The 143518-nt window shown below is 44.6% G+C and overlaps 4 protein-coding genes, 1 non-coding gene and 1 pseudogene across 18 annotated transcripts in view; 1 reads left to right on the forward strand and 5 right to left on the reverse strand.

The window, feature by feature from the left end:
- Positions 1-7292: 7292 nt before the first annotated feature.
- Positions 7293-7363, reverse strand: LOC121548112 (annotated as a pseudogene).
- A 5349-nt stretch (positions 7364-12712) lies between these two features.
- Positions 12713-12833, reverse strand: LOC121548109. Its single transcript, XR_005996601.1, has one exon. It is a non-coding gene; the product is annotated as a U5 spliceosomal RNA (small nuclear RNA).
- Positions 12834-54489: 41656 nt separating this feature from the next.
- On the reverse strand, positions 54490-103272 carry LOC121547865 (alpha-N-acetylgalactosaminide alpha-2,6-sialyltransferase 1-like). Its single transcript, XM_041859293.2, has 9 exons — positions 103169-103272; positions 99360-99720; positions 99089-99254; positions 90963-91122; positions 76575-76713; positions 56924-57027; positions 56754-56837; positions 56280-56379; positions 54490-55904 (listed from the first exon to the last, which is right to left on the reverse strand). The coding sequence occupies exons 1-9, from the start codon at positions 103270-103272 to the stop codon at positions 55692-55694; spliced, it is 1431 nt and encodes a 476-aa protein (XP_041715227.2). The 3' UTR covers positions 54490-55691.
- Positions 103273-104019: 747 nt separating this feature from the next.
- Positions 104020-121425, reverse strand: LOC121547712 (matrix-remodeling-associated protein 7). 7 transcript variants are annotated; one of them, XR_005996543.2, is made up of 5 exons: positions 120430-121424; positions 107999-108162; positions 106977-107079; positions 105945-106034; positions 104020-104635 (listed from the first exon to the last, which is right to left on the reverse strand). XR_005996543.2 is itself a non-coding variant. In XM_041859119.2 (4 exons), the coding sequence occupies exons 1-4, from the start codon at positions 120838-120840 to the stop codon at positions 104513-104515; spliced, it is 678 nt and encodes a 225-aa protein (XP_041715053.1). In that variant the 5' UTR covers positions 120841-121425; the 3' UTR covers positions 104020-104512. The 7 variants fall into 7 exon arrangements, 5 of the variants coding, with proteins under 5 accessions (XP_041715053.1, XP_041715052.1, XP_041715054.1 ...); XR_005996542.2 differs by having other exon boundaries at positions 108003-108162; positions 120430-121414; XM_041859119.2 differs by lacking the exon at positions 105945-106034 and having other exon boundaries at positions 107999-108039; positions 120430-121425.
- A 3554-nt stretch (positions 121426-124979) lies between these two features.
- Positions 124980-129396, reverse strand: LOC121547715 (serine/arginine-rich splicing factor 2). 2 transcript variants are annotated; one of them, XR_005996544.2, is made up of 4 exons: positions 128872-129396; positions 127229-127541; positions 125948-126044; positions 124980-125383 (listed from the first exon to the last, which is right to left on the reverse strand). XR_005996544.2 is itself a non-coding variant. In XM_041859128.2 (3 exons), the coding sequence occupies exons 1-2, from the start codon at positions 129231-129233 to the stop codon at positions 127262-127264; spliced, it is 642 nt and encodes a 213-aa protein (XP_041715062.1). In that variant the 5' UTR covers positions 129234-129396; the 3' UTR covers positions 125516-126044; positions 127229-127261. The 2 variants fall into 2 exon arrangements, 1 of the variants encoding a protein (XP_041715062.1); XM_041859128.2 differs by lacking the exon at positions 124980-125383 and having other exon boundaries at positions 125516-126044.
- Positions 129397-129494: 98 nt separating this feature from the next.
- The window catches only part of LOC121547714 (E3 ubiquitin ligase RNF157), a 27004-nt gene continuing 12980 nt past the window's right edge, over positions 129495-143518 (forward strand). For 6 of the 7 annotated variants that reach the window (XM_041859121.2, XM_041859123.2, XM_041859126.2 and 3 more), the window contains exons 1-13: positions 129495-130583; positions 133970-134088; positions 137362-137450; positions 138165-138314; positions 138389-138506; positions 138732-138842; positions 139284-139331; positions 139609-139680; positions 139998-140157; positions 142583-142695; positions 142788-143020; positions 143305-143407; positions 143497-143518. The exon at positions 143497-143518 is cut by the window's right edge and continues 87 nt beyond it. In XM_041859121.2, coding sequence (XP_041715055.1) covers positions 130496-130583; positions 133970-134088; positions 137362-137450; positions 138165-138314; positions 138389-138506; positions 138732-138842; positions 139284-139331; positions 139609-139680; positions 139998-140157; positions 142583-142695; positions 142788-143020; positions 143305-143407; positions 143497-143518 — 1426 coding nt within the window. In that variant the 5' untranslated portion in view covers positions 129495-130495. The remainder of the gene's footprint in view (positions 130584-133969; positions 134089-137361; positions 137451-138164; positions 138315-138388; positions 138507-138731; positions 138843-139283; positions 139332-139608; positions 139681-139997; positions 140158-142582; positions 142696-142787; positions 143021-143304; positions 143408-143496) is intronic. The other variant, XM_041859122.2, reaches the window with a different exon arrangement.

Consider the following 143518-nt stretch of genomic DNA (forward strand, 5'->3'; position numbering starts at 1 on the left):
AGAGGGGAGTTGGGGAGGGAAGAAGGGAATAAGGGAGAGAAGATGGGAAGAGGGGAAACAGGGAGGAAGAGGGGAAACAGGGAGGGAAGAGGGGAGACGGGGAGGGAAGAGGGGAAGAGGGGAGACGGGGAGGGAAGAGGGGAAAAGGGGAGACGGGGAGGGAAGAGGGGAATAGGGGAGACGGGAGGGAAGAGGGGAGTTGGGGAGGGAAGAGGGGAGTTGGGGAGGGAAGAGGGGAATAGGGGAGACGGGGAGGGAAGAGGGGAATAGGGGAGACGGGGAGGGAAGAGGGGAGTTGGGGGGAATACGGGAGACGGGAGGGAAGAGGGGAAGAGGGGAGTGGGGGGAGGGAAGAGGGGAATAGGGGAGGAAGAGGGGAGTTGGGAGGGAAGAGGGAATAGGGGAGGGAAGAGGGGAGTTGGGAGGAAGAGGGGAGTTGGGGAGGGGAGTTGAAGAGGGAAGAGGGGAAGAGGGCAGTTGGGGGGAGGAGAGTTTGGGTGGAAGAGGGGAGATGGGGGAAGAGGGGAGTTGGGGGTGAAGAGGGGAGTTGGGGAGGAAGAGGGGAATAGGGGAGGGAAGAGGGGAAAGGGGAGTTGGGAGGAAGAGGGGAGTTGGGGAGGTGAGTTGGGGGAATAGGGAGACGGGAGGGAAGAAGGGAAGAGGGGAGACAGCGGGGGGGAGGGAAGAGGGGAGTTGGGGGGGAAGAGGGGAAGGAAGAGGGGAGTTGGGAGGGGAAGAGGGGAGTTGGGAGGAAGGGGGAAGAGGGAGATGGGGGAAGAGGGGTTGGGGGTGAAGAGGGGAGTTGGGGAGGGAAGAGGGGAATAGGGGAGAGAAGAGGGGAAGAGGGGAAAAGGGGAGGGAAGAGGGGAGTTGGGGAGAATAGGGGAGACGGAAGGGAAGAGGGGAGTTGGGGGGAGGGGAGTTTGGGTGGAAGAGGGAGATGGGGGAAGAGGGGAGTTGGGGGGTGAAGAGGGGAATTGGGGAGGGAAGAGGGAATAGGGAGAGAAGAGGGGAGTTGGGAGGAAGAGGGGAGTTGGGGAGGGGAGTTGGAGGGAATAGGGGAGACGGGGAGGGAAGAGGGGAGACGGCGGGGAGAGGGAAGAGGGGAAGGAAGAGGGGAAGAGGGGAGGGAAGAGGGGAAGAGGGGAGTTGGGGAGGGAAGAGGGGAATAGGGGAGGGAAGAGGGGAATAGGGGAGGGAAGAGGGGAGACAGGGAGTTGGGGGGAAGAGGGGAGTTGGGGAGGGAAGAGGGGAGACGGGGAGGGAAGAGGGGAGTTGGGGAGTTGGGAGTGGAAGAGGAGAGTTGTGGAGGGAAGAGGGGAATAGGGGAGACGGGGAGGGAAGAGGGGAATAGGGAAGAGGGGAGAGGGAGGGAGTGAGGGAGGGAAGTTGAAGAGGGGAAAGGAGGAGTAGGGAAGAGGGAGTGGAGAGAAGAGGGAGTTGGGGAGAAGAGGGAAGTTGGGAGGGAAGAGGAAGTTGGGAGGAAGAGGAGTTGGGGAGTTGGGAGGGGAAGAGGGGAGTTGAGGAGGGAAGAGGGAGTTAGGGAGGAAGAGGGAGTTGAAGAGGGGAAAGGGGAGACGGTGAGGGAAGAGGGAGTTGGGGAGAAGAGGGGAGTTGGGAGAGAAGAGGGGAGTTGGGAGGAGTTGGGGAGTGGGGGGAAGAGGGGAGTTGGGGGAAGGGGAGTTGGGGAGGGGAAGAAGGGGAATAAGGGAGAGAAGAGGGGAGTTTGGGAGGGAAGAGGGTTGGAGGAAGAGGGAGTTGGGGAGGGGAGTTGGGGGAGGGGAATAGGGAGACGGAGAGGGAGACGGGGAGGGAGATGGGGAGGGAGTAGGGAGTTGGGGGAAGAGGGGAGTAGGGGGAAAGAGGGGAGTTGGGGAGGGAAGAAGGGAATAAGGGAGAGAAGATGGGAAGAGGGGAAACAGGGAGGGAAGAGGGGAAACAGGGAGGGAAGAGGGGAGACGGGGAGGGAAGAGGGAAGAGGGAGACGGGGAGGGAAGAGGGGAAGAGGGGAGACGGGGAGGGAAGAGGGAATAGGGGAGACGGGGGAGGGAAGAGGGAGTTGGGGAGGGAAGAGGGGAGTTGGGGGAGGGAAGAGGAATAGGGAGACGGGGAGGGAAGAGGGAATAGGGGAGACGGGGAGGGAAGAGGGGAGTTGGGGGGGAATACGGGAGACTGGGAGGGAAGAGGGGAAGAGGGGAGTGGGGGAGGGAAGAGGGGAATAGGGGAGGAAGAGGGGAGTTGGGAGGAAGAGGGGAATAGGGGGAGGGAAGAGGGGAGTTGGGGAGGAAGAGGGGAGTTGGGGAGGATTGAAGAGGGAAGAGGAAGAGGGCAGTTGGGGGAGGAGAGTTTGGGTGGAAGAGGGGAGATGAGGGAAGAGGGGAGTTGGGGAGAGAAGAGGGAGTTGGGGAGGAAGAGGGGAGTAGGGGAGGGAAGAGGGAAAGGGGAGTTGGGAGGGAAGAGGGGAGTTGGGGAGGTAGTTGGGGGGAATAGGGGAGACGGGAGGAAGAAGGGAAGAGGGGAGACAGGGGGGGAGGGAAGAGGGGAGTTGGGGGGAAGAGGGAAGGAAGAGGAGTTGGGAGGGGAAGAGGGGAGTTGGGAGGAAGGGGGGAAGAGGGGAGATGGGGGGAAGAGGGGTTGGGGGTGAAGAGGGAGTTGGGGAGGGAAGAGGGGAATAGGGGAGAGAAGAGGGGAAAGAGGGGAAAAGGGGGAGGGAAGAGGGGAGTTGGGGAGAATAGGGAGACGGAAGGGAAGAGGGGAGTTGGGGGAGGGGAGTTTGGGGTGGAAGAGGAGAGGGGAAGAGGGGAGTTGGGGGGGAAGAGGGGAATTGGGGAGGGAAGAGGGGAATAGGGGAGAGAAGAGGGAGTTGGGAGGGAAGAGGGAGTTGAGGGAGGGAGTTGGAGGGAATAGGGGAGACGGGGGAGGGAAGAGGGGAGACGGTGAGGGGAGAGGGAAGAGGGGAAGGAAGAGGGAAGAGGGAGGAAGAGGGGAAGAGGGGAGTTGGGGAGGGAAGAGGGGAATAGGGGGAGGGAAGAGGGGAATAGGGAGGAAGAGGGGAGACAGGGAGTTGGGGGGAAGAGGGGAGTTGGGGAGGGAAGAGGGGAGCGGGGAGGGAAGAGGGAGTTGGAGGAGTTGGAGGGAAGAGGAAGTTGTGGAGGGAAGAGGGAATAGGGAGACGGGGAGGGGAAGAGGGGAATGGGGAGACGGGGGGAGAGAGAGAGGGGAGTTGGGGGAAGAGGAATGGGAGGAAGAGGGGAAGTTGGGGGGAAGAGGGAGTTGGGGAGGGAAGAGGGAGACGGGGAGGGAAGAGGGAGTTGGGGAGTTGGAGGAAGAGGGGAGTTGGGAGGGAAGAGGGAATAGGGAGCGGGAGAGGGAAGAGGGGAATAGGGGAGACTGGGGGAGAGAGGGGAAGGGGAGTTGGGGGAAGAGGGAGTTAGGGGAAGAGGGGAAGATGGGGAGTTGGGGAGGGAAGAGGGGAGTTGGGGGAGTTAAGGGGGAAGAGGGGAGTTGGGGAGGAAGAGGAAAAGGGGAGTTGAGGGAGGGAAGAGGGAGGAGGGGAGATGGGGAGGGGAATAGGGGAGACGGAGAGGGGAAGAGTGAGGGAGGGGGGGGAGGGGAGTTGGGGAGGGAAGAGGGAATAGGGGAGACGGGGAGGGAAGAGGGGAATAGGGGAGGAAGAGGGGAATAGGAGGGAAGAGGGAGAGAGGAGTTGGGGGAAGAGGGGAGTTGGGGAGGAAGAGGGGAGAGGAGGGAAGAGGGAGTTGGGGAGTTGGGAGTGGAAGAGGGGAGTTGTGGAGGGAAGAGGGGAATAGGGGAGACGGGGAGGGAAGAGGGGAATAGGGGAGACGGGGGAGAGGGAGACGAGGGGAAGTAGGGGGGGAAGAGGGGAATAGGGGAGGGAAGAGGGAGACAGGGGAGTTGGGGGAAGAGGGGAGTTGGGGGAGGGAAGAGGGGAGACGGGGAGGGAAGAGGGGAGTTGGGGGAGCGGGAGGGAAGAGGGGAGTTGAGGGAGGGAAGAGGGGAATAGGGGAGACGGGGAGGGAAGAGGGGAATAGGGGAGACGGGGGGGAGAGGGAGAGGGGAGTTGGGGGGAAGAGGGGAGTTGGGGAGGGGAAGAGGGGAGTTGGGGAGGGAAGAGGGGAATAGGGAGACGGGGAGGGAAGAGGGGAATAGGGAGACGGGGGGGAGAGGGGAGAGGGGAGTTGGGGGGAAGAGGGGAGTTACGGAAGAGGGAAGATGGGGAGTTGGGGAGGGAAGAGGGGAGTTGGGGGAGTTGGGAGGGAAGGGGGAAGAGGGGAGTTGGGGAGGGAAGAGGATAATAGGGAGTTGGGGAGGGAAGACGGGGAGGGAGGGGAGATGGGGAGGGAATAGGGGAGACGGAGAGGGAGAGGGTGGGGGGAGAGGAGACGAGGGGGAGTTGGGGAGGGAAGAGGGAATAGGGGAGACGGGGAGGAAGAGGGGAATAGGGAGACAGGGAGGGAGAGGGAGGAGAGGGAGACGGAGGGAGAGGGGAGACGGGGAGGAGAGAGGGAAGAGGGAGTTGGGGGAAGAGGGAGTTAGGAAGAGGGGAAGAGGGGAGTTGGGGAGGGAAGAGGGAGTTGGGGGAGTTGGGAGGGAAGGGGGGAAGAGGGGAGTTGGGGAGGGAAGAGGATAAGAGGGGAGTTGGGGAGGGAAGAGGGGAGTGGGAGGGGAGACTGGGAGGGAATAGGGAGAGGAGAGGGAAGAGGGGAGTTTGGGGAGAGGAGACGGGGTGGGAGAGTGGAGAGGGAGGGAAGAGGGGAGACGGGGAGGAAGAGGGGATTTGGGGAGGGAAGAGGGGAGTTGGGGAGGAAAGAGGGGAGTTGAAGAGGGGAAAGGGAAGTTGGTGAGGGAAGAGGGGAGTTGAAGAGGGGAAAGGGGAGTTGGTGAGGGAAGAGGGGAGTTGGGAGAGAAGAGGGGAGTTGGGAGAGAAGAGGGGAGTAGAGGGAAGAGGGGAGTTGGGGAGGGAAGAGGGGAGACGGAGAGGGAAGAGGGGAGTTGGGGGAAGAGGGAGTGGAGAGGGAAGAGGGGAGTTGGGGAGGGAAGAGGGAGTTGGGGAGGGGAGTTGGGGGAGTTGGGAGGGAAGGGGGAGTTGGGAGGGAAGGGGGAAGAGGGGAAGAGGGGAGTTGGGGAGGGAAGAGGATAATAGGGGAGTTGGGGAGGGAAGAGGGGGAGTGGGAGGGAAGAGGGGTGGGGGGAGAGGAGACGGGGTGGGAGAGAGGGGAGTTGGGGAGGAGAGGGGAATAGGGAGATGGGGAGGGAAGAGGGGAATAGGGGAGACGGGGAGGGAAGAGGGGAGTTGGGGAGGAAAGAGGGGAGTTGAGGGAGGGAAGAGGGGAGTTGAGGGAGGGAAGAGGGGAGTTGAAGAGGGGAAAGGGGAGTTGTGAGGGAAGAGGGGAGTTGGGGAGTGAAGAGGGAAGAGGGGAGTTGGGGAGTTGGGGGAGGAGGGGAGTTGAGGGAGGGAAGAGGGGAGTTGAGGGAGGGAAGAGGGAGTTGAAGGGGAATAGGGGAGTTGGTGAGGGAAGAGGGGAGTTGGGAGAGAAGAGGGAGTTGGGAGGGAAGAGGGAAGTTGGGAGAGGGAGTTGGGGAGGGAGTTGGGGAGGGAAGAGGGGAGACGGAGAGGAGACGGGGAGGAGTTGGGGAGGAAGAGGGGAGTTGGGAGTTGAGGGAGGGAAGAGGGGAGTTGAAGAGGGAAGAGGAGTTGGGGAGGGAAGAGGGGAGTTTGGAGAGAAGAGGGAGTTGGGAGAAGAGGGGAGTTGGGAGGGAAGAGGGGAGTTGGGGAGGGAAGAGGGGAGTTAGGGGAGAAAGGGAATAGGGAGACGGGAGAGGGAGAGGGGAAGAGGGAGTTGGGGAGGGAAGAGGGAGTTGGGGAGATGGGGGAAGAGGGGAGTTGGGGGGAAGAGGGGAGTTGGGGGAGGGAATAAGGGGAATAAGGGAGAGAAGAGGGGAAGAGGGGAACAGGGGAGGGAAGAGGGGAAACAGGGAGGGAAAGAGGGGAGACGGGGAGGGAAGAGGGGAAAAGGGGAGACGGGGAGGGAAGAGGGGAATAGGGGGAGACGGGGAGGGAAGAGGGGAGTTGGGGGGGAAGAGGGGAGTTGGGGGGAATAGGGGGAGACGGGGAGGGAAGAGGGGAATCGGGAGACGGGGAGAAGAGGGGAGACGGCGGGGGAGGGAAGAGGGGAGTTGGGGGGGAAGAGGGGAGTTGGGAGGGACGGGGGGAAGAGGGGAGTTGGGAGGGAAGGGGGGAAGAGGGGAGATGGGGGGAAGAGGGGAGGGAAGAGGGGAGTTGGGGGGAAGAGGGGAGTTGGGGGAGAAGAGGGGAGTTGGGGAGGGAAGATGTGAGTTGGGAAGGGAATACGGGAGACGGGGAGGTAAGAGGGGAAGAGGGGAGGGACATTTGGTGGAGGAGGAATAATGGTCTGGGGCTGTTTTTCATGGTTCAGGCCCCTTAGTTCCAGTGAAGGGAAATCTTAACGCTACAGCGTACAATGACATGCTAGACGATTTTGTGCTTCCAACTTTGTGGCAACAGTTTGGGGAAGGCCCTTTCCTGTTTCAGCATGACAATGCCCCCGTGCACAAAGCAAGGTCCATACAGAAATGCTTTGTCGAGATCGGTGTGGAAGAACTTGACTGGCCTGCACAGAGCCCTGACCTCAACCCCATCGAACACCTTTGGGATGAATTGGAACGCCGACTGCGAGCCAGGCCTAATCGCCCAACATCAGTGCCCGACCTCACTAATGCTCTTGTGGCTGAATGGAAGCAAGTACCCGCAGCAATGTTCCAACATCTAGTGGAAAACCTTCCCAGAAGAGTGGAGGCTGTTATAGCAGCAAAAGGGGGACCAACTCCATATTAATGCCCATGATTTTGGAATGAGATGTTTGACGAGCAGGTGTCCACATACCTTTGGTCATGTAGTGTATTTAGTATAGTTTTATCTAAAAATGATAACTTTTTTAATGTTTCAATATTTTTATGAAATTTACTGAAAGGGATGGTCCTCCCCTTCCTCCTCTGAGGAGCCTCCACTGATATTGAATTATATATTAAGAAAAGGAGTCCTATAGGAAGACATTTTTTTGCTGATACTCATAATGTTCCTCTCAGAGGAGGCTGGTGGGAGGAGCTATAGGAGGACGGGCTCATTGTAATGGCTGGACTAGAATAGGTGGAACGGAGTCAAACGTGGTTTCCATATGTTTGATACCGTTTCATTTGTACCATTCGAGCCAATACAATGAGCCCGTCCTCCTATAGCTCCTCCCACCAGCCTCCACTTGTTCCTGTTCATGGAAATCTTAAGTAAAAGGCGAAAGATTTATGCCATCTGAAGAGAAACCAGATTGTTGGCACAGGCAGCACTAGGATTCCAGTAGCGGGTAATATGTTGCACTGATGTGTGTGCCCTCTGCTGCCTAGTCAGAGAAGGGCTATGGGGATACACCTCACTACAACCACCCACCGGGCCCTATAGCCTGCACAAGAGTCCCACAGTCCAGAAGGTTTGTATCAAAAGTTTATATGCAATTGAATATTTTGTTGTTAGCTACATTTCTAATGTTACAATGACTTTTTTTATTATATCAAGATCAGTTTGCTTTGATATTACCAACGCCTTCATACAGCTGCTTGCCTCCAACACCAGCTACAATGGATAAGTAGTGATGGGGTCGTTCATGGCTCTTTTTGAGCGGATCTTTTATTGAACGTCAGGAATCAAATCGCATCGGTGAAAGTGCAGTTTATTTGGCTCCCTATTTTGTATACTGCGACTACTGCTTTTTGAGCTCAAAACGTTTTACTGCAGATAAGTTACAAAATAAATATCTGAAGAGGGTGAATCCTCACTGTACTAACAATAAATAGTATTGACGGTGTGTCAATCTGGTCCACGCTCATTTTTTTAGCAGGCCATCTAATAATTTGGCCAGGTAAAGTGAACGCACACTTTACGATCTGACGTAACGGTAGCTTACCTTTTGGCCTTTACATTGGAGATTTGCAATTTGTTCATGGTTCCATGCCGATTTTTAAGAAGTTTGAACGAAGAGCCATTTGGGAGCCAAGTAAGGCTCACCGAAAAGACTCGGAATGCCAATACACACCCAAACACATAGAAGCTGTGCTGATACAAAGTTACAACTGCCAGCCACAGTAAGTTCAAGATGATACTAGGTCCCGTCATTCAGGGCAGGTGGGGGGCGGCGCACCCTCACTTTTTTCAATTTGACAATACACGGCAGAGCCCCACCTGTTTTGAGCCCCACCTGTTTGTTGCCTGTTTTGCATGTTATTTTGGCATTAATACGTGTCACATATCAGTTTGCAAACAATGTAAAAAATAAATAAAAAATCATTGAGTTAATATACAAACATGGTCTCTTTTTTGCTTTCTTGAGTAAGGCAGCTCCAAAATGCAGGTGTTTCAGCCTACATCAGTGCTTTCTGTGGTGGTGGGGCAGCCAGCGGAAAATATGGAGCGTAGGGGTTGGTAATAATCTCTAGTTGCGCCGTGATTGGCTCAGTGTTCTGTCACCCATGGGGACACTACGTCACCGCAAAATGTACGGGAGATCTTGAAAATTCAAGCCCCTTGGGTGCTGCCATAGAGTTACATTAGAAGTGCCCATCCAAGAAGGCTCAAGGTCATTGGCCACAGATAAACTGATGTCAAATCACAGACAGTGTCACCAGCAAAGCACCCCCACACCATAACACCTCCTCCTCCATGCTTATGGTGGGAAATACACTTACGGAGATCATCCATTCACCCACACCACGTCTCACAAAGACACAGTGGTTGGAACCAAATATCTCCAATTTGGACTCCAGACCAAAGGACAAATTTCCACCGGTCTAATGTCCATTGCTCGTGTTTCTTGGCCCAAGCAGGTCTCTTCTTATTATTGGTGTCCTTTGGTAGTGGTTTCTTTGCAGCAATCCGACCATGAAGGTGGTCCTCTGTAGCTCAGCTGGTAGAGCACGGCGCTTGTAACGCCAAGGTAGTGGGTTCGATCCCCGGGACCACCCATACACAAATAAATGTATGCACGCATGACTGTAAGTCGCTTTGGATAAAAGCGTCTGCTAAATGGCATATTAATGAAGGCCTGATTCACACAGTCCCCTCTGAACAGTTGATGTTGAGATACAGTTGAAGTCAGAAGTTTACATACACCTTAGCCAAATACATTTAAACTCAGTTTTTCACAATTCCTGACATTTAATCCTAGTAAAAATTCATTGTCTTAGGTCAGTTAGGATCACCACTTTATTTTAAGAATGTGAAATGTCAAGTAGAGAGAATTATTTATTTCAGCTTTTATTTATTTCATCACATTCCCAGTGGGTCAGAAGTTTACATACACTCAATTAGTATTTGGTAGCATTGCCTTTAAATTGTTTAACTTGGGTCAAACGTTTCGGGTAGCCTTCCACAAGCTTTCCACAATAAGTTGGGTGAATTTTTCCCCCATTCCTCCTGACAGAGCTAGTGTAACTGAGTCAGGTTTGTAGGCCTCCTTGCTCGCACACGCTTTTTCAGTTCTGCCAACAAATATTCTATAGGATTGAGGTCAGGGCTTTGTGATGGCCACTCCAATACCTTGACTTTGTTGTTCTTAAGCCATTTTGCCACAACTTTGGAAGTATGCATGGGGTCATTGTCCATTTGGAAGACCCATTATGGGCAAACAGTTCTATTTTTGTTTCATCAGACCAGAGGACATTTCTCCAAAAAGTACGATCTTTGTCCCCATTTGCAGTTGCAAACCGTAGTCTGGCTTTTTTATGGCGGTTTTGGAGCATTGGCTTCTTCCTTGCTGAGCGCCCTTTCAGGTTATGTCGATATAGGACTTGTTTTACTGTGGATATAGATACTTTGTACCCGTTTCCTCCAGCATCTTCACAAGGTCCTTTGCTGTTGTTCTGGGATTGATTTGCACTTTTCGCACCAAAGTACGTTCATCTCTAGGAGACAGAACGTGTCTCCTTCCTGAGCGGTATGACGGCTGCGTGGTCCCATGGTGTTTATACTTGCGTACTATTGTTTGTACAGATGAACGTGGTACCTTCAGGCGTTTGGAAATTGCTCCCAAGGATGAACCAGACTTGTGGAGGTCTACAATTTTTTTTCTGACATCTTGGCTGATTTATTTTGATTTTCCCATGATGTCAAGCAAAGAGGCACTGAGTTTGAAGGTAGGCCTTGAAATACATCCACAGGTACACCTCCAATTGACTCAAATGATGTCAATTAGCCTATCAGAAGCTTCTAAAGCCACAACATCATTTTCTGAAATTTTCCAAGCTGTTTATAGGCTGTAGATGTCGTAACCGACTTGCCAAAACTATAGTTTGTTAACTAGTTTTAATGGCTCCAACCTAAGTGTATGTAAACTTCCAACTTCAACTGTATACTGTAGCTAAGAAAGTAATACTAGGTGTATGTTGTGTAGTAAGCTGTTAGTAGCCTATGTGCCTCACCCTAATAATTTGGTCTCTTTTAACCTCATATCTTAGCCTACTGTTCTGACTTGGTGGTGCACATGTAGCCTATAACCTGTTTAAGTGAAATGTCACCATCGAATATTGTAAGAGCTTTCATTGTCTGCTAATATGCCCCCTTCATTTATCCTACGGTTCTGACTTGGTGTACGGGGAGAATACTTTAAGAACGGCTCATGTTCTGAATTCTGCTGCTGTACATTTACAAAATTTTGAATAAATAGTTATATTGACTACGTCCGTCCAAGCTCGCTCATTAATGTCTTAATCGAGATTACGGATTGCCTCTTATCCGCTCATCGTCCCCTTATGCCATAGTTTGTACATCTCAATTGTCAGTAGAAACGACATTTGCAAGTCAGCCATATATTTCTTTAAAGGCAGTAAAATTAGGCTGAATTAACTGTTTCACTGCCAGACAAGGCTCCGCTGATAGCCAGGTGTAGCAGTGGTAAGGTGTTGGGACTAATGTATTGTTTAGTGTTGTGTTGTTGTGTAGTGGCTTTGCTGCCATGCATGAAAAAAAAATGGGGGGGTTTGCCCCACCAAGATTTACATGCTAAAATCACTACTGCTTCCTTATAATTTATATTAAACATGCACAGGAAACATCTAGGAGCAACAACGACAGAACGGGACCGGGCATAAAAAAATTGTTGATACTCATATTGTTCCTCTCCACGGAAATCTTTAGTAAAAGGTACATTGTTTTTTACCAAATTCATTATAGATAAAAATGTCCAACAAGTAAAAATTAAATCCATCATTAATTTCAAATTCAAAATAATAAACAAATCAAACAATATGTAATCAATTCAAATTAGGCAAACAAAATGGTCACCCCCCCCCCCCCCAAAAAAAAGCAACAAATCGAAAAATCTGTCAGACCATTCAGTCAGTCAATCAGTCCGTCAGTCAACATTTTACATTTACATTTTAGTCATTTAGAGCGATTTATAGTTAGTGAGTGCATACATTTTTTTTTCATAATGTGTCTGTGTCTTTGGGGAGGGAAGAGGGGAGTTGGGGGGAAGAGGGGAGTTGGGAGGGGAGTTGGGGGAATAGGGAGACGGGAATAGGGGAGACGGGGAGGAAGAGGGGAAGGAAGAGGGGAGTTGGGGAGGGAAGAGGGGAGTTGGGGGAATAGGGGAGTTGGGAGGGAAGAGGGGAATAGGGGAGGCAGGGAGGGGAAGAGGGGAGAGGGGAGTTGGGGAGGGAAGAGGGGAGTTGGGGAGACGGGGAGGGAAGGGAAGAGGGGAGTTGGGGAGGGAAGAGGGGAGTTGGGGAGGGAAGAGGGGATTTGGGGAGGGAAGAGGGGAAGAGGGGAGTTGGGGGGGAAGAGGGGAGTTGGGGAGGGAAGAGGGGAGTTGGGAGGGAAGAGGGGAGATGGGGAGGGAAGACGGGGAGGGGGAGGAGAATAGGGGAGACGGAGAGAGGAGACGATGAGGGGGAGGGAAGAGGGGAGAGGGGAGTTGGGGAGGGAAGAGGGGATTTGGGGAGGGAAGAGGGGAGACGGGGAGGGAAGAGGGGAGTTGGGAGGGAAGAGTGGAGTTGGGGAGGGAAGAGGGGAGTTGGGAGGGGACCATTCAGTCAGTCAATCAGTCCGTCAGTCCACATTTTACATTTACATTTTAGTCATTTAGCAGACGTTCTTATCCAGAGCGATTTACAGTTAGTGAGTGCATACATTTTTTTTTCATAATGTGTCTGTGTCTTTGTGTTCGGGGATTGGTGGAGTCTGGGCTAGCGCTGAAAGGAAATGGCAGTTGTGGTTGGTCTGTGCTGTGTCCAGGGTTGGTGCTGGTGTTGTGGCTTGGACCAGGAAAACCTGGGTTGGTACTGTTGCTGGGACCGGGACTGAAGGCCAACAGTTGGTGCTGGGGCCTGGGGAAAAAAACAGGAACCGGGAGAACAGGGAAATGGGGCTGCTGCAGGTGCTGGGTCTGGATCTGGGTCTGTAGAGGTAAGGAAGGACAACCTGAGGAGCGAGCAGACACACAAGCGAGCCCTAAACCCGGAGGTCTAACCTTACCCATTAAGACCAAAAAGCTCATTTTTGTCATCATAAATTTGTATGATACAGCCAATTTTGATTTTGTGGCTATGGTAACTAGTGACAACCGATATCCAGAGGACAGCAGCAAGACAGCGTGCCTCAATGCAGTGGTATTACCACAGAGTTTCTAAACCATCGTTGGTATTACTGTTACAGAACAAAGTAAATGTACATGGTTGAATGTTCCTCTCCACGGAAATCTTTAGTAAAAGGCGAAAGATTTATACGATCTGAAGGGAAACCAGAGTGTACTACAGAATGATAGGGGTGAAACCAACTAGATTTGCAGCACTATCATTCCCGGCAACGGTTAAATATTGTTGCGCACAACAATACGGTTTGGGTACAGACGCATAAATAAGATATCCACTACCATGTTCATGTAAACGTTATGAGTGGAATAGGCTCTATGCACGCATCACTTCCGCATTGGCGTAAGGATGCTTACCGGAAAAAAACATTAGACAGTGACAGTAGACCGTTATGATGGCAGAGATGAAGTTAACAAGGTGTTTGCTGGAGTTGCCTAAAGTATCTGTTAATGATATACGGAGGGTCGTCCGGACATCCAGTACGACACCACGTAGCAAACTGGATAAAAGCTTCACATTTTACGTTTCTTCTTTTCTTTGCAACTTTGAAGGTAATATGCTAACGCTAGCTAGCCTGAGCTAGAAGCCTTGCTTTGGTGTTTTAAGTCATGACTCCGTCCTGCTTCAGGTTAATCATGCTTTAAATAAAGTTTAATCATGTGTATATACCTCTCACTTCATGTGTTTGTACTTTTGTGAAAGTATCAGGTAAAAACAGGGCTACAAATGAGATCTCTGTTAGAGCCCACTGCTACCGCTCAATGAAGAAACTAAAGCCACCACACCAGCTGAGAGTAGGACTAGATTAAGTGACACGTTCAAAGTTATGTTGAACTTGTTCAAGGTTCCGTTCAACAATTTTTACTCGTTTAATGTTACCACAGCTTTGAAAGAGCTGCAAAATCTGGACCCCTACAAATCATCTGGGCTAGACAATCTGGACCCTTTCTTTCTAAAACTAGCCGCCGAAATTGTCGCAACCCCTATTACTAGCCTGTTCAACCTCTCTTTCGTAACGTCTGAGATCCCCAGAGATTGGAAAGCTGCCGCGGTCATCCCCCTCTTCAAAGGGGGTGACACTCTAGATCCAAACTGTTACAGACCCATATCCATCCTGCCCTGCCTTTCAAAAGTTTTTGAAAGCCAAGTCAACAAACAGATCACCGACCATTTCGAATCCCACCGTACCTTCTCCGCTATGCAATCCGGTTTCCGAGCTGGTCATGGGTGCACTTCAGCCACGCTCAAGGTCCTAAACGATATTATAACCGCGATCGATAATAGACAGTACTGTGCAGCCGTTTTCATTGACCTGGCCAAGGCTTTCGACTCTGTCAACCACCGCATTCTTATTGGCAGACTAAATAGCCTTGGTTTCTCAAATGACTGCCTCGCCTGGTTCACCAACTACTTCTCAGATAGAGTTCAATGTGTCAAATCGGAGGGCCTGTTGTCTGGACCTATGGCAGTCTCTATGGGGGTGCCACAGGGTTCAATTCTTGGGCCAACTCTTTTCTCTGTGTATATCAATGACGTCGCTCTTGCTGCTGGTGACTCTCAGATCCACCTCTACGCAGACGACACCATTTTGTATACATCTGGCCCTTCATTGGACACTGTGTTAACAAACCTCCAAACGAGCTTCAATTCCATACAACACTCCTTCAGTAGCCTCCAACTGCTCTTAAACACTAGTAAAACTAAATGCATGCTCTTCAACCGAACGCTGCTTGCACCCGCCCACCCGACTAGAATCACTACTCTAGACGGGTCTGACCTAGAGTATGTGGACAACTACAAATATCTAGGTGTCTGGTTAGACTGTAAACTCTCCTTCCAGACTCACATTAAGAATCTCCAATCCAAAGTTAAATCTAGAATCGGTTTCCTATTTCGCAACAAAGCCTCCTTCACTCATGCTGCCAAACATGCCCTCGTAAAACTGACTATCCTACCGATCCTTGACTTCGGCGATGTCATTTACAAAATAGCCTCCAACACTCTACTCAGCAAATTGGATGTTGTCTATCACAGTGCCATCCGTTTTGTCTCCAAAGCCCCATATAATACCCACCACTGTGACCTGTACGCTCTTGTTGGCTGGTCCTCACTACATATTCGTCGCCAAACCCACTGGCTCCAGGCCATCTATAAATCACTGCTAGGCAAATCCCCGCCTTATCTTAGCTCATTGGTCACCATAGCAACACCCACCCGTAGTCTGCGCTCCAGCGGGTATATCTCACTGGTCATCCCCAAAGCCAACACCTCCTTTGGCCGCAATTCCTTCCAGTTCTCTGCTGCCAATGACTGGAACAAATTGCAAAAATCTCTGAAGCTGGAGACACTTATCTCCCTCACTAACTTTAAGCATCAGTTGTCAGAGCACCTTACCGATCACTGCACCTGTACACAGCCCATCTGAAATTAGCCCGCCCAACTACCTCATCCCTATATTGTTATTTATTTTGCTCATTTGTACCCCAGTATCTCTATTTGCACATCATCTCTTGCACATCATTCCAGTGTTAATACTAAATTGTAATTATTTTGCACTATAGCCTATTTTATTGCCTTACCTCCATAACTTGCTAAATTTGCACACACTGTATATATATGTATTTCTGTTTCTGTATTTTTGACTTTGTTTTGTTTTACCCCATATGTAACTCTGTGTTGTTGTTTTTTATCGCACTGCTTTGCTTTATCTTGGCCAGGTCGCAGTTGTAAATGAGAACTTGTTCTCAACTGGTTTACCTGGTTAAATAAAGGTGAAATAAAATAAAAAAAAAATAAAAAAAAATTGCCATTGCTAAGAGAACACTTTAGAACTTTAGTGGTTTTCACGATAGCTGAACAGTGGTAGCCTAATACAGACCAGGGTAGCTGAGTGGGAATTGCCATGCTTTGTTGTTGGGTCTGTTGTAAACAAATTGGAGTTTGGTTTGAAATGTAAAAAATAATGAGATTACTAGTTTTTCCTGACTTGATGACTGCAATGACAGTAACATATTCCACTCAGCTATTCTTCAAACTGCTGATGTTCTACTCAAAACTGTCCTGTCATCTTTACTTCTTTCTTTATAAACATATGGCCCAACTTCCTTGCTTTTGTACTTGACGTTTCTACTTTTCAAGAGGAATTAGTAGCAAAACCTTCACTCTACTGTTGTTATTGGTACTAGGCTACAATGTTGCATCACTCACCTACTGCTCTGCCAATACTGTTTGAAGGTAGGTAAATGGCACAAGACAATAGGTAAGTGGTGGGAGACAGTAGAGCCAAGTGGTGCAAGACAGTAGGAAAGTGATGCAGAAAGCACAAAAGTGACACGAGACAGTAGATAAGTTGCTTCCACCAGTAAAAAGTAGAAAGAACAAGTTTAGCTCCTCCTCCTGCTGCTGTAGATCCTCGTCTTTCAAAACCCATTAAATTATGCTTCTGTGTATTTCAGATGACGTTGCGTGATTCACAGCCAGTTCTGCTTGTTAAAAGCTACTGTTCCTGTGTGGCTGGGTGTGGGATATGCAATCATTTGGTTGCATTACTATAACAGACTGCCCATTACTCTGAATGTGGCATGTCTGACGTCCCTCCTGTACTTTCGTGCACTGAAATAGAGCAGAAGTGGCATAAACCACAAACAATGGTTTGTATCATTTCAATACCAGACAGTTGTGTCACATGCATACTAGCATCTCTCCTAATACCATCTCATAAATAAATAGGGAGTGAAGCCAGGACCTGTGGATGCCATGGTTGTAGTGAAGCCCAAACCAGATGCTACTCCAGCAAGCGGAATTAGGTATGCAGAGTCCAATTAAATAGGCAGACTACAATGTGTTGGGGGGAATAGGGGAGACAGGGAGGGAAGTTATTAATCGCTGTTAGATTCTGGTGTATTTCCTAGTGAACCCTTTACTTTTCCTGATATTGTTATTCCAGATCTACACTTTACAAGGGCTACAGCGGTGAGCTACCAGACCCATCAACCCTCAACCTGCCTATGCTGACATGGAACCAGACTCTCTTCCCCTTATCTGCAGAATGAACATCACATCTGACAAACCACTCGTGGACTCCATTTTTGGCATGGTACAAACTGGCAGTATCCTGTCATATCAACACCCATCACCTCCACCTGACAGTGTTGTCATCCATGAGGATGCACCACCGTTCCCAAAAGTGCCACTGGACGGTTACCATTTACAACCAACAGACTGTTCATACGAGATCATGACGGATCAAGAAAAGGTTCACCTCAGTTCTCTGTCTGTGACTTTGTCACAGTCACACCTGATTGAGGAAGCAACCAGATGCCGAAGTGAAACACCCGAGTGGCTCTGACATCATTCACTGAGGAAGGAGAGAGTGGCTGCTTCACATTTCCGGGAGGTAAGCCATGTTAGAGGTACAAGCACAGCAGAAAAACTGGCAGAAAGAATTATCAGAGGGACAAGACAAACACCACTAATGAAAAGGGGGCTGGAAATGGAAGCAGGTGCATTGAAGGACTATGCAGTTCTAAAAAATCTTAATCTGACAAAGTGTGGGCTAGTCGTGCATCCGGACGCACCTTGGCTGGGTGCATCGCCTGATGGGCTGGTATATGACCCACTTGAGCGACCATCATTTGGTCTAGTTGAAATGAAATGCCCAAATGTGGCCAGCTACATAGACTGCAAGTTCCTGAGATTTGACCATGGCCTACACAAATTGAAGGAAAGCCATTGTTATTATTGGCAAGTCCAGGGACAGTTACTCATCACAGGCATGAAATGGTGTGATTTTGTTGTCTGTGCCCACGATGACATTTTCGTGCAGCGCATTTGCTGAGACAGCACTGTATTAAGCTCCCTGAAAGAGAGATGTGATTTGTTTTTCTTTAACACATACATGTCAAAATACCTCTCTATGAAAAGTAACTGAACAGACACATGAATTATTGTACAATCATTTAAAAATGTATTTTGTCAACTGTCTTATTTACAACATTGTAATATTAAAGGGGCGCTATGCAGTTTTGGTCATTTCTTCGCTTTTTTCTCTATAGAGCTCCCCCTACTTGGCAGCTCCTATGTTTACTTGTGTCTGACTCCTCGCTCGGTCAGCCTGCCGTTTCCTCTTTCTCTGTTCCTCCGACAATGCTTTCCTAGCTTTCTGCTTCTTTTTGGACGGCTCAGCCATGACGATAGTGTGAAAAACTCCATCGCTACCTTGTTAGCCGGTTCCTGAATGGGCGTATGTGTGCAGTGCTGTGAAACAATTCGTTACATCGTGAGACCTGATATCACGCGATACTTCCTGACGCTGTGGACGGCGGCTCGCCGGCCGAAAGTTGCAAGGGTGGTTTTTCCGCTCACAGGCGCTAGGGGGAAGGGACACGACCACCATTCAACTCGAAAAAAGTCATATAACCATTCCAATGACTCCGAAGCTGTTCAGTTAAGGTAAATTAAGCTAAAAAAGCTGCATAGTTCCCCTTTAATTGTCACATATACCAATTGTAACATATCAAATTATAACATACAAATACTGAGACTTTCTTGTATGAACTCTTACTTTTTTTTCTTTCTCTATCCTCATTTCTTTATTATTTATGCTTTGGTTTCGCACTGTGTGCTTTAATTCTGTTTTTCTGTACCGAATATTGTATGTAAACAGATTAATAGTTGTAACTTTACTGTTAGCGTTCTAAAAAAGTGAGCGCTGACTTGACTAATTTACTGTCTGTACGATAATCTGTGGCTCAATAAAAACATTTTTGAAAAAAAAAGACATGAATTTCATAACATATTTCATCACAGCCTATTTGTTCCATAGCCATCCATGAGTGTTCATTTTAGGATTGTGCTGCCATCATTAGCCATTGGTTGCCCAGGCTTTAACCAAGGGCCCATTTTGATAATTGACCAAAAGACAGGCAACTGTGTAAAGTTGATTGATCCTGCCCGTCAATGAAAGAGGGATTACTGTACTGAATAATTTATGTTCCTTAACCCTGCGAATGAGCCGCTCAACGTGGACTCTCAGTCTGGCAATAGATTGTTTCTTCCTGACCTCTGGCTCAGACAGTTGTGCTCTCTTACACAGAAAGGTAGGTATGTGGACCTTGCAGGGCACACAGTCTTCTACAAGGAAACCCTTGTCAACCATTATGGCCATAGATGGGTTTAAGATAGCCACAATGCCAGACTGCTTCAGAATGTATTTATCGCTGATGGCACCTTCATAGAGAGACCACACAAAGGTTACTGCGCCGTGAGGGGCCATTCCAATGAATCCTTTAAATGTACAGTGTGATTTATAGTTTGAGGAGAAGAGAACTAGGTGTTTGGCAGCGTATTTCGGTACAGTCCAAAATAATTTGTGTGTCAGAGTAACCCTGAAAAACCTCTGGCATGTGAGATTTGACAGTCTCCTCATCCAGCCAAATACCCACAGCCCCTAGTACAGTATCCAGGAAGTTAGCCCATGTATTTATGATGCGGCTTACAGTTGACTGGTGGATTTTGAATCTGTGGGCCAGATCCTTCCGCATCAGACCCAATGACAAGTAATTCATGAAGAGAAAACATTTGTCAATGGGTTGAAGAACCTGAAAAGAGTAAGAATTGCATTATTACCTCATTACACAAATAGATTGTTACTGGCTTAACTTTCAAGATGATAAGATGATGCAATATATCTTGCTTTGTAAGAACAACTGTAAAATATATTCACCATTGCATTGCCAGTGTGAGGGGCCTCATCAGTCTTTGCTACACTTCGTGCTCTTGTCACCCGTATGATCTTGCAGGTGGCTGGGCTCTATCTGCTTCCAAAAGGCCATCAGGTGGGCATGACTTGCAAACCTGGGGGACATATGTGTGACATTTCTACATGTTAAGTGTCCATACACAACATTAAATTGCAAGCATGTTAGCATCGTTATTGACAGTTATACAACATCTTAGAACATTTGGCACTAAGGTCAGAAACTGGACCACGCACACGTCAGTCCTTTTGCTTACTGCTCTTCTCAGTATTTTAAAACACAATGAATGCGCCAGTAGATCGCCTAGATCTAGATAGTTTTAGATAGATACTTTACTCATCCCGAGGGAAATTCAAGGTTTCCAGTAGCTTACAACAACACACATCACACACGCAACATTTAAACAGATAATAATACTAGTCATTGTTGACAGCTCAAATACATAGGCCTATATATTAAACACATTGGACATTTTAATTTACCTTGTTAAAAACGTTATGTCATAATCAGATCCAGCAAACCGCTCCAAGCAGAACGTGCTGCTGATAGTTATCTCCTCAATTTGATTTCGGAGCCTTGCTATCTCTACACTAAGTTCTTAATTGTGGTCAAGGGACATATCCAGCGCAGCAGGTTCAGTACTGTTGCAGTAGTCATGGTCAGGAGGACAGTCCAATTCCACAGACGGATCATTCATGGTTTCTGTGTTGGGACGCTCGGTCCTTTCCCAAACTTCGGGCTGTGGGGCTGAAAGACTGAAATTGTTCCATTGAAACAGCACTGGAACAGCTCCCTTCTTCAGACGTCTGCGCCCAGCTGGAGTCGGAGGCTCTATCACATCTTCACCTAGAAAGTGTAGTATCTAGACAATTTATGACTTTGCTAACGTTTGCAAATGGTGTTAGAGGAAGTTGACTCAGCTTGTGGAAGCATCTGGAGAGCATTTCTATAGGGGCACCCTAAAACAGAGGAAGTCTGTTATGTGGCGTCCTGGGATTGGCCTGTAGGGAAAACCACCCATATCAGGTTACATAGGATAAATACCTTGGTTGGGACAAAGGACGGGGAGTAACAACATATCAGAGATTGGGCCGGTTGTTCTCCAGATGTCTGCAGAAGTCTGGAAATTGGCGCTGAAATCTTCAATGTAATAAATAATTATAATCGAGGACAGTGTCAGCGGATTCCTTGTCATCACAGCATCTCAGCATCGTTCTCGACACTACAAAAGTGTCAGCTGCAGACTCGTGTGTTTGTTGTAAGAAAGTTGACTCGTCGAATGTTAATCACCCACCGTTTATGTAATTCACTGTCTTTGGGAAATGTAAAAAAACTAACAGAAGAATTGCATCTGGCAGACACTGTACATTGCGGCACACAGCAGTGATGGCTGGAAGAGCTGTCATCACGTTTTTGAAAGGACACTTTCGTACGTTTACACGTCATTGTGTTATAAGTCAAGACGAAGTATTACAAGTAAAAACATTAACATAAACATTAAGATAAACAACAACAACGGCAAAAATTAACCGTTTCAGATGTTTTTGACGACAAGCATTCAATGCTAGCATACGGTAGCACAGCATTCTGCGATAACCAGAAGTTTACATCCATCCTGAGATTTAACCGGAAATACGTCATGCTCGCCTGTGCATATCGCCTATTGCGACAAATAATCAAATACCGTTTCCATATACACACGCGAAGGGGACTCTGGGTAATATAGTACACTACTTCCTGATTGTTACAGCATTGACATCTGGAATGGCACCTTATAGTTTTCAAATAAAACACCTGCTAACCGAAATAACTTTTTTTTTTACTTTGTAAGAGTAGTCTGCATTTCACCAAAACAGAGACCGATTTGGCAAATACGCATGCACAGTTTAGATCCACATACATCCACAGCTCAAAAACACTTTATAAACTTGAAAGATTACTTTGCCAAAGAGGAAAGCACAACTTCAATCCAGACAGGTACATCACAATCATGGAGCAAACTATGGTGGTGTATTACTTATTACTAGGAATAGGTAGAAAGTGTAGTGTATTGAGATTATGACTTTGATAAGGTTTTAAGTGGAACTTGAGAGGATGTTTATTTAGAAGAAAGAGAGCCGTTTTTAGGGTGACGCCCCATACAAGACAGGGGATTGGACAGTAGAGGGAGCAGCCCATATTTTGGGGAAGATTATATATACTGGATGGAGACAAAGAGGAGCAGAGCGGCCATTGCAATTTGGGAACCACTGCTCTCCGGGTGATCTGGACACCTGTACACTTATGCTGAAATCTTGTGATATGAATAAAACTTATGATCAAAGTTCAGTATAAGCGGACTCCTTTGTTACAGCATTATTAGCAACATTGACTCGACACTACAAAAGAAACAGCCAAGGGCATGAGAACAGCAGCTTAGCATGGTAGCCCCCGAGAGCATTGTACCAAAGACAGTACAGTATGTGCTTGTATTATGATGGAAAACCTGGTGCCTAATGAGAATTGGAAATATATTTGTTCTCAACCAAATATAATCTTAGCGACTGTTCAAGCAAGAATCAAAACATCATTGTAAGCGTATGAGAACCCCAAAAAAGTGATTTTGTTTAAGTAATTAAAAAAATATGTACATCTAGGCTATGTTGAATGGGCGCAGACGGTGATGGCTTTCTTACTGCCGCCAAGAGTCGCGAGCCTCTGTGCGTGACGTCAGTTTTTCGTGTACTGGAAAAGGGTCTATAGCAGCCTTTCTTAAAGTATGGGTCGGTCGCGGACCTGTTAATGGTGGGTCGCGATGTGTTATAGTAAATGTATAATTATTTAATTAATTACTGGAATTGATTTGGCCAAGTACAACTGCGCTCTCTGTTCAGTGCGCTCTCTGCTTAGCAGCGGTGTCAGTTTGGCAGCTGCGCGAGTGGGAGGGTGATGCCCGTGTGCTTCGCGGTTTACCAGATATCTTTTCTGCAGTTTTCTTGAAGATCACTCCGCGACTCACAGGGTGCAGCGCTGAAGTTCAGCACCAGATGATTCGCTGTCAGCCAATGACTTGTCATTCCCACTCGCCATCACTCACCGCTGTCATCAAATGGAGTCGAGCTAGCCACAAGTTCTGACTGAGCTCAATCGTCATGAAACGCAAATACAGCGACGAGTTTCTTTCTCTCTTGGTTTCATACAAACTTAGAGAAATAACGAGGAGCGCCCACAATGTGTTTTGTGCGGTGAAGTGCTTAGTAATGAGTCTCTCAAAACGAATAAGTTAAAACGACACGTCCTGACCAAACATCCACAGCATGACGGTAAACCCAGGGAGTTCTTTCAGAACAGGGCAGAATGCTTCAGGAAACAGTGCTTCAACAGTGGAAGAGTAAGTCAGCTAGCAAGGCATTGTTGTCATTTTATAACAGGTGACAATAAACAGAAATAAGGGAGTACTATCTCTCATAGTAGTAGATGTGAGTTTTTCTTTCAAACAATTCCCTTGTACACAGCTATTTATAATAGCTAGATAGCTAACGTTAGCCAAAGCAAACTAGCTAGCTACTGATAGTGCAACCCTAAGTAACAGTACATATGAAGGTGACAAATGATCAGGCCTACAGTACATCTTACTGTAGAAATGATTGGTGAAAACAAGTCTAGGTTGGAACTGTTGCTGTTAAAATACAAGTAATCCATTTTATTCTGACCTGGAATAAACTGATAGAAGCAAGATGCTTTTTGAGGCAAACACACTCACACGGTTCTGGGTTGCTCATCTACAGCAGGAAGCAGTCTCCTGCCTGGATGAGAAAGCAGTAGATGTTCAGATCCAGTTTGGCAACACATACCTATGCCAGTCAGGGTTCTCAACTCTGTCGCACTTAAAAAACAAGTACAGAAACAGACTCCATGTTGAGCATGACCTCAGTCAAAAACTGAGGCAAAAAAATTGACATGCGGCCTCCCGAGTGGCGCAGTGGTCTAAGCCACTAGAGATCCTGGTTCGAATCCAGGCTCTGTCGTAGCCGGCCGCAACCGGGAGACCAATGGGGCGGCGCACAATTGGCCCAGCGTCGTCTAGGGTAGGGGAGGGAATGGCCGGCAGGGAGGTAGCTCAGTTGGTAGAGCATGGCGTTTGCAACGCCAGGGTTGTGGGTTCGTTTCCCATGGGGGGCCAGTATGAAAAAAAATAAAAAATGTATGCACTAACTGTAAGTCGCTCTGGATAAGAGCGTCTGCTAAATGACGTAAATGTAAATGTAATGCTTGTTTAACCTTCAACCAGCCACACACCTCTCATTAGGACTGTGTGTGTGTGTGTTCTCTGGTCTACATCTGTGTGATGTGATCAATCAGTTTATTCCAGTTCAGAATGAAAATGATTTCTTGTATTTTAACAGCAACAGTTCCAACCTAGACAGATATTTAAGTATGTTTTTAATGGGGGGAAAATAAACATGAATAGCTATTTATATGGGTATTTAATTTCATTGTTATTTGTTTTAAGCATAAGAGCAATGAAATGTACCGATATTTACTTATAGTTGCATGTTTTCATAAGCTTGGGTCCCAGGAAAACACAGAATTTCTCATTTGGGTCCCAGGCTGAAAAGGTTTAAGAACCCCTGGTCTATAGAAAGAAGTTTGACATTAATCCATGCCCTGTCCAAATCCCACAGTACAGTGGTCCCCTGTAGCTCAGTTGGTAGAGCATGGCGCTTGCAACGCCAGGGTTGTGGGTTCGTTTCCCACGGGGGGGCCAGTATGAAAATGTATGCACTCACTAACTGTAAGTCGCTCTGGATAAGAGCGTCTGCTAAATGACTAAAATGTAAAAATGTACAGTACCGCTACCTACAGTAGCTCACTGAAAAAATAACTATTGCGACACACAGTGGTAGTAGTAGCTAGCACAGCGAGGCTGTCACAGGGCGTAGAACTGTCCATGGGCAATGACTGATGCCGCGTTCAAAACAACTGGGATCTTAGTAATCTCTGACTTCAGTGTGTTCAAGACAACTGGGAACTCTGAAAAAAAACGTGCTCCGACAGGGATAAATATTTTTTAACGGTCATCCAACTCGGAATTTCAAGTCGGGAACTCGGGACTCTTTCTAGAGCTCCGTCAGCTCCGTGAAGATCACTGACGTCATGATTTTGACCTTGTATTTTTCAGAGTTCCCAGTTGTCTTGTAAGCGCCATGACTACTGATCCCGGGCGTTGATGGTGCATAAAGAGGCCCATAAAAAGTACAAGTACCCTCTGCACTGTACATACAGTGGTTAGTGAAAGTTTACACACCCCTTGCACAGTCTTGACATTTTGCTGCCTTACATTTTAATCTAAAAAGTGATTAAATTACATTATTTTTCCTACAGATCTACACAACCTACTCCACATTTTCAAAGTGAAAGAAAATCATAGAACATTTTCCAAATTAAAGATGTCTTGATTTAATATGTCTTCATAACCCAGAGTTAATAATTGCTGAGAACACCTTGGCAGCCATTTCAGCTGTGAATAATTTTGTATAAGATTCTACCAATTTTGCACAACTCTTAGGAAAACATACAGTATACTGTAGCCATTGTTTTTGTCAAAATTGCTCAAGCTCAGTAAATTTGGTTAGGAATCATTGATGGACAGCAATATTCACAGTCAACACTTCCTGGAAAGCCATTCTGGTTCGTCTTTGGCATTACAATTTGTGTAATTGTCCTGCTGAAAAATAAAACTATCCTACGGCGGGTTTTCCTCAAACTTTTTACCTGGGCTTTGCCGATAACAAGTATACCCGGACCCGGCTCCACGAGGGGGCTAAAGGGGTACTTAGCCCCCTCACTTCAAACTTGAGCCCCCTCAGTTTTTGTTTTATGTCCCTATATTAAAATAGCAAAAAGGTTACAATGAAAAGCTTAAATGATTGAGTGACAGGTTGGCACAAAAAAATATATGTGTCTTCGCTGCGCTGTCAGCACAATGGACAGGGCGCGCTGCGGTGTGTGGAGGGGGGCTATGGAAAGCCACGGGGAGGTGTTAGGTATGACTCTTTTGGGTTTCCATAAAAAGTGGGAAAAAGCGCTTCTCATCTCTGTGGTAGGATAAGTTAATAATGTGATACTCCTCATGTCCAAAAACATTCATTTAATGTTTAATGCTGTTTTGGTTATTTGGATCTTCATTTGCTGCGTTTGTTTACCGTTACTGTAACTAGCCTAAATATAGATTGTGTCAAGCCTTTATCGATCTGATATTTTGTTCACTAGGCCTACTATTTTGTACCCCGGTTTTGTTCTGTTCGCATTCATTCGTTCAGATTCGCAGTTGTGTCGGTATTCTAAGCCAAACTGCTATTCAGTATTTTTGTTTGCATTAATAACTAGGCTACTACTTTCAGCATTTAATTTGCATTATTTTGGTAAGACAGCTGTGTGTACAGCTGAATTCACATACAATGGGGAGAACAAGTATTTGATACACTGCCGATTTTGCAGGTTTTCCTACTTACAAAGCATGTAGAGGTCTGTAATTTTTATCATAGGTACACTTCAACTGTGAGAGACGGAATCTAAAACAAAAGTCCAGAAAATCACATTGTAAGATTTTTCAGTAATTAATTTGCATTTTGTTGCATGACATAAGTATTTGATACATCAGAAAAGCAGAACTTAATATTTGGTACAGAAACCTTTGTTTGCAATTACAGAGATCATATGTTTCCTGTAGGTCTTGACCAGGTTTGCACACACTGCAGCAGGGATTTTGGCCCACTCCTCCATACAGACCTTCTCCAGATCCTTCAGGTTTCGGGGCTGTCGCTGGGCAATACGGACTTTCAACTCCCTCCAAAGATTTTCTATTGGGTTCAGGTCTGGAGACTGGCTAGGCCACTCCAGGACCTTGAGATGCTTCTTACGGAGCCACTCCTTCGTTGCCCTGTCTGTGTGTTTCGGGTCGTTGTCATGCTGGAAGACCCAGCCACGACCCATCTTCAATGCTCTTACTGAGGGAAGGAGGTTGTTGGCCAAGATCTCGCGATACATGGCCCCATCCATCCTCCCCTCAATACGGTGCAGTCGTCATGTCCCCTTTACAGAAAAGCATCCCCAAAGAATGATGTTTCCACCTCCATGCTTCACGGTTGGGATGGTGTTCTTGGGGTTGTACTCATCCTTCTTCTTCCTCCAAACACGGCGAGTGGAGTTTAGACCAAAAAGCTACACATGACCTTCTCCCATTCCTCCTCTGGATCATCCAGATGGTCATTGGCAAACTTCAGACGGGCCTGGACATGCACTGGCTTGAGCAGGGGGACCTTGCGTGCGCTGCAGGATTTGAATCCATGACGGCGTAGTGTGTTACTAAAGGATTTCTTTGAGACTGTGGTCCCAACTCTCTTCAGGTCATTGACCAGGTCCTGCTGTGTAGTTCTGGGCTGATCCCTCACCTTCCTCATGATCATTGATGCCCCACGAGGTGAGATCTTGCATGGAGCCCCAGACCGAGGGTGATTGACCGTCATCTTGAACTTCTTCCATTTTCTAATAATTGTGCCAACAGTTGTTGCCTTCTCACCAAGCTGCTTGCCTATTGTCCTGTAGCCCATCCCAGCCTTGTGCAGGTCTACAATTTTATCCCTGATGTCCTTACACAGCTCTCTGGTCTTGGCCATTGTGGAGAGGTTGGAGTCTGTTTGATTGAGTGTGTGGACAGGTGTCTTTATACAGGTAATGAGTTCAAACAGGTGCAGTTAATACAGGTAATGAGTGGAGAACAGGAGGGCTTCTTAAAGAAAAACTAACAGGTCTGTGAGAGCCGGAATTCTTACTGGTTGGTAGGTGATCAAATACTTATGTCATGCAATAAAATGCAAATTAATTACTTAAAAATCATACAATGTGATTTTCTGGATTTTTGTTTTAGATTCCGTCTCTCACAGTTGAAGTGTACCTATGATAAAAATTACAGACCTCTACATGCTTTGTAAGTAGGAAAACCTGCAAAATCGGCAGTGTATCAAATACTTGTTCTCCCCACTGTAGGCTGTTTGTAATAGGTGAATCTAACTTGTAGCCTATATTCATTACCAAAATGACTTGCTGTAGGGCGCTGTTCATTGTGCTGATACAGTACAGCAGAGATAGGCTACAGATTTCAAAAGCACTCAATGATCTCGGAGTCTTGGCATTTGAACTTTGTTTATTGTGGTATAGAGTGATTATATAAGCAGAATTCAATATAATTCCAATGCAAAAAAATTAAGAAATGTACCCCCTCGCCTATTTCAACTGACCCCTTAGTCACTTTATCCTGGCACCAGGTCTGAGTATACTTATAACATGATGCTGCCACAACAATACTAGTGAATACAGAGGGGTTCACGCTGTGTTGTGTTGTATTGGATTTGACCCAAACCTGTAGTTTTTAATTAAGGCCAAAAAGTACATTTCTTTGCTGTGTTGTCTTGCAGTATTACTTAATGGCCTTGTTGCAAACAGAATGGATGATTTGGAGATGTTCGATCAGGTTCAAGTCTGGCATCTGGCTGGGCCACTCAAGGACATTCAGAGACTTGTCCCAAAGTCACTCCTGCGTTGTCTTGGCTGTGTGCTTAGGGTCATTGTCCTGTTGGAAGGTGAACCTTCGCCCCAGTCTGAGGTCCTGAGCGCTCTGGAGCAGGTTTTCATCAAGGATCTCTCTGTACTTTGCTCCGTTCATCTTTCCCTCGATCCCGACTAGTCTCCCTGCCGCTGAAAAACATCCCCACAGCATGATGCTGCCGCCACCATGCTTCACCGTAGGGATGGTGCCAGGTTTCCTCCAGATGTGACGCTTGGCATTCAGGCCAAAGAGTTCAATCTTGGTTTCATCAGACCAGAGAATCTTCTTTCTCATGGTCTGAGTCCTTTAGTTGCCTTTTGGCAAACACCAAGCAGGCTGTCATGTGCCTCTTACTGAGGAGTGGCTTCCGTCTGGCCACTTTACCATAAAGGCCTGATTGGTGGAGTGCTGCAGAGATTGATGTCCTTCTGGAAAGTTCCCCAGCTCCACAGAGGACCTCTAGAGCTCTGTCAGAGTGCCCATCTGGTTCTTGGTCACCTCCCTGTTCAAGTTGTAGAATCATCTCAAGGATGATCAATGGAAACACGATGCACCTGAGCTCAATTTCGAGTCTCATAGCAGAGGGTCTGAATACTTATGTAAATAAGGTATTTCTGTTTTAGTTTTTGTATAATTTTGCAAACATTTCTAAAAACCTGTTTTCACTTTGTCATTATGGGGTATTATGAAGATTTGTATTTATTTAATCCATTGTAGAATAAGGCTGTAACGTAACAAAATGTGGAAAAAGTCAAGGGGTCTGAATACTTTCCGAATGCACTGTATGTGATGTAGTGTACCCTCTGCAGATTGAAGATGAGGTTGATTCCAGTCTCAATTTAGCTGACAGTCTTTGCCAAAGTATGGGAGGTTGTGGTTCCTCCTTAAGTTCTAGCCAATGAGCTTCAGCCCCTCGCATTTGAGTGACAGCTATGAAGAGGCCTGCCCAGCGTTATCCAATGAGGTTGCAGGGCGGGCCCAGCGGCTCAGTGGACACAGCAGAGAGAGAGAGCAATGACGTGGTGCACAATACAGTATGTGACATAGTACGCTATTTTTGGGAACCACTTTTGGCTCGTGAGTGCTACTTTCAGAACTACCTTCTGAAAAGTATACAAAAGTACTGGAGAATCTCTTTAAAGAAGTTTCACAAAAATACAAAATAAAGTATAAAACTTCAGGAAAATAGATATAGGTGACTTTGTGAGTATTTTATTTTCTTGTTGGGGGGAGGTGTTATGGAATAGGTAAGGTAGGTTAGTGTTAGGAGCATAATTACACACTACACTACACTTCCACACTCCATCCCCAGGTGGCAGCACTAACCGTTTCAGGCTGTGCTTTGCCAGGAAGCCTTGATAATTACTCAGGTGTGAGAATTAGGATTGACTATAAATCAGAGAGAGAGATGTCTGGAAGCCTCTCAGCTGGCCTTTGTCTGTTTTGGTGTTAGTTAACCTCTTTAGTTTAGGCATGCCTATTTGTAGTTTCCTTTTGTGTATATATTTTATTTTGTCACCTTGAACAACTATTAGCCGCTTGCACAGTCCGACGGAGAAGTCAAGGTGGACGTGGCCCTGGACCCAGGTAAGGTTGCTGTCTCCTGGGCACATGCATCTAATACGGTCTGCATACCCTGATTTCTTACTGAACAATTAGGCCAGCCTAGGACGCTAGACTTAGTGAGTAACAGTGAAATAGTAGGTTTGTCTAATTTGTTCCGTAACACATGGCATGAATAATACACACATTTTAATACATGCATTACTTGGCACCAGAATTATGTAGTTTATTTTGTTACATTAGTGTAATAGGAATTTCCAGTTGCACAAAAGACAAGAGCAGTCGCAGATATAGTCAATCATAAATCAATCTGGTTGCAACAGGGAGACACCTCCAGCACAGAAGCAAATAAAATATTATCTGAGAAGGACCATAAATTGTAATCAGCAGACAACTGTTCTGTAAACACCAGCCCGAGATTTTTGTACAAGACATACAAAATACTTTGTTGCCATGCAACCAAGGTTGGTGGTATTTGCTACCAGCTCTCACAGTCTCACGTCAGAATTTGACAATCATCCATGTTTCTCAAACGTCACATTTTAGTTGTTCCAAAGGTTAAGTTTAGGCATTATCTCAGAATTTTTAAGGTTTGGGTTAATTTCAGGCACTAACCTCACATTCTTAAGGTTAGGCATTAAGTCCAAATGGTTAAGAGATGAGTTAAGGTTATGGTTAGGTTTAAAACAAAAATATCAAAATAACTTTCTATCGGCGATGTGATGAGGTGGTGATGGAGTCAGGCGCAGGAGGGTAAATCACAGAATAACAGGCTTTAATCCGCAAAATACAGGTTTACGCAGAAATGCGTCAAACACACTCCAGGGCACAAAACAGGTGCACTGGAAAATACAAGGCACAAGGGAAAAATACTCCCGTCGATACACGAGCTCCACCGAGCTTCACTAACCTCCACAATAACCAATCACCCACACAGACAAGGAAGCAGAGGGAACACTTATACCATGACTAATGAGGGAATAAGGACCAGGTGTGTGTGATTGAAGACAAGACAAATGGAGTGATGATAAATGAATCGGCAGTAGCTAGTAAGCCGAACGCCGAAACCTGCCCGAACAAGGAGGGGAGGCAGCCTCGGCGGAAGTCGTGACAGCCGGATTTGAACTTGCAACCTTTGGATTTAGAGGCAGATGCTTGCAGATGTTTACACCGATCCACCATCTCCCTCCACAACACCCTAGCAAAACCGAAACCTACTTGAAGGTAACAGCGCTCACTGTTGCCCCTAGTGGCTGGTTTCCACGTCATCTCCCGACGACCTCAGACATGGATGGACGTCGAATACTGACTTGTATCACGGGTGACCTGGCTGGGTATGTGTTTACAGTTCAGCATGGTATCTCTGAAGTGCAACAAATATACATACAGTGTATGTGCCTCACCTCATACAACAAACATTAATTTAAGCGAAGGGAGTTCAATGTTCTGACTGCTGTGGGATTTTTATTTATTTTTAAACGTTCAATTTTGGTGGTCAATGACCTGTAGCGCCTACCAGAGGGTAGGGACTGAAAGAGGTAATTGGCTGTATGTCACAGAGGGAACGTTCCAACCAATGATCTTTGAGGCTTTCGACACAACCCTCTCTAGTCTCTTCTCAGTGTGACTGTCTGTGTTCCCATACCAAACTGTAATGGATTATGTGAGAATGCTCTGCATGATGGCTGTGTAAAACTGAACCAGCAGCTGTTGTTTGACCGTGTACTTTTTCAGTTGCCTCCGAGAGTAGTCTGCTGGGCCTTCTTGATAATGTGGTTGGAGTTGATGTCCCATTTCAGTGAGTCGCTCATGCAAGTGCCAAGGAATTTGAAAGGATCTGTCAGGGTTATTGGTTGGTCAGTGATTATGACAGGGGCCTTGTAAATTCTTTCTTATCCTGTAATCTGTGGCTATCTCTAAGGTTTTTGAGGCATTGAGCATGAGGTCCTTTTACACCACATCCCAGCCCGAGCCACTTCACGGCGGTACTGTGTTTTGTTGTTGCCTGTGAAGAGGCCGACTATGGTGGTGTTGTCAGCATATTGAAATACCTTAACTGAGGTCTCCTGAGATGAGGAGGGAGAAGAGCAGTGGGGACAGCACGCAGCCCTGTGGTGCACCATTACTGCGGGTCAGAGGGCGAGAAGTCAGATTGTTTACCTTGACAGTCTGGCTTCTGTTCCCCAGGAGGTCCAGTATCCAGTGGCACATAGCTGGGTTGATGTTCATGGCCTGCAGCTTAGTGAATAGTTTGTGGGGATTGATGGTGTTGAAGGCTGAGCAAAAGTCTATGAACAAGATGTGTGCGTAGGTGTTCGGTGTCTCCAGGTGTTGCAGTGTGTGTTGGAGTGCCAGGTTGACAACATCTTCAACTGACTATTAGCTCTGTAGGCAAACTGGAGTGGGTCCATCAATGGGGAAGTGCATGATTTTAACATTTTACTGCAGGTTGCCAAATCACATTGTTTTTTGGTAGTCTTAAACAAATCTACTTTGAAACAAAAGTATACACCTCACACACATGGTTATGAGCTTACAAAAAAGAAGACACCTGTACCATGTCAGATATAGAGTTGAAATGTATAAATTGAGTTTGCATCCCAATATTACACTTTATATACAGTACATTAAAGAAGACTGAAATATAACAAAACCGTTTGACATTTTCAGCAACAAAAAAAAACGTTTTTTAATTATGAAATTACGAAAAATATTAACATTCCACCCATGAGGCCACTAGAGGGCTATTTGGTCATTTGACTGCAGGAAAGGGCTACGTAGGCCAGGACTACTGATTGATGTAGTACTATGGAGTTGGTACACCAGCACTGATTATTCATGAAGCAAATACCACCACCTCTTGATTTTAGAGATAATTTGACTGACCTGTCGGCTCGGGGGAGGGTAAAATCCTGGGGGGATACGTAGCCCTTCCCTGCAATCAAATGACCAAATCGGCCTCTAGTGGCCTTATGGGTGGAATGTTATTAATATTTTTCATAATTAACAAACCCAATTAATAAATTAATAAACATTATTAATAAACATTATTGAAAAGATTGGTCCAGGCCTCCCGAGTGACGCAGCGGTCTAAGGCACTGCATTGTAGTGCTTGAGGCGTCACTACAGATCCAGGTTCGATCCCAGGCTGTGTCACAACTGGCTGTCACCGGGAGACCCATGAGGCGGCGCACAATTGGCCCAGCGTCGTCCGGTTTAGGGGAGGGTTTGGCCAGCCAGGATTTCCTTGTCCCATCGCGCTCTAGCGACTCCTTGTGGCAGGTCGGGCGCCTGCAAGTTGATTTCGGTCACCAGCTGGACGGTGTTTCCTCCGACACATTTGTGCGGCTGGCTTCCGAGTTAAGCGAGCAGTGTGTCAAGAAGCAGTGCGGCTTGGCAGGGTCGTATTTCGGAGGACGCATGGCTCTCGACCTTCGCCTCTCCCGAGTCCGTAAAAAGTACAAAACAATTAAGAAATATAAAAGATTTGTCCAGCCATGTCTCAGTCAGGCATATGGCAACGCATTCCCCATAATCTCTTTTAGTTCAGATCAAAGCAGGAGTTCATCCATTTAATGATCGGGCGTTCGATTGTAGCAAGGCAGGCAGAGGGGGCCGGCTCGCCTTCCATGTCCAGGTGTATTCCCACCTGTAGGCAGTGACTGCCCAGGTATGTTGTTAGTCAATTCCACAGGTAAAGACCAATGTTGTGGCTCAAAGACTCCATACTATTTCTCCCTGATGTTTAGTAGTTCCAAACGACTATATTCACTGTGACTTAGACTTACCACAGAACTATTTTGGTTTGATAAAAGCAACTGTTTACCCTCCCTGGGGCTTGTTTCTGCCAGTGTTGCCTTACAAGGGACCTCAAGGAAAACGTTTATTTCCCCTTTGTCGAACCTGCAGTGAAAACAACAACCAGGAAAAGCCTTGTGATCATTCCGATCAAGAAAGCGCCCTGACCGGTGTATGGGTCACCGTTGAATTCTCTAAGGCTATAGACAAGGGGTATCGTGTGGTCAAAATCTTTGAAGTGTGGAACTTTCCCAGGAAATCAGACACTTTTTTTAAAGAGTACATCAAGACCTTCTTGAGATGCAAGCAAATGGCTTCAGGGTATCCTGCATCAGTCACTGATCAAGAGAGCAAAGACCGATACATTCAGGACTATCATGAAAAAGAGGGCATACCTCTTGACCCTGACAGAATAGAGGTCAACAAAACCAAAAGAAACGTGTCTAAGTTATTCTTGAATTCTTTGTGGGGTAAACTTTCCCAGGTAAGCAATATGTTAACAACATCTATCATTAAAGATCCCAAAGAATTTCTGGGAATTTGTTTTTTCAGACCAATATGACATTTAATATTTTTTCGTTCTTGAATCAAGACATTGCTCTGGTGCAATGGAGACGTAACAAGAAGTGGGTTCTACCCCCTGGTAATGTAAACGTGTTTCTTGCAGCTTTTACCACGGCCTATGGGCGACTTGAAAAATACACCCTCACGGAGCAGCTGCAGAATCAGATGATTTACCATGACACAGACTCTGTGGTCTATGGAAGCAAACCTGGGGATTGGAACCCCCCCTCTAAGCAACTATCTGGGTGGTTTAACGAGTGAACTCGAAGATGGTGACCATATCATAGCGTGGTCATCCTGTTGACACAAAAGCTATGCTTTTAGGACTAAAAACAATCACATAGTGTTGAAAGCCAAAGGCGTGACACAGAACTATGAAAATGTGCCGCGTGTAAACTTGGAATCAATCACACGCTTAGTTGAGGGTTTTATAAACGACCAAAATAGTGTATCAGAAATGTTGAACTCCTACAAAAAGATTGTTAGGGATAAACAGGTGTTCCATCTACATAATGCCCCATTTACTAAAATGTTCCAGGTAATCTATGACAAGAGATTACTTTTACCTGACGGGACCACCTTACCCTTTGGTTACTGACTATATGTTACAATCCGTGTGTGTGTGTGTGTGTGTGTGTGTGTGTGTGTGTGTCTTAACCCTGAAGATACAATGGATGCCGTAGAAGGTGTTGATCCTAGGTTGCAACTACCATTTTCAGCCTTAATAGCAGAACCATCCAATAGCAGTAAAACTTGTTTTGTAAAAAGTATTTTAGAGAATTCTGAACATGTATTATCTCAGAAACCTGACAATATTGTGTGGTGTTATTCATGTTATCAACCTTTGTATGATGAGTTGTTGAATAAAATAAAAATCTAGTTTGTTGAACAAATACCAGCATCCCTGTCTGATGCTGAACTCTTACCACCTCATAAAAAAATCTGCTGGTTTTAGATTATATGCTTTATGCCGGTAGTGAACATCCTGAAATAGCTCGAGCTTTTACTCAATATACTCATCATCGAAACTTAAAGGATGAAGAGCATAGAGAGAGCCCTGCCCCTGTAATGCCAGGACCGGAGACCTTACAGGTTGAAGATCAAATACATGTTGAAGATAATGTTCTGCATGGCATGTTGACACATGTTCCAACACGTAACTGGAGAAATGTTAGATACATTATGAACAAAATAAAAGACTCCAAGGGGGCCGCTACGTGGAATGGCAAAGGAGAGTTGATTTTTCAGGGGGATATTGTCAAGGGTTCTCATATGATGGACTTGCTTAAAAGTATCACTGCATCCCACAAGATTGTGGATGATAGGAGACCTCCGGGGTGGCGTCAGTTTCTTAAAGCCATGGCAGTCCTCAACATTCCACTCCGGGGGGAAAGCCATAGGAATCAAAAAAGGTTGAGATTTGTCTACCTCCTTCATCATCTTCTAATGTCATAGCTAACCAATGTTCACCAGACGTGTTTAGGATGGGTATTGACAATAAACATGGCCGGTCGATCCTGCCATTTCTCAATAGGTGGTTCATCACAAGCCCATACTCAACAAAATTGTTTTCCGATCAAGCGGCTCATGAGACCTTGTAGCTCTTGGATATTCATGTTTTGATCATTGATCCTTAATATCTTAATAATAATCCATTAAGACTTGTCTTCTGGCATTCACTTCCAATATTGAATCAGAGCATGCATAAAGGTGTACGGAAACGCATTTCCAGCCTGAGGTTCCCGTTGGACACCACAGACAGATTTCCTGAGGTGTCTTCATCCGGTGATAAATTGAAAGCAAACAATGTGTAACCCTCTGCAAAATCATTTCGGTCAATAGGTAAAGACATATATTTTAGATGCCTCCCTGTAGCCAGGAATAGATTGTAAAATTCTCGCATTGATATGTTGTTATTGAATTGTGGTTGGAAGGCCTTAGCTGGGACCTGTCACGTCTCCTCCCGTTGCTCCCCTCCGGCGCTCTGATTCGCCGGTCTACTGAGCCACCGGTCTGAGCGCACCACCTCGGCAACACCGGAATGGAAACCCAACGCACCCTAATCACCTCCAGCACACCTGCACCTCATCATCTCATCACCACTCCTATTTAGCCCTGGACTGTTCTGGATGATGTTGTGTGTGATTGTTTAGCTTCGTGTCGTTTACTCTATCTTTGTTATTTCTCTTTGTCATTGTTTAGTAAACCTTGACCTTGTTAATTCCTGCGTCTGAGTCCTGCCTCTTCGTATACTCAGTACGCGTCACAGGACCTGACGTCCGTCCAGTACCAGTCAAAAGTTGGGCACACCTACTCATTCCAGGGTTTTTCTTTATTTTGACTATTTTCTACATTGTAGAATAACAGTGAAGACATCAAAACTATGAAATAACACACATTAAATCATGTAGTGACCAAAAAAGTGTTAAACAAATCAAAATATGTTTTATATTTGAGATTCTTCAAATAGCCACCCTTTGCCTTGATGACAGCTTTGCACTCTTGGCATTCTCTCAACTAGCTTCACCTGGAATAATTTTCCAACAGTCTTGAAGGAGTTCCCACATATGCTGAGCACTTGTTAGCTACTTTTCCTTCACTCTGCCGTCTGACTCATCCCAAACCATCTCAATTTGGTTGAGGTCAGGGGATTGTGGAGGCCAGGTCATCTGATGCAGCACTCCATCACTCTCCTTCTTGGTAAAATAGCCCTTACACCGCCTAAAGGTGTGTTGGGTCATTGTCCTGTTGAAAAACAAATGATAGTCCCACTAAGCCCAAACCAGATGGGATGGCGTATCGCTGCAGAATGCTGTCGTAACCATGCTGGTTAAGTGTGCCTTGAATTCTAAATAAATCACGGACAGTGTCACCAGCAAAGCTCCCCCACACCATAACACCTCCTCCTCCATGCTTTACGGTGGGAACTACACATGCGGAGATCATCCGTTGGAACCAAAAATCTCCAGTTTGGACTCCAGACCAAAGGACACATTTCCACCGGTCTAATGTCCATTGCGTGTGTTTCTTGCCCCAAGCAGGTCTCTTCTTCTTATTGGTGTCCTTTTAGTAGTGGTTTATTTGCAGCAATTCGATCATGAAGGCTTGATTCACACAGTCCCCTCTGAACAGTTGATGTTGAGATGTGTCTGTGACTTGAACTCTGAAGCATTTATTTGGGTTGCAATTTCTGAGGCTGGTAACTCTAATGAACTTATCCTCTGCAGCATAAGTGTATGTGTAAATAAATGTAAGTCGCTCTGGATAAGAGCGTCTGCTAAATGACTTAAATGTAAAATGTAAATGTAAATAAGTAACTCTGGGTCTTCCATTCCTGTGGTTGTCCTAATGAGAGCCAGTTTCATCATAGCGCTTGATGGATTTTGCGACTGCACTTGAAGAAACTTTCAAAGTTCTTGAAATTTTCCGTACCGACTTACCTTCATGTCTTAAAGTAATGATGGACTGTTGTTTCTCTTTGCTTATTTGAGCTGTTCCTGCCGTAATATGGACTTGGTATTTTACCAAATAGGGCTATCTTCTGTATACCCCCCTACCTTGTCACAACACAACTGATTGGCTCAAACGCATTAAGAAGGAAATAAATTCCACAAATTAACTTTTAAGAAGGCACACCTGTTAATTGAAATGCATTCAAGGTGACTACCTCATGAAGCTGGTTGAGAGAATGCCAAGAGTGTGCAAAGCTGTCATCAAAGCAAAGGGTGGTTATTTGAAGAATCTCAAATATAAAATATATTTTTATTTGTTTAACACCTTTTTGGTTACTACATGATTCCATATGTGTTATTTCATAGTTTTGATGTCTTCAGTATTATTCTACAATGTAAAAAATAGTAAAAATAAAGAAAAACCCTTGAACGAGTAGGTGTGTCCAAACTTTTGACTATTTTAATGAAACTGCCTGTATTAGAGGCGTGATCAACCAATCCTATAATGAAGTAACTGGGTAACGTGCCTAAAAACAGGTTTTCCTGACTGCAGATTCTGCTAAATGTTTTTTCATGGTAATTCTTTGGAGAGGGTAAAGGGCATTTCCTTTCATCAAAGCCTGTGAGTGACCCAAATGAACGGCTGGAGATACAGACACTTTTTTAATAAAAAGCGTAGCCCCCAACACTTTTAAACTAAAGACACCATCTTGTGCAGCCATCAGACTAAACTCATCCTTGGCCCTTGTTAATTGTATCCTTAAATCAACCGAATTTAAGAGTAAACGTTCTTGAAAGAAAATGTCAGCGTGTATAGGTCCTAGCAGATTAAACTCTCGATAGTCTGCACAGTAGACCGCATGCGCCTCCAGTCCTTTTGTTTTCACCATTCGTGGGGTCTATGGATTTCATAGAAGCTCCAGCAGTATCCTTGCTAAACAGCCCAGTGCTGAATTGTGTCTTCGGAGTAGTTTAGTAAACATTCCAGGATAGACTCCAGGATAGGTAGAACTACTTTGACTGATAAGGCGTTCACCCAAAATCACATCCACTTGGGAGAAGATGGTAGCCAATGGAAGTGAAGATGGTAGCCAAGGGAAGTGAAGATGGTAGCCAAGGGAAGTGAAGATGGTAGCCAAGGGGTAGTTAATGAGGCTCACCTTGGAATCATTTGCAAAATCTCTTTTGGTCACTCTGAGACGTAAAGGTGTTGTTGAGGTCCAGGTAGTTTTCACCATGGCCTGGGATGAACAACTCTATAGGTCCATTGTCTGTAATGGCAGAGAGTGTGGTTATCTCCACATAATAGGACCTATCTATTGAAAATTGGGTTAAGGGGGCCGTGAAAAGATCGAGCTCTGTCTTTAATAGCTTCAGAAGACATGCAGTGTAAAAGAGCCATATTGATTGTTCTTTGAGTTTATATTTTTGCAGTTTTTGGGCGAGACCTCCTCACTTTACGTCGTCTTTGACTTACTGACTTTCTTCCAGCGGTTAACCTCCGCTTCTTAAGGGCGGGCATATGTCTTATACCCAGAGGTCTCTTTTTAAGGGCGGGCATACGTCTTATACTCAGAGGTCTCTTTTTAAGGGTGGGCATACGTCTTATACCCAGAGGTCTCTTTTTAAGGGTGGGCATACGTCTTATACCCAGAGGTCTCTTTTTAAGGGTGGGCATACGTCTTATACCCAGAGGTCTCTTTTTAAGGGCGGGCATACGTCTTAGTCCTGTCCCCTTAGCAGAAAAACACCCCCAAAGCATAATGTTTCCACCTCCATGTTTGAGGTGGGGATGGTGTTCTTGGGGTCATAGGCAGCATTCCTCCTCCTCCAAACACGGCGAGTTGAGTTGATGCCAAAGAGCTCGATTTTGGTCTCATCTGACCACAACACTTTCACCCAGTTCTCCTCTGAATCATTCAGATGTTCATTGGCAAACTTCAGACGGGCATGTATATGTGCTTTCTTGAGCAGGGGGACCTTGCGGGCGCTGCAGGATTTCAGTCCTTCACGGCGTAATTTGTTACCAATTGTTTTCTTGGTGACTATGGTCCCAGCTGCCTTGAGATCATTGACAAGATCCTCCCGTGTAGTTCTGGGCTGATTCCTCACCGTTCTCATGATCATTGCAACTCCACGAGGTGAGATCTTGCATGGAGCCCCAGGCCGAGGGAGATTGACAGTTATTTTGTGTTTCTTCCATTTGTGGATAATCGCACCAACTGTTGTCACCTTCTCACCAAGCTGCTTGGCAATGGTCTTGTAGCCCATTCCAGCCTTGTGTAGGTCTACAATCTTGTAATGACATCCTTGGAGAGCTGTTTGGTCTTGGCCATGGTGGAGCGTTTGGAATCTGATTGAGTGATTGCTTCTGTGGACAGGTGTCTTTTATACAGGTAACAAGCTGAGATTAGGAGCACTCCCTTTAAGAGTGTGCTCCTAATCTCAGCTCGTTACCTGTATAAAAGACACCTGGGAGCCAGAAATATTTCTGATTGAGAGGGGATCAAATACTTATTTCCCTCATTAAAATGAAAATCAATTTATAAAATTTTTGACATGCGTTTTTTCTGGATTTTGTTGTTGTTATTCTATCTCTCACTGTTCAAATAAACCTACCATTAAAATTATAGACTGACCATTTCTTTGTCAGTGGGCAAACTTACAAATTCAGCAGGGGATCAAATACTTTTTTCCCTCACTGTACGTACCAAGTCACCCACTATGAATTTAAAATAAAAAAAAATCTTATGGCGAAGGGGGAACATTCCGTACAGATTCTTAAAGACTTGAAAATAGTTTTCTGAAGGACCTCAGAGGGCTTCATACGTACAGTGCCTTGCAAAAGTATTCAGCCCCCTTGGTGTTTTTCCTATTTTGTTGCATTACAACCTGTAATTGAAATAGATTTTGGGGGGGATTTCATGTAATAGACATACACAAAATAGTCTAAATTGGTGAAGTGAAATGAAAAAAATAACTTGTTTAAAAAAATTATTAAAAATAAATAACGGAAAAGTGGTGCGTGCATATGTATTCACCCCCTTTGCTATTGTAGTATCTAGACAATTTATGACTTTGCTGACGTCTGCAAATGGTGTCTTTGAGGATGTTGACTCAGCTTGAGGAAGCATCTGGAGAGCATTTCTATAGGGGCACCCTAAAACAGAGGAAGTCTGTTATGTGGAGTCCTGGGATTGGTCTGTAGGGGAAAACACCCATATCAAGTTACATAGGATATATATACTATGGTTTGGGACAAAGGAGGGGAGAACAACATATTAAGAGATTGGGCCATTGTTCTCCAGATGTCTGCAGAAGTCTGTAAATTGGCGCTGAGATCTTCAATGTAATAAATAGTGTCAGCGGATTTCTTGTTCTCACAGCATCTCAGCATAGTTCTCAACACTACATTAATGGCGACGAGGTATTTGGGCCGTGTTGCGTCTTTTCTTAGCGTTCCATTCATGGGCGCCGAGCTGACACTCGCTCCAGAGTCCGGCAGATAAGGGTGAGTTTTCTCACCACTTTGGGCACTGGTCAGTTCGTGTGTCCGTGTGTGTGCGGTGAATGAATGCACCGTTAAGAACTTGCGTGTGTGCTTTGCTGTTATTTGCTGTGGGATAAGAGTCCGTTCTAAATTTCTACATTTGTTTAAGCAACGCAAACAGGGGGGAGTGTCTATAGGTATTGATAATACTGGACACAGGGATATTTTGCTTGAATAAAATTCAAAAAGAATACAATGAAGGAAAGGCCAGGAACTAAGGGAAAATGTATACAAATTAGGACGTCGCGGATCTATGGGAAGCCCTCAAACGAGGCGATCATTAGGATGGGCCGAAAATCCTGAAAACTCACTAGGTTGTTTTTAGGTCAGTTCTGGGAACTGGAGATTGTGGTAGATACATTCGGTTGCAAGTTACCGCTCGACTTATAGTTGACGAGGTATATGTTCGATGTAACCTCTCATTTGAATATCTGCAAACTCGAGGTAGCATAAATTTAGGAACAATGAAAAAACGGCGCGACGGTAGTAGCATGCTTTAGAGGTCCGTAGGAACGGATATAAGCCTCTTGAATTGTGTGTGTGTGGAAGAGAGTAGAATTTGTGTTCTATGTTTTGTGTTGGTTTGTGAGCTCTGTTAAGTGTTACTGTTTGTCTGTGTTGGGGAAATAACGGAGGGACAGCTGGTCTGTCTACTTTCTGTTGTTTAGCTTGGAGAGAGCTGCTTGGGAGCTCTTCTCACTCTGAAATCGCATTGGTGAATGAACTACGCATGCGTGTGATTTTATGAGTTTAGAGTTACGTAGAGCAAATATGCCACCAGGGTGTGCTGCAACGGATCAAGTCAAATCAAGGCTAGTACTGTTCTATTCACAAAACTTACCTTCCCATAGAGGATATTTGTGTGCCTAGCATATTTCATGTTGTGACAATTTGACAGGGACTTGGCAACAGAGTGATCAATTGATGTAATTAAGAATTGCATTTTGGAGTTTTTGTGAATGAGTGGGTTTGATTTAGAGTTGAGTTGGGAAATCCAGCACTGATATTATTCTGTAAAATTAAGGTAATTGGGTGCTTATTAAGCAATTGGTTTGTGAGTGCTGTAGTGTTGCTGGATTAGAGGTCTTTCTTTTTTGGATTGCTCTGAAGTTGACTACTTTCCTTTACTTTTCCTGATCGGATGTGGTAAGATTGCCACTAATCAATAATTTGGTAAAATAAATTAATTAATAAAAACAAATAAATGTATTGATTGATTAATTAATTAATTATTTGGTTAATTAATTAAAGAGAAAAAAAAAAGGGAGGGAACCATAAGCTACATAGTCTAAAATAATAAAATAATTCACAATAAAGGAATATAAAAGAGTTGTTACAATGGGGAAAAAGGACATAAAAACTATGAAAGTAATTACTCCTGTTGATGTATGAAAGTATGAAAATGTATACACTCACTAGCTCTGGATAAGAGCATCTGCTAAATGACTAAAATATAAATATAAAATATATGTAGTAGAAAATAGTAATCCTCTAGTTAATGGTATTGCAAGGTTATCTGGAAAATGGAATAAACGTTGGCCTGACATTGAACAACTATGGCAAGTGGAAGGGACTCTTAACCCTGATGTAATCAACATAATAAAAGTAATTGTGTCAATTTATAAGGCAGATCAAAAGAAGGAAAAAAAAGGGAACAACGTAAAGAAAAGAGACAAAGAGAGCTGGGTGTTCTTAAGCTGTTTGAAAATGAAGGACAAAAACTGATGAAAGATACCAACGATAAAAGAAACAGAGGTATAGAGAAAATGGTAAAAGAGGTGAAGGTGACAGAAAAACTAATGGCAGAAGTCAAGACACCTTTCTCACATACGGATTCAGCAAAAAGACCCCCACCTTATGAGAAAGAAGTAGAGTTTAAGGACGTCTATCCTCAGCTTCCAATGATCATTCAGGAGGGTGATTATTGCATCAGAGATGAAGATGAATGAATACTAGAGAGAGGACAAGCAGAAACGATCATAAAGATGAATCCAAACTCCAAAAGTAAGAAGAAAACGAGATGTCTGGAAACTAAGGGTGGAGTAAGGTTCAGGAGGATGGAACTTGAAGATGATGATGATGATGATCAGAGTGATTCAGAAGAGATCATAGGTGGATATGACCCTGTGATCAGAAGGTTGGCCAGAGCGGAAAGAAGGGGTGATGGATGTTTGAAGAAGAAGAATACAAGATATTCAAGTTCTGATGAAAGTGAAGATGAAGACAGCGATAAAGATATGGAAAAATTAAAGGTGCTTCATATTCAAGAGGATTTTATCCTACAATGATTAGCACAAAATAAATAGAAAGAGATATAGACCGATGCGTATCATGCCTGGATAAAGAGAATAATTTAGAAGAAGTAAGAGAACTGGAAGAACAACTCAAGAAGCTGAAGATACAGAATAAAAAACTGCTGAGAAAAGGATCCCAAGAATTGGAGAAGTATACATTGAGGCCAAGGAAAGAGAGCACAAGTAAGAAGATGATGCCAGTGATATTTCGAGGACAGAACCTAGAGTATAAGCCTTTGCAGAATACCGATATGTCAGATATACTTGAGAAGTTGCCTACTCTTCAAGATGGAGCATATCCTTAGATTTCAAAATTGGAAGAAATTACGGTGGGAACACAGTCTGCCTTAGGAGACATTAAGATACTTTTGGCTAATCTCCTTGGGATTCCAGATATGGAAGACATTTTTCAGAGAGCTGGACTTAATAGATATGTGGGGACTGCGGTGAATGGATTGTTGGCTGCAAGTAGAAATCGGCTGTGGAGAGCACTGAAATATATGTTTCCAACAAATGTGCATCCTGACAACATTCTGATTGACCCACTAGGACAACAAGAAAATCCGAGAGCCTATGTGTCAAGAGTTCATCAAGTGTGGAGAAATATTACCGGAAATGATCCAGATGTGAGTCAAATTGAGCAGTCAATTTTGAGAGCTAAACTGCAGATGGGACTGCCCTCACCAGTAAGGAGCAAACTGGCAGAGGTGGTTGGACTTGGAAGCATGACAAAAGGTGTCTATACAGCTCATATAGCCCATCAAGTGGATCTGTACAGGAAAAAAGGAACACAACCAGAAAGAACAGGACCAAGAAACTCTCAGAAAACTCAATGAAATACAACTGGGGGAGAATAAGAAGGAGAAGAAACAAGATTTGGTTAATCAGTGTGCACCAAATCAACAATCACTGCCACAGCTTCAACTGGACCAGTTCCAACCGCAATTGTACCAGCCACCAATAGCGGTACCAGTTGTTTCATATTCATAGACAGTCTCTGGACAGACACAGAATTGGAGAGGAAGAGGACGAGAAGGCTTAGGAGGAGGAAGAAGATTTAAGCCATACTTCCAACAAATCTTCAGAAGTGTGTTATGATTATGGACAGGTTGGTGACTTTGCCTGTGAGTGTAATGGGCCAGAAGGAAACATCAGAGGGAATTTCAGAGGGAGATACAGGGGCAAGTCAAGATCATCTGGAGGACAGGTGAACCCTTATAGGGGCCAGGAGCAAGGATTCTAGGGGTGCCGAAAATATCCGAAAGGGGGGTGTCAGCTGATAGCATCAGGACCGGAAAAAGATCCAACAATTGAGGTGAAAATAAACAACTGACCATTGGAAGTGATGGTGGATAGCGGAACTGCTTTTATCTGTGTTCAGCCTGAAGAGGTTACACATCTCACTATGTCCAATCAACTAATTAGGACAGGGATTTGAGGGAGTGAAACAGTTGATTCCTCTTACGGAACCAATTGAGCTCTGCTATAAAAATCAGAAAATTACAATACCCATACTGGTATCAGAACATACACCTATTGCATTGTTGGGAAGAGATGCATTGTGTAAGTTGAACTGTACAATAAGATGTACACCAGACGGCTGTCTGGTAGAAGTGCCAAAGGAAAAGGTTTACCAATTGTTGATGATGACAGAGATGGATTCGTCTACAGTATTCTGGATTTTTTGAAGCAGGCTAAGATATTGAAGAAATTTAAGGGGGAAAATATGCCAGATGCGAGGCTTCTGGAATATCCATTTCAACTCGGCTCAAGTATTTCAAGAATGCTGCCCAATCGAACTCAGAGGAATGGTTGAGTCATCAACCAAAGAAAGTTCAACTCAGCTTATGTTGCATAGTTTTAGGACCACAAGGAGCAGATATGAAGATAAACACAGATGATTATCTGGATAAAGAATTGGAGATTGAGAAGAGTGTGCCACATGTGACCTTGTTGGTTTCTGAAGGCTATGAGCAGAAGCAAATAGGAGAATTGATGACAGAAGCAGAGAAAGCTGTTTTTGTACTGATGAAAGAGAATTTGGGGATTTGGAGGAGTGAAGATCAGCGATTTCTCAAAATAATGATTTTGGCTCAAGGACAAGAAGAGTCATAAGCTGTACGGATGACACATGAATCTATTTGCAGTGTGAAGATGGATTAAGACCCTATGAAAGAGGAGATGTTGCAACAAGTTCAAGAATGTTTGTGGTCTCAAAGTAGTACCGATATTGGACTTGTGAAATCAGCCCAATTGAGGTGAAAGTTGAACTTCAACCAGGAGCCAGACGACCTTGGAAGAATCAGTATCCATTGAAAGATGAAGCAATCCAAGGGATTGAACCAGAAATTGAAGGACTTTCAAAAGCAGGTGTTTTGAAGACAATAGAAAAAATCCTTAGAGTAGCAATCCATTATTGTCTTTTGAGAAACCATGAGGGGTTGATAGTAGCGCCTCTAGACCTAATAGGTCTGATGATTTAGGAAGCTATGGGTTAGCTAATGTTGCAAGGGGGGAGGTTAGGAGAAAGATCACAAAGGAGTAGGGTTTTTGGGAACCATATTTGCTTGAACAGGTTGACTATGTCATAGTCAGGTGCACAATCTGTCTGAAAATAATGTTTGCAGGGGTGTGACTGTTATTCTTGGTTACATTCCTACACCAAGAGGTGCATAGGATGTCAAACTAAGCTAAAATATGCTCAATCGTTTGCCAAGTTCTTGTGTAAAGAAGTCATAAGCAGGTGGGGACTTCCTGATCAAATATCCTCAAATTAGTGGGAAAGGAATTTATGGATAAATCAGTGAAATCAGGAGAAAAAGTCAGACTAAAAAGTTATGAAAACTAGGGTTGAAGGAACTCTAGGACTGTCAGCTCAGCTTCAATGTTAGTACGAGAGAGAGAACAGTGGTGAAGGGAAATGTAGAGTTCAGTGGAGAGATAATTATGGAGAAGAAGTGTTGTTATCAGGACAAGAAGTAGAAGCTGTTTCACCTAGTCAAAGGAAGTATATTTTGTACAACGATATGAAGTGGAAGAGGGTTATGAGTGATTGCTCACTTATTTCGCGTAATGTCACATGGGGTTGAATCTTAGAGAAGGTAGCTCAACCTCTATCAAGTATGTGTAAATCTTATGCTTCATCATGGCTGTTGTATCAGCAACAATCATTAACAGATATAATAATGTCGTTGTGGAAGCATTTGTTTAGGCCTAGGTTTAAGTGTTCTTGGTTAAATGAATTACCCTATGTGAATTTGTTAGATAGGAAGGAAAATCAGTTAACAGCGCTTCCTGAAGCATTGGAGGTGAAACCCGTGAGGGCTAAAAGCTGTTTTTGTTAAAATAAAACATATGATGGAAGGGGATGTTTAGGGGAATATCAGATTGTGATGATTATATGATGACTTTGGGTAAGCAAGAACATAAGGTTAGTAATGAGAAATATATTTTAACTTTTTATGTTCAAGTTAGTAAGAAGAGCAGGACTTTGATGGTGAAAGATCAGCTTTTGCATGGTAATGTGACTATTGGGAATTTTAGAGATATTTGGTGGGTTTGTGGTGAAAAAGCATATAAATTCTTACCCTATGGATGGACAGGATGTTGTTACATGTTGATGTTGAAGCTTCCATATGAGGTTTTTACCATTAAAAGAGGGGAAGCACCGGACATAGATAAATCTGATTCTGAAAGAGAGAAATTTCATAGTCTGGAAGCCTACCATTGGAGGATAAGTCTAGGAGAGAAGTGAGGACTTGGACTTTTTCCATGGTATGGTGTAGAATTTTTGGCAGATCACATTGATAATATTACCTATACTTTGCAGGGTTTTACAAATGAAAAGATAAGAGGGTTTAACCTTTTGTCAAATACTCAAAGGAGTATTGATGGATAGATATCAATTTTGAATATCCGATCATTTTTCACATGTTTTTACATATTATTGTGATATTTAGTATTTTGTTATGAATCAAAAGGGGGAAATGGAATGTGATTCATTTCATATATCATTTTATATATCATTTTTAGTTGATATTGATGTTTTAATTTGAATGTGTTGTTTTGCAAAAGATACTGTTTGGTCTTTTCTTTTCTTACAGAAGCATATGGGGGAATGTGTAGAGGGGATTCAAATACTCAAACATGGACAATATGAATGGACAATATGAATGGACTGGAGGAAGTGGAACAAGGAAGGTGTGGAAATGTTCAGATTCCATCATCGATGTTTCATTGAAAGTCGACACTGCTGAGGATATGAAGTGTAGTGGACTACATTCCAGTGTCTGCAATGATATATAGACATATTTGCATGTGTAATACATAATTTGTGTCATATTTTTTCTGTATTAATTTTTGAAGAATGATATTATCTGTAGTTGGGTACATGTGGGGATCTCAGATGTTTTTGTTTATTTCATGGATGCTTAGGGATATTGGGTCTAGGCAGGGACAGAGAGAATCCACAGGAGGGTCCGATGGGTCGACCAGCCTGAATGTGGACAAATTTGATTGTATTTTGTTTGCTGGGGCTTTCATGTGTATTTAATTGCATCATAGTTTAAAATGCATTGATCAAGATTTATGAATTGATCTGGGGCGGCAGGTAGCTTAGTGGTTAAGAGCGTTGTGCCAGTAACCGAAAGGTCGCTGGTTCTAATCCCCGAACCGACCAGGTGAAAAATCTGTCGTTGTGCCCTTGAGCAAGGCACTTAACCCTAATTGCTCCTGTAAGTCGCTCTGGATAAGAACGTCTGCTAAAATGACTAAAATGTAAATGTAAAGTGGTTGCCTGGGGCAGAGGGGCCGTGAGAGAATTTTACTGTCTTGATTGATTTGATGAAAGAAAGCTGCCAGACAGGTTTTTCGCTCTCACACTCCATAAAGATTTGTTCATATTTCATAGAAATGTATTTACACTCCATAAAGATTTGTTCATATTTCATAGAAATGTATTTACACTCCATAGAAAAATTTGTTTTTGGTTTATTGTTAAATAAGAGAAAAATAGTTATTTGTCATAATCCTATTCTTTTTGTTTTCGAGACATAGTTAGTCTCGAAGGGGGGAAATATGTAGTATCTAGACAATTTATGACTTTGCTGACGTCTGCAAATGGTGTCTTAGAGGATGTTGACTCAGCTTGAGGAAGCATCTGGAGAGCATTTCTATAGGGGCACCCTAAAACAGAGGAAGTCTGTTATATGGAGTCCTGGGATTGGTCTGTAGGGGAAAACACCCATATCAGGTTACATAGGATATATATACTATGGTTTGGGACAAAGGAGGGGAGAACAACATATTAAGAGATTGGGCCGTTGTTCTCCAGATGTCTGCAGAAGTCTGTAAATTGGCGCTGAGATCTTCAATGTAATAAATCATTATAATCGAGGACAGTGTCAGCGGATTTCTTGTTCTCACAGCATCTCAGCATAGTTCTCGACACTACACTATGAAGCCCCTAAATAAGATCTGGTGCAACCAATTACCTTCAGAAGTCACATAATTAGTTAGATTGCACACAGGTGGACTTTATTTAAGTGTCACATGATCTGTCACATGATTAGGAGCACTCCCTTTAAGTGTGTGCTCCTAATCTCAGCTCGTTACCTGTATAAAAGACACCTGGGAGCCAGAAATCTTTCTGATTGAGAGGGGATCAAATACTTATTTCCCTCATTCAAATGCAAATCAATTTATAACATTTTTGACATGCGTTTCTCTGGATTTTTTTGTTGTTATTCTATCTCTCACTGTTCAAATAAACCTACCATTAAAATTATAGACTGACCATTTCTTTGTCAGTGGGCAAACTTACAAAATCAGCAGGGGATCAAATACTTTTTTCCCTCACTGTATGCACGCTCAAGTGCTTTTTTTCTGTCTTATTTCTTGTTTGTTTCACAATAAAAAATATTTAGCATCTTCAAAGTGGTAGACATGTTGTGTAAATCAAATGATACAAACCCCCCAAAAATCAATTTTATTTCCAGGTTGTAAGGCAATAAAATAGGAAAAATGCCAAGGGGGGTGAATACTTTCGCAAGCCACTGTATACTCTTGTGGTAGCTGTAGTTATAGCCTTTGACTAAATCTTGAACTATATCCACATATCTACGGGTGTTGTGAGCCATAAAGTATTTCCACATCCTCTCCTTCAAAGTCCTGTTAAAACGTTCAACTACTGAAGCTTTCAAATCCGAGCCTGTAGCAAAATGTACTATATTGTGATTCTTCATGAGTTTCTGAAATGTCTTATAAAAAAAGTATTTACCGTCGTCAGTCTGCACTTTCTGTGGTGCTCCTCCTTCCTTGAAGATAGAGTCAAAGGCCCAGGTCACCTCTGCCCCACTCTTATTTTTCAAGACCCTTACAAAAGCTATTTTAGAGAAAATGTCTATAACCGTTAGCATGTATCGATTTCCATCATTTTTATCGGCAAGTGCCTGCATGTCACATAGGGATGAGTAGAAAAAACTATAATTCGAGGAAATTGTTTTTGCACAGGTTTATGCAAAGTGTAAGCATCCTGCTTTGCTAGCCAATCGTTCACTTTATCATTGCTTAACCTGCTGCCTGTTTCTTCAGCTATAGCTCTCTGGAACCTTGCCTTTCCACCAAAAGACCCTGGGTTAGAGGGGGTATAATAAATATTTGTCATCAGCTGCTCAGCCATCCTTTTTGCCTCGCTGATGGCAATAACATTTATGCAGAGGCAAAAGAAACGCACACCTATTTAGGCGAGGTGCTGGCTAACGGAGTAGAACACTTGAAAAAGAAAAGGAAAGCCGCACACTCTAGTAGCTCAGATGCAATAATTTAATAACCTAATAACCAACGTTTCGACAGACAAGCTGTCTTCAGGGTATAATGACAAACACTGCGGGTCACTAGTTTATATAGTGTCAAAGGACACACGCAGGTGTCTGTAATCATGGCCGGGTGTGGCCTAATAGCATTGGTTAATTCACAGATAAACAGAACATACAAAAAACATGGATAGCATACGATCATAGATACAACTTGGCTACATAGGCCCACAAACATTTACAATGAATAGCAAAATCACAATAATCACAAGAATGGCTTCAAATCAAAGTCTAAGTTGAGACCGAAGGGAGCAAGGGTCTTTAAATTAAAGATCCAGGCAGCCTCTCGTTTTAACAATAAGTTGTCAAGGTCACCCCCTCTCCTAGGGATCGAGTGGTTCGCTTCCAAAAAGTGGGCAGTGACTGGGTATGTCGAGTTTTTGCACCTAATGGTGCTACGATGTTCCGAGATTCGTACTATTAATTTGCGCTTTGTTTTACCCACATAATGTTTACCACAAGGACAAGTTATAAGATAAATAACTGCCTTAGTGGAGCACATAATAAAACATTTGATTGGGATCTGTTTCCCTGTTTGGGGGTGTTTTAAAGCATCTACATTTGTAAGTGCCGTTGCATTGAGCGCAGCCATTACACTTGTAGTTTCCATCCGGTAGAGGCGCAAATAGACGTTGTGCAGGGATATTTAGGGGTGGTAAATCCGAGTTTACCAATTGATCTCTGAGGTTTCTGCCCCGCGAGAATACAACCAAGGAAGGGTCCGAAAACACATTACCAATACTGTCATCGGATCTTAGAATGTGCCAATGTTTGTGAACAATTCCCTTAATTTGTTCAGAGCACTTTGAATAGCGTGTAGTTAGAACGCAAGAATGCTTCTTTTTGCGAGACTGTCCCTGAAAGAGGTCAAGTCTCGATTTGTTTTGAATTTTCTCAATGGCAGTATTAATCTGACCATTTTTGTACCCCCTCTCCTTGAATTTTCTTTGCGTCTCAGCCATATTTCGGTCGAAATCTGATTGTTCTTTACAAATTCTTTTGATTCGACAGAATTGGCTGTAGGGCAAGACAGCTTGTCTGTCGAAACGTTGGTTATTAGGTTATTAAATTATTGCATCTGAGCTACTAGAGTGTGCGGCTTTCCTTTTCTTTTTCAATAACATTAATGCAACCATTTCAAATAACAAGAACATTTTTTTGTACATTTATTTTTATGTATTGCGTATCCATACAATTTAGGATACGTAGCAAGAGATTATTACTTGTTTTCTCAGGCTTATATCTCTGAATTTTTAAAACACATACATCCGTTACATAAGAATCTAAACAAAAAATAGGATACATGTTACAATTAAATGATGGTTCAAGCAAATAAACTAAAATCTTAGACAAGGCTGTTTCTAGTTCAGAATCATCCACAAGACATGAGACCAGTTGTGCCCATTGTAGAGTCTTCCCCGTTTGTCTTACATAACTCATTACTTTTTCAATTTTTAACACACGCTCTGCATTAACCCCTATGTTGTTGGCTGTGTAGAGCAAGGCATTGGCCACTTTATTTTCAATAATTTGTTTCATAAGAGTTGTAAATTCTCTCAAAATAAAAAATGTAGTTATTCTCTCTAACATATTATGATAATAGTTCCCCATTACTTTATATGTAATAAAACAAATACAAAATCAAATAAAAAAAGATCTTAGCTTTCTTAGGGCTTAATGAGCCAGAAAGTCACCACATCCGCCACCAAAGCTTCCTTGTCTTTGTTGTCGTCCACCAGTGAATGCTTGATTTCTTTGAGTTTCTCATGGATGAAGATCGACTCCTTCAGTTCATGTAGAAAAGCCTCTGTAACACCATAAACCCTAGGAATAGATGGTACAAGACCCACAGACTCAGGGCTCTGACCATCGATGTCATAAAACGATCTGGTCTTTTCACCAGTTCATCAAAGTGGTTGAAGAAGAAGTACTTGGGTGGGTCATATAAACAAGGACGTCGTCGCTGGCTGGGATGATTGATCTTACAACCTTGGCATCTAAAAGTGCTGCTACAGAGGCCTTGATGGTATCCACAAAAATAGTACTAACCACACCATCAACAACATCCTCATGCTGTGTATATGTAGGGGGTGTCAGAGGTCATGAATGAAGTGAGTAGAAAGGAGGGCTGTGACGCATATCCTCGTCCGTAGGGGTTGGTACCCACGCAGTATTGGAGTCCTCAGATGGTATATGAATATCCATGGTATACGATGAAATGAACCATAGGGGGATGGTAACCCCCTTTTATTGTTGAACCCTTCCTTTGGGCTCGGGGCGTGGTTAACGTACCACCAGCATACTTAGCTTTTTTCAGGGGATGACCCTTCTGGGGCCACGATTTAATCAATATACGTAGTATCCATAGGTATAATGCACGTCCTTAGTTTAACAATAACTAACTCAAACATTTTCAATTCCATTATATCCCAACCTAAAAAAGGAATAAGCATATGTAACCTAAAATCCCCATCACGGAGGTTCCCATTACGGATTTTCTCATTACTGATATAGAACTCCTCCACAAGGAAGTCCGTTCTTTCTTTGTATTTTCATCCTATGAAATATTCTTCCTGAGGAGTCCGGAGCACCTTCCCACTGGGCCTCGTACCCGGTGTACAATCTATAACCCTTTGAGATAACTCTCAGTTCAGGACACACCACCTTGCCAAACACATGCCAGTCTTCAATCCTGTCAATCCACTCCTAAGGTTTGGTCTGTATATACTTCTCCTTCGGCTAAGGTACAGAGTTTCACTCTACAGGCAGGGTAATCAAACATATAACCCCATACAGTGGGGGAAAAAAGTATTTAGTCAGCCACCAATTGTGCAAGTTCTCCCACTTAAAAAGATGACAGAGGCCTGTAATTTTCATCATAGGTACACATCAACTATGACAGACAAAATGAGAATTTTTTTCTCCAGAAAATCACATTGTAGGATTTTTAATGAATTTATTAGCAAATTATGGTGGGAAATAAGTATTTGGTCAATAACAAAAGTTTCTCAATACTTTGTTATATACCCTTTGTTGGCAATGACACAGGTCAAACGTTTTCTGTAAGTCTTCACAAGGTTTTCACACACTGTTGCTGGTATTTTGGCCCATTCCTCCATGCAGATCTCCTCTAGAGCAGTGATGTTTTGGGGCTGTCGCTGGGCAACATGGACTTTCAACTCCCTCCAAAGATTTTCTATGGGGTTGAGATCTGGAGACTGGCTAGGCCACTCCAGGACCTTGAAATGCTTCTTACGAAGCCACTCCTTCATTGCCCGGGTGGTGTGTTTGGGATCATTGTCATGCTGAAAGACCCAGCCACATTTCATCTTCAATGCCCTTGCTGATGGAAGGAGGTTTTCACTCAAAATCTCACGATACATGGCCCCATTCATTCTTTCCTTTAAACGGATCAGTCGTCCTGGTCCCTTTGCAGAAAAACAGCCCCAAAGCATGATGTTTCCACCCCCATGCTTCACAGTAGGTATGGTGTTCTTTGGATGCAACTCAGCATTCTTTGTCCTCCAAACACGACGAGTTGAGTTTTTACCAAAAAGTTATATTTTGGTTTCATCTGACCATATGACATTCTCCCAATCCTCTTCTGGATCATCCAAATGCACTCTAGCAAACTTCAGACGGGCCTGGACATGTACTGGCTTAAGCAGGGGGACACGTCTGGCACTGCAGGATTTGAGTCCCTGGTGGCGTAGTGTGTTACTGATGGTAGGCTTTGTTACTTTGGTCCCAGCTCTCTGCAGGTCATTCACTAGGTCCCCCCGTGTGGTTCTGGGATTTTTGCTCACCGTTTTTGTGATCATTTTGACCCCACGGGGTGAGATCTTGCGTGGAGCCCCAGATCGAGGGAGATTATCAGTGGTCTTGTATGTCTTCCATTTCCTAATAATTGCTCCCACAGTTGATTTCTTCAAACCAAGCTGCTTACCTATTGCAGATTCAGTCTTCCCAGCCTGGTGCAGGTCTACAATTTTGTTTCTGGTGTCCTTTGACAGCTCTTTGGTCTTGGCCATAGTGGAGTTTGGAGTGTGACTGTTTGAGGTTGTGGACAGGGGTCTTTTATACTGATAACAAGTTCAAACAGGTGCCATTAATACAGGTAACGAGTGGAGAACAGAGGAGCCTCTTAAAGAAGAAGTTACAGGTCTGTGAGAGCCAGAAATCTTGCTTGTTTGTAGGTGACCAAATACTTATTTTCCACCATAATTTGCAAATAAATTCATTAAAAATCCTACAATGTGATTTTCTGGAGAAAAAAAATCTCAATTTGTCTGTCATAGTTCTTCTTCATCTTTTTAAGTGGGAGAACTTGCACAATTGGTGGCTGACTAAATACTTTTTTCCCCCACTGTAGTTGTCCATTAGACATCAACACTTGATCTTTCAGTACAGTTACGGGAGGTATTTGGGTTCTATACACATTAGGAAACTATTTTTTGGAGCATCATATATTGATGATTTATACTCATCCCTTTCTCTATGATATAGCCTGGGTCCTACTTGCTATGTTAAGGACGTCACGGGCGTGTTAGTACTCAGGCAGACCTACCCCCCTCGGAAATTACTTTTTCATTCTACAAGGGGTCACAAGCTCACTATACAGCAACTCCTATACATCAACTCTTCAAACACTTCAAACTCAGGCCTCCCCGTTCACTACAAAAATTCCCAACTGTTTCAACTCTTCAAACACTTCAAACTCAGGCCTCCCCGTTCACTACAAAAATTCACAACTGTTTCAACTCTTCAAACACTTCAAACTCAGGCCTCCCCGTTCACTACAAAAATTCTCAACTGTTTCAACTCTTCAAACACTTCAAACTCAGGCCTCCCCGTTCACTACAAAAATTCCCAACTGTTTAAAATGTTCTAACACATTGAACAGTTCAACGAGGTCACTACACAACACATCAATCACCAGGACATTACTTTTTATTTCAAACAGGTGCTTTATACTTCAAAGGAACCGCTGCACTATCAAGTTACATAAGCACTCACTCGATAGCGTGACAACATCCGGACAGGACGTCCTTAAAAGGATGTAAACACAGGACACAAAAATAGCCCAACAATCACTTTTTGACACATACCGTCTACTATATTCTCTCTAGCGTTTGTACCATGGCAAGCCTCACGGGCCACCATCTTAGAAAGACAAGATTTAGAAGACCATAGAAATAGGAAGTCGAAACAAAACGTAGTGGCTTTGCCAGCTGCTTCATAATCAGTGTTTCACACAATACAATAATAATCCGTGTGTCTTGAGTCCTTGAACCTCCAGTCTGGCGTCAGTGACTATCAACAGTTATGAGTTTAATCCATAACATACAGCATCGAGTCTAGTGACCACCATCAACCCGAGAGTCCCAAACAGAACACTGGAAATCATGTGTATTACAGAAAGGGACAATATATCAATATGCTAAACATTGTGTTAACCACTCAACTAAATATGAACTTTTTTTATCTTACATTTCCACATTACAATTGTTATTTTGGGTATTTTGTAACAAGACACATATTGATGTATCTTTGTCCACCTGTGCAGACAGACAGGGTTCTATGGTTGTTTCGGTTTTCCTGTCGTTCCCTCTGGGTCCTCCTGTCTCTGATAAAGCCGGATGATCTTGGTGTCATGCAATTTCTTCCAGCTCTTAATCTCTAGGCTGTAGTCGTGATTAGCGTAGAAGATGACTTTGGTTTTAGAGTACCTCTCAACATAATAGTTGGGATATTTACCGTGGTCCTCTGTGATAAATCCATACGCATCCACCTGAGAGGGGAAAGGGGGAGAGACAGAAGAGGATCTCCGATGACACCATGTTCCCCATATGTAGACTGTAGTGCGCTACTTTCTACTTTTTCACCAGAGAACCCCCAAGTTAAATAAAGAGCTAACGTTACTAGTCATTTCTATGGGAACTGCCCCATGTTGTGTGTCTTCTTAAATATAATACATGCCATTTAGCAGACAACTTTATCCAAAGCGATTTACGGTCATGCGTGCATACACTTTCGTATGGGTGGTTCCAACTGGAATCGAACCCACATAAGGCCATCAAATAATTAAATGGTGATATTATTAGTGTCTCCTCTATTGTGTGTGTGTGTGTGTGTGTGTGTGTGTGTTCGTGGCGTACAGACTCACCACGTCACAGGTGTGCAGGGCCAGGAAGAGTGTGAACGCTCCGTTAGTAGGTCTGAATATAGTCCACCCCAAACCCTTCAGAGCCTGGGACCACAGGAACCTACAGATAAGGAGCGCACACACACAAACACACAGTTCCATTTCAGAAGTCACTCAGAAGCGGCTACTGCACTGCATGCACTGACTGTGATCACGTGGTTCTACATAGCAAACTTGACGCTATGACTATGCTAAGCTAACTTTACTAGTCATTTCTATGGGAACTGCCCCATGTTGTGTGTCTTCTTAAATATAATATATGCCATTTAGCAGACCACTTTATCCGAAGTGATTTATAGTCATGCGTGCATACACTTTCGTATAGGTGGTTCCAGCTGGAATCTAACCCACAATTGTCGCGTTGCAAGCACTGTGCTCTACCAAATATAAGCATCCACCAAATTATTATTATTATTATTGGACACTTTGTTATACCTTTTGCGGACGTATCTGAGAAAGTCAGGGTGAAGAACATAGAAGCGGTTCTCATCAAACTGTCCTGAGTAGTCCATCCACGGCCTGCAGATAAGACAGCAGAGATAACACTGAGCAGTGTAGATTGTGTGTGTATGTGAGTGTGAGACTCGCCACGTCAGTCTGCTTACCGTCTGTTCTTGTAGGGTCCTTCAGAGACTGGCGTCTTCCCCAATAGACCCCGTAGCCACTGGAAATCCCTCAGTCCCTCGGGAATTAGCACATACTTTATGCCCTGCACAGAACAGGGACACTCCGCAGTCAGCTGTGTGGGTGGGTGTGTGTGTGTGACTGCATGTGTGAGAACACAATGACATCTGTCATGACTCATAAAGCCCATATGCAGTCTAAATCATCACTTTGTCTAATAAATCACTGTTTATTTTTTATATAACTCCAAAATGTATTTTTTATCATTTATTTCCCTGTGCATCCTTGGACCACTGAAATGCACAGTCCGACTGTGTGGGCGTGGGGATACAAATGTTTATATATTTACATACAGCCCTGATTGGCTGATAGAATCATCTAGAGCCCACCCCCTGTCTACCGTCTATTCATTGCAGAATGCCATGATTATCTACAGGGCAGCCTATAGGCCTCTGCGTCTGAGGCCCATGGTATATTATTCAGTATAATAACAAGGTCTATTTCATCATTTTACGAAATAGACTTTTGTGATGATACTGGAGATGTATAACTTATTAGAATTTTTCTAATGAGTAAACACTCTTGAGTTACACATTTTGGAATGTTTTCTGTTGTTGAACGTGAATAAAGAAACCAGACTGTAATGAAAGGTTGTCATTCTTCATAAATTCTCTTGTCAGTTATTTACATAACATAATAAACTAGGTTATAATGAAACAGAGTATACATGTGGCCTGTGTACAGAGGTAAACAGGATAAAATAAATATACAATTACTACAATGTAAATCCAATAAACAATATTACATTAAACAGTAATGTCAGCAATCTCTATACATAATTTACAATAACAGAAAAATAACTAACCATAATTCCTCTCAGGAGAATTAACATCACAGTTACACCAAATGGTAGGCTAATCACATAACTGTACAAAATGGTAAGAGAACTGGTGAACAAAGTTACCCCTCTACATACACATTTCTTGTATTTACATATAACAACAGCAACAGGAATATTATAAAAGTGAAATAAGTATTTGTACTGACTTACATTTGGTCAAAAACGCACAAATATCCCAGCAAATGAAAGCCAAAGGAACTGAGAAATAAGTTCAGTTTTTATACTAACAATTGGTTGCCATGGTGAATAATCCAATAATAATTGGTAGGACACATGAAAGGAAACATCAAAGAGTTTACTGGAATCTCTAAATGAAAATACTGGCAGATCAATAAAATGTCCTTGTAGATATAATTACATTTAGAGGATTCTAAATTCAAATTTAACGGGCTTTTATACAGCCGCCCCAGAATTAGTGTAACTAATTCAAATTTAGTAAAAGCCTCCATCTTCCTTTCTATGAAGGCAAGTCTGCATCCTCTAACATGGCGGGAAGCTCTACCAATCGGGCAACAGGAAGCAGCTAGATTAAATCCTTGACCTTGACCTCCGCAGTCTGGATCCTTACATCTGCACCTGGTATTGTCTTCACTATCCGTCTGATGGGCCATGAAGCTCTTGGTAGCTGAGGATCCACTATCATGGCCACTTTCCCAACCTTCAAGTCTGGAGTGTCCTTCCACCACTTCTGCCTGCTGAAGACTTGGCAAATAGTTCCGCATGAAGTGGGTCCAGAAGTGATCTGCCAGGACCTGATTATGCTTCCAACAGCATCATACAAGAAGGTCTATGTCTGCATTTACGGCATGTGGGAGCGAAACATCATGCCGCCCCATCAAGGGCAGATTAGGCGGAACAGGATTGGCGTCTGCTACATCCACTTAAACATAGCCAAGGGGCTTGGATCGTCAGGAGGACATGTTCATGTTGTGACTTGTCTTCAACTGCTACACGAAGAGCATTCTTCACAGACCTTATCTCCCTCTCCCAGGCGCCTCCGAAATGTGGTGCATTCGGGGTGTTGAACTGAAAGGTGATCTTCTGTTCCTGGAGATCAGGCCCGAGGGCCGTAAAGGCCTCTTGCAGTTCTCTGTCCGCCCCTTAGAAATTAGTCCCATTGTCCGACAGGATCTCTAAGGGTTTTAACACATTAGATCTGGTAAAAGATAATATAAACAAGAAAAAATGTTATTTATTTTTTGGTTCCATCATCTTTGAAATGTAAGAGAAAGGCCACGATATAATATTTCAGTTTAGGGGCAATTTATATTTTGGCCACTAGATGGCAGCAGTGTTTTTTGTTGTTGTGCACTCTCCTCAAACAATAGCATGGCATTTTTTCACTGTAATAGCTACTGTATATTGGACAGTGCCGTTAGATTAACAAGAATTTAAGCTTTCTGCCCATATAAGACATGTCTATGTCCTGGAAAGTTTGCTGTTACTTACAACAGTCATGCTAATCACATTAGCGCACGTTAGCTCAACCGTCCCATATACGTGACACCGATCCCATAGAGGTTAAGCAGGAAAGTCTCCATGTTGTGCCTTGAAGGCTTGGGATCACCAACAGTTGGAATCATAGTTTGGTACAAGGACTCACAGAGCCCTTCCATCTGTGAGATGTGCTCCAGTCTACCTTTACAGGATCAGGACTAAGGGTGACCTGACTGCAGAAGTTAGATTTGCGACATTCAGTGGTGTCCTCTTCTCTAACAGTACTGTGCATCACAGGCCAGGTGTCAGGTGACTGTTACAGGAAGTGTGGATCTTGAGTCAAGTGGTTCACTCGGGTTAGCTCAGCCAGAGTTTTTCCCCTTGTGATGTCGTCTGCTGGGTTGTTAGCAGTGTCGACATATCTCCACTCTCTAACATCCGTGAGATCTTGTATCTCAGTGACTCTGATGCCGACAAACCCTTTATAACGACACGACTCCGATTACAGACAGTTCAAGATGGTCGTTGAATCTGACCACAAGGTGGTCCTGCGGACCTCCAAAGTAAGCTCAGTTTGCAGAAGACGAGCTAGTTGGGCTCCGGTCAGGGCAGCACTGAGCTCCAGGTGCTTGGGTGCCACTCGAGATCTTGCCACGAGGAATGAGACATGTACTTGGTCGTCCTCGGTGGGGAGATATGCCACAGAGCTGTATGCTCTCTCTGAAGCATCGCAGAAGATGTGGATGTCGATGGTCACTGTGGCGCTGTCTATGTTTGGAGGGACATAACACCTAGGGATGGTGACCTCTGACAGGGTCGGAGTTCGCACTCCTACTCCTTCCACTGGTCTTGTAAGGGTGCCGGTAAGATGGGGTCGTCCCATCCGCTCTCCGTCATCCAGAGCTCCTGTACCAGGATCTTTGCTGTCGTCGAGTAGGGAATTATATATCCCAGGGGATAGTACTGGCTGGCAAGAGTACGGTAGATGGTCCTCATCGTGTGGTGTCGGCTCCACCACAGTGCGGGACTTGTACCCCAATGTGTCTGTAGAGCAGTGCCAGCGGAGTCCTAATGTGGGTTCTTTAGGGTCCACACAGTTTTGGGAGAGCCACAGTTCTGTGCTCACAGATCTTGCTTCTTTAGGGAGATGCTCAACAACGGCCAGGACATTACTCGCCCATTGACAGATCTCAAATCCTCCTGTGGCTAGCAGAGTCCTTGTCTTGTTCACCAGTTGGCGTGCTTCCTGGGATGCAGGGAGGCTATGCAGGCATTTGTCAACATAGAAGGCATGTTCCACCATCTGTGGCACATCCTCGTTACCATCCTTGTGATCTCGCACATGTTGCTGCAAGGCGAATGTGGAGCAGCAGTGGCTGCAGGTCATGCCAAAAGGAAGAACCTGCCATTCGTAGACGTCTGGTCCTTGGTCACTCTTCAGATCCCTTCACAGGAATCGGAGAAGGCCTCGGTCTTGGGGTAGCAGGTGCACTTGATGAAAAATGGTCGTGATGTCTCCACAGATATCCACTGTGTGCTGCCTGAATCTCAGGAGGATGCCAAGGAGGGAAGGACTCAAGGTGGGTCCTGGTAGGAGGAGTTCGTTAAGAACTTGGCCCTTGTATGCGAAGCAACAGTTGAAAACTAACCTGTTATTTCCATTGTAGTGCACCAGATGGTGCGGGATGTACCAGGACTCCTCTACAGAGTCAACCTCTTCTTGGGAGAGCTTGATCATATAGCCTGCAGTTTCTAACTTCAGAACTTCTTGACAGTAGATCTTCTCCTGCTCTGGGTTCTTGGCTAGACACCGCTCGGTGCTCCTCAGATGAGCCAAGACTGCCTCCTTGGGTGCTTTCAAACATGGAGAGTCCTTACTCGGAGAAGAGGAGTGGTGTAGCGTGCAACATCTCCAACAGTCACACATATGGTGTCAGTCTCAAGGGTGCGGATAGCCTCATCTTGCTTAGGGTCGCCATCATCTTCTCGTTGCAGTAAGGCAGGGTATCAATCTGCCACGGCTTCTCCACATGGCGGAAGAGGTCATCTGAACGGGAGATGGTGGAAGTGAACAGGCACTGTTGTTCCTTGCCGGAATTGGATGGGAAGTTGGAAGGCCCCTGGAGTGCCCAACCAAGTCCTGGTGTGGACTGCAACAGGTCCACCTTGAGGTTCCATGCGCACCGGTTCCATCAGAGCCTCCACTGGGTAGGAGTACTCTGCGAGGTCATCAGCAGTGAAGGTTTTGGTGATACAGAACTGCTTTGGATGGGTTGCACACTGGTGAGAGCTTAAAAGTGACTGAGTGGCCTTTTAACTGCACCCCCTCTTGATATACAGTCCTAACCATCAGGGACTCTGCTTCTTTGGCACCAGCTGCTGAACAGCAGAGGGAAGGACAATGGTACGCTCTGAGCGTCATCTAGGACTGCATAGGTTTCGAGTGATTTGTTACCATTGTGGAGCCGAACTTTCACCAGTTTTAGCATCACACGGCCAGAGTGATTTGGGCGGTCCAGGTAGACTGTGGTCGGAGGTGTGCTGACCATCAGGATACTCTTATCCTCTTCTTCAGCGAGGTCATGAAGGACAGTCAGGTGTTCCTCTTTGCAGACGTTGCACGTCTTCTTTAGGGTGCAGGAATCTGGCTGGTGTCCTCGCCCACACCACCAGCACCGGTCTTTATCCTTGACCCACTGAGCTATTTGGTCTTGGGAGAGCTTCTTAAACTCCTCACAAGAACTGAGGTAGTGTTCTTGGTTCTTGCAGAAAGGGCTGTACGGTTTAGGCTTCTCTTTGCCCTTGGATGCCTTCCCTTCCTGCTGAGCTGAAGAGTTCCTCTTGGACTGTGGTGAAGACTCTGAATTCAGTAGTCTGGTCTGTGTTGTAGAGGACGGTGGCAGACTTGTTCTTGTTGTGGGAAGACGTACGCTGTTCTTTAGCTCCCTTGTCCTCTTTCTGGTACAACTCGACAGCCCGACTGGCAATCCACTTGGCCCGAGACTTGACTAACCATGCAGTCAGGTAAGGTGTAGGTTCTCTTGACCCCTGTTTGTAGAATGCCTTTAGTAAGGCAATACTCTACAAAACCGTCTCTGTAGGCTTCTGGCAGCATGCCGAGAAGGCGATCCACGTGTGAGCCACACATCATCTCGAATCTGTTGGCACCCTCTAGTGTCTGGAGCATACTCATGAGAGAATGAACTGAGAGAGCAAACTCATCAATGCTGCAGCATCTCCCATCTTGACAGATGCCGTAATCAGGATGGCTGCAAGCTCGCTCTGCACCAACTGCCTTGGCTGTCCATACTTGTCTTGGAGTGCACTCAGGGCAGTGGAGTAGGGATTTGGATCGTGCATACATGACTGGGCCAGTTTGTAAGCACTTGGAAGCTTGAGGCGCTCTAGCAGAACTTGGTACTTGTAATACCAAGCAGGATGTCCAGGGCCATCCTCAGTAGGGCGAAGTCACTCTCACGACTACTGCTGAAGTGTGTGAGTTTTGGCTTTGGGATCCCAAAGGAGGAGGCTACAACTAGGTCCATTACATTTGGGCCTGGAGTCACAGGTGCTAGAGGCAACCCAGGTGTTGGCACTTGTCATCTCCCGTCTGGATTACTGCAACTTGCTGTTGGCTGGGCTCCCTGCCTGTGCCATTAAACCCCTACAACTTATCCAGAACGCTGCAGCCTGTCTGGTGTTCAACCTTCCCAAGTTCTCTCATGTCACCCCGCTCCTCCGCACACTCCACTGGCTTCCAGTTGAAGCTCGCATCTACTACAAAACCATGGTGCTTGCCTACGGAGCTGTGAGGGGAATGGCACCTCCTTACCTTCAGGCTCTGATCAGACCCTACACCCAAACGAGGGCACTACGTTCATCCACCTCTGGCCTGCTAGCGCCCCTACCTCTACGGAAGCACAGTTCCCGCTCAGCCCAGTCAAAGCTATTCGCTGCTCTGGCACCCCAATGGTGGAACAAGCTCCCCCACGATGCCAGGACAGTGGAGTCACTGACCACCTTCCGGAGACACTTGAAACCCTACCTCTTTAAGGAACACCTGGAATAGTATAAAGTAATCCTTCTTCCCCCACCCCCCATTAAAAAATAAGAAAAATAAGAAAAGTGGTTGTCCCACTGGCTATCATAAGTTAAATGCACCAATTTGTAAGTTGCTCTGGATAAGAGCGTCTGCTAAATGATGTAAATGTAAATGTAAATGGCTGCTGGCGTGGATTGGCCTGTGTGGTGGCGCCACCCTGTGACCTTTGTAGGATAAGTGCTGGTGGTGCTGGCATGCTCAAAGGTGTCCCAGCAGTTGATGCTGAGAGCTGGGCCGACTGATTAAACAATGGAGGTGGATCAGTCCAACGGCATGGGACTAGCAGCAAGGAGGAGGCATTGCTCTGGTTGACTAGATCATGGTCGTGGACACCTGGCCCTGAGGTAAGTTCTTGGTTGGTGTCATGCCAGGAGACATGGGAAGCTGCTGGAGGCTGTTCTGGTATGAGCGGGTGGCTGGTCTGGGGCCTGCCGGAGTGCCCTTCACGTGATCCTGCCTGGTGGTCGATCGCGTCTTGAGTTGTTGGCTCCTACTTGGTGCCACGCTTTGTCGGCTGACTGAGCAAGATGCGCCTGGGGGTGCATAGAGGGTTAGGGTAACCTTCACCCTTTTCTAGGAGTGAGTGGTGCCGCTCCGCCGCCTTCAGCTCTTTCTCTACTCTCCAGCTGCATCTCCTGATATCTTCTATCCATGGTGAGTTCGAGTCTCTCCATCTCTATTTCGTAATTGAACCGTTCTGCCTCTCTCTCTTCAGCTAACTGGTGTTCCAGTTCTTCAAGTTCATTTTCTTAAGATGAACTTGAATATATTATGAGTGATCACTGTTGTCGCCATTATTGTGTAGCTACAAGTTATCAACCTGTGTGCAAGGTGACAAAGTTACATTTTATAATCCTAAGGTTTTCACTCTAACATTTGAGAAAACGTAACATAATATCTGATAGTCCATTGAGAAGATGGCGCTGCAGTGGGTAGTAACCGACTTATGGGCTCAGGACCAATTCCCCCCCCCCCCCCTTTTTGCCCTCAGAACAGCTTCAATTTGTCGGGGCATGGACTTTACAAGGTGTCAAATGTTCCACAGGGATGCTGGCCCATGTTGACTCCAATGCTTCCCACAGTTGTGTTGGCTGGATGTCCTTTGGGTGGTGGACCATTCTTGATACACACGGGAAACAGTTGAGCATTAGAAATCCAGCAGCGTTGCAGTTCTTGACACAAACCGGTGGTCCTGGCAGCTATTACCATACCCTGTTCAAAGGCACTCAAATATGTTGTCTTTGCCCATTCACTCTCTGAATGGCACACATACACAATCCATGTCTCAATTGTCTCAAGGCTTAAAGTTATTTATTTAACCTGTCTACTCCCCTTCATCTACACTGATTGAAGTGGATTTAACAAAGGACTAAGGGATCATAGCTTTCACCTGGATTCACCTGGTTAGTCTGTCATGGAAAGAGCAGGTGTTCTTAATGTTTTGTATACTCGGTGTACATCTCTCAAGACTTCCTTAACATTAGAGACACACCCCTCCTCCCTAGAGAGTTTTCATCTATAATTTTCATAACTGTCTATTTACCACCACAAACCGATGCTGGCACTAAGACCGCACTCAACAAGCTGCATAGGGCCATAAGCAAACAAGAAAATGCACATCCAGAGATCCCATTTCTGGTGGCCAGTGATTTTAATGCAGGGAAACTGAAATCTGTTTTACCTCATTTTTACCAGCATGTCACTTGTGCAACTAGACAAAACTAGATCACTTTTACTCCATACACAGAAACGCATACAAGGCCCTCCCTTGCCTTCCTCCTCCTCCTCCTCCCTCTCTGTGGATGACTTCGTCAACCATTTTGAAAAGAAGGTTGACGACATCCAATCCTAATTTATTAAGTCAAATGACACCGCTGGTCCTGCTCACACTGCCCTACCCTATGCTTTGACTTCTTTCTCCCCTCTCTCTCCAGATGAAATCTTGCGACTTGTGACGGCTGGCCGCCCAACAACCTGCCCGCTTGACCCTATCCTCTCCTCTCTTCTCCAGACCATTTCCGGAGACCTTCTCCCTTACCTCACCTCGCTCATCAACTCATCCTTGACCGCTGGCCATGTCCCTTCCGTCTTCAAGAGAGCGAGAGTTGCACCCCTCCTCAAAAAACCTACACTCGATCCCTCCGATGTCAATAACTACAGACAAGTATCCCTTCTTTCTTTTCTCTCCAAAACTCTTGAGCGTGCCGTCTCTAGCCAACTCTCCTGCTATCTCTCTCAGAATGACCTTCTTGATCCAAACCAGTCAGGTTTCAAGACTGGTCATTCAACTGAGACTGCTCTTCTCTGGGTCACGGAGGCTCTCCGCACTGCTAAAGCTAACTCTCTCTCCTCTGCTCTTATCCTTCTAGACCTATCCGCTGCCTTTGATACTGTGAACCATCAGATCCTCCTCTCCACCCTCTCCGAGTTGGGCATCTCCGGCGCTGCTCACTCTTGGATTACGTCCTACCTGACAGGTCGCTCCTACCAGGTGGCGTGGCGAGAATCTGTCTCCGCACCACGTGCTCTCACCACTGGTGTCCCCCAGGGCTCAGTTCTAGGCCCTCTCCTATTCTCTCTATACACCAAGTCACTTGGCTCTGTCATATCCTCACATGGTCTCTCCTATCATTGCTATGCAGACGACACACAATTAATTTTCTCCTTTCCCCCTTCTGATAACCAGGTGGCGAATCGCATCTCTGCATGTCTGGCAGACATATCAGTGTGGATGTCGGATCACCACCTCAAGCTGAACCTCGGCAAGACGGAGCTGCACTTCCTCCCGGGGAAGGACTGCCCGCTCCATGATCTCGCCATCACGGTTGACAACTCCATTGTGTCCTCCTCCCAGAGTGCAAAGAACCTTGGCGTGACCCTGGACAACACCCTGTCGTTCTCTGCTAACATCAAAGCGGTGACCCGATCCTGCAGGTTCATGCTCTACAACATTCGCAGAGTACGACCCTACCTTATACAGAAAGCGGCACAGGTCCTAATCCAGGCACTAGTCATCTCCCGTCTGGATTACTGCAACTCGCTTTTGGCTGGGCTCCCTGCCTGTGCCATTAAACCCCTACAACTTATCCAGAACGCTGCAGCCCGTCTGGTGTTCAACCTTCCCAAGATCTCTCATGTCACCCCGCTCCTCCGCACACTCCACTGGCTTCCAGTTGAGGCTCGCATCTACTACAAGACCATGGTGCTTGCCTACGGAGCTGTGAGGGGAACGGCACCTCCGTACCTTCAGGCTCTGATCAGACCCTACACCCAAACGAGGGCACTACGTTCATCCACTTCTGGCCTGCTAGCTCCCCTACCTCTACGGAAGCACATTTCCAGCTCAGCCCAGTCAAAGCTATTTGCTGCTCTGGCACCCCAATGGTGGAACAAGCTCCCCCACGACGCCAGGACAACGGAGTCACTGACCACCTTCCGGAGACACTTGAAACCCTACCTCTTTAAGGAATACCTGGAATAGTATAAAGTAATCCTTCTACCCCTCCCTCCCCCACCCCCCCATAAAATTAAAAATAAATTCAAAAGTGGTTGTCCCACTGGCTATCATAAGTTGAATGCACCAATTTGTAAGTCGCTCTGGATAAGAGCGTCTGCTAAATGATGTAAATGTAAATAACTCTATCCTCCTGCTTTCTGCTTAAAAGCAAAAACTCAAACAGAAAGTACCAGTGACACACTCAATACAGAAGTGGTCAGATTAAGTGGATGCTAAGCTACAGGACTTTCGCTAGCACAGACTGGAATATGTTCCGGGATTCATCCAATAACATTGATAAGTTTACCACATCAGTCACCAGCTTCATTAATAAGTCAGTTGACAATGTTGTCCCCACAATGACCGTAAGTGTCACACCCTGGCCTTAGTTATCTTTGTTTTCATTAATAGTTTAGTTAGGTCAGGGTGTGACATGGTGAAGTATGTGTTTTGGTTTGTCTAGGTGTTTGTAGGTTTAATGGGGTAATGTCTTGTCTAGGTGTTTGTATGTTGATGGCTGCCTAGATTGGTTCTCAATTGGAGACAGCTGTGGTTTATTGTCTCTAATTGGGAGCCATATTTAAGGCAGCCATGGGCATCATGTGTTTGTGGGTAATTGTCTATGTTGAACGTTTGTTGCTTGTCTGTGCACTTACGTTATTTAGCTTCACGGTCGTTTGTTGTTTTGTTAGTTTTGGATAGTGTTCGGTTTCGTGTTTTTCTCTCTTCCAAAATAAAGAGATGTATTTTGCACACGCTGCGCCTTGGTCCAATATCTCACAAGAAGACGATCGTGACAGAATTACCCACCGGACCAGGACCAAGCAGCGTGTCCAGGAGCCAAGGGTCTGGACATGGGAGGAGATTGTGGACGGTAAAGGGTCTTGGACTTGGGAGGAGATCCTGGATGGGATGGATCGCCGGCCATGGAGGGAAACAGTGGAGAGGCGACTGAGAGAGGAGCAACGGCGTCAGCAGGGCCATCGTCGGAAGGACGAGAGGCAACCCCAAAAAGTTTTTGGGGGGCACATGGCTAGGCGGCTGGGCAGCAGGAGGCTGCCACAGAGAGACGTGGAGAGAAGGCTACCGGATTACGGGAGCCATTGGCGAGTAGAGGGAGGGAAGCAGTGGAGGCACGGCGTAAGAGACTGAGGTGTGTTACCAGTCCGGTCCGGCCCGTTCCTGATCCCCGGTTAAGGCCAGTGGTGTGTGTTCCCAGTACGGACCGGCCTGTTCCTACTCCACGCATCAAGCCCACGGTGTGCGTCGCCAGTCCAGCCCGGTCGGTTCCTGTTCCACGTACAAAGCCTACGGTGTGCGGGGCCAGCCCAGCCCGACCTGTTCCTACTCCACGCATCAAGCCCACGGTGTGCGTCGCCAGTCCAGCCCGGCCTGTCCCTGCTCTACGCACTAAGCCTACGGGGTGCGTCGCCAGCCCAGCCAGGCCTGTTCCTGCCACTCGCACCAAACCTACGGTGCGCGTCGCCAGCCTGGTCCGGCCTGTTCCTGCCACCCGCACCAAGGTTACGGTGCGCGTCGCCAGCCCGACCCGGCCTGTTCCTGCCACTCGCACCAAACCTACGGTGCGCGTCGCCAGCCCGGTCCGGCCTGTTCCTGCTCCCCGCACTAGCCCTGAGATGCGTGTCCTCAGCCCAGTACCACCAGTGCCTACACCACGCACCAAGCCTCCTGTGTGTCCCCAGAGTCCTGTGCGTCCTGTTGCTGCTCCCCGCACTAGCCCTGAGATGCGTGTCCTCAGCCCGGTACCTCCAGTTCCGGCACCACGCACCAGGCCTATAGTGCGTCTCGGCCGGCCAGAGTCTGCCGTCTGCCCAACGGCGCCTGAACTGCCCGTCTGCCCAACGGCGCCTGAACTGCCCGTCTGCCCAACGGCGCTTGAACTGCCCGTCTGCCCAACGGCGCCTGAACTGCCCGTCTGCCCAACGCCGTCTGAACTGTCCGTCTGCCAAGCGCTGCATGAACTGCCCGTCTGTACTGAGCCTGCAAAGCCGCCCGTCTGCCATGAGCCTTCAGAGCCGTCCGCCAGACCGGAGCCGCTAAAGCCTTCCGCCAGACAGGAGCCGCTAGAGCCTTCCGCCAGACAGGAGCAGGCGAAGCCTTCCGCCAGACAGGAGCAGCCGAAGCCTTCCGCCAGACAGGAGCAGCCAGAGCCTTCCGCCAGACAGGATCAGCCAGAGCCTTCCGCCAGACAGGATCAGCCAGAGCCTTCCGCCAGACAGGATCAGCCAGAGCCTTCCGCCAGCCATGAGCAGCCAGATCCGTCAGCCAGCCATGAGCAGCCAGATCCGTCAGCCAGCCATGAGCAGCCAGATCCGTCAGCCAGCCATGAGCAGCCAGATCCGTCAGCCAGCCATGAGCAGCCAGATCCGTCAGCCAGCCATGAGCCGTCCAGCCAGGATCCGCCAGAGCCGTCCAGCCAGGATCCGCCAGAGCCGTCCAGCCAGGATCCGCCAGAGCCAGCCAGCCAGGATCCGCCATTCAGTCCGGTGCTGCCCCTTAGTCCGGTGCTGCCCCTTAGCCCGGTGCTGCCCCTTATCCTGGTGCTGCCCCTTATCCTGGTGCTGCCCCTTATCCTGGTGCTGCTCCTTATCCTGGTGCTGCCCCTTATCCTGGTGCTGCCCCTTAGTCCGGTGCTGCCCCTTAGTTCGGTGCTGCCTCTTAGTCCGGGGCTGCCCCTTAATCCGGTGGGGTTAAGTTGGAGGGTGGTCATTTGGAGGAGGCTACGAAAGCGGGTAGTGACTATGGTGGGGTGGGGACCACGACCAGTGCCAGAGCCGCCACCGTGGACAGACGCCCACCCAGACCCTCCCCTAGACTTTATGCTGGTGCGCCCGGAGTTCGCACCTTAAGGGGGGGGTTATGTCACACCCTGGCCTTAGTTATCTTTGTTTTCATTAATAGTTTAGTTAGGTCAGGGTGTGACATGGTGAAGTATGTGTTTTGGTTTGTCTAGGTGTTTGTAGGTTTAATGGGGTAATGTCTTGTCTAGGTGTTTGTATGTTGATGGCTGCCTAGATTGGTTCTCAATTGGAGACAGCTGTGGTTTATTGTCTCTAATTGGGAGCCATATTTAAGGCAGCCATGGGCATCATGTGTTTGTGGGTAATTGTCTATGTTGAACGTTTGTTGCTTGTCTGTGCACTTACGTTATTTAGCTTCACGGTCGTTTGTTGTTTTGTTAGTTTTGGATAGTGTTCGGTTTCGTGTTTTTCTCTCTTCCAAAATAAAGAGATGTATTTTGCACACGCTGCGCCTTGGTCCAATATCTCACAAGAAGACGATTGTGACAGTAAGTACATACCCCAACCAGAAGCCATGGATTACAGGCAACATCCGCACTCAGCTAAAGGCTAGAGCTGATGCTTTCAAGGAGTAGGACACTAATCCGGGCACTTATAAGAAATCCCGCTATGACCTCCGACGAGCCATCAAACAGGCAAAGCGTCAATACAGGCCTAAGATTGAATCCTACTATGCCGGCTCTGACGCTGGACGGATGTGGCAGGGTTTGCTAACTATCATGGATTACAATGGGAAACCCAGCCATGAGCTTCCCAGCGACGCAAGCCTACTAGACAAGCTAAATGTCTTCTATGCTCGCTTCGAGGCAAGCAACACTGAACCATGCATGAGAGCACCAGCTGTTCCGGACAACTGTGTGATCTCGCTCTCCTTAAGAACTTTAAATAGGTTAACATTAATTCCAGACGGACCACCAGGATCTCCATACTCGGAGCATGCGCTGACCAGCTGGCAAGTGTCTTCACAGACATTTTCAACCTATCCCTAACCCGGTCTGTAATACCAACTTGTTTCAAGCACTCCACCATAGTGCCAAAGAACACCAAGGTAACCTGCCTAAATGACTACCGCCCCGTAGCACTCCCATCTATAGCCATGAAATGCTTTGAAAGGCTGGTCATAGCTCACATCAATACCATCATCCCAGACACCCTCGTGCCACTCACATTCGCATACCGCCTCAACAGATCCACAGATGACACAATCTCTATTGCACTCCACACTGCCCTTACCCACCTGGACAAAAGGAATACCTATGTAAGAATGCTGTTTATTGTCTACAGCTCATCATTTAACACCATAGTCCCCTCCAAGCTCATCAGCAAGCTCAGGACTCTGGGACTGAACACCTTCCTCTGCAACTGGATCCTGGACTTCCTGATGGGCCGCCCCCAGGCGGTGAGGGTAGGCAACCACACACCCACCATGCTGACCATAAACACGGGGGCCCATCAGAGGTGTGTCCTTAGTCCCATCCTGTACTCTGTGTTCACCCACAACTGCGTGGTCGCTCACGACTCCAACAGCATCATCAAGGTTGCTGACGACACAACGGTGTTAGGACTTATCACCGATGACGAGGCAGCCTATAGGGAGGAGGTCAGATACCTGGCAGTGTGGTGCCAGGACAACAACCTCTCCCTCAACGTCAGCAATACAAAGGAGCTGATTGTAGACTGTTTCCTGTAGAGGGGCGAGCATGCCCCCATCCACATCAATGGGGCTGTAGTGGAGCGTGTCGAGAGCTTCAAGTTCCTCGATGTCCACATCACTAAGGAATTAACATGGTCCACACACACCCACACAATTGTGACGAAGGCACGACAGCGCCTCTTCCCTCTTTGGAGGCTGAAAAGTTTTGGCATGGGCCCTCAGATCCTCAAAAAGTTATACAGTTGCACCATTGAGAGCATCTTAACTGGCTGCATCACCGCTTGGTACGGCAACTGCAAGGCATCCGACCGCAAGGTGCTACAGAGGGTGATGAGTATGGCCAAGTACATCACTGGTGCTGAGCTTCCTGCCATCCAGGACCTCTATACCAGGTGATGTCAGAGGAAGGCTAAAAAAATAGTCAGACTCCAGCTACCCAAGCAATAGACTGTTCTCTCTGCTACCGCACAGCAAGCGGTACCAGTGCACAAAGTCTGGAACCAACAGGACCCTGAACAGCTTCACCCCAACACACACACACACACACAAACACACACACACACACACACTACATACGCGCACACACACATAACAGGTGCACACATGCATACTGACGCCACACATACACAAACTTTCACACTCACCACATACGGGGCTGCTACTGTCTTATCTACTCTGTTTCTTAGTTACTTTACCCCTACCTATATGTACAGTGGGGAAAGAAAGTATTTAGTCAGCCACCAATTGTGCAAGTTCTCCCACTTAAAAAGATGAGAGGCCTGTAATTTTCATCATAGGTACACGTCAACTATGACAGACAAAATGAGAGAAAAAATGCCAGAAAATCACATTGTAGGATTTTTAATGAATTTATTAGCAAATTATGGTGGAAAATGAGTATTTGACCCCTCTGCAAAACATTACTTAGTACTTGGTGGCAAAACCCTTGTTGGCAATCACAGAGGTCAGACGTTTCTTGTAGTTGGCCACCAGGTTTGCACACATCTCAGGAGGGATTTTGTCCCACTCCTCTTTGCAGATCTTCTCCAAGTCATTAAGGTTTTGAGGCTGATGTTTGGCAACTCTAACCTTCAGCTCCCTCCACAGATTTTCTATGGGATTAAGGTCTGGAGACTGGCTAGGCCACTCCAGGACCTTAATGTGCTTCTTCTTGAGCCACTCCTTTGTTGCCTTGGCCGTGTGTTTTGGGTCATTGTCATGCTGGAATACCCATCCACGACCCATTTTCAGTGCCCTGGCTGAGGGAAGGAGGTTCTCACCCAAGATTTGACGGTACATGGCCCCGTCCATCTTCCCTTTGATGCGGTGAAGTTGTCCTGTCCCCTTAGCAGAAAAACACCCCCAAAGCATAATGTTTCCACTTCCATGTTTGACGGTGGGGATGGTGTTCTTGGGGTCATAGGCAGCATTCCTCCTCCTCCAAACACGGCGAGTTGAGTTGATGCCAAAGAGCTCGATTTTGGTCTCATCTGACCACAACACTTTCACCCAGTTCTCCTCTGAATCATTCAGATGTTCATTGGCAAACTTCAGACGGGCATGTATATGTGCTTTCTTGAGCAGGGGGACCTTGCGGGCGCTGCAGGATTTCAGTCCTTCATGGCGTAGTGTGTTACCAATTGTTTTCTTGGTGACTATGGTCCCTGCTGCCTTGAGATCATTGACAAGATCCTCCTGTGTAGTTCGGGGCTGATTCCTCACCGTTCTCATGATCATTGCAACTCCACGAGATGAGATCTTGCATGGAGCCCCAGGACGAGGGAGATTGACAGTTCTTTTGTGTTTCTTCCATTTGCGAATAATCGCACCAACTGTTGTCACCTTCTCACCAAGCTGCTTGTTGATGGTCTTGTGTAGGTCTACAATCTTGTCCCTGACATCCTTGGAGAGCTCTTTGGTCTTGGCCATGGTGGAGAGTTTGGAATCTGATTGATTGATTGCTTCTGTGGACAGGTGTCTTTTATACAGGTAACAAGCTGAGATTAGGAGCACTCCCTTTAAGAGTGTGCTCCTAATCTCAGCCCGCTACCTGTATAAAAGACACCTGGGAGCCAGAAATCTTTCTGATTGAGAGGGGGTCAAATACTTATTTCCCTCATTAAAATGCAAATCAATTTATAACATTTTGGACATGCGTTTTCCAGGATTTTTGTTGTTGTTATTCTGTCTCTCACTGTTCAAATAAACCTACCATTAAAATGATAGACTGATCATTTCTTTGTCAGTGTTCAAACGTACAAAATCAGCAGGGGATCTAATACTTTTTCCCCTCACTGTATGTTTGTAGCAAAGTCAAATCATCTAGACCTCCACCCTGAGCTTCCATAAATCATATGATCTATCATAAGGGTTAGACATTCATTCTTGCATTCAACAGCCAGAAGGCTGACATTTCTTTTAGGAATCATATCACAGATAAACATACAGTACACCTAATGAGATATCTAGGTAGGTAATAATAATAATAATATTATACCCTCTCTCTTTCGTCTGGCTGGCAGACTAGTAGCTACTAATCCAATTATTAGCCAGTTAGTTTTAGCTCCAATACCTAATGACAAATACTCTTCAAAGCTTCAATTTGAGCATAGTTTTTTTGTACAGTCATCAAATGAAACATTAGCATCAAAAAGACAGGACAGCTAAATCAACCTTGGTTACCTTGGTCTGTTTTGGGTGACTGACTCTGACTTCTTCTTGAACATTTACATTTTAGTCATTTAGCAGACGCTCTTATCCAGAGTGAGTGCATCATTTTTTTTCTTCATACAGGCCCCCCGTGGGAATCAAACCCACAACCCTGGCGTTGCAAACGCTATGCTATACCAACTGAGCTACACGGTCAACAGGCTAGCTAGTTAGCTACCATTAGTTAGAGCTCACAGATTTTGGTTCTTGCATTCAACAGCCAGAAGGCTTACCATTTTTTAGCAATCAATATCACAGATATGAAGAAGCCTGAGGTGGAGTTCCTGGGCTGCTCCTGGGCTGGTGTGGTTACACGTGGTATGCGGTTGTGAGGCCACTGATGGTAGTGAAACTGTCTGGCAACAGCTCTGGTGGCCATTCCTGCAGTCAGCATGCTAATTGTACACTCCCTCAAAACTGGAAACATCTGTGGTATTGAGTTGTGACAAAACTGCACATTTTAGGGGGGGCTTTTGTTGTCCCCAGCACGATCATGCTGTTTAATCAGCTTATTGATATGCCACACCCGTCAGTTAGATGGATTATCTTGGCAAAGGAGAAATGCTCATTAACAAGGATGTAAACAAATTTGTGCACAACATTTGAGAGAAATAAGCTTTTTGTGCGTATGGAACATTTCGGGGATCTTTTATTTCAACTCATGAAACATGGGACCAACACTTTACATGTTGCGTTTATATTTTTGTTCAGTGGAGTTCTGGGTTCCACTGCGCAATCGGGGGTCCGTGGAGTTTTATGAACATCAAGGCAGACATACAGTGAATTTGGATCATAAATCTTGTTGGTGTGATGATGAGTGGTCAAGCTTCCAACGGGCCTCTGCAGTGCACACAAGTAGCCTACAGTTATTTATCATTCTCGCCACCGTCAGAGAGAAAACAGGGAAGAAACGATATTCAGGCTTCCTAACTCGAGGCTGTTATAAATATTTATTTGGTTTGTCATTCTATCCTGTGGCGATTTTAGCATGTAAATCTTGGTGGGTCAAAAAATATATATTTGTTTAGGCATGCCAACAAAGCCACTACACAACACAACACTAAACAATACATTAATTGCACTATAACGGTGACAAACGGTGTCCACAAATTGTTAGGGCCTACATAAAGCTGTCCCAACAGCAGAGCTTTCTTTTCAGCACCATGGAGTGAATCCTTACCACCGCTACATCTGGCTATCAGCTGAGACTTGTCTGGCAGCGAAACAGTTCATTCAGCCTCATTTTACTGCTTTTTCAAAAAAACATAGCTGATATGGCTGACTTGCTTAAATAAATGTGGTTTCTACTGACAATTGAGATGTACAAACTATGGCATAAGGGAACGATGAGCGGATAAGAGGCATTAATGAGCGAACCAGGACGGACGTAGTAAATATAACTATTTGTTCAGCACTTTTGAAATGTACAGCGACAGAATTCAGAACACGGGCCGTTCTTACAGTATTCTCCCTGTACACCAAGTCAGAACCGTAGGATAAATAAAGGGGGCATATAAGCAGACAATGAAAGCTCTTACAATATTCAATGATTACATTTCTGTAAAACAGGCTATAGGCTACATGTGCACCACCAAGTCAGAACAGTAGGCTAAGTTATGAGGGGGAAAGGGACGAAATTATTAGGGTGAGGCACATGGGCTACTAACAGCTTACTACACAACATACACCTAGTATTACTTTCTTGGCTACAGCTTACATATCTCCCTGGCATATTGCATCATTTATGCAGCAGCATACAATACATTTTTGGACTCACCTTGTTGTGCTGTGCTCACTTGAACAGGAAGGTGGCGCAGTGGTCATTCTTGTGGCCTCTAGAAAGAGGCCCGAATTCCGAGTTGGATAACCGTTCAAAAATATTTTTTCGTATTTTCCACGTCGGAGCTAGTTTTATCCGAGTTCCCAGTTGTCTTGAACTCGCTGAAGTCATGCTGGATTGACAGCTTTCCAATATCTTCAAACTTTTCTGGCCCATGTCGTTACCCCCTTTTTCGTGATATCCAATCGCTGCAACTCCCCTACGGACTCGGCGAAGGTTGAGAGCCACACTGCTTCTTGACACACTGCTCGCTTAACCCGGAAGCCAGCCGCACCAATGTGCCGTAGGAAACACTGTCGAACTGACGACTGAAGTCAGCTTGCAGGCGCCCGGCCCGCCACAAGGAGTCACTAGAGCACGATGAGACAAGGACATTCCGGCCGGCCAAACCCTCCCCTAACCCGGACGACGCTGGGCCAATTGTGCGCCGCCTCATGGATCTCCCGGTTACAGCCGGTTGTGACACAGCCTGGGATCGAACCCGGGGCTGCAGTGGTACCTTAGCACTCATTGTTGGATTTGCGATTTCCACGGGCCTCTCGAGTGGCGCAGCGGTCTAAGGCACTGCAGTGCTTGAGGCGTTATGCAACTGACTAGGTATCCCTTTCTATCCCACTTGAACAGGCTGAAATTCGAGGCTCTTACACAGCAGAAGGACTGTTGTAACCTACCTCATCATGAGGTGCACTGTTGTAGCCGTAATCATGGAATACATGAGGAGACTGGACGATGGCGTGGGCGGTGTGAACGTACACCGACGTTCTATTACCTACATCCTCCTCGTAACCCCTGGTTACGGCACCATTCATCCTGACAGGGACAGAGACCGAGACAGACACAGGGACAGGAAATGGGACAGAGATAGGAAATGGGACAGGGACAGGACATGAGACAGGGACAGATACAGGGACGGGTACGGAGACAAGAAAAGAGAGAGGCAAAGTTATTCATCACTCTTCATGCAAGTGTGGTTCACTGAGCAATCTCCATTACATGATCATGATCACTGGTAGGTACACTCTTAGAAGAAAAGGTGCTAAGTAGAACCATTTAGGGTTATTCCGTTTGTCCCCATAGGGGAACCCTTTTTGGTGCTAGGTAGAACCCTTTGCAGAGGGTTCTACCTAGAACCCTTTATGAAGGGTTCTTCCTAGAACCCTTTATCTTTTGAAGGGTTCTTCCTAGAACCCTCCATGAATGTTTCTACCAGCCTTATTTGCATATTTGTTTATGACAATACATTACATATATCATAAGGCCTTTCTTTCAGGGCCTAGTTATATCCTAACGCAGTGGCCAGAAACTTCTGGTTTACAGGCCACATCAGGACTGAAAGTCACACAAAGCAGCCTTGCAAAGTGATGTGTAATTCCTATTAAATGCAGTGAGGATTTCCAATAATTTGAATTGATCACCTGTAATCTGCCTTCAGAATGACTACCAGGTTTATACAAGGTTGATAATTGAGACTACCTAAAAAGTATAAACTGGAACAACCATCTCAGTAACGGGTGCAATAAGTCCCACTACTAACAGATTGGATTAGTTTACAATGTTATTTATTTTTGTGCAACATAAGATTAATCAACCAATCAATGTACATGCAAAAACACAGATATTGAAAAAACAAGTCAGAAAATCAACCTGCAATAGAGCATGCCGGGAAATATGATAATGATGGGTGTGGTTTTGAGTGTTTTACTCTACACAGAGTAAAAATGACACAATCACACTTAACTCTGGTTATTGAAGCTGCAATATGTAACTTTTTGGGCGACCTGACCAAATGCATATAGAAATGTGTGTTATAGATCTGTCATTCTCATTGAAAGCAAGTCTAAGAAGCGGTAGATCTGTTCTATGTGCGTTATTTCTAGGCTTCCCGTTCTTAAGTTTAGTTTTTGCGTCTTTTACTTTCAGTTTTGTACACCAGCTTCAAACAGCGGAAAATACTATATTTTTGTTTATGGAAAATCTATTTCACAGCGGTTTAGATGGTACAATGATTCTCTACACTATACTTGCTTGTTTTGTCACAAACTGAAATTAAATGGTGGAGTGCATTATTAACACCAACACTGGGGTTCTTTTACACCACTGATTGTTAATATAACTATTTATGGAGTAAATTAAACTCCTGAATCAACACTAGAAATGCTACACTGAAAGATCAACATTGGGTAACTGTGGCCAATTTGCTGTTTACCATACAATGCACTGCTGGTTCACTCAGACTACCTTTGATTCTCCTACTATGAACAATAAAATCACAGAAAATACTAATTTGAAAGAAAAAAATCATGGCAAAGATATCAACTGTGTCAGTACTGTATATGTTAAATGATTACGGGAATACCAGATACATGTACAAATATTCCCATATACTGTAGGTACAGTTTAAAATATTCTCACACCTATCTTTTTACATTTATCAGATTACTCAACTACTGATGTTAAAATGTAAACACTAATGCTCAGGCACAATTTAAAAGAAAGAACAATACAATAAAAAAGCTTGTTCAGAGTAAGAAGGGTTCTATATGTAGAACCCTTCTTGCCTTCCAAAGAATAAAACAAAAAACAATGGTTCTTAGGAGGAAAAATGTTCTAGATAAAACTCTATCCCTCCACAAAGAACCCTTTTGGAACCCTTTTTTCTAAGAGTGTATACATTGCATGCATAACAGCTATATTGTCATATTATATTGATACGTGTCTAATCCTAATTGGTAATATCAGCTTCTGACTGTGTCATTCCAACATGATTTAACCTACCTACACTACCAGTCAAAAGTGTTGACACACCTACTCATTCAAGGGTTTTTCTTTATTTTTACTATTTATTACATTGTAGAATAATAGTGAAGACATCAAAACTATTAAATAACACATATGGAATCATGTAGTAATCATGTAGAATCATGTTCAACAAATCAAAATATATTTTATATTTGAGATTCTTCAAATAGCCACCCTTTGCCTTGATGACAGCTTTGCACGCTCTTGGCATTCTCTCAACCAGCTTCATGAGGTAGTCACCTGGAATGCATTTAAATTAACAGGTGTGCCTTCTTAAAAGTTAATTTGTTGAATTTCTTTCCTTCTTTATGCGTTTGAGCCAATCAGTTGTGTTGTGACAAGGTAGGGGGGGTATACAGAAATTAGCCTTATTTGGTAAAAGACCAAGTCCATATTATGGCAAGAACAGCTCAAATAAGCAAAGAGAAACGACAGTCCATCATTACTTTAAGACATGAAGGTCAGTCAGTACAGAACATTTCAATAATTGTTAAAGTTTCTTGAAGTACAGTCGCAAAAACAATCAAGCGCTATGATGAAACTGGCTCTCATGAGGACTGCCACAGGAAAGGAAGACCCCGAGTTACCTCTGCTGCAGAGGATAAGTTCATTAGAGTTACCAGCCTCAGAAATTGCAGTCCAAATAAATGCTTCACAGAGTTCAAGTCACAGACACATCTCAGCATCAACTGTTCAGAGGGGACTGTGTGAATCAAGCCTTCATGGTCGAATTGTTGCAAAGAAACCACTACTAAAGGACACCAATAAGAAGAAGAGACCTGCTTGGGGCAAGAAACACAAGCAATGGACATTAGACCGGTGGAAATGTGTCCTTTGGTCTGGAGTCCAAATTGGAGATTTTTGGTTCCAACTGTTGTGTCTTTGTGAGACGCGGTGTGGGTGAACGGATGATCTCCGCATGTGTAGTTCCCACCGTAAAGCATTGAGGAGGAGGTGTTATGGTGTGGGGGTGCTTTGCTGGTGACACTGTCTGTGATTTATTTAGAATTCAAGGCACACTTAACCAGCATGGCTACCACAGCATTCTGCAGCGACATGTCATCCCATCTGGTTTGGGCTTAGTGGGACAATCATTTGTTTTTCAACAGGACAATGACCCAACACACATCCAGGCTGTGTAAGGGCTATTTTACCAAGAAGGAGAGTGATGGAGTGCTGCATCAGATGACCTGGCCTCCACAATCCCCTGACCTCAACCCAATTGGGATGGTTTGGGATGAGTCGGACTGCAGAGTGAAGGAAAAGCAGCCAACAAGTCCTCAGCATATGTGGAAACTCCTTCAAGACTGTTGGAAAAGCATTCCAGGTGAAGCTGGTTGAGAGAATGCCAAGAGTGTGCAAAGCTGTCATCAAGGCAAAGGGTGGCTATTTGAAGAATCTCAAATATAAAATATATTTTGATTTGTTTAACACTTTTTTGGTTACTACATGATTTAATGTGTGTTATTTCATAGTTTTGATGTCTTCACTATTATTCTACAATGTAAAAATAAAGAATAAACCTTGAATGAGTAAGTGTGTCCAAACTTTTGACTGGTACTGTATACTGAACAAAAATATAAACGCAACATGCATCAATTTCAATTCATATAAGGAAATCAGTCAATTGAAATAAATTCATTAGGCCCTAATGTATGGATTTCACATGACTTGGAATACAAATATGTATATGTTGGTCACAGATACCTTAAAAAAATGGGCCTCACAATGGGCCTCAGGATTTTGTTACGGTATTTCTGTACATTCAAATTGCCATCGATAAAATGCAATTGTGTTCGTTGTTCGTAGCTTATGCCTGCCCATACCATAGCCCCACCACCACCGTGGGGCACTCTGTTCACAACGTTGACATCAGCAAACCGCTCACCCACACGACGCCATACACGTGGTCTGCGGTTGTGAGGCCGGTTGGACATACTCCCAAATTCTCTAAAACAACGTTATGGTAGGGAAATTAACATTAAATTCTCTGGCAACAGCTCTGGTAGACATTCCTGCAGTCAGCATGCCAATTGCACGCTCCCTCAAAACTTAAGACATCTGTGGCATTGTGTTGTGACAAAACTGTACATTTTAGAGTGGCCTTTTATGGTCTCCAGCACAAGATGCACCTGTGTAATGATCATGCTTTTTAATCAGCTTATTGATATGCCTCACCTGTCAAGTGGATGGATTATCTTGGCAAAGGAGAAATACTCACTATCAGGGATGTAAACAAATTTGTGCACAAGATTTGAAAGGCATAGGCTATTTGTGAGTATGGAAAATTACTGGGATCTTTATTTCAACTCATGAAACATGGGACCAACACTTTACATGTTGTGTTTATATTTTTGTTCAGAGTACGTATACGCTCAAAGCTGATTTAGTCTATTCATCCCTTTGAACAGGACCACATACTTAAGCATACATCCTTTAATAACCCCTACAAAGTCCGACCAGGTGAACCAGAAAGGAACAGTACTGTGTGGTTGCGGTTTATTTATTCTTAATACATAGTGTCAGAGTACAGTACATATAGAAATGAGGTATCTTTCTCTGTGTGGGTTGCTGAATAAATCCAATTCCATGTAACCACACCCTTAAGACAATATTGTACAACAAATATTTGATGTTGAAAAACACTGCAACACACTGGAGGAGCCATTTATAATGCCAAAGAGGTAGCCACATAGTGTTGCAGAGATCATACTGGAGGACTGTGTGGTGTGGATAATAAATTTTATATGGACTATCCTGTTATAATAATTCACCCTGCTTGGACTAAAACCTTACTGGGACAAACACCTCCAGTACAGTGCTGGCCAAGAGTAAGGGAGCTTTTCATGGAAAGGGCAAAGGGACTGGGGCAATTCCATGGTAATGGAATAACGCTGAGACTCAGCTTTTTCACTTTAAAAAGGTATACCAAACAAAAACCTTTGATTTCAAAGTCTAACAAACTATACAACTCTATGCACAACGACTACTTTTAACAATTTCCACTGAACATTTTTCAAAAATAAATTTTCAGGAAGAACTGTGCAGATACAAAGTTTATAATAATATGCCATTTAGCAGACGCTTTTATCCAAAGCGACTTACAGTCATGTGTGCATAAATTTTTACTTATGGGTGGTCCCGGGGATCGAACCCACTACCCTGGCGTTACAAGCGCCATGCTCTACCAATTGAGCTACAGAGGACCACAAAGTTTAGTAACAAAGTTTAGTAACAGAATAAAACTGAGGGAGATTTTACCACAGGTTAAACTCATGGAAGTCTATCTCACACAGTCCTGATCCAGAACCAAAAATAGGTTCCAGACGAAACATCGTTATGGTTGCTGCTGCTGCTGCCGGTTTCAAGATCCATGCGACACAACCTTGATGGAGCTGCTGGGAAATCCACGTGTGTACCTATCCTGATTTGTAATGCAGTCCGATGCGAAGTATGCTGTGCATATGTAGAGGTTCGGGCTGAACTCTTCTAACACTTGATTATCAAAACATTTATCGAAGCCAAATCAGACAAAGCGATTGTTCGGATGGAAGACAGCCAGCCATACTGCACAATCTCTCTTGCTTTTGGGCGGGACCAGCACCAGAACTAGGAGGATATATGCAAATGAACAATGAATGTTCATTGATCTATTATTATTATTATTATTATTATTATTATTATTATAATCAGATCGCTATCTGGTGGGCCAAAAACTCTATCCCTGAAATTCTAGGCATTGTTTTCCAAACAGCTCTTACACAAAAAGGGCATGATTATCATTTTCACAATTTCAGAGTGTTATTTTCGACCTCATATCGATCATATAATCAATCAACCAAGGTGTGCACGTTTTGGTTTTTGCCTTAACACTACACAGCTGATTCAAAGGATCAAAGCTGGATGATTAGTTGATTGTTTGAATCAGCTGTGTAGTGCTATGGCAAAAACCAAAACGTGCACACCTTGGAGTCCCGAGTTTGGGAAACCCTGCCATATAGGTACAGTTTAAAATATTCTCACACCTATCTTTTTAAACTGATTAGATTACTCAACTGTTGAAGTTTAAACACTGAGGTAAACACTAATGCTCAGGCACAATTTAAAAGAAACAAAAATACAATAAAAAAGCTCATTCAGATTCAGAAGGGTTCTATGTAGAACCCTTCTTGCCTTCCAAATAATCGTTTTTGCCTTCCAAATAATAATCAAAGAACCCTTTCTAGGAAAAACAGTTCTTAGGATGAAAAAAGTTATAGGTAGAACTCTATCCCTCCACAAATAACCCTTTTGGATTGCACGCATAACAGCTATATTGTAATATTCTATTGTTACAGGTCTAATGCTAATTGGCAATATCAGCTTCTGACTGTGTCATTCCAATGTGATTTCATCTACCAATCTACATATAAGCTCATAGCCAGTAGTGGTAGGTGGGTAAAATTACTGGGGAAGCCAAGCCAGCGAAAAAAAGCCATATTACAACCTACACTATCGTTCAAAAGTTTGGGGTCACTTAGAAAGTTCCTTGTTTTCCATGAAAACATACATGAAATTAGTTTGAATAGGAAATATAGCAAAATGCATAGGAAATGTAGTCATTGACAAGGTTAGAAATAATGATTTTTGTGTCCTTCAAACGTTGCTTTCGTCAAAGAATCCTCCATTTGCAGCAATTACAGACTTGCAGACCTTTGGCATTATAGTTGTTAATTTGTTGAGGTAATCTGAAGAGATTTCACCCCATGCTTCCTGAAGCACCTCCCACAAGTTGGATTGGCTTGATGGGCACTTCTTACGTACCATACGGTCAAGCTGCTTTTTCTTTGCAACTCTGCCCAGAAGGTCAGCATCCCGGAGTAACCTTTTCACTGCTGACGTTGAGACTGGTTTTTTGCAGGTACTATTTAATTAAGCTGCCAGTTGAGGACCTGTGAGGCGTCTGTTTCTCAAACTAGACACTCTAATGTATTTGTCCTATTGCTCAGTTGTGCACCGGGGCCTCCCACTCCTCTTTCTATTCTGGTCAGAGCCAGTTTGCGCTGTTCTGTGAAGGGAGTAGTACACAGCGTTGTACGAGATCTTCAGTTTCTTGGCAAGTTCTCGTATGGAATAGCCTTCATTTCTCAGAACAAGAATAGACTGACGAGTTTCAGAAGAAAGTTCTTTGTTTCTGGCCATTTTGAGCCTGTAATCAAACCCACAATTGCTGATGCTCCAGATACTCAACTAGTCTCAAGAAGGCCAGTTTTATTGCTTCTTTAATCAGCACAACAGTTTTCAGCTGTGCTAACATAATTGCAAAAGGGTTTTCTAATGATCATTTAGCCTTTTAAAATGATAAACTTGGATTAGCAAACACAGGACTGATGGTTGCTGATAATGGGCCTCTTTACACCTATGTAGATATTCCATTAAAAATCAGCCGTTTCCAGCTACAATAGCCATTTACAACATTAACAAGGACATTTCTAAGTGCCCCCAAACTTTTGAACGGTAGTGTATGTGTTGTGATAAGTGCGTTGTTTGCTCTAAAACCTGTTAGTTCATATGCCGTGCGACCGTGATATATTGGCCTAAGGCTGAGACAATGAAAAGACACAGTGGCAGAATAAATTCAACCACACCTTTGTTTCATCACAAAACCGGAGAGCAACTTCTGTCCGGTGAAGTCCACAAATCATATTGCATGTAACAGACAGTTACTGTACGTGACCTACAGCATGGTCAAGCAAGTTAATGTTTACTGATTTATCGGACCACTAAACAACTATTGTTTTAGAACCACGGCGATATCGCAAAGAAAACGGGAGCTGCCTCCACTATTCCAGCACCATTTCAACTTCAACATTTCATCATCCTCAAATCACCTATGCTTAGTCTAATACAGTGACAACTGAAAGATACCAAAAACAATTTAATACAATCAATGTAAACTAAATATGATGTGGCTGTCCATGATTCTGCTTTCGGTCTGTGTGTGTGTGTGTGTGTGTGTGTGGGTGCATTTGTGCAAGTAGAAACAACATGTTGACTCACACTACTTGTAGCGAAACGCAAATGCCATCCTCCTCTCATTCATGTTGACGGAACGGTCTATGACTGTCATGCAGTACATGCTTTTAGTTTCTGTTGTCCTAGGCTACCTGGCTAAAATGCTTGCTCGCTAGCCTAACTTCCTTTCATGAGCAATGTTAGCTAGTTAACATTAGCCTTCTACATCTAGCTACATATTGAACTTCCATTCTCTCAGGCCAGGGGCACAATGTATGAATGTATGGTTGGATCAGAATCGCTGTTATAATCAATGACCAGTACGGAGAATTAAGTAAACCACAAGTCCAAATCACTATCTCCATCCATGGCTCATTTAGGAAAGGGCCAATTTTAAGTTGTTTCTGTCAATGGCGTGTTGCTCTCGATGTGATATGATTGGAGTGAAGCCAAATCCAAACTGGCTTCCCTTTTACACTTTTTTTTGGTGCGTCAGTGAGCTCACTCAGTTTAGCTCAATGCTGATTGGCTATTATTTTATACTTTTTTAAATCAAAGGAGGCCAAATGCTCGCTGGCTTCTCTTGAATTTAATGCTACAGACAGTAACAGTGTCATACTCTTTTTGACCAGACAGCATCAGATAGATGGGCTACGCATACAGAGATAGAGGGGGCGCTGTTTCGCTCGCTCGGATGCTTTCTCCGGTGAGATACATTCAGCCTCTTGCGAAGTGAAGGAAAATTATGAAACACAGAGATGTTATTATTTTTATTTTTTATTAATATATGCCACTGTAGCTGATAGTCTATTCAGCCCTTTGAACATGACTTACCACAGGCTTAAAATAGAGATTCACCCATTTTGAATCTTATATTGTTTTTGTGCATTTCTGAGCGATGTTCTATCGATTATTTTCATGTTTTAATGTGTATCTGAGCTATTGCCATTCAAGCAGGCAGAAATTTGTCTGGTATGACATACAGGGTTGCAATGTCCATGGTTTTCCAGCCAAATTGGACTACTTTAAAATGATGTCACGGGTGAAAATATATTGGTTGCAGGTTTTTTGGGCTAACTTTAAGATGCACTGCGGGCCGCCATGGCATTTCTATAAAAAACATTGATGGGGAATATATTATATATTATGCTGTGAGAGAAAGATCACATATTTACCTGATTTGTTTAATATTAATAGTTAACAATTAATATGCTTAACAATAGTAGAGACATTTCTTAACTACCAATGCTGTGCTTTTCGTAAGGATGGTTCCCTCTAGCTCCCTGCAGCTGGTCTGGTCTGGGCGTGTAGTCAAGGACATGGGATAGAGATAAACTTGAGGAACAGATAGACCTGTATTGTTTCAATTTCTCATTGCTTCTGAGTAACCTGGTCACAAGGCAAAGAGCCTCAGAGTGACCACAGTTTTTCAGTTCATCCTGTCTTTTACTATCTTCCAAGGGCGCAGCTGTGTGGAGATATGAGTAGTAACGGAACTAACGTTATTACTTGTTTGTGCGCTATGACCCGATACACATAGCCACAAGAAGAAAACAAGGTGGCTCCTGATCTGCCAGGGTGGGGCGTGCTTGTATGAAAAGCAGAGAATTGTTTTAGACATTTTGCAGAACTTATGAAGAGCTATACACATCCTGTTGACTCTGTATTAACTTCTGCCTGCAATTGCATAACTAAATATATTTTACATATACTCAGAAGCCGTTGTCTGTGTCATTTTCTAAAGTTTAAAGTTTGTTTAAGAATAAGACAATATCAGCACTGTGCAAAGAATCCTCAACATTTTGGCGAGCTTGCCAGGAGTAAGTGACCACCCGCCGTTGGAGTGAGCGTCGACCCACTATGCCGCGCAACTAATTACTTAAAGATAAGCAGACACCTGTTATATCTAAAGTCTGTAATTTGAACAAAGCACTGTGTGGTTGATGACTCATTCTGACACGTAAGTGACGACTCACTCACAGTATGCTGTTCATTTAAGAGACGAAACCTACATTGTGGTATATATTGATTTATTACTAAACTCTTAATAGATCAACCTGTTGGAAACTGACACAGACCACCTAGATGATAGTTAGAAATTCCTAGGTGTGAATATGTAAATGTTGACTTAGTGATAGGATCTAAGGCAAATTCCAAGTATAAAGCCGATGGTTATGATTAAAGGCCTGTAATTGTGTACTCCGGAGTGATAGGACGGTAAATGAGAAGTTTGCGCCCGTGTAATAATTATTGAATGTGTTGTGTTATGTATTACTATGACGGTTGATTAATGGCTGGATGGTGGGCTGAAAATTCTGGGTTATCTAGACACCTGTTTGAAGAAAGGGCGTTTTCATTTGTGGAGGGGACTTTTAGTAACAGGCTAGCTGTGCCACATTAAACCTTGATCTATACGCTAAAGCTGTCATTGAAACTACCGACTTCAGATATAGGTTGTCCTTGTACGTATTGAGTGGAACCTCTTTCGAAACTGTTTTGGGACCATTTCCAAATGAAAATTTACATGCTGAAATTAGAATAATAATTCAGACCAAACCTATTACCTCCCTAGTTCCTGTGTTTGTTGAACCCTTTACCCTAGCCTGGCTGGCGAACGGTTGTAATACCGTTAAGTTATCAGTTCGCCTGGACTGTATTAAATTCAAAGTAATTTATCATCCTGTCTGTATGGGGATGAGACATAAAACATTATACTGGTGTATACACTGTATTTCCACCTCACTGTTTTCTTACCCCAAACTATGAATAGGGGTAGTAGTAGGGAGATAGTGTTAGGCACCCACTGATATAGGAAACACATTTGCATTTTAGCCCACATTACACGTAGGACGACCCCGATAAAAACTAGCAATCATGGCAGACAATTCAACAGTTCCCTCTCACATGCCCTCGGGACCCACACCAATGAAGCCTGTAACTCCTGTTGAGTACCTAGCCCAACAATACCCAGCACTCCAAAAATATATTGTATGGGTGTTTAAGAAATGGCATGAATGGACAATTAGTCACAGGGAATTTTGGTTCCCCAAAGATGGGTCTTTTGACAAGAATCAATTTAACATCGTCCATGACATCGTGGAGAAGTGTCACGCTCGTTGATTGACGGCTCCGACCAAGGTGCAGCGTGGTAGGCAAACATTTTAATTTATTAACTGAATACAGATCAAATACCAAAACACAAACAAACGTAAAGTTCTGCAGGCTACACAGCTACTAACCAGAAACAAGATCCCACAAACTAAGGTGGAAAAAAGGCTGCCTAAGTATGATCCCCAATCAGAGACAACGATCGACAGCTGCCTCTGATTGGGAACCACACCCGGCCAACAAAGAAATAGAAAACCTAGAATGGACACCCAAATCACACCCTGACCTAACCAACTAGAGAATAAAAGGGATCTCCAAGGTCAGGGCGTGACAGTCCCCCCCAAAGGTGCGGACTCCAGCCGCAAAAACCTGACTCATTAGGGGAGGGTCCGGGTGGGCATCTAGCCTCGGTGGCGGCTCCGGCTTTGGGCGCAACGTAGGCCTTAACCTCTTCTCCCTTCCTGCCTCCCCGTTGCACACCCGGTCCGGTCTAAACCCTGGCGCAATGCTTCCCCTCTCAGTCCTCCCACGATGCACCAAGCCCTGTCTGGACCCTGGTGTGGGAGCCCTCGACCCTGGAGAGGGGTTAACGTCTGGTTCCGGCCCGGCAGTCCTCCTGCGATGCACCAAGCCCTGTCTGGACCCTGGTGTGGGAGGCCCCAACCCTGGAGAGGGGTTAACGTCTGAGGGTTAACGCCGGACTGCCCCGGCTCTGGTAGGGAGCAGATAACCGGAGCTGGACTAAACACAGGTGGAGCGGACTACTCCAGCACTGGAGTGGAGCAGCTAACTGGTGCTGAACTGGGCACCGGTGGAGCAGACTACTCTGGCACCGGGGTGGAGCAGAGGACCCTCGCTGGAGGTCTGGTGCGAGGAGCAGGCACGGGCCGTACCGGGCTGGGGACACGCACCACTGGTCTGGTGCGAGGAGCAGACACGGGCCGTACCGGGCTGGAGACACGCACCACTGGTTTGGTGCGAGGAGCAGGCACAACCCGTCCTGGCTAGACGCTCACTTTAGGCCGGCAAGTGCGGGCGCGGGCACCAAGCGCACCGGGCTGTGAATGCGCACTGGAGACACAGTGCATATCACCGCATAACAGGGTGCCTGAACGGTCCCACGCTCCTTAAAGCGAGTGCGGGGAGTTGGCTCTGGTCTGAAACCTGGCTCCACCAACCAACCCGTATGCCACCCCCCCAAAAAAATATTTGGGGCTGCCTCTCGGGCTTCCGTCGTGGTCGTGACCTTCGGAGTCGCCCTTGATCCTCCCTCGCTGCCTCCGTCTGCTCCCATTGAAGGCGATCCATACCTGCCCGGATCTCTTCCAACGTCCAGGATCCCTTTCCGTCCAAGATATCCTCCCATGTCTACGATGTCTGCTCCTCCTGGCCACGCTGCTTGGTCCGTTTGTGGTGGGATCTTCTGTCACGCTCGTTGATTGACGGCTCGGACCAAGGTGCAGCGTGGTAGGCGAACATTTTAATTTATTAACTGAATACAGATCAAATACCAAAACACAAATGAACATAAAGTTCTACAGGCTACACAGCTACTAACCAGAAACAAGATCCCACAAACTAAGGTGGGAAAAAGGCTGCCTAAGTATGATCCCCAATCAGAGACAACGATCGACAGCTGCCTCTAATTGGGAACCACACCCGGCCAACAAAGAAATAGAAAACCTAGAATGGACACCCAAATCACACCCTGACCTAACCAACTAGAGAATAAAAGGGATCTCCAAGATCAGGGCGTGACAAGAAGACAAAACAAGGGAAGAAAAAGGCAGAGAAAAAAGCCACACTGGAATCTGTAACTGTTTTACAACTACTCCGGTCAGAGGGAACCGTGTAGAAGCCCTATAAAAAAGAATATCCCGCCCTTCTAACAGCACCACCACCACCTCCCCTATATGATGATTGTTCCGGCTACAAAGGAGGTGCATTCCCTCTGAGACAGGTTGGCTTCGAACCAGAACCAAAAGTAAAAACAGTAATCATTAGGGGCACCCTGGAAGAAACTGAAGAGGTAGAAGAGGGCTCAAAACTAGTCAAAACTGTAACTCAGCCACTCAGGAACGTTCACTGTCTTCTTGGTAAGCAACTCCAGTGTAGATTTGCCTTGTGTTTTAGGTTATTGTCCTGCTGAAAGGTGAATTCATCTCAGAGTGTCTGGTGGAAAGCAGACGGAATCAGGTTTTCCTCTAGGATTTTGCCTGTGCTTAGCTCCATTCTGTCTCTTTTTTTTTATCCTGAAAAACTCCCAAGTCCTTATTGATTACAAGCATACCAATAACATGATGCAGCCACCACTATGCTTGAAAATATGGAGAGTGGTACTCAGTAATGTGTTGTATTGGATTTGCCCCAAGCATAACACTTTGTATTCAGGATAAAAAGTTAATTGCTCTGCAACATCTTTTGCATTTTTACTTTAGTGGCTTGTTGCAAACAGGATGCATGTTTTGGAATATTTTTTTTCTGTAAAGGATTCCTTCTTTTTACACTGTCAATTAGGATATTTTTCTGGAGTAACTACAATGTTGTTGATCCATACTCAGTTTTCTCCTATCACAGCCATTAAACTCTGTAACTGTTGTAAAGTCACCATTATTATACCATTAGTCACCTTATTGATTCAAGACATTTCAGCTTTTCATTTTTAATTAATTTGTAAACATTTATAAACATTATGGGGTATTGTATGTAAGCCAGTGACAACAAATCTAATTTTAATCAATTTTAAATTCAGGCTGTAACACAACGAAATGGGAAAAGAGTCAAGGGATATGAATTCTTTCTGAAGACACAAACAAAAACCATTGATTTCAAAGTTTAACAAACTATACAACTCTATGCACAAGGACTACATTTAACAATTTCCACTGAACATTTTTACAAAAACACATTTACAGGAAGAACTGTGCAGATACAATGTTTGGTAACAGAATAAAACTGAGGGAGATTTTGCACAGTTTTTGCAGTTAATGTTAATTTTTTATTTATTTACTGTGTAAATAGTTCAAAGTAGTCATTGTGCATAGTTGTATGGTTTGTTAGACTTTGAAATCAGTAGCTTTTGTTTGGCATACATTTAAAGTGAAAAATCGGACACAGCACGCACAAACACACAGACACAGACACACACACACACTGACCGAAACACGTAGTCATGATCATCGATTTCCTTCCCCATCCCAGAGCCGTTGAGTATTCCTCCGTTGGCCACCACAGCACAGCGAATACACATGGGGTTTCCCCGCGGCAGGAGCAGGGGTTCTCCTGGCTTGGGGATCAGGTCCACCACTGCCTTTATCTCTGAAACCACACACACATAGTATGCTTTACTTGTTTGTGTCTTTGGGATTCCATAAAGCAAGCACCACTTGACTTGGCACCATTTGATGGTAGCAGTACCAGAAAGTACTGTACTACTACACATTGTAACCACACAAAAAACAGGCCAAGTAGACCTTTTTTTAAATATATTTTCGCAGTGGACTTTCTTTGGGCTGTCAAATGAATGTCACAGGTGTGACAATGGGAGATTCTCAATTGGTTTTGCTAATTCCTCTGTCCTCTCCTCGCAACCTTTTAAAAAAGGTCAAAGGTAATCGAGGAGAGAAGCGCTTGCATGAAATAAAACTCTCCTTGTCCACTAGCGTATCATCAGGCAAATTACGTTTACGGAGGATTAATCAAATCAAAGTTTGTTTGTTGCGTACCCATATTAGCACATGGGGGGCCAGTATGAAAAATGTATGCACTCACTAACTGTAAGTCGCTCTGGATAAGAACGTCTGCTAAATGACTAAAATGTAAATGTAAATGTAAATGTTAAAGCAGGTGCAGCGAAATGCTTGTGTTTCTAGCTCCAGCAGTACAGTAAATGTCTAACAGTACATACTAATACACCAGTGGAGGCTCCTCAGAGGAGGAAGGGGAGGACCATCCTCAGTGAATTTCAGAAAAAAAATAGTGAAGCAAAGTTATCCTTTTTAGATAACTATACTAAATATATTCACGTCACCAAATAATTGATCAAAACCCTCAACAGCACTCTGTAGGGTAACATCATGGTGTAGTCGGAGGACAGCTAGTTTCCGTCCTCCTCTGGGTACATTGACTTCAATACAAAATCTAGGAGGCTCATGGTTCTCACCCCCTTCCATAGACTTAGACAGTAATTATGACAACTTCCGGAGGACGTCCACCAACCTATCAGAGCTCTTTGCAGCATGAACTGACATGTTGTTCACCCAATCAAAGAATCTGAGAATTAATCTAGTAATGCAAGCATAAGCTACAGCTAGCTAGCACTGCTGTGCATAAAATGTGGTGAGTAGTTGACTCAAAGCGAAAGACAATATTTTAACAGTTTTGAACAAATTAATTTCTTCACAAATGAAGGAGAATCAATAGAGAGAGAGAGAGCTAGCTATATTTCTCGTATTTTTTCACTTTCACTTAGCTAGTGAATGCAGCTAGCTAGTTTAACCTACTCAAACACCCGGCTCAAACAGAGAGGGATGCTATGTTAGCTAGCTGGCTATGGTTATCCAACACTGGAACTCTTCCGATTCAAGGTAAGCTTTTGGTTTTATTCATTTATTGCCACTGTGGCCTGCCGGGGTAACTGCTAAACTGCTTGCCTACTGTACACTGTACTGCATGATTGTAGCGGGTTAGTTCTAGTAGCTATATTGACTATGACGTTAACTAATATGGTGACAACAATGTAGGCAGAACATAGTATGTCCAGCAGTAGTTATATAGGATGAGCTATTTCCAGAATACAGTATGTACATATAAAGTGAGTAATCAAAAAGCTTAATTTCTCAGAGATCAAATTACATTTCAACAGAATAATGTTGCAGGAATGCTAATCGTATCTGTTTCTAACTACATAAATTATTTCAGAACAATAAACGTTATGTAAACATTATTAAAGTGACCAGTGTTCAATGACTCCATGTACATAGGGCAGAAGTCTCAATGGTGCAGGGTAGAGTACTGGGTGGTAGCTGGCTAGTGACAGTGTCTAAGGTGCAGGGCAAGGTACCGTGCGGAGGCCGGCTAGTGATGACTGTTTAACAGTCTGATGGCATGGAGATAGAAGCTGTTTTTCAGTCTCTCTGTCCCAGCTTTGATGCACCTGTACTGTCTCCGCCTGCTAGATGGTAGCAGGTTGAACAGGCCATGGCTCGGGTGGCTGAGGTCCTTGATGATCTTCTTGGCCTTCCTGTGACACCGGGTTCTGTAGATGTCCTGGAGGGCAGGCAGTGTGCCCCCAGTGATGCGTGGGCTGACCGCACCACCCTCTGGAGGGCCCTGCGGGTGCGGGCATTGCAGTTGCCGTACTAGGTGATGATACTCTCGATGGTACAACTGTAGAAGTTTGTGAGGGTCTTAGGGGCCAAGACAAATTTCTTCAGCCTCCTGAGGTTGAAGAGGCGCTGTTGCGCCTTCTTTACCATGGTGTCGGTGTGGAGGAGCACACACTCCTCTGGGGCCCCCGTGGGTCCCCCGTGTTGAGGATCAGCGTGGCGTAGTTGTTGTTACCTACCTTTAACACTTGGGATCGGCCTGTCAGGAAGTCTAGGACCCAGTTGCACAGGGAGGGGTTCAGACCCAGGGCCCTGAGCTTAGTGATGAGCTTGGAGGGCACTATTGTGTTGAAGGCTGAGCTGTAGTCGATTAACAGCATCCTCACACAGGTATTCCTCTTGTCCAGGCGGGATAGGGCAGTGTACAGTGCAATGGCGATTGCGTCGTCCGTGGATCTGTTGGGGCGGTATGCAAATTGTAGTGGGTCTATGGTGTCGGGTAAGGTGATATGGTCCTTAACTAGCTTCTCAAAGCCCTTCATGATGACAGAGGTCAGTGCTATGGAGCAATAGTCATTTAGTTCAGTTAACTTCACTTTCTTGGGTACAGGAACAATGGTGGACACCTTGAAGTAGGTGGGGACAACAGACTTGGATAAGGAGAGGTTTAATATGTCTATAAACAATCCTGCCAGCTGGTCTGCACATGCTCTGAGGCTTGGGATGTTGTCTGGGCCGGCAGCCTTGCGAGGGTTAACACGCTTGAATGTCTTATGTTGGACATCGAGATCGGGAGCACACAGTCCTCGTGAGCTGCGGGGGCCCAAATCGGCGACTCAGTGTTGTTTTCCTCGAAGCGGGCAAATAAAGTGTTTAGCTTGTCTGGGAGTGAGGCATCGGTGTCCGCAGCGTGCCTGGCTTTCCCGAGTGGCATCGCAGTGCTAGCTGTGCCACTAGAGATCCTGGTTCGAATCCAGGCTCTATCGTAGCCGGACGCGACCGGGAGACCCATGGGGCGGCGCACAATTGGCCCAGCATTGTCCAGGGTAGGGGAGGGAATGGCCGGCAGGGATGTAGCTCAGTTGGTAGAGCATGGTGTTTGCAACGCCAGGGTTGTGGGTTCGATTCCCACCGGGGGCCAGTATGAAAAATAAATAAATTATGTATGCACTCGCTAACTGTAAGTTGCTCTGGATAAGAGCGTCTGCTAAATGACTAAAATGTAAAAATGTAAATAATCTGTGATTGTCTGGAGTCCCTGCCACATGCGTCTCATGTCTGAGCCGTTGAATTGCGGCTCCACTTTGTCCCTGTTCTGTCGTTTTGCCTCTGATTGCCTTATGGAGGTCGTAGCTAGGAACAACAACCTCTATGCACTTCCTGATGAATCCAGTCACCAAGTCAGTGTATACGTCGATACAATTCCCAGAGGTGACCCGGAACATTTCCCAGTCCGCGTGATCAAAACAGTCCTGACACATAGATTCAGATTGGCAGACCAATGTTGAACAATCCTCACCACAGGTGCGTCCTGTTTAAGTTTCTGCTTATAGGTGGGGAGGAGCAGGATGGAGGCATGATATGATTTGCCGAAGGGCAGGGAAGGGCCTTGTATCCGTCCCGGGAGAGTAACAATGGTCAAGCGTGTTCTCTCCATGTGTAGCATAGGACATGTGTTGGAATACCAAAATATATAAAGTGGTAAAAATAAATTCCGCTAGTTATGGCAGACATTTTATAGATAAAACGTTATTTGGCTTGTAACCATAACAGATCCCTTTTTGGTGCTATTTAGAACCCTTTTTTAAAGGTTCTATAAAGAACCATGCTCATAAGGTTCTAAATGGAACCTTTATGGTGCTATAGAGAACCATCTAACAAAAAGGTTCTATATAGCACCAAAAAGGGTTCCACTATGGTTACAACCATTGACTGTAAAAAGAAAATGGACGGAGCCATTGATGAAATCACCCCATTGTTTCCTATGTGAAGTCTGTGGCACATTTGAAGATCAGGAAGTGTGAAGTGTCGTTTTAGCGTGTTGCCATCTTGCTTCATGGATTCGTTTTTGGAAACATTGCATGCGCAGTTTAAGCTACTCTAGGAAGTGACGTTGCAGGCTAGCACAGTGCTGCATTAGCTCATTGAGTATCTCAAGTTGAAGGCCGGCCTGGGTACTGCAGGCTACCATTAGCAACTAAATTATCCTTATAACTTCTTCTGTGTGCGATTTAAAAATAACCGTCTCAAGGACATGGTTTAATAGAAGGATTGTACTCAAAACATGTATTTATTTATATGAAGATTGACCACAAAGATTGCTATTTTCCCATTCACTATAATGGGGGATCCTGTTTTCTGAAAACAATGCTTGCACTAGACGCAGGAACTTGAAATCCTCAATGAGCGGGGGCAGTCGTTCTCCCCTGGTTACAACCCTTTTTGGTTCTTTATAGAACCTTTATAGAGAATGGTTCTATAAAGAACCTTTCTCAATCTCAAAGGTTCTATAAATAATATTTTGAATAACTTATTTTTATTGTAGTTAGCCATATATGATATTGTTAAAATTCCATAGGTGTTACTATTGTGTTAATTCACAAGTTGAATCAGGTGTATATCTCTGGAACAGCTGGGGGTCCCTGAGGAAAGAATTGAGTACCACTGATTTAGTAATCTAACATAGCAGGCGTAAAAGAAACGCCTGAAACTAGATCTCTTACATACTGGTCTTGACAAGAGGAAAAACAACTCTCGGTGGAGGTTCTCTTCTGCCCTGTTCAACCAATCCAGTAAATGTGGAGGAGGAGTTAAGATGGAGTGTCGCCTTGTTCACGTCCAAAAGCGGAAGTCTCGTCACAGGCTCTCTTTCCATTTCCCCTGAAGAACCGGAACATCCGTTCATTGGGGACTTGGCAGAGGCTACTGATTTAGTTAACAGTTCTCAATTGACACAAGGCCTTACATATAAAGTCTTTCACAAGATACTGTTATTTACATTTACATTTACATTTACGTCATTTAGCAGACGCTCTTATCCAGAGCGACTTACAAATTGGTGCATTCACCCTATAACCAGTGGGATAACCACTTTACAATTATTTTTAAAAAATTAAGAGGGGGGGTAGAAGGATTACTTTATCCTATCCCAGGTATTCCTTAAAGAGGTGGGGACCATAGTGGACCATAGTTATATTTAAGATACAGTTGAAGTCGGAAGTTTACATACACCTTAGCCAAATATATTTAAACTCAGTTTGTCAAAAGTTTACATGCACTTAATTAGTATTTGGTAGCATTGCCTTTAAATTGTTTAACTTTGGTCAAACGTTTCGGGTAGCCTTCCACAAGCTTCCCACAATAAGTTGAGTGAATTTTGGCCCATTCCTCCTGACAGAGCTGGTGTAACTGAGTCAGGTTTGTAGGCCTACTTGCTCGCACACGCCTTTTCAGTTCTGCCCACAAATGTTCTATAGGATTGAGGTCAGGGCTTTGTGATGGCCACTCCAATACCTTGACTTTGTTGTCCTTAAGCCATTTTGCCACAACTTTGGAAGTATGCTTGGGGTCATTGTCCATTTGGAAGACCAATTTGCGACCAAGCTTTAACTTCCTGACTGATGTCTTGAGATGTTGCTTCAATATATCCACATCATTTTCCTTCCTCATGACGCCATCTATTTTGTGAAGTGCACCAGTTCCTCCTGCAGCAAAGCACCCCCACAGCATGATGCTGCCACCCCCGTGCTTCACGGTTGGGATGGTGTTCTTAGGCTTGCAAGCCTTCCCCTTTTTCCTCCAAACATAACGATGGTCATTATGGCCAAACAGTTCTATTTTTGTTTCATCAGACCAGAGGACATTTCTCCAACAAGTACGATCTTTGTCCCCATGTGCAGTTGCAAACCGTAGTCTGGCTTTTGTATGGCGGTTTTAGAGCAGTGGCTTCTTCCTTGCTGAGCGGCCTTTCAGGTTATGTCGATATAGGACTAGTTTTTACTGTGGATATAGAAACTTTTGTACCTGTTTCTTCCAGCATCTTCACAAGGTCCTTTGCTGTTGTTCTGGGATTGATTTGCACTTTTCGCACCAAAGTACGTTCATCTCTAGGAGACAGAACGCGTCTCCTTCCTGAGCGGTATGACAGCTGCGTGGTCCCATGGTGTTTATACTTGTGTACTATTGTTTGTACAGATGAACGTGGTACCTTCAGGCATTTGGAAATTGCTCCCAAGGATAAACCAGACTTGATTTTCCCATGATGTCAAGCAAAGAGGCACTGAGTTTGAAGGTAGGCCTTGAAATACATCCACAGGTACACCTCCAATTGACTCAAATGATGTAAATTAGCCTATCAGAAGCTTCTAAAGCCATGATATCATTTTCTGGAATATTCCAAGCTGTTTAGTGTATGTAAACTTCTGACCCACTGGAATTGTTTTACAGTGAATTATAAGTGAAATAATCTGTCTGTAAACAATTGTTGGAAAAATTACTTGTGTCATGCACAAAGTAGATGTCCTAACCGACAAGAAGTTTGTGGAGTGGTTGAAAAACGAGTTTTAATGACTCCAACCTAAGTGTATGTAAACTTCCGACTTCAACTGTATATTGGCATAACAGAACAGATTAGATAAACAGGAATGACACTGTGACGCGTACTGAGTATACGAAGTGATGATGAGGTGCAGGTGCGCTGGAGGTGATTAGGGTGCGTTTGGTTTCCATTCCGGTGTTGCTGAGGTGTTGCGCTCAGACCGGTGGCTCAGTAGACCGGCGAATCAGAGCGCCCGGGGGGGAGCAATGGGAGGAGACGTGACAGACACTCCCACTTGTCACGGTTTCACACAAAGAGCAAACCATGCCCCAGAATATTCTGAGTGGCCACCTCTACATTTTAATGATCACTAAAAGATGAAATAACCATTTTCTTAACTGCAAAGAACCATTGAAGGGCTCGAAGGGTTATTTGAGTCATTATGGTTCCACATAGAACCATCACCCTTACCAAAGATCCCTTGAGGAACCCTCTTTTCTAAGTGTGTACAAAACTATCCTCAACGAAAGGTGGCTATCAAGGATGGGAGGACACAATTCCGTTCGCCTAACGAATTGACACTCTCCTCGATCACTTATTGGTTTCCGGGTCACGGAGGAGGGAGGACGGAGGAGTCGAGGAGAGGACAGTCTTTTCCCCAAATGAGAATCTCCCAATGAGCCTCCATTTGCTTGTGCATGCTGCCTTGGTTTGAGAGAAAAATGCTAATTGAATGATTGATGCATTGTTCTCATTGACTGTTCCTTTAAATCCTGTTTGAAAAGTACAGGTAAGAGGGAAGTTTGCCATGTAGCTGTGGTCTAACGTTGTAAATTGTTGACTTAAGTTTGAGATAAAAAAAATATATATATGTAACATTGAGAAGTTAAATGACTGTTTAGTTAGTGATTCCCTCGACCATGCACCAGAACCTGTGTTTTGTTTTGCTTGGTTAAATCATTGTGTTACCTTTGTCCTCCTTTGTGGCCAAGCTTAAAAGAAAACCTCAGTAATTCAGTTTGCATTGACTATTGTGGAGGAGGAAATAAAACTGGTGAAGTTGAAGTCTGGGAATGCATTATTCTGCCACTCAAACCCAAACTAAGAACCTGTTTGTAATGTGTTAGGCAGAACTCCTAATGCTCTTGTTTAAACAAGGGGTGGTTGACTTTGGCAGTTCGACACATATTCCACTTTCTCACTTCTCTTGCGGTTTTCTTGATTTATGCCATGTTCCTGATATTGCAAACCCTTAGCCAATGTAGACCCACCCTCTTTAAAAGTGTACTATTGTGTACTAAAGGATGAAAGTTTGTCATCGTGTCAAAAGTCTACACGGCTGAAGAGGGCTGAGCTGAGCTGCCTGCCAAGGATTGTTACACTCCTGGACACACACACACACACACACACACACACACACCTGTGTAGTTTGAGTATTCCATGAAGCCAAAGGGGTTATTGAAGTGAGCTAGCCTGTTCCACTCTGGCACATTGAGTAGTCCACTGTGGAGGTACAACTGGATGTCTGGTATAAAGGCCTGCTTGAAGCCTGGGTCCTTGGAGTTCCTCAGAGACTGGGGACAGGCCTGACACACACACACACACACACAAAAGCACACACACAGTTTATATGGGATGTTTGTTAATATTTGCAAATCCTTGACCAGTGACTGTCTAAAACACAGGCTTACCGTCTGTCTCGGTTGCTTGTCCCGGATGTAAACATCCTCAAAATCCCAGTCGGGATATTGCTTGAAGTCCTTTTTTTGCAGGGGGAGCATGGGGGTCTCCTTGTGTGCAGACCCGGGTCCACCTGTTAATCCATTTGTCTCTTTTACAGTCTGTTTTAAAGTTGTTGGGTCAGTCGTCACGGAATTACTTTTTTCTTTGGTTGTGATTGCTGTCCAATTACCAGCTGCAGTTTTCTCTGATATATTAATATTTAAGTCCACATTGGAGACGTAGTAGACGTTTTTCAACCTTGTGTACCAGCTCCCCCTTTCAGATTTGTCGTAGACAGCCACAACGTCTCCATCGCCATAGTAACGGATCCTGGACCCAAGAATGATAGAAATACACAATGTGTGTTTAATGGATCATTTAAAGATGTTCTTATTTACTTTTGATGATTTGAGATTGGTAGAGAGCTTATACTTCATATGGCCAAAAACATCTGTTGTATTTTTACTATAACTTTGCAGAGATGCCCTCCCCTAGGAAGTAGCTGTAGTTTTTGAAAATTGCTGAATAAAGAGAATCATAGATGACATCATATGGGGTTTTGTTATCTTTTTTTAATACATAACTGTCACGACTTCCGCCAAGGCTGCCTCCCCTCCTTGTTCGGGCAGGCTTCGGCGTTCGTCATCACCGGCTTACTAGCCACTGCCGCTCCATATATCATCATTCCATTTGTCTTGTCTTGTCAATTACCCACACCTGGTTCATATCCCCTCATTAGTACGTGTATAAGTGTTCCCTCTGCCCCCTTGTCCTTGTGAGTGATTGTTTTATGTGAAGATGAGTGTAGCTCGGTTGAGCTACCCGTACTTTGTATTGCCGGGGTTATTTCTCCCTGTGTGCCTGTATTGTGTTCCAGTGCGCCTGTATTACGCCCTGTGCTGTTGACACTATCCAGCGTAACTGTATACTACGGAATAAACTCTGTATTCGGTGATTTACCCTCCTGCGGCTGCCTCCTTTAAATCACACTCTCACAATTACATCTTTGTTTGTTCTTTTCACTTATACAGACACCTATACAGTGCCTTGCAAAAGTATTCATCCCCCTTGGCGTTTTTCCTATTTTGTTGCATTACAACCTGTAATTTAAATTGATTTTTATTTGGATTTCATGTAATGCACATAAACAAAATAGTCCAAATTGGTGAAGTGAAATGAAAAAATAAATTCTAAAAAATAAAGAACGGAAAAGTGGTGCGTGCACATGTATTCACCCCCTTTGCTATGAAGCCCCTAAATAAGATCTGGTGCAACCAATTACCTTCAGAAGTCACACAATCAGTTAAATAAAGTCCACCTGTGTGCAATCTAAGTGTCATATGATCTGTCTCAGTATATATACACCTGTTCTGAAAGGCCCCAGAGTCTGCAACAGCACTAAGCAAGGGCCACCACCAAGCAAGCGGCACCATGAAGACCAAGGAGCTCTCCAAACAGCAAACAGGTCAGGGACAAAGTTGTGGAGAAGTACAGATCAGGGTTGGGTTATAAAAAAATATCAGAAACGATGAATATCCCACGGAGCGCCATTAAATCCATTATAAAAAAATTGAAAGAATGTGGCACCACAACAAACCTGCCAAGAGAGGGCCGCCCACCAAAATTCATGGCCCAAGCAAGGATGGCATTAATCAGAGAGGCAACAAAGAGACCAAAGATAACCCTGAAGGAGCTGCAATGCTCCACAGCGGAGATTGGAGTATCTGTCCATAGGACCACTTTAAGCCGTACACTCCACAGAGCTGGGCTTTACGGAAGAGTGGCCAGAAAATAGCCATTGCTTAAAGAAAAAAATAAGCAAACACGTTTGGTGTTTGCCAAAAGGCATGTGGGAGACTCCCCAAACATATGGAAAAAGGTACTCTGGTCAGATGAGACTAAAACTGAGCTTTTTGGCCATCAAGGAAAACGCTAGGTCTGGCGCAAACCCACCTCTATTCACCCTGAGAACACCATCCCCACAGTGAAGCATGGTGGTGGCAGCATCATGCTGTGGGGATGTTTTTCCATCGGCAGGGACTAGGAAACTGGTCAGAATTGAAGGAATGATGGATGGCGCTAAATACAGAGAAATTCTTAAGGGAAACCTCTTTCAGTCTTCCAGAGATTTGAGACTGGGATGGAGGTTCACCTTCCAGCAGGACAATGACCCTAAGCATACTGCTAAAGCAACACTCAAGTGGTTTAAGGGGAAACATTTAAATGTCTTTGAATGGCCTAGTCAAAGCCCAGACCTCAATCCAATTGAGAATCTGTGGTATGACTTAAAGATTGCTGTACACCAGCGGAACCCATCCAACTTGAAGGAGCTGGAGCAGTTTTGCCTTGAAGAATGGACAAAAATCCCAGTGGCTAGATGTGCCAAGTTTATGGAGACATACCCCAAGAGACTTGCAGCTGTAATTGCTTTGAAGGGTGGCTCTACAAAGGGGGGTGGGGGGGGTTAATAGTTATGCACGCTCAAGTTCTGTTTTTGAGTCTTATTTATAAAAAGTATTTTGCATCTTCAAAGTGGTAGGCATGTTGTGTAAATCAAATGATACAAACCCCCCAAAAAATCCATTTTAATTCCAGGTTGTAAGGCAACAAAATAGGAAAAAATGCCAATGGGGGTGAATACTTTCGCAAGCCACTGTACATCCAGCACCATACCAGTGTCTGTATAAGTGGGGAAAAAACAAGGATGTTCTGTATTAAAAAAGATAAGAAAACCCCCTATGATGTCATCAATGATTTTGTTATATGACGTCAAAAAGTGGTGAAGTGTCCCTTTTAACTGGCCAATTTCAACAAGCTACAGATTATGGGGAAAATCCTAATTTCCACTGAAGTGGAATTTTCACTAAGTCATGCATTGATTTCAGTGGGAGACTAAGTGAAAATTTGACTTAAGTGGAATCTAGGATTCACCCCTATAGGATTCACACATACAATAATTATAAACAAAAAAAACTGCACTTCAATGTTCTTTTGTTAGTTAAAAATATATATATTTTCAGATAAAAACCAATTTCCCTTCCACTTCACAATGCTACCACTTTTCAATAATGAGAACTTTTGGGGCGTTTTGATCAAAAGTTAATTATTATTATCCTTTTCTGTAACACTTGACATCACTGCCTTTATTACTATGTAAGTATAAATGTAATTACAGTGTAAAAGTATTGTAATTAATTATTTTTACACTATAAGTACATTGTAAGGTTAGGGTTACTTCAAGTAGTTTACAGTGCAATCCCTTATGAAAAAACAATTGTAGTCAGAGTGCAGTATAACTGCAGTACACTGCTGTATAACGGCAGTTAGAGTGCAAAATAACTACATTATGCTGCAAATACTGCATCCAAAATAACACTTTTTTGATGCAGTAATTTTGCAGTTTGACTGCAGTTACAGTGCAATTACTGTATCCAAACTACCACAGTCCACTGCAGTTACTGCACTTTTACTGCAGTTTCAAAACTGCAATCTTTTTTTGTAAGGCATTACAGTGTAAGACTGAATAGTGTGTGTGAATAAATACATTTAATACACGGTAATAAGTGCACTGTAATGTAAACTGTTTTCTTAACATGTATTTGTTCAAATGCCTGCAAGATGCACCAAATGCAACAATTGCAACAAGAAAATATATATATTAGTTTTCTATTCTTGTTGTGAATGTTCCCCACAATTTTAAATCCTAACGGCTGAATACCGTCCTTTGACTCACTAAACAATTCAAATATGTTGCCATTTGTTGGTGCAGAATACATACCCAATGCTCTGTTCGGAGATATATCCATACAGAAGCACATAGATCAGTGCGCACACGGCGACCACCAGCGCCAAGGGTAAAACTCCCCAGAATCGGCCTGTCATTTCCAAGAGAGAGAAAGAGGATCTACCTAGGTACACTGAAGACGGACTATAACAATATTTTTAAAGAAGTATTTGGTCGTTGTGGGATGCACTGAACTGTTTTGCCTCTCTCCTGCCTTTTTGGCCACTTGCCAGGTTTCACAGGCGTGCCTGTCATGGACCATGGTGTGTAACGATGATAAAGAAAATAGGTTGGTTGATACACCTTTGTAATTTTACCTCTCAATCACTACTGTACTTCCGACACCCCAAAGAGCGGTTCTCAAATTAAAGTTAAAGTAATCTTTATTCATCCTTAATAATAATGTTTCGCAGTATTTAAAACCTTTATGGCTTTCAAAAGCAAAACAAAACACATTACAAAAAGCAAAGCACAATATAATTAATATAGGCGCGGCAGACGGTTTGATTGGGATTAGGCTACTGTGTGACTAACTAACTAATAAACAGTGGTGGAAAAAGTACCCAATTGTCATACTTGAGTAAAAGTAAAGATACCTTAACCAGTTTCAAACTTAGTGTAAAAAGTATGCAGTATAAATGCAGTAAGTATGCAACTCTGCCACAGCTTTGATTTCTGTCTGTAAATGAAAAGGGCTCTACATATAAAATGTGTTATTATTATTATTATTATTATTATTATTATTATTTTGATCGGCATTTAGTCACAGATGACATTGCCAGCCACACGTGCACACACAGGGGAGAAGACAAAATCCAGAATTGACACAATGATGACGCCATTACTTGTATCAAATACACAGTGTTTATTGCTTTGAATGGTATATAAAAGTAATAAACAGCAGAAGCCATATTGGAGTATCTAATGTACATGTTTGTGTTCGCGCCAATGATGTGTTTATTTAAACACAGGGGTCTAGAGGGAGAGGGTGAGAGAAGGATACAGCCGAGGGAAGGTAGGGAATAGCTGAAAGGAGGAAGGTACGTTCAGATAAGTGTTTGTTGTGAGGCTTGCTGAAACTGTTGGCTTTCATGGGTGTGTACGGTATAAGAACATCTTAGATCGTATCAGACCAATCAAATCACTCAGGTCCAACTATCCAAAGCCTGATTAGCTATCGCCTCAGAATCTTTAGAGAAGAGTACGTGCCTCAAAATAGAGCGGACCATTGAAACAACACCCCCTTTGAAACCCAGGGGACCATGTGAATGCACCTTAATCTTGATTGTCGGTTTTATGTGGGATTAACATAGAGTAGAGTTTGGGGAAAGTAGTAGACTAGGGGTTTAGATGGAGTAGAGTCTGAGTTGCTCCTCCACGTCTCCCTCTGACACCTCCCCAAACGTCTCCTGGTTCTCCTTCAGCAGCTGGAAGATGGCTGCCAGCTGCTCCTGTTGCACCCTTGGAAAAACACACAGGTAAACAAATCTGAGTCTCCACTCTGCTGCCCTCACCTGGCCAATGATAGAGATAGAGCCCAGAGCGACAGAGGCTGGTTTTTAAACATTTACGTCATTTAGCAGACGCTCTTATTCAGAGTGACTTAAACAAACTCTAGTCTACATACATGCACAGATGGTTAACGACAAGTGGTTCATGATAAAAATTCTGAACCTAGGTCAGCAAAGCTAGATGACGGTACAGCCCAGATAGAAAAAGCTATACGGACACTCCTTATCTGCAAACCAACATTTAATTTCAGAATTGGTTAAAATTAGGTTAAGGTTATGTTTTGGATTTTGGTTGTTCGTTTTGCAGGTCATCAGTGTCTTTATAGTCTCTCCCAACCCAGCTAAGAAACACAGAACAGTGAATATGGTGTGAGCAAAATCTGGCCTGCGGTCTGAGGTGATCACTAGAGACACACAGGTGACAGTTAAGTCCCAATCAACCCCTTGGAAAGTAATAAAGGGAATATTTTATTTTTTAAAGGGTATGTATATATATATATATATGTATATATATATATATATATATATATATATATATATATATATATATATATGTATGTATATGCATATATGTATGTATGTATGTATGTATGTATATATATATATATATATGCGAGAGAAAAAAAGCATATGGGGGATTGGAAGTGATGCAGACAATTACATTGATGGAACCTACAATCTATCTGCAATATTAAAGCTGATCTACCCCCTATAAAAAAAAATAAGAAAAAAAACAACAACAAAAAAACAATCAACACCTTACCTACCACTGAGAAACACCTGATTTGTACTCAACACCTGGGAACCATGGCAACGGCCTCAGGGGAGCTGGGGGGATGGAGCAGGGAAGAGGAAGAGGAAGAGGAGGGGGGCTGCATCCATGTGGTGTTGGTTTGAGGAGCATGAAGGACATGGGTATATGGGACGGGGGCAGGGGACTAGATGGTAGGTCACTAGATGGTAGGTCACTAGATGGTAGGTCACTAGATGGTAGGTCACTAGATGGTAGGTCACTAGATGGTAGGTCACTAGATGGTAGGTCACTAGATGGTAGGTCACTAGATGTCCATGCTAGAAAAGACAATGGGCTTCAAAACGGAATACCTTTGAAAATACCTTTGCTTTTTGGTGTCAGTTTAGATTAGATTAAGTTTCAAAATCACATCGGAGGTTAGAGTTTAAGCACATCCATCCGTCCTAGCATGGTCAGGCAATGACGTCGCTAATGAATTAGGGCAAATGATTTGTTCATACTTTACCATGCTTTTACTACAACCCCTGTCTGTCTGCATGTCTGTCGGTCTGTCCGAGGGTCTTACAGAGAGGTAAAGTCAGTGGTGAACTCTACCCTGCAGAAATAAACAGCAGGACACAGATGTTACAGACAGACACCATGCCTGGGTGGGTCTCTGAATAGGAAGCCTGGGTTTCTGCTGGAGTAAAACACTGATCCAAGGTCTGATTTGTGTTTCTCCCACAACTCGTGGGGGGGGTTTCTTTCTTTCTTTCTTTCTTTCTTTCTTTCTTTCTTTCTTTCTTTCTTTCTTTCTTTCTTTCTTATCCCTGGTCAGTCCTAAGTCCCCAGTGGTGCCGTGGATAGAAGCAACTGCTAAGCAAAGTCACCTCACAGAGACAACACTCACTGACACACACTGACGCTTGGAGAGAGGGAGAGGGGCTGTAAGGTAGAAGAGGACACTGGACAGGAGAGGGTTAAACTGAGTTGGAAAGACTATTTACAGTGACCGTGTCCGAAATCTGTCTTGCCTACTAAATCTGAAAACTACATACTGTGTACTAATCGTACTACATAGTATTTAGAACATAATTTTTAGTAAAAATGTATGCAGTAAGCAACAAAGATGAACATTCTAAGCTCATCCATACTGAGAAGGCGTCATGTAATGCATAATCGCGCTAGTTCCCCCGCCACTTGTTCATTTTGGTAGAGCGCATCCCCTATTCTGATAATAAGCTGTTGTCAAACGCACGTGGGTCTCAAAAGACGATTGTCTTCCTCAATAGTGTGAAGCAAATTCTACTAGATGAAAATCTGAAATGAGTATGGCATCCTGGCATTTAAAGTATACTACATTTTCGAAATCTCACATCCTATAAAACTTTATATTTTCGCATACCCAAAAAGCCTACTATTTAGAACGCAAGTATGGGTATTCGGGTACGGCCAGTTACTGCTGGTAAGCAGAGGCACTTAAATAAGTGGAAAGGAGAGGAGAATAGCAGAGGAAGCCACGTCAGAGTATTGAGATGCTGCCCAGTCCAGCACTGACCTCTGTTCCTCCTCCAGCTCCTCTTTGGTTATCATCTTCTTCATCTGGCTGGTCCGGGGGGCGTATTTCATGGGCGCATGTTCTGCGTCCACTTCTTCCATATCTGCTGAGAGAAAAATAATCAGTTGGTGCTGTTGGAATCACAGTGGTCAGTCACCAGCCCTACTCCTGGAGAGCTACATGTTATGCAGGCTTTTATTCCAGCCAACACTAACACACCTGACTCTACTGATCAACTGATCACCAAGGCCTTGATTAGCTGAAATCAGGTGTGTTTTTGCTAGGCTGAAACAAAAGCTGGCACATTGTGTAGGTCAACGGCACCGAAGTTGGTGGCCAGTGCTCCATCCACAGTGATTAAAGCATTACATTCTGACCAGACCGCTTGCACGTGCGCCATCGCGTGCATGTTGATTTTGTCCACCCACACCAGACGCGATCAGGACACGCAGGTTGAAATATCAAAACGAACTCTGAACCAACTATATTAATTTGGGGACAGGTCGAAAAGCATTAAACATTTATGTCAATTTAGCTAGATAGCTTGCTGTTGCTAGCTAATTTGTCCTGGGATATAAACATTGGGTTGTTATTTTACCTGAAATGCACAAGGTCCTCTACTCCGACAATTAATCCACAGATAAAAGGTTAAACCGAGTTTGTTTCTAGTAATCTCTCCTCCTTCAGGCTTCTTCTTCTTTGGACTTTATATGGCGGTTGGCAACCAACTTTAAGGTGCATTACCACCACCAACTGGACTGGAGTGTGGACCTCAGTTCATCTTTCAATCACCCACGTGGGTATATGCTCCTAAAAACCAATGAGGAGATGGGAGAGGCGGGACTTGCAGCGCGTCAAGTGTCACAAATAGAACCAAGTTCTATTATAGTGCCTGGCTACGCAAACGCTCGTTGACGCACGCGAGCAGTTTGGATGAAATGATTGAATAACATGTATGTGTAGATTTATTTTGCACCGCTCGCGCACGCGACGCGAGCGGTGTGGTCAGCATGTTAGCTTACTCACAGTTGCTGTCCTCCGGGCTCTCTGTGGCGCCCCCTGTCTGTTGGTGGGAGAAAGGACACAGTAATGACCACCCCTCAGGGAACTGTAGGTGACCAAAGTCTCTTCCTTGAATGTCCACCGCCGCTGAGGCAGGGTTTGAGGTCCAGCACTGTTGGTCAGACTGTCAGAGATTAAGAGAGAGAGGAAGAGAGACAGAGAGAGATGGAAGAGAGACAGAGAGAGAGGAAGAGAGACAGAGAGAGATGGAAGAGAGACAGAGAGAGAGGAAGAGAGACAGAGAGAGAGGAAGAGAGACAGAGAGAGAAAAAGAGAGACAGAGGGGAAGAGAGAGAAAAAGAGAGACAGAGAGAGATCGAAGAGAGACAGAGAGAGAGGAAGAGAGACAGAGAGAGATCGAAGAGAGACAGAGAGAGATCGAAGAGAGACAGAGAGAGATGGAAGAGAGACAGAGAGAGATGGAAGAGAGACAGAGAGAGATGGAAGAGAGACAGAGAGAGATGGAAGAGAGACAGAGAGAGATGGAAGAGAGAGAGAGAGAGATGGAAGAGAGACAGAGCGAGATGGAAGAGAGACAGAGAGAGATGGAAGAGAGAGAGAGAGAGGAAGAGAGACAGAGAGAGATGGAAGAGAGACAGAGAGAGAGGAAGAGAGACAGCGAGAGATGGAAGAGAGACAGAGAGAGAGGAAGAGAGACAGAGAGAGAGGAAGAGAGACAGAGAGAGATGGAAGGAGAAAGTGAGGTTGAGAAACATTGGACTCCGGGCCGGCTCCAGGCACAAGCAGCATAAGTGGTCGCTTACGGAAATGTGTTATAAAATTGCAAAGATTTATCTCCGCCCAATGGCAAAATGTGTAGAACTGCAGAAAACTTGCTTTAAAACTGCTACATTTTCTCTAAGCCCCATGGCAAAATGTGTCAAATTGCAGGAAATGTACTTTAAAACGTATGTTTTTCTCTGCCATAGAGTGGAGCCACCATAGAATTAGGAATTAGAATACTAGCATGGACATGGACCTTCTTATGATGGGATAAAGGTCAGCCATTTCGGTCAAGGAGTTGGTCAACCATGATTTGCTAGTGCTTTGATAAGACGCTTATAAGTAATCCCGCTATGCCCTCCGACGAACCATCAAACAGGCAAAGAGTCAGTACAGGACTAAGATTGAATCGTACTACACCGGCTCTGACGCTTGTCGGATGTGGCAGGGCTTGAAAACTATTACAGACTACAAAGGGAAGCACAGCCGCGAGCTGCCCAGTGACACAAGACTTCCAGACGAGCTAAACCACTTCTATGCTCACTTCGAGGCATGCAACATTGAAGCATGCATGTGAGCACCAGCTGTTCCGGATGACTATGTGATCACGCTCTCCGTAGCCGATGTGAGTAAGACTTTTAAGCAGGTCAACATTCACAAGGCCGCAGGGCCAGACGGATTACCAGGACGTGTACTCCGAGCATGTGCTGACCAACTGGCAAGTGTCTTCACTGACATTTTCAACATGTCCCTGACTTAGTCTGTAATACCAACATGTTTCAAGCAGACCACCATAGTCCCCGTGCCCAAGGACACTAAGATAACCTGCCTAAATGACTACCGACCCGTAGCACTGACGTCTGTAGCCATGAAGTGCTTTGAATGGCTGGTCATGGCTCACATCAACACCATTATCCCAGAAACCCTAGACCCACTGAATTAGCATACCGCCGCAACAGATCCACAGATGATGCAATCTCTATTGCACTCCACACTGCCCTTTCCCACCTGGACAATAAGAACACCTACGTGAGAGTGCTATTCATTGACTACAGCTCAGCATTCAACCCCATAGTGCCCTCAAAGCTCATCACTAAGCTAAGGATCCTGGGACTAAACACCTCCCGCTGCAACTGGATCCTGGACTTCCTGACGGGCCGCCCCAGGTGGTAAGGGTAGGTAACAACACATCTGCCACACTGATCCTCAACATGGGGGCCCCTCAGGGGTGCATGCTCAGTCCCCTCCTGTACTCCCTGTTCACCCATGACTGCATGGCCAGGCACGATTCCAACACCATCATTAAGTTTGCCGACGACGCAACAGTGGTAGGCCTGATCACCGACAATAGGGAGGAGGTCAGAGACCTGGCCGTGTGGTGCCAGGATAACAACCTCTCCCTTAACGTGACCAAGACAAAGGAGATGATTGTGGACTACAGGAAAAAAAAGAGGACTGAGCATGCCCCCATTCTCATCAACGGAGCTGTAGTGGAACAGGTTAAGAGCTTCAAGTTCCTTGGTGTCCACATCACCAACGAACTATCATGGTCCAAACACACCAAGACAGTCGTGAAGAGGGCACAACAAAGCCTATTCCCCCTCAGGAGACTGAAAAGATTTGGCATGGGTCCTCAGATCCTCAAAAAATTATACAGCTGCACCATCGAGAGCGTCCTGATTGGTTGGGCCTGGTACACTGCCTGGTATGGCAACTGCTCTGCCTCCGACCACAAGGCACTACCTGAGGGTAGTGTGTACGGCCCAGTACATTACTGGGGCCAAGCTTCCTGCCATCCAGGACCTCTATACCAGGCGGTGTCAGAGGAAGGCCCTCAAAATGGTCAAAGACTCCAGCCACCCTAGTCATAGACTGTTCTCTCTGCTACCGCATGGCAAGCGGTACCGGAGTGCCAAGTTTAGGTCCAAAAGACTTCTCAACAGCTTCTACCCCCAAGGCATAAGACTCCTGAAAAGCGAATCATGGCTACTCAAACTATTTGAACTGCCCTTTTTACGCTGCTGCTACTCTGTTAATTATTTATGCATAGTCATTTTAACTCTACCCACATGTACATATTACCTCAACTAGCCGGTGCCCCGCACATTGACACTGCACCGGTACCCCCCTGTACAGTGAAGGAAAAAAGTATTTGATCCCCTGCTGATTTTGTACGTTTGCCCACTGACAAAGAAATGATCAGTCTATAATTGTAATGGTAGGTTTATTTGAACAGTGAGAGACAGAATAACAACAACAAAATCCAGAAAAACGCATGTCAAAAATGTTAGAAATTGATTTGCATTTTAATGAGGGAAATAAGTATTTGACCCCCTCTCAATCAGAAAGATTTCTGGCTCCCAGGTGTCTTTTATACAGGTAACGAGCTGAGATTAGGAGCACACTCTTAAAGGGAGTGCTCCTAATCTCAGCATGTTACCTGTATAAAAGACACCTGTCCACAGAAGCAATCAATCAATCAGATTCCAAACTCTCCACCATGGCCAAGACCAAAGAGCTCTCCAAGGATGTCAGGGACAAGATTGTAGACCTACACAAGGCTGGAATGGGCTACAAGACCATCGCCAAGCAGCTTGGTGAGAAGGTGACAACAGTTGGTGCGATTATTCGCAAATGGAAGAAACACAAAATAACTGTCAATCTCCCTCATCCTGGGGCTCCATGCAAGATCTCACCTCGTGGAGTTGCAATGATCATGAGAACGGTGAGGAATCAGCCCAGAACTACACAGGAGGATCTTGTCAATGATCTCAAGGCAGCTGGGACCATAGTCACCAAGAAAACAATTGGTAACACACTTCGCCGTGAAGGACTGAAATCCTGCAGCGCCCGCAAGGTCCCCCTACTCAAGAAAGCACATATACAGGCCCGTCTGAAGTTTGCCAATGAACATCTGAATGATTCAGAGGAGAACTGGGTGAAAGTGTTGTGGTCAGATGAGACCAAAATCCAGCTCTTTGGCATCAACTCAACTCGCCGTGTTTGGAGGAGGAGGAATGCTGCCTATGACCCCAAGAACACCATCCACACCGTCAAACATGGAGGTGGAAACATTATGCTTTGGGGGTGTTTTTCTGCTAAGGGGACAGGACAACTTCACCGCATCAAAGGGACGATGGACGGGGCCATGTACCGTCAAATCTTGGGTGAGAACCTCCTTCCCTCAGCCAGGGCATTGAAAATTGGTCATGGATGGGTATTCCAGCATGACAATGACCCAAAACACACGGCCAAGGCAATAAAGGAGTGGCTCAAGAAGAAGCACATTAAGGTCCTGGAGTGGCCTAGCCAGTCTCCAGACCTTAATCCCATAGAAAATCTGTGGAGGGAGCTGAAGGTTTGAGTTGCCAAACATCAGCCTCGAAGCCTTAATGACTTGGAGAAGATCTGCAAAGAGGAGTGGGACAAGATCCCTCCTGAGATGTGTGCAAACCTGGTGGCCAACTACAAGAAACTTCTGCTCTTTTTTTGTCAACACTTTTTTGTTGTTGTTTTATTTTACTTTTTTTATTTAAAAAATAAATGCATTGTTGGTTAGGGGCTGTAAGTAAGCATTTCACTGTAATGTCTACACCTGTTGTATTCGGCGCATGTGGCCAATAAAATTTGATTTGATATTGTGTAAAATAATGAATTTGAAGAATTTATCTGCACTGTATGTTTGTTAACTAGCTAGCCAGACAGGAATGATTTATAGGAATGATTCAATAAATGTTTTAAATTAACTGCCAATATGCCAACATTCCATTCAAACAATGCAGTCAATCCACATTTACATACATTTACATTTTAGTCATTTAGCAGACGCTCTTATCCAGAGCGACTTACAGGAGCAATTAGGGTAAAGTGCCTTGCTCAAGGGCACATTTACGTCATTTAGCAGACGCTCTTATCCAGAGCGACTCACCAATTGGAGCGTTCACCCTATAGCCAGTGGGATAACCACTTTACAATTTTGGGGGGGATAGAAGGATTACTTTATCCTATCCCAGGTATTCCTTAAAGAGGTGGGGTTTCAAATGTCTCCGGAAGGTGGTGAGTGACTCCGCTGTCCTGGCGTCGTGAGGGAGCTTGTTCCACCATTGGGGTGCCAGAGCAGCGAACAGTTTTGACTGGGCTGAGCGGGAACTATGCTTCCGCAGAGGAAGGGAGCCAGCAGGCCAGAGGTGGATGAACGCAATGCCCTCGTTTGGGTGTAGGGACTGATCAGAGCCCGAAGGTACAGAGGTGCCGTTCCCCTCACTGCTCCATAGGCAAGCACCATGGTCTTGTAGCGGATGCGAGCTTCAACTGGAAGCCAGTGGAGTGTGCGGAGGAGGGGGTGACGTGAGAGAACTTGGGAAGGTTGAACACCAGACGGGCTGCGGCATTCTGGATGAGTTGTAGGGGTTTAATGGCACAGGCAGGGAGGCCAGCCAACAGCGAGTTGCAGTAGTCCAGACGGGAGATGACAAGTGCCTGGATTAGGACCTGTGCCGCTTCCTGTGTAAGGCAGGGTCGTACTCTCCGAATGTTGTAGAGCATGAACCTGCAGGAGCGGGTCACCGCCTTGATGTTGGCGGAGAACGACAGGGTGTTGTCCAGGGTCACGCCTAGGCTCTTCGCACTCTGGGAGGAGGACACAGCGGAGTTGTCAACCGTGATGGCGAGATCATGGAACGGGCAGTCCTTCCCCGGGAGGAAGAGCAGCTCCGTCTTGCCAGGGTTCAGCTTGAGGTGGTGATCCGTCATCCATACTGATATGTCTGCCAGACATGCAGAGATGCGATTCGCCACCTGGTTATCAGAAGGGGGAAAGGAGAAGATTAGTTGTGTATCGTCAGCGTAGCAATGATAGGAGAGGCCATGTGAGGATATGACAGAGCCAAGTGACTTGGTGTATAGGGAGAAAAGGAGAGGGCCTAGAACTGAGCCCTGGGGGACACCAGTGGTGAGAGCACGTGGTGCGGAGACAGCTTCTCGCCACGCCACTTGGTAGGAGCGACCGGTCAGGTAGGACGCAATCCAGGAGTGAGCCGCGCCGGAGATGCCCAGCTCGGAGAGGGTGGAGAGGAGGATCTGATGGTTCACATTATCAAAGGCAGCAGACAGGTCTAGAAGGACAAGAGCAGAGGAGAGAGAGTTAGCTTTAGCAGTGCGGAGAGCCTCCGTGACACAGAGAAGAGCAGTCTCAGTTGAATGACCAGTCCTGAAACCTGACTGGTTTGGATCAAGAAGGTCATTCTGAGAGAGATAGCAAGAGAGTTGGCTAAAGACGGCACGTTCAATAGTTTTGGAAAGAAAAGAAAGAAGGGATACTGGTCTGTAGTTGTTGACATCAGTGGGATCGAGTGTTGGTTTCTTGAGAAGGGGAGCAACTCTCGCTCTCTTGAAGACGGAAGGGACATGGCCAGCGGTCAAGGATGAGTTGATCAGCGAGGTGAGGTAGGGGAGAAGGTCACCGGAGATGGTCTGGAGAAGAGAGGAGGGGATGGGGTCAAGCGGGCAGGTTGTTGGGCGGCCTGCAGTCACAAGTCGCAGGATTTTATCTGGAGAGAGAGGGGAGAAAGAAGTCAAAGCATAGGGTAGGGCAGTGTGAGTAGGACCAGCAGTGTCATTAGACTTAACAAACGAGGATCGAATGTCGTCAACCTTCTTTTCAAAGTGGTTGACGAAGTCATCCACAGAGAGAGAGGAGGGGGGCGGGGGATTCAGGAGGGAGGAAAATGTGGCAAAGAGCTTCCTAGGGTTAGAGGCAGATGCTTGGAATTTAGAGTGGTAGAAAGTGGCCTTAGCAGCAGAAACAGATGAAGAAAATGTAGAGAGGAGGGAGTGAAAAGATGCCAGGTCGGCAGGGAGTTTAGTTTTCTTCCATTTCCGCTCCGCTGCCCGGAGCTCTGTTCTGTGAGCTCGCAATGAGTCATCAAGCCACGGAGCTGGAGGGGAGGACCGAGCCGGCCGGGAGGATAGGGGACACAGAGAGTCAAAGGATGCAGAAAGGGAGGAGAGGAGGGTTGAGGAGGCAGAATCAGGAGATTGGAGGGAGAAGGATTGAGCAGAGGGAAGAGATGATAGGATGGAAGAGGAGAGAGTAGTGGGAGAGAGAGAGCGAAGGTTGCGGCGGCGCATTACCATCTGTGTAGGGGCAGAGTGAGTAGTGTGGGAGGAGAGCGAGAGAGAAAAGGAAACAAAGTAGTGGTCGGAGACATGGAGGGGAGTTGCAGTGAGATTAGTAGAAGAGCAGCATCTAGTAAAGATGAGGTCAAGCGTATTGCCTGCCTTGTGAGTAGGGGGACGGTGAGAGGGTGAGGTCAAAAGAGGAGAGAAGTGGAAAGAAGGAGGCAGAGAGAAATGAGTCAAATGTGGACATAGGGAGGTTGAAATCCCCCAAAACTGTGAGGGGTGAGCCATCCTCAGGAAAGGAACTTATCAAGGCGTCAAGCTCATTGATGAACTCTCCAAGGGAACCTGGAGGGCGATAGATGACAAGGATATTAAGCTTAAATGGGCTAGTGACTGTGACAGCATGGAATTCAAATGAGGAGATAGACAGATGGGTTAGGGGAAAAATTGAGAATGTCCACTTGGGAGAGATGAGGATTCCTGTGCCACCACCCCTCTGACCAGATGCTCTCGGGGTATGCGAGAACACATGGTCAGACGAGGAGAGAGCAGTAGGAGTAGCAGTGTTTTCAGTGGTAATCCATGTTTCCGTCAGCGCCAGGAAGTCGAGGGACTGGAGATTAGCATAGGCTGGGATGAAGTCAGCTTTGTTGGCAGCAGAACGGCAGTTCCAGAGGCTGCCTGAGACCTGGAACTCCAGGTGTGGGGTGCGTGCAGGGACCACCAGGTTAGAGAGGCAGCAGCCACGCGGTGTGGGGCGTTTGTGTAGCCTGTGCAGAGAGGAGAGAACAGGGATAGGCAGAGGCATAGTTGACAGGCTGTAGCAAATGGCTACAATAATGCAGAGGAGATCGGAATGAAATGAACTAAACATCTGGGACAGTAGAGAGCAGGGCCTCCCTCACCAAAAACTTCTACTTCTAACAACTATAATTGTTTCACTGAACCACCCAAACAAAAACTCTACCAACTTCCACCTTTAGAAATCAGAATTGTTGTGAACCACAGCGGTTCAATGTTTAAAGGAATAGACTCAACCCACTTTATTCAGCTAGCTAACTAGCTAGCTGAACCCACAGCCCTACACTGACTGAAATCAGTTGATGATAGGTTATAGACAAGTTGTATATTCCACAAGTGCTGAATTAGCGTCATATAATAGCACTCACAGCTTTCCAAAAAACTCAAATTGAGACATTTATGGTATGTTAACATATATTTTAGAGGCTATTTATACAGACATTTTGTATAAAACCCACTCAAACTGTACTTATAATTATGACAATATTTTAGGTTGACAATTTTATTACACCATTTCTGATATATCACATCTTACTAAAATCAGGATTATGCCTCTACTGCCATTCATTCCAAGTAGACTGGTTTGGATTTCTCCCTGACCAATATGGCTGGCATTTTCACACCATTCTGGAACGTTGAGGGTTTATGACATAGCCCCTCTAGTAATTTAATTCATTGGTTGCACGTTGCATCAAAATATTGTTTTGAACATTCGTTTTAGGACTGATGCTCAACTGAGCATTCTATTCAATGCATCCTCATTGGGCGCTGATTAAGATTTGGTCTAAAGTGTATTACTGTGGCTTGAAAACACACTTACCTTCTATTTTTTTTAAGGGGTTGTAACTTAATATTAGGAAGGTGTTCCTAATGTTTTGTATGTAAAGTGTATGTGATCATATACAAATCCTGTTTTTTTCTGCATAGAAAAGTCTTGGGCGGGCTGCCTAAGTGTTATTATGTCCCCAAAAATTATTTTTTTAAATCAAAAATTGGAATGGAAAAACATTTTCAGTTTAAACTTAAACGACTAAAACCAGATATAAAGTATGTAGAGATAACAATCAACAAAATAAAAGCTAGAAAGTCAGAGAATCTAAAATTTAAAAAATGATGCATTCAGGAGTATTTTTGGCATGGCATGGGGCCTCCATTGATTTTGTTATAATGTCTGCTCTCTCCTCGTCTGACCATGTGTTCTCGCATACCCCGAGAGCATCTGGTCAGAGGGGTGGTGGCACAGGAATCCTCATCTCTCCCAAGTGGTCATTCTCAATTTTTCCCCTAACCCATCTGTCTATCTCCTCATTTGAATTCCATGCTGTCACAGTCACTAGCCCATTTAAGCTTAATATCCTTGTCATCTATCGCCCTCCAGGTTCCCTTGGAGAGTTCATCAATGAGCTTGACGCCTTGATAAGTTCCTTTCCTGAGGATGGCTCACCCCTCACAGTTTTGGGGGATTTCAACCTCCCTACGTCTACATTTGACTCATTTCTCTCTGCCTCCTTCTTTCCACTCCTCTCCTCTTTTGACCTCACCCTCTCACCGTCCCCCCTACTCACAAGGCAGGCAATACGCTTGACCTCATCTTTACTAGATGCTGCTCTTCTACTAATCTCACTGCAACTCCCCTCCATGTCTCCGACCACTACTTTGTTTCCTTTTCTCTCTCGCTCTCCTCCAACACTACTCACTCTGCCCCTACACAGATGGTAATGCGCCGCCGCAACCTTCGCTCTCTCTCTCCCACTACTCTCTCCTCTTCCATCCTATCATCTCTTCCCTCTGCTCAATCCTTCTCCCTCCAATCTCCTGATTCTGCCTCCTCAACCCTCCTCTCCTCCCTTTCTGCATCCTTTGACTCTCTGTGTCCCCTATCCTCCCGGCCGGCTCGGTCCTCCCCTCCAGCTCCGTGGCTTGATGACTCATTGCGAGCTCACAGAACAGAGCTCCGGGCAGCGGAGCGGAAATGGAAGAAAACTAAACTCCCTGCCGACCTGGCATCTTTTCACTCCCTCCTCTCTACATTTTCTTCATCTGTTTCTGCTGCTAAGGCCACTTTCTACCACTCTAAATTCCAAGCATCTGCCTCTAACCCTAGGAAGCTCTTTGCCACATTCTCCTCCCTGCTGAATCCTCCCCCCCTCCTCTCTCTCTGTGGATGACTTCGACAACCTGCCCGCTTGACCCCATCCCCTCCTCTCTTCTCCAGACCATCTCCGGTGACCTTCTCCCCTACCTCACCTCGCTGATCAACTCATCCTTGACCGCTGGCTATGTCCCTTCCGTCTTCAAGAGAGCGAGAGTTGCACCCCTTCTCAAAAAACCAACACTCGATCCCACTGATGTCAACAACTACAGACCAGTATCCCTTCTTTCTTTTCTTTCCAAAACTATTGAGCGTGCCGTCTTTAGCCAACTCTCTTGCTATCTCTCTCAGAATGACCTTCTTGATCCAAACCAGTCAGGTTTCAGGACTGGTCATTCAACTGAGACTGCTCTTCTCTGTGTCACGGAGGCTCTCCGCACTGCTAAAGCTAACTCTCTCTCCTCTGCTCTTGTCCTTCTAGACCTGTCTGCTGCCTTTGATACTGTGAACCATCAGATCCTCCTCTCCACCCTCTCCGAGCTGGGCATCTCCGGCGCGGCTCACTCCTGGATTGCGTCCTACCTGACCCGTCGCTCCTACCAAGTGGCGTGGCGAAGCTGCCTCCGCACCACGTGCTCTCACCACTGGTGTCCCCAGGGCTCAGTTCTAGGCCCTCTCCTATTCTCCCTATACACCAAGTCACTTGGCTCTGTCATATCCTCACATGGCCTCTCCTATCATTGCTACGCTGACGATACACAACTAATCTTCTCCTTTCCCCCTTCTGATAACCAGGTGGCGAATCGCATCTCTGCATGTCTGGCAGACATATCAGTATGGATGACGGATCACCACCTCAAGCTGAACCCTGGCAAGACGGAGCTGCTCTTCCTCCCGGGGAAGGACTGCCCGTTCCATGATCTCGCCATCACGGTTGACAACTCCGTTGTGTCCTCCTCCCAGAGTGCGAAGAGCCTTGGCGTGACCCTGGACAACACCCTGTCGTTCTCCGCTAACATCAAGGCGGTGACCCGATCCTGCAGGTTCATGCTCTACAACATTCGAGAGTACGACCCTGCCTTACACAGGAAGCGGCACAGGTCCTAATCCAGGCACTTGTCATCTCCCGTCTGGATTACTGCAACTCGCTGTTGGCTGGCCTCCCCTGCCTGTGCCATTAAACCCTACAACTCATCCAGAATGCCGCAGCCCGTCTGGTGTTCAACCTTCCCAAGTTCTCTCACGTCACCCCCCTCCTCCGCACACTCCACTGGCTTCCAGTTGAAGCTCGCATCCGTTACAAGACCATGGTGCTTGCCTATGGAGCAGTGAGGGGAACGGCACCTCCGTACCTTCAGGCTCTGATCAGTCCCTACACCCAAACGAGGGCATTGCGTTCATCCACCTCTGGCCTGCTGGCTCCCCTTCCTCTGCGGAAGCATAGTTCCCGCTCAGCCCAGTCAAAACTGTTCGCTGCTCTGGCACCCCAATGGTGGAACAAGCTCCCTCACGACGCCAGGACAGCGGAGTCACTCACCACCTTCCGGAGACATTTGAAACCCCACCTCTTTAAGGAATACCTGGGATAGGATAAAGTAATCCTTCTACCCCCCCAAAAAAAAATAAAAAATAAAAAATAAAAAATATTGTAAAGTGGTTATCCCACTGGCTATAGGGTGAATGCACCAATTTGTAAGTCGCTCTGGATAAGAGCGTCTGCTAAATGACGTAAATGTGCCCTTGAGCAAGGCACTTAACCCTAATTGCTCCTGTAAGTCGCTCTGGATAAGAGCGTCTGCTAAATGACTAAAATGTAATGTAAATGTAAATGTTTGAGTCACTCGGATAGCATAAATTAGCATTAAAACAAATTTCTCTCTCAGCCTCATGGCAAAATATGTCATGGAAAGAGCATGAGTTCTTAATGTTTGGTATACACAGTGTATATCTCTCTATGCATGGGAATACTTTGGAACAGATTTCCAAAATTTAAATCACTTGGAGCTGATTTGCTGGTTTTTTTACAGTCTTTTATGTCCAACAATAAAATAAAAAATAAACTTTTTTTTTTTTTTGCTCAGAAAACTTGGGGGATCAAATAAAATCACCCGCGTGCCAAATTCGGCCTTCGGGAACCCTGGACTAGACCATCCTATATGTTGTGCTGCTGAAGTCTTTTCATGCCAGTCAAAGCCTGTGTTGTGTAAATCAATTACATAGCTCATGCTCCCTTTCTCTTTCCGTCTCTCCAAGTTGCTGACAGCCGACTGTTTCTTCTCAGTATCTATGGTGATGGTTCAGCCAGTCAGACACAGTGGACTGGACTGCCACCCACTGTGCACTTCAGCAAATCATTGAGGCATGCTTGTAGGCTACTTGCAGCAAGGCATGGCTCATTAAATTAGAGGTACTCTACCAGATAAATATGACATTTGTGATGTATTGGCCTCGGCTCTGTAGCCTATCTGTGTGATCATGTAATTTAGTTGGCTGTGCAGCAAATAGGGTCACCTTGGTTCAAAAGCTGCCTATCATGCGTCTTACCTGCAATACCTTCCTGACCAAGGTGAGAAACGGTGTATTCTGATAATATATCAATAATATTATAATCAAACATATTAGATAGGCTACTAATACAGAACATTATATTACCATAATGCCAGATTTCATATTTCCCTCGTTCGTGGCATCATGGATCCTAACTTCAGCAGCGTGCAGCCCCTCCTCCCCAACTGTCCTTCTGTCTGCTGCCACCGGGTCCGTTATCTTCCCCACGAATCGGCGTTGACTGTCCTCCTCCGGTTTGTTCGTAGAGGTTAGCCCTGCTACTGTCCCCTGTTGCTCCGTAAGATTTACCGACGGTCCTGTTTTAACTAATCCGGCTTTTACCTCCTCTCTCACAGACTGCGCCAAAGAGCCCTCCTCCCCTGAGTGATCTGCTTTGGATGCAGCAGAGCCAGAGGACGAGGCAGAGGCAGTAGTATCGTTGTTACTGAACAATGTAGTCACCAGAATAATAGTAAGAAACGTGAAGAGAATAAGCAATATAAAACTAAATTCCATTGTTGCTGACAGAAAGCGTGTTGACTTTTCAAGTCAGCAAAATATGATATATTTATCCTATTGTCTAATATTTTTGTCTGTTATTTAAAAAAAAGTAGTCTCTACCGCTTAGCCTATACCGGAGAAATACCGTTAAATAAGATCACTCATGTGATAGTCAGTAGCAGTTTGCCTCCCCGCATCCCGATGGCTTTGTTGCTGTAATATTACCGACAAACTTGTACACTAGCGTAGCTCCGAATGTATGGCGCTTTCTAGACTACTGGTAGCTCGTATGAAACGGGTCAAATCAGGACGTCAGTCGGAAAGACGGAACTCTAGAAAGACGCCCAAATTTCCGCCTTGGAATTCCGAGTTGGATGACCGTTGAAAACGATTTTACCCAGTCGGAGCAAAAAAAAATTCTCCGAGTTCCCAGTTGTCATGGACGCACTGAAAACGGATACATCCGAGTTCCCAGTTGTTTTGAACGCGACAAAGGTCGTAGAAAAAAAGATGCTTTGACCACGGTGACACGCCTCGAAAGGAAACGTAATTTCCTCCATCGCTCGTGAGGGAGTTATATTAACCTGAGATGCAGTGCACCAGTCTATGGCCCGTTACGGTGAACGGCCAAAAGCGGTGAAATAAGAGCGCACTTCGTCCTTGGGACGTCCCTAACTTTAACCTCTACCCGTACCTTAAGCATAACCGTAACCATTTTAAATGTCAACTTTAATGGTGTAGGGACTTCCCAAGGATCCCAGATAGCACGGACCCTTCTCAAATCTAACAATCTGCACAGCTCAATCATGTTGTCAACAAGCACTGGAGTGGCACACACCCCCGCAAGACGACCTCCAGATAGCATAATGACACATCATTAGCAATAAATAAAAATATTACAGGAAATTAGCTTTTTCTCTATGCCTCATGGCAAAATGTGTAGAATAGCAGGAAATCAGCACAGTGATTCTTGAAAGTCGGGACAATCCTTGACTGGCAGGGAACTTTTTTTAAATAGTTTTTTTTTAAAGGATTTTGTTGCATTATTCAAGGTAAAACATTTACATTTAGTGGAAATTTATAAGGAAAAATATTTGTTTTGGGAATTTTCTAAATACTTGCAATATTTATCATTTCCATGTCGGCTCTATGCCTGGAAATGCCCTTGTCCGGAGCAAAGGATCCCAATTTCAAACTCCCAAAAAGTGCTTAAAATTCTAAAAACGGGCAAAAATGGATATTAAAGGGATACTTCGGGATTTTGGCAATGAGGCCCTTTATCTGCTTCCCTAGAGTCAGATGAACTCGTGGATACAATTTTTATGTCTCTGCGTGCCGTTTGAAGGAAGTTGCTAACTAGCGCTAGCGTTAGCATAATGACTGGAAGTCTATTGGATCTGCTCATAGACTTCCAGTCATTGCACTGAAATCATTGCGCTGTTGTCAACTCCTAAATTAATCAGGAATGAGCAGGGTCAGCTATAAGGACCCCTTCTTCATGTCCTCATTACATGTAGTGCAACAAGACCACTCGTGGTCTGTAAAGTTCTCTACTTTTGATAGATTTAAACAAACAATATTGGAATCACCATGGTCACAACCATAAACTGTCAACTCCATCTGCCTGATAGATTAAAAGAAAATATGAATTTTGGTTCAAAGATGTTACATTTTATTCTGTAAAACAACAACTCCTGCATATTTCTGTCAATATCAACTCCGTCAGAGTGCTGAAAGATCTGACAAAATGGCTGTTTTTACTGGGGATTTTCAAATGAATCATTTTCCATATTTTACATATGTTTAGTTTTAGAGGCAAAAATATGTCTGTTTTGAGTATGTGTTGTCAACTCCATCAGTGGCCTGTCAACTCCGTAACTGATGGCTAACCCCATTAAAGATATATATTTTTGTCAATATTCTGAAATAATATTGTCATTACTGTTCTGCAACATATGCTTAAACAATCGAAGTATTTGCTGTGCTAGACTTAAGGGATAATGTTTGCTTTATAAATGTTTTATGTTCTAAATCTAGAAAAACTAATTCCCAAATGCCAACGACATTATCCCTGGAGCATTTAATAGTGCTATAAAACAAAACAAGAAGTCTAGAGATTTGTATTATGTATTTGAATAATCTGTTAGAATTAAACAATGAAGGCCTTTAAAAACTTGGACAATAACTGTACAAATTAAATCCCTTTTATGGTGTCTGTTGACAAATCCAATTAGTTGCATTTTATGAAGAAAAATAAATTACAAAGTTGTTCCTTTACATGGTGTGATAGCTGATACTTTGGTCTATCAAAATATATAATTTAAATTGTTGGAGTTCACTCCTCCAACCTTGAGACAAATATTTCATATAGGATTGTCCCTTTCAAGAATCCCTGAGCTCTAAAACAGCAACATTTTCTCTCAGCCAACTGAACAACGCCACTGTCAACAAGGCAGCATGGTGCATCCTTCAAAAACATATTTTCCATAAAATATGTTTGAATTTTCAAACTAGCTTTCATTGGGAGGGCAGATGAAGTGTTTATCAAAAGCAATCACTTTTGCATGTGAAAACACAAAATCCTACTCATTACTCCACGTAATTATGGCGCTTGCAAGACAACTGGAAACTGAAAAAAATAATCATGACGTCTGTGATCTTCAGGTCATAAAGTTGGAGCTCTAGAAAGACGCCAGATTGACTTGGAATTCCGAGTTGGATGACCGTTCAAAACGATTTTTACCCAGAGTTCCCAGTTGTCGTGAACGCACTGAAGTCGGGAGATTCTCCAAGTTCCCAGTTGTTTTGAACGTGGCAATATGTGGTTAGCTGATATGTTAAATACCTATCCAGGAGTTGTAAGATCTGGCAGGCGTCAGCAATGGCTGGGCAGAGGAACACACCCATGATGTGGTTAGCTGATGTGTAAAATACCTATCCCAGCGTTTCCCAAAATCGGTCCTCGGGACCCCAAGGGGTGCACGTTTTGGTTTTTGCCCTAACACTACACAGGTGAGATCTTGCAAGGGTCAGTGATGCCTAGGCAGTGGAAAGCGTTACCCTAGCAGAACCAAAACAAACAGGGACCGGATATAGGGTGACTATTACGTTGCAAGCTTCTCACTTCCGCGCTTTACAGGTAGCATGGCCTACTTTTGACTGAGAGCATAGCCTGTGGGTATAGAGCAGGGGTATTCAAATCACACCACAGTCCGGAGCCTGCTCTTCTTCTGTTCTACCTGATAATTAAATTGCACCCACCTGGTGTGCCAGGTTGAAAGCAGTCACCTGATTAGAGGGGGAAATGGAAAAAGCAGTGAACACTGGTTTCGAAGTCCAGATTTAAGTTTGAATCGAGGGGGTATGCAGTCGGTTCTCAAACCTCTCTTCAGGGACCAAGGGGTTTCACAATTCTGTTGTAGCCTTGAATTAGCTTACCTGACTCACCTAATCATGAGCTTGATAATGAGTTGACAAGTAGAATTAGGTGTGCTGGTGCTGGAATAGCTCAAATACATAGAACAGCTGGGGGTCCCACAGGAGAGGTTTGACAACCACAGGAGAGGAAGCACTGTCTTATGCATATTAAAAGAATGTGTCTCTCAATACTTAGGTACATCAGATGTTATGTCTGTAGGCCTATAGATGTTTAATGGAAGATTAGCCAAGGGGATTGCTAATGACCATATTAAAATCAGTCAAATATTTGGTCAATAAGACCATCAGCTTCATTCAAGGTGTAGCAAAACCATAATTGACTGATAATATTACAAACATGTTTTTCCATTTTCAGAAGCGTAGACTTGCTAAAATTGTAGTATACTGTATTAACTCAACATACGGAATCTCGTTTAAGTCACTTAATGTGTCTTGGCTAGCAGTGTGAAGGAGCCAAGACTGCATTATTGACAGGCTCTCATGAGATCTGCCCTAACGGTCCATAACAAAATAGTGAATCAAATTAACCACACAAAACAAATGTTTATTAGCATTCACCTAAAGCAGTTACAAGACATCTTGCGAGGGTACACAAAATGCACAGATTAATTTATCAAGCTAGTGGAATGCCCTTTATCAAACCCTCCTCTATCGAGCCATTAGACTCTTCCATCAACAATGTACAACCAGCTCACAACAGAGGGACTAAACCAGTTGGAGGGGGTTAGGATAGCCTGGTGGAACCAGCTTGATCGAAAGAAAGTTAATCGCAGAGATCAGGCTGCTTCCACCAGGCTAGGGTTGGGATAGAGAGAAGGGGAAAGAGGAGTGTATTTGTACATCAGGAATGGGAAGAGACCATATGAGAACAACACAGGGGGAGAGATGGCATGATCAGAGATGATCAGATCTACCACCACAGCTGTGATCGATTCTTACAAACCAGAACAAGGCAGACGGCAGCAGTAGCACCAAGACGAGCGCCGGGCGACAACTGCACCGGGCACTCACCGGGTACCGCAACACCCCCGCCAGCCACTGCACTGCCACCTCACCATCATCAGCACTGCATCGCACCTTAACAGCTAACCAGCAATACTCAACTGCTACACAACTGCGCCTAGTGCACAAAAGATAAGAGAGGAGGGTTAGAATTCACAGGAAAGCAAACTTATAACAGAGTAACGACAAGAAAGAAAAAAAGACAGTATACACCTGCTAGGTCAGTTAACGAATTACATAACAGGTGACATTTGATACAATATTTGCTTTTTATTGTTCCTATTAATTTGCCTCTACGTGTTACTGGTTTTGCTTAGAAAAGAATGGAAATCATTTAGGGGCTAGTCACACTCCCTTTGCTAAAATCAACTCTGCAAAAAAAATAAAAAAATAAACACCAGTAACTCAAAAACCAGAATCCTTCTGTAGAGAATAAAACAACTAAATACAGGCTTCGGTAAAAAAAAAAAAAAGCTGTAGCTACTTCACAATAAAATAAAACAAGATCAAATCCATATGCAACAAACCAGCACTAACAATAAGACAAAATCCAGTATTCACCTCACAAAACCTTTAAACATGTCCTCAACTTTAGTCATCGGAGTTACATCGCATTGGTAAATATATAGTAGTCTTTCTGGGCATAAATCATTTAAAACATTTTAGACCAAGTCGCAATAACCTTTTGGTCAGTATTCTATGGGGCGTAGAGAGGTGTCCACTGGCAGACTTATGATCTGGTTGGCATCCGCAGAGAAGAAGTCCCAATCGTATGTCATCTGGAAAGAAAAGACAAGCTGTGTTGGTGGAGGTCAAAGGATGGGCTGCTAGTTTGAGAACTGTTGATTATCTAGTTGTCAATCTAAAGTCAAATGTACAGATCGAAAACACCCCCTTTCAACCATTCCATCGAGGACTTGTCGGTTGGTTTTTAACATGTCAGTTGTCCATGTTACTGGTATAGAACTGACCCTTTCCCTTGTGGGTATGTAATAAGTTCCTAACAGCGTCAGTCCCCGTTGGTCGTCTTCACACTCCAAGGGCCCCCAACCCAAAGCTACCTCTCAATATGACCATTTTTATATTTTTTACTCAGGCATTTATTGGACAACAAACCTTGGGTCCTCCCTCCTTCACCAGTGAGACCACAGACACAGCGGTACAGCCAGCAGCATTCTGTCTGTGGTCCTGTGAAAGTTCCGTACCTCACCACCACCTCACACCTCACCAACTGACAGCACGGACCACGCGTCGCCATTGACGACCTGCTCCATAGCAACTGCCATCGCCCCCACCAACTCAGCAACAGGCAGGTCACATGGGCGGGTCGCGTCACACCACTAACTGCTCTCACACTGCCATCTCTGTCACACCCCCACCTCTCTGTTTGACAAGAGGACCGCAGCTTGGAGGAGAGAATTCCACATTTAGGTAAACGAACGTTTGATTTTAGCACCCCGCCATAAATATAGCATATCTCAAAAAAAATTATAAGCCCATTTTATAAATATTGTAAACAATTTTAGACTACTTTACTCGTGACCTTCCATGTAGATAAAATCCTGATGTTGGCTGATGTGTCAGTTTGGTTGGATGTAAACCACACACCGTTGAATAAAAGCATTCAAGTGTGCAGATATCCAGCTTTATTTCCTGACTTTACTTTTGTACCCTGCATGTTACTTGATGTGTGTGCACTACTTTCTGAACTGGTTATAAAACCTAGTTTACAATCTTACAGTTTCCCCCTGCAACAACTTAGGGTCAGGATTCTGCAGTCTTGACTGGTACGCTGCAATGCTGGAGACTAAAACATCACTCATTATCCGAGCCTGGCAAGGCTGCAGAACACTGTCCAACTGCATTTGAATTTAAACCTACCCTGTAGTCTGTCCTACACGCACCAAACCATCCTTATAAATATCTGTGATGGTCACACCCCCTCCTCCCCTTCCTTGTGTACCGTTTTAATGGGTCCGGGTTGGAGCTGTTGTTATTAAGAGTCGGTTCCGTTGTCCTCGGGGGACTTGGGCCTGCTCTTGGACCTCGACCTGGATTTGGAGCCTCTGTTGGAAGCCGGGCTGCGGGAGCGGGACCTGGAAGCTCCACGGGACCTGGATCGAGATGGGGACTTGCTCTTGCGAGGGGTGCGGGACTTGGAACGGGATCTAGAGTAGGAACGAGAACGGGAACGGCTGTAGTCACGGCCACGGCTGCGGGAGCGGCTCCTGCTCCGGGAACGACTGCGTCTGCGCCGACGGGGGCTGGCCGAACGACTGGGGGGAGAGGAGAAACATGGAGAAATGAACCGCAACGTGGGTTATACAAGTCCCTGTCTTTTTGCTAGAGTAATTACAGATTTGCGATTGCAACTTACAAACTCAACTGAAGACATGGTACCTTGCGAGCTACAAAAAGTAAACAAACTACTTAGCTAGCCGAAAACCTATGCAAATGCTTAACTTGCCAGCCAGTTAGCTTAGGTTTAAAGTAACTGTCCAATGAAAATCGCAATAATAAAAGTTCATATTCTGTTAACTCATACTCAAATAATATTGTTGACTCATCCTTTGATGTGGCCAAAGTATAAAATGAGAAACCCCACCTCAAAATTGTATCTCAAACAGACAACTAAAAAAACGATTGCAATTTCCTGAGGATGTCGTCATCTGACCAATCAGCGGTCTACTTGCATTAACATTTTTTATGAAGGTATATGCCCACACTATTCTGTTGGGGTACGCCCACACCATTCCAACACATGAAAGTTACTTTTTAACATACCGTCAAACTTCAATTAAAAAGCCTAATCTCAAATAGCCGCCTGTCCCTTTTAATAGCCGGGCAACGGCACATATTTCAGCAAATAAACGCCTGTTTCAAATAAACGCCTAGGTCTAAATTAATTGTTTACAAAGTTTGTTTGATTTGTTAAATAATTCAGTAATGACTTGAAAAAATTGCACTCATCCGATTTTTTAATGGGCAGTAAGAAACTGCTAGCCATTGGCTGCTAACAACTGAGAACGGCTAGTTAACTGGTAAGCACAAAAACATGGCCGATCGCCCTCTAGTGGCGAAAGGGAGAACTGCCGTAAATGCAGTCAAATAATGATTGTCAAGGATTTATTTTATAGCGACATACTAAGACAAAATAAACGTGTGTGTAAATGATAACAGTACAGGAAATTAAGAAATGTATAAAAATGCTGGAAGTGAATGCTGGAATTAAACAATTAACTATACAAATGAGCAAAACCTGTGTGCGTTAAGGAAGTAGACACCATCTCTAATTAGCGCCTGTTGTGTTCAGTGACTTAAGCAAATAAAAGCCTGGGCTATTAATTGAAACGTCACCGTATTAAGTACAATTTTTTGGAAGATAAACTACTTCAGTAATATTTCATAGAAATGTGGAAACACTGGACAGTTACTTTAATTTGGTTAACCCATAATTAAATTGTGTAATTAGTCATTGCTCAATGTTTGTAATGTTAGATCTGTCAACAAGAGATTAACTTTGACTGAACTTGGCCAGTATCGTTGCTGTAGTTACAACAATTGTCAGTTACAATGTTTTTGATTCAAACTGAACCAATAACTTACCTCCTGCTCCTGCGACCATAGCCTCCGTGTCTCCTTGGGGGTCCACCGCCGCCTCGGCGCCCGAAGTGAGAGTCTGGTGGACGGCCATAGCGCGCCATCTGGACTCGCAGTTCCCGCCCGTCAAGCAAGGCCCCGTCCATCGCGTCCATCGCATCTTCAGCGTCGCGGTTATCATGGAACCGCACGAAGGCGAAACCACGGCTCTCCTTGGTGTACCGATCGCGGGGGATGTACACGTCTCCCACCCGGCCGTACTTCTCGAAAACTCGTCGTAGTGTCTCAGGAGAGGTCCTGTAGGTGAGATTGTCCACTTTGAGCGAGGTCATACCCTCGACATCGGGCGGGGGCCTTCCGTAGCTCATTTTTGCGCCTCAAAATTAAACCGACAGACGATTAAAAATCGAAAACAGGGCCTTGTTCTCCGATTAAAATCGTTATTTTTGGTAAAATTCGATTTTGTTTAGCCGATTTCCAGGCCCACCTCACACCGTTCTCTTGGCTGCTTGCACGTGAAATGGCGGCACTTGAGCTTCCTTTTTCTGTGTGGGCTGGTGGGCGGGTTCAGAACTACTCCCAGTGCGCTACGGTGCCTCGTAGAGGACTGGAGTAGTAAAACAGTTAGAACGCTCACGGATCATGTCAGGATGGAAATAGCAACATTGTACAAGTTTATTTTACGCCTGCTACGTTAGGTTATACAAAATCAGACAGTTTGCGCATTATAGGCTGCAACGCTGTAGCCATCTAGCCTACGTGGTATGATATCAGTTTCTCATATTGTTTTATCACTGTTCAGTTTAGATACAAGCCTATACTTGCCAAATTGCCTATCAATAATTATGTGTGTAGCCTAAATTGATAGTCTATTTCTGTCCAAATTTCAAGGACACATTTGATTTGATAATAATATATATATATATAATTACGCAGCTCTACATGTCGTTGTAACAGTCACTATACATTGCATTATTAAGCCATCATCTGCTGCAGCATTGCAGTGATTCGTTCCCACATTTGGGGAAGGTCACGTTATAGCGAACCGGGAGCTGCCTGCCTGCTGAATTGTACTGCGCAAAACCCATAGTCCGGATTTGTGCCTGACGTCATGGGTAGCCACCATTAGATTCGTTCTTTGACAGTTGGAGCACGGAGAGCGCAAGCACAGATAGCCATCAGCATCCCCTCACGGCATTACAAACGGTAGAGAACGAACAGAAAAGATGTCGAGTGGACCGTTATACGACGCTACATAGGGAGAGACCTCGTTTTCCTCTTCAAAGCGGCCCCCGAAACGCGCTGCAGTGGAGCGGAGTATGCGTCGCTAGGTGAATTGATAAATAGCTTTGCTGTTAAAGGGATGCAGTTGTTGCTTTTCTGCCTCTAAACTAACAGCGACAGCACAACGGCGCTTTGGATAAAGCAGCAAGAACAACAACTAATCCCCGGAACGAGCACAACAACTAGGCTACATCTGCCACCGGCAGGGAACCAAGGACATAAACCAAGAATACAAATGGAAACGTTAGCACGAACTGGATTAAATTAAAGAGAATATAGAGATTTTTGAGAATAGGGAATGTTTTCATGGTATGTACGTTAATTTTAGCTTTTATTTTCTGTGGAAATGGGAGCTTTAACCAGCAGACAAAATGCAGGAGTGGAAGAGGTCGATATACCGTCGAACTCGGTGTACCGCTATCCACCGAAATCTGGTAAGTGATGCCTGTGCCTCATAGGCGACAGTACACACATGAATAGGAGCGGAACCTAGCCTGGAAACCCCACGTTGAATTCCATTGAATTCTATGTCAGGCATAAATGAGTTTATCAAGATAGTTTTCTCTCATGAGCTCTACAAGCCAGAATGTTGAATACAATTATATTTTAAAGGCCCAGTGCAGTCAAAAACATGATTTTCCTGTGTATATGTACATATATATATATATTTCCACACTATGAGGTTGGAATAATACTGTGAAATTGTGAACATGATGATAATGCCCTTTTTAGTGTAAAAGCTGTTTGAAAATACTGCCTGAAATTTCAGCCTGTTTTGGTGGGATGGAGTTTTGGCCTTCCATGGTGACTTCACCATGCGGTAAATTCGCTAATAGACCAATAAGAAAGAGAGTTCCAAACCTCTCTGCCAATAATATCTAATTTTGAGTTTTCCCCTCCCCACTCAGACCACTCCCAGACAGTCCTAGCAAAATTCTTGCTTGAGAAATTGCTCTTGCTAAGAAGTTATTTTTCTTAGTTTTTGACCATTTTAATTGAAAAGAATTCAGTAAGGTACTTAATTGTTACCCAGAAAATATTTGATATTGAGATAAAAAACGGCTGCATTGGACTTTTAACTTACTTTACTGGTTGTCCATGTGGCTGGTCCTTTTGGCGGTAGGAATGTGAGACAATATATCCACAGGAAAGTATAATTACATCAACTTTTCAAAGCACTGGTAGTGCGTTCATATTCCTATCACCTGAAGCATGCGCAAAATATGAAAATACATGCACAAGACGCATGCTTAGTTTCCGAGCTCGTTTACGTGGTTGTGTGCATGCTCCAGGGGACAGATATCTGAACGCACTACCAGGGCTTTGAAGAGTTGATGTAATTCTACTTTCCTGTGGCTATATTGTCTCACATTCCTACCTGCAAAAGGACCAACTGCACGAACAACCGGTAAATTAAGTTAAAATATAATTGTATTCAACATTGTGGCTTATAGAGGTCGTGAGAGGAAACTTTCCTGATCTAGACGCTCATTTATGCCTGACTTTGAATCCAATGCAATTCAAGTGCAAGTGCTGGTTCAGGTTATTTTTTTTATTTGGGGGGGGGGGTGGTCAAGGTACTGTTAAGATACTGTTTGAAGATGTAGGGGTTTCAGATGTTGTGCCAAACACTTACACACATGAAAAAGCACTATGTGATGAGAATTGTTCGTTTCTTGGTGGTCAGTTCAGTAGCTTAGTAGTTAAGAGCGTTGGGCCAGTAACTGAAAGGTCGTTGGTTCGAATCCTCGAGCCGGCTAGGTGAAAATCTGTCATTGTGCCCTTGAGCAAGGCACTTAACCCTAATTGCTCCTGTAAGTCTCTCTGGACAAGAGCGTCTGCTAAAGTCCTACACTGCACCTCTCCCATAAGCAGCTGTAACTTTGTGTTGCGTTTACCCTTCTACCACATGTTCTAGTGGTAACGTATGTGTGTATGGAGGAGGGTTGATATCCAAGGACACAGAGACAGCCAGTGTAACCAGACTCCCTGGCTACATGAAACCCCACCTCTTTAAGGAATACCTGGGATAGGATAAAGTAATCCTTCTACCCCCCCTTACCCCACCCCAAAAAATAAAATAAAAAATAAAATAAAACATATTGTAAAGTGGCTATAAGGTGAATGCACCAATTTGTAAGTCGCTCTGGATAAGAGCGTCTGCTAAATGACGTAAATTTAATGTCCTTAGATTATGTGGAGGAGTGTGTCTGGCTGCATGTCCTTAGATTATGTGGAGGAGTGTGTCTGTCTTTAATGTCTCTGGTTATGTCCAAAATGGCACCCTTCTTAACTGCACGACTTTTGACCAGGGCCCATCGTGCACTATAGGTATAGAGCCATTCCAGAGTTTCTGGCTATCCTTATAGTGCAAAGGGAAAGGATCACTGCCGCTACCTCGCTCTCCAACCACGGTGCATGAATTGAGGAGCAAACTGAAGAAGAGAGGAGATTCAGCAACACTTGGAGGACAATGGAATTAAATAAAAAAGCGTATTTATTGCTAAAAGTAGAACCAACGCGTTTCGGCTTTTGGCCATCATCAGGGCCTTCATCAGGCCAAACCCGAAACGCGTTGGTTCTACTTTTAGCAATAAAGAAGCTGGCTATCTTTATAGGGCAGGGACAGAGAAGCCTGCTACAACCCATCCTCCCCAATTATCTGCAATCAGTTTGGATTTCCATACGCATGCTTTCACCCAGGGGCGCAACTTTGGTTTTATCATTATTATTATTATTATTATTATTATTTTATTTTTTTCCAGTCGAAGAAACACTCCAAACAGCCTACCCGACCGCTCGGAGGCGTCCGCATGGTCCTAAAGCACACCGTGACCTCGTTTTGTATCACATTCCAATGATAAAACTGGGGGGGGGGACAAAAATGCTATTTCAGAATGTTGGAGGGACATGTCCCCCCCCATCCCCAATGAAAGTTGCACCCCTGCTTTCACCTATCCAGTCATGAGAGATCAGTCATTGCAGTTAAGAAGAGAGAATTGGTTTTTAGAAGAAAGTGGTATAAGACTGTGTTAGCCTGCTGAGCTAAAGCGTATGAATTAGCCTAGGGAGCTAACACAAGCCTTAAGGTCTAAAGCAAGGTTGCTCATCACTTGAGCGTTGTTCACCGAACCACTTCCATCACTGTTGAGTAGCTATGGCCTGGCCTGGGATCTCTACTTGGATTGCTCAGCCTCAGTTCCTTCTCTCTGTGTGTGTGCAGAAATACAAACACAGTGGGCATTCAAGGGTAGTAGACAGGCTCCCGAGTGGTGCAGCGGTCTTCAAAACATACATTCTAATTATTTCCCCACCAGGCAGTGTCACACAAAATGTGTTTTGTTCCTGATCAGAACCATCTATTTATTTTACAAGCACTGCTTTGTAAGGGGAGTTGGGGGGTGAAAACAGCCAGAACAGCTATTTTGATTCAGACCAGACGACCCTAGTCTGCAGTTTACCAGATATTACTTTAATGTGTAGAGAGACACTCAAGGTAGAAGTTGCCCCCCCTAACCACAGATCTAGGATCAGTTACCTTACCTCAAACCGTAATCTTAATCAATAGGAGATAAAGACATTTCTGATCTCAAATCAGTGGTTAGAGGCAATGTCTACTGTACCTATTCCCTATCTGTTTCTCCCACTATTGGCTAAGATTAGAACCAGGGTTGGAACACCTTGACCTAGCTGGGTGAGCTCCTTTAACTGTCCTTCAAGTAAAAAAAAGAGGAGAAACATAATTGGGCTATATTGTGGTTATATGAGGAGGCAATCTTTGGGATCAGGTTTGCTCACTTCCTCTTCCTGTTCCCCACAGGAAGTTACTTTGCCAGCCACTTCATCATGGGCGGGGAGAAGTTTGACTCCACCCACCCCGAGGGATACCTGTTCGGAGAGAACACCGACCTCAACTTCCTGGGAATCAGACCAGTGGCGGTACGGATTCTCACACTGCGCTACGCTACACTACACTAGACCTGGGTTCAAATACTATTTAGGGTATTTAAATTACTTTCAAAAACATTTGGAAGTAAGTATTCAGATATTTTTTATTTTAAAAGACAAGTAGTTGAATATTGGAATGTATTTGGAAATACACTTGGAAAGTATTTGAAAGTACTCAAATACACTCCCATGCATTTAACCCAGATATTTGAAAATCCTCACAGTTTCTCTCGCTGTTCTTCTGTCTCTTTACATTTTAGTAATTTAGCAGACACTCTTATCCAGAGCGATTTACAGTAGTGAGTGCATACATTTTTGTACTGGTCCACCGTGAGAATTGAATCCACAACCCTGGTGTTGCAAGCGCCACACAGGATCTCTTTCGCTGTTCCTCTCTCTCTCTCACTCTCTCTCATATTCCTTTATATAAGTCACCCTGCCCTCTAAGCAGATGGCAATGCAGAGCCACATATCTCTTCCCCACTCACTGCATCTCTCTCCTCTCTCCCAGAGTTGTTAACTGTGACCTGCAGCATAGGTCTAGTCCATTTGAAATGAAATTGACCCCTACACTGGATTTGTACAGCTGTAGCCTTGTGTGTGTGTACGTGCGTGCAACTGGAAGTACACAGGCCTGTGATGTTGGGGATTTAGACAGCAGCTTACTGCTGTAATTATGGTTGTAAAGGGAGAGTATATTACTGGAAACTTTCTAAATGTACCAGTAAACTACCAGAGTTTTGGTATCTTTCAAGGATTTGAAGTAATCTCACAATGACATCTAGTGGCCCTTTTGGGTATTTCAGATTATCACAGGTGTCTGTAATTATCCCTGGCCCTCTGTGTGGCCTAATCACATGTCAAATATATCACATCATTAAATAAGATTTAAAATTAAAAAAGATTAATGACAAAGCTTTAAAACATTAAATATAAACCATCAAGTTAGTGAATACCATTGGTGTTTAATATGAGGGTTTCAGCATAGTATAATTTTTTAAACTATATCAATATGTATTTGTTATCAATGTTTTGGCGTCAAACTGGTGGCAGTTGTGAAGAAAAGTCATTAGTTGGAAGATTTAAAGAGTTAATAGAAAATAATGCCATTGTTGATTAGATGCTTTTTTCATTAATTAGGCTATTTTCTCTTGAACCATATGGTCTATCTACTAAAAACCCATGGACAATATGGACACATATATAATAAATGAATACTATATATGAATACATTTAAAAAAAGTTATTCAAGTATAAATTGCCAAACTTTAGATTGCCATAGATTTTCTGTTAATTACCAAAATTACTGAAGATTCCGGTAACTTTGTTAAATTACCGGTAGCTTTGCAACCCTACCTGTAGTACAGAGTCACATTAAGACTACAGAGAGAAAGAGGAGAGTGTGTGTGTGTGTGCATGCATGTACAGATCCTATAGCAGAAATCTACTGGTGTGTGTTTTTTGAATGAGGCGGTATTCAGTATTATAACACATCTGGGCCCAGCAGGAGCCTTTCCTGTAAACCACACACACATTCACACCTCCCCCTAGCCCCAGAAGAAGGGTGTAGAGGTATCCAACCACATCCTCCCTCCCTACTGGATGGCATGTTCCATAGAGTTTCAAAGGTACTTCTATACACATTTTACAGTACATTGTCATTTAGCAGACACTTATCCAGAATGACTTACAATAAGTGCATTAATCTACAATAAGTAAACAACCACAGATCAAGGTCACTACACGTATAACCTTTTTTCTAAAATAGCACGCTATCGGCAAGATCGGTGCCAGTACGAATAAAGAATTCGCTAGGTACAGACCACATCTTCAACATAATGCATTTGAGATAGTTTAATGCAGGAAAGGTTACAAGGTATGAATGCAGAATGAAGTTATTTAGAATGAATTTGAGTTTGGAATGAGGTTGGATGATTGTTAGATGGTTGTAGAATGTTGAGTCAGAGGTGGTGTTGGAGGATGGAGAGGAAGACTGGATGGTTGAGGCATCGTGATGGTTCGGGATGGTTGAGGCATCGTGATGGTTCAGGATGGTTGAGGCATCGTGATGGTTTGGGATGGTTGAGCCATCGTGATGGTTCGGGATGGTTGAGGCATCGTGATGGTTCGGGATGGTTGAGGCATCGTGATGGTTCGGGATGGTTGAGGCATCGTGATGGTTCGGGATGGTTGAGGCATCGTGATGGTTCGGGATGGTTGAGGCAGCGTGATGGTTCGGGATGGTTGAGGCAGCGTGATGGTTCGGGATGGTTGAGGCAGTGTGATGGTTCGGGATGGTTGAGGCATCGTGATGGTTCGGGATGGTTGAGGCATCGTGATGGTTCGGGATGGTTGAGGCATCGTGATGGTTCAAGATGGTTGAGGCAGCTTGATGGTTCGGGATGGTTGAGGCATCGTGATGGTTCGGGATGGTTGAGGCATTGTGATGGTTCAGGATGGTTGAGGCATCGTGATGGTTTGGGATGGTTGAGGCATCGTGATGGTTCGGGATGGTTGAGGCATCGTGATGGTTCGGGATGGTTGAGGCATCGTGATGGTTCGGGATGGTTGAGGCATCGTGATGGTTCGGGATGGTTGAGGCATCGTGATGGCTCGGGAGGATGGTTGCTTGGTCGTCGCAGGATAGGGAAGGGGCCATGAAGACTGTGTTGGGGTGGGAGTCGTCGTGGTCTCTGCTTCTCAGCACAGAGTTAATCCCCCTTATGGACCCTGGAAAAACAGCGAGAAGGGAGGAGACAGGTGGTGGGGGGATGAAGAATGAAACAACAGATTAGGATAACAGGAACTGGATAGGGTGAGTAGGCTATATATGCAGCCATTGACTGGCAAGGAGATGTAGATGGTTTGATTGTTTCAGTTGTCGTCTTTCCTCCCAAACTAGTTACGTTACACTAACATCATTAATGCGTTGGACATTTGTATTTTTGACCCACTCAACTGTCTTCTTATACAGTCAGCAACAAAAACACAGTACACCGGGGAAAGACACTCAGAGTGTGCAAAGTCCAGTAATACAAGTGGGGAAAGAAAATATATCTATTGTTTTAAGTGGGTGAAGTATCCAGGACAATGCTTTGATCTTTCAGTCGTTCTTCACACCTACAGGGTGTTGAGACTTTTGTTCCAACCAAGCACTAACACACCTGATTCAACTGATCAATGGCTTGGTGATTAGTTGATCAGATCATGTGACGCGTTTGTTGTTGTTAATGATGTGACCTTTTGTGATTGGTTCCTTTACAGTTTCCCTATGCGGCCCCACCTCCTCAGGAGCCAGTAAAGACGCTACGAAGCCTTATAAACATCCGTAAGGATACGCTGAGGCTCGTACGGTGAGTATCTCACACACAATTTACTTCTAGTTTATATCCCGTTCATTATTATTTCACTTATGCTTACAGATGTAGGATCTTAATTTGATCACTCTTTTGTTGCTGATAATTTATTTTACTACACAGCAGGAAATGCAAACTTGTAGTGTATTCAAGGTTTAAAAAGGCTTCTAAAGTTTGTAATTTCCACTTTTAAAATGTCAGACTTGATTTTCTCTAACGAAAATGTATCAACCCCTACAAAAAAGGTCCATTAATTATAATCCACATAATAATTCACATTTCCTGTTACTGCAGGATTCTTTTCCTGCTGTACCAAACTGGCTCAAATTAAAATCCTACATCTGTAGTCTGTTTTATTACACTAGTCCAGGGCTGCACTTCCTGGAGATCTACCGTCCAGTGGGTTTTCAGTCCAACCCTAATTTAACACACCTGATTCTACTTATTAGCTGCTCAACAAGACCTTAACTAGCTGAATCAGATATGCTAAATTAGGGTTGGACTGAAAACCTACAGGACAGTAGATCTCCAGGAAGAGGGTTGGGCAGCCCTGCCCTAGTCCAACATCTCAACTTCTCCCCCCAGAACCAAATCATGTAGCTGGCCGGAGACTTTCGCATGCTTTGGTTGTTTTTTTTGCCGAGCTATACTGTTATTACATGATTGTAACGGTATGTAGATGACGCTAGCTGTGTTTCTGTGTGCTGGCAGGTGTAGTGAGGACCTGAAGCTGCCAGGGGAGGACGTGGCAGGGAAAAGCAAAGCCTGTTACAACATAGAGTTCACCTTCGACGCTGACACACAGGTGGCCATCACCATCTACTATCAAGCTATAGAGGAGTTCCACAACGGAGTGCCAATGTAAGTCTGCGTGTGTGTGTGTGTGTGTGTGTGTGCATGTTTATCTCTCCTAACTCTCTGCATCTCTCCTATAGCTACCTCCCCCAGGACAGCTCTCTCCAATCAGAGACGGTGCACTTTAAGAGAGGAGTCTGTCAGCAGTTCTGTCTGCCCTCTCACTCCATCAATCTATCAGAGTGGGCCGATGAGGAGGTACGGTCTGTGTGTGTGTGTGTTTATGCATATTAGTTACAAAGTATGTGTGTGTGTTTTCAGGGTATAACCTCTCTCTCTCTCTATCGCGCCCTCTTTTCTCTATTTTCCTGCACCCTCTCTCTTTCTCTTCCTCCACCCCCTCTCTCTCTTTCTCTCTCTCTCTCTTCCTCCACCCCCCACTCTCTCTTTCTCTCCCTCCACCCTCTCCCTCCCCCTTTCTAGTTGCTGTTTGACATGGATAAGGATGTGTTTCCCATGGTCGTTCAAGCAACAGCAGACGAGGGGGAAGATCACATGGGTCACACCCATGTCCTCCTGGCCACCTTTGAGAAGGTAAGGAGCTTTGAGTCTGATGTGCTGTAGGATTGTAAGTAAAGTGTTTAATTTATAACATGTGATAAAGTGTGTTAACTTTTACTCAGTTGGTATCTTAATGTTTGACATGTTTTGAAATGTGTTTGACTCTGGATTTAAAAGTATCCCACTGGGCACAAACTGGTTGAATCAACGTTGTTTCCACATCATTTCAACAACAAAAAATCTATGTGATGACATTGATTCAAGGTGGAAAACTAATTGCAGTCATCAGCGTATGTTTGTCTTTTTTTCATCCAACTTTTAAGCTAAATCCAATTACATGCTTCAAATGTTTGTTGATTTCACATTGAATTCACGTTAGTTGTCAACTCAATCAAATGTAAAAACTAGATGTTGAACTGACGTCTGTGTCCAGTGGTATTGGATTGTTGTAAGTATCTACTGTTTGTTCCACAGCACATGGATGGGGGCTACTGTGTCAAACCTCTGAAACAGAAACAAGTGGTGAGTTTGTTTCCACCAAGTCTCTCTCCTCTCTTGTCTCTCTCCTCTCTCTCCTCTCTTGTCTCTCTCTCCTCTCTCTCTCGTCTCTCTCTCCTCGCTCTCTCCTCTCTTTCCTCTCTCTCTCCTCTCTCTGTATTCTAATTTGCCCCCCTCTTTTTTCTGCTTTATTGCCTCCCCCCCCTCTCCTCCAATCTCTCTCTCCCCGTTTCACCATCCTACCTGGTATGTTTTTTAGTGAAACCTTCTCTCTCTCATCCCCAACATGTTTTCTCTCCAGGTGGATGGGGTGAGTTACCTTCTTCAGGAGATCTACGGCATCGAGAACAAGTACAACAGCCAAGAATCAAAGGTACCAAGTTGAGAATTTGGTTGTTTAGGGCATGCTTTTTGTTAAAGACTTGACTCAAAATGACTCTGGAGGACTGGAGTTGGGAACCATTGCCCTAACCAGTTCTACAGTCATTTTGAAAGTTTTGAACAAAAAGCATTGTGGTCACTACTCCATGCCCTAAACACACTGGGTTAGAGGATACAGTATGCACAGTAAATGTCATTGTTACTGTGTTGTTTGACCAAGCTACCATACTGCTCTCTGAATGTAAATGTATTGATGTATTAATTGATTGACGTATTGATTAATTGATTGATTGATTACGTTGTCCCCAGGTTGCGGATGATGAGATCAGTGATAACAGTGCGGAGTGTGTGGTGTGTCTGTCGGACGTCCGCGACACACTCATCCTGCCCTGCAGACACCTGTGTCTCTGCAATGCCTGCGCCGACACTCTCCGCTACCAGGCCAACTGCTGCCCCATCTGCAGACTGCGTGAGTCTATAATGCTACTTAAGATGTTTTGTAAGCCACACGTTGGTATGCATAAGACCATCACATCAATACTTAAAGGCCCACCTCAGAGGAAGTTGCCGCACCCACAGTACCAGTCAAAAGTTTGGACACACCTACTCATTCAAGGGTTTTTCTATGTTTTTACTATTTTCTATATTGTAGAATAATAGTGAAGACCATCAACACTATGAAATAACACATATGAAATTATGTAGTAATAAAAAAAGTGTTAAACAAATCAAAATATATTTTAGATTCTTCAAAGTAGCCACCCTTTGCCTTGATGACAGCTTCACCTGGAATGCTTTTCCAACATATGCTGAGCACTTGTTGGCTGCATTTCCTTCACTCTGCGGTCCAACTCATCCCAAACCATCTCCATTGGGTTGAGGTTGGGTTATTGTGGAGGCCAGATCATCTGATGCAGCACTCCAACACTCTCCTTCTTGGTCAAATAGCCCTTACACAACCTGGAGGTGTGTTGGGTCATTGTCCTTTTGAAAAACAAATGATAGTCCCATTAAACGCAACCCAGATGGGATGGCGTATCGCTGCAGAATGCTGTGGTAGCCATGCTGGTTAAGTGTGCCTTGAATTCTAAATAAATCACAGACAGTGTCACCAGCAAAGCACCCCCACACCATCACACCTCCTGCTTCATGGTGGGAACCACATATGCGGAGATCATCCATTCACCTACTCTGCGTCTCACAAAGACACGGCGGTTGGAACCAGAAATCTCAAATTTGGACTGCAGACCAAAGGACACATTTCCACCGGTCTAATGTCCATTGCTCGTGTTTCTTGGCCCAAGCAAGTCTCTTCTTATTATTGGTTTCCTTTAGTAGTGGTTTCTTTGCAGCGATCCGACCATGAAGGCCTGATTCACGCAGTCTCATCTGAACAGTTGATGTTGATATGTGTCTGTTACTTGAACTCTGTGAAGCATTTATTTGGGCTGCAATTTCTGAGGCTGGTAACTCTAATGAACGTATCCTCTGCAGCAGAGGTAACTCTAGGTCTTCCTTTCCTGTGGCGGTCCTCATGAGAGCCAGTTTCGTCATAGCGCTTGATGGTTTTTGCGACTGCACTTGAAGGATTGACTGACCTTCATGTCTTAAAGTAATGATGGACTGTCGTTTCTCTTTGCTTATTTGAGCTGGTCTTGCCATAATATGGACTTGGTCTTTTACCAAATAAGGCTAATTTCTGTATACCCCCCTACCTTGTCACAACAGAACTGATTGGCTCAAACGCATTAAGAAGGAAAGAAATTCCACAAATTAACTTTTAAGAAGGCAAACCTGTTAATTGAAATGCATTCCAGGTGACTAACTCATGAAGCTGGTTGAGATAATGCCAAGATTGTGCAAAGCTGTCATCAAGGCAAAGGGTGGCTACTTTGAAGAATCTCAAATATAAAATATATTTTGATTTGTTTAACACTTTTTTGGTTACTACATGATTCCATATGTGTTATTTCATAGTTTTGATGTCTTCACTATTATTGTTTAGGTTTCAGGGGGAAGACTGACGCAGGCTGCTAATACAGGTTCAGGAATTGGAGGGTGGGAACGTTGTGGTGATTTCCACGTGTATCAGAGAAATAACAACAAATTAGGCATTGACTGACAGCTGTCATTGTAGCTAGCTAGCATGCTAACCTTAGCTAGCTGATGAAAGTTATGTGAGCACCATTTCACTTAAGACAGGCATACTGTAAGTCAGGTGTAATAATTGCATTATCTAAACTGCGTCTGTGACTCCGCCATAGAAATAGAAAGAATATAAGCTAAGTAATATGGATAGCCAGTGGTCCAGTGTCCGGGTGGGTGGAGATTTCTCTTTAGGATCAATTCAATGGTCAAAGAATGAGCAAACCCTGCACACCCGGGGCACCAGGCCATGCAAAACCATTCATCTTAGGGCGACAAGGGGAGCAGGGTTCTAAAATGCAATCATATCACGCAGTTTTACTATTTATAATATGGTCATATATTTATTTATGCAGACTAGCTCATAAATAAGTTACATTTGACAAATTATCCAATGGATTATGAAAAAAAGGGGGAGGTGCAAAAACATTAGTTTCCCCGCGACTCGCAAAGTTTGCAGGTGTTTCTGAATAATAAACAATGCCATGCTGGTGGGTGGTACCATTCAAATAAAACCCAGCCCTGAAACTAAACTAGGAAAAGACATGTCATTGGCACGAATTTGCACAAAGCGGGCAGTTCGGTTTTGTCACTTCAAGCTCAAATATATAATAATTTGACAAAAACTATTACTTATTGACTTACATTGTTGTGCAGCATCATGGGTAAGCTCTGGCCATCATCTTTCAACTCGAATAACTGGATTTCTACTGGTGTGAGCGTTTAATCATGTTATAATGCATCCTCAGCGTTCCGGGCCCTGCTGCAGATCCGAGCCATGAGGAAGAAGCTGAGTCCTCTCTCTCCTGCCGGGTTTAACCCCGTTATCACCTCCCAGACCTCCGATTCAGAGGAACACTCGGTACGATATATACCCATATATATATTTTTTAATACAGTGTATAGCAACATGACATCTCATCTCCTTTTTTCGTTCTCTTTACCCCCCCCCAGGCGTCGGACCACATCCCCCCAGGTTATGAGGCAGTGTCCCTCCTGGAGGCTCTGAACGGGCCCCTGAGCGTGTCTCCCTCGGCCCCCCCTCTGCAGGACCTCACTGGGGGCCACGTCTCAGGGACCCTGCCCCACTACAGCAGTGAGACCCACCCCGCCCCGGCCCGCTCCATGTCCCCCCTGGACCACTCCAACTCCAGCCAGGGACTCAAACTGAAGAAGAGCGGATCCAAGTGAGTGGAGCTTGAAGACACAGGTCGTGTCCCAAATGACACCATATTCTCTATACAGAGCCCTATAGACCCTGGTCAAAAGTAGTGCACTACATGGGGAATAGGGTACCATTTGGGATGCAGCAACGCATACAAACATACTGTACATTTGAATAGGAATTAATTTCCTAGGACTTTTAAAGGTTTAGCTAATAGAATATATTTCTTTCGGGACAAAAGTAGTGTTGTGAGAGTGTTTGTTGTGGTGTTTATGATTCTGACTGCTGCATTGTGGGATGTGTCAGGTCTCTCTCCCAGAATTCTTCGGTGCTGCCCGAGGAGGAGGACGAGAAGTCAGAACGCAGCGAATCAGAAGTTCAGGCCTGCCGTCGGAAACAACAACCGGAGGTACACTGACACAGTGGGTGCGTGTGTGTTGGTGTCTGTGTCCGTCTCCAGTGTGTGTTTGACCTTACTCCCTCTGCTCTCTGTTCCAGAGTGGTGTAACTCCAGAGAGTG

The sequence above is a fragment of the Coregonus clupeaformis genome, chromosome 31 (genome assembly GCF_020615455.1).
Source record: "Coregonus clupeaformis isolate EN_2021a chromosome 31, ASM2061545v1, whole genome shotgun sequence".
NCBI lineage: Eukaryota > Metazoa > Chordata > Actinopteri > Salmoniformes > Salmonidae > Coregonus > Coregonus clupeaformis.

What these genes read in the sequence shown, in the direction of transcription:
- LOC121547865 (XM_041859293.2), bottom strand. Translation starts at nt 103,272, where the DNA reads ATGACAGGCCGATTCTGGGGAGTTTTACCCTTGGCGCTGGTGGTCGCC. An exon ending in ACAAGCAACCGAGACAGACG is followed by an intron (nt 99,255 to 99,359) that starts GTAAGCCTGTGT and finishes TGTGTGTGTCAG; the next exon opens with GCCTGTCCCCAGTCTCTGAG. An exon ending in ACAGTGCACCTCATGATGAG is followed by an intron (nt 57,028 to 76,574) that starts GTAGGTTACAAC and finishes TGTTCTGTGCAG; the next exon opens with GGCATAAAGTATGTGCTAAT.
- LOC121547712 (XM_041859116.2), bottom strand. Translation starts at nt 120,840, where the DNA reads ATGGAATTTAGTTTTATATTGCTTATTCTCTTCACGTTTCTTACTATT. An exon ending in CCGGAGGACAGCAACTGTGA is followed by an intron (nt 107,080 to 107,998) that starts GTAAGCTAACAT and finishes TTCTCTCAGCAG; the next exon opens with ATATGGAAGAAGTGGACGCA. An exon ending in GAGCTGGAGGAGGAACAGAG is followed by an intron (nt 104,636 to 106,976) that starts GTCAGTGCTGGA and finishes TGTTTTTCCAAG; the next exon opens with GGTGCAACAGGAGCAGCTGG.
- LOC121547715 (XM_041859128.2), bottom strand. Translation starts at nt 129,233, where the DNA reads ATGAGCTACGGAAGGCCCCCGCCCGATGTCGAGGGTATGACCTCGCTC. An exon ending in TATGGTCGCAGGAGCAGGAG is followed by an intron (nt 127,542 to 128,871) that starts GTAAGTTATTGG and finishes CTCTCCCCCCAG; the next exon opens with TCGTTCGGCCAGCCCCCGTC.